Raw genomic sequence first — 144,179 nt, forward strand, 5'->3', positions numbered from 1 at the left:
TCTCTCATTTTTTCCAAAAACATTAATTGAAAATTTAAGCTCTGGTAAAACTCCAAAAATACAAACACCCTATTTTGGCCCAACATTTTGATGGGCCAAAGTAGATTGTATTTTTGTAACTCTTGGTAATTTTTTTGGTAATATACACTTGAAAACATAATTATGCATTGAATAATTATGTTTACTTTTTAAATGCTTATCCTATTTAAAGTTTTTGTTTCCAGACTCGAAAATGGTGTATAAAAACAAGCATATTGCCGCTGTGGTGGTCGAGTGGTTATAGTGCCGGACTCGTGATGCGAGGATCCGGGTTCGAACCCCACAGTGGTGGTCGGCTGAATTTGGTTTTCTGTGGTTCCCAACTTCAAGGCGCAAATGCGAGCCGATCTCCCCATTAAAAAGTCTCGCCACAGAGAGCAACAGTCCTACAACGGTAAATCATTCAACCATAACACTTCACTCATAGTTAGGAAAACTGGGGGCAGATGACAGCACTACACATAACAAGCATTACACCGAAAACAAACTTTACGTCAGGTTGCACTACACGTACACGCACATTCCCGCATGTACCGATTCGTTGGGGGTTCGTTGGGGGGTTCCGCGGGGGGGGTGCATGTGTGGTGTAGCAGTAGTAGGTAGGGACTCCAAAAAATGGCTCGGGATCCATGATGTTATTAAGTCAGCCACATCGTTGGGCAATTTGCCTGTTGTGGCGTTGTATTTGTATATTAGCCTGGAAGTTATGCAGACTACAGCAATGAACACCTTCAAAACTGTTTTGATCTGTTGAAATAAACCAAAGACAAGCTGCAGATAACTTTAAAATACCTCGAAGTAATCATTAAAAACAAACTTAAAAATGCATTCTCTAGCAAATCAGGTTATATCAAGATTTTAGTGCCAAGGAAGAACTAGCATTTGCTAGTCATGTGACAAAATGTGTGATTATTCAAGAAGTCGTTAAATATGAGCGTGGCCATAACCAAAAGTATAAGCAAAATAAGGTAACTGACACAAAAAAGGGGAGTGGCTTAACAATGTTTTCCAACTGCTTTACATTGATAATCAAAAAATATATATATTTACTGAGAAAGTATTGTGAATTTTCCAATGATTTTTACAGAAACAATATTTCATCATATATTCATCATTTAGGAAAAAATTCTGAGCTTTCTCTTTATTTAATCATGCATATCATTTTTTTATTTGACCTTAATGTTGACCTTATAAGTTATTTCATCATAGAAATGAAAACTTTGTGCTATCTAAACTTGAATCAATAACTCCGTATAAATTGGTTAGAAATCTTTGTTTTTTAATACAAACCGCTTTCCAAAGGTAGCTCATCAAACGACATCTTAACATTTTCATCCTCTTTAGGTGATCTGTCAACATTTTCAACAACATCAATTAAATCTTTAAAATCTTGAGGAATATACATAAGCTCAGAAATTCCCGAGTCATGCACTGTTGGGGCAATGTCACAGTTTTTGCGAAATGCCATACAATGTAAGTGTTTCAATTTTTCATATTTATATTTCCTGAAACCTAAAATTTCAATGGCCATTTTCCAGCTTCTCATCATAGGAGAATTACAGTGCTGGCTTTTTGAATCAGGAGTAACTATAAGAAGAATACCATTTTTAACGAGCAGTTTCCAAGCTTTCTTGCAAAACAGAAACCTCTGGTTTGGTGAGGGAATATATTCTAAAACCAACGAGAAAACTACAACATGGAATGATGCAGATGGTAAGTCTGTTACAGTTCTAGACTTAATTGCAAGATTTAAATCACACTCGTTTTCTTCTTTCACTTTCAAATCCAAGAAATCACATTTGAACACGTCCTGAAACAAATAAAACAAAAGAAAAAATTAAGCACATATATTATTTAATGCATATAATATGTATCGTCTGATATTGATTGTCACAATACAATACAGAAAAACTTGGTTAATTCAAATTTTTGGATAATTCAAATTTTAGAAAATCCCCTTGAATTTCTAATTCAATTAAATTTAATTTACTGAAAAAAAAATTGTTAATTTCAATCTTATGCAATATGATTTACATTTTAATCTTAAATTTCACACCCTCACTTGTGATTTTCAACCTCATTGTGATTGCGATTTAATTCAAGAAGTAAATTGTATTAAATACTTGGGTTTAAATCAGGGTTGTTTGGTTTAAATCAAGTGGTTTTTAAAAAAAACCAGTTTGGTTTTCTCAAAAAATCAAATAAAAGTGGCCTAAATATAATTATTTTCCTTGAAAAATATCATATTGGTTTATTAGCCAAAATTTTCATTTTTACCACATTTTATATTCTCGGGGTACAATCTGATGGTATATCTTTAAATGGCATAAGATGGTATAAGTGGGTTTTTTTCAAAAAGTCCCATAAAAAAGTGGCCTGAATATATATATTTTTTTTTTCATATGAAGTATCTTAGTTATTTAAAGTTATATACAGAAGCCAAAATCAACAGTCTTATTCTTACCACATTTTCTAAACTTTGGCTAAATTCTGATGCTCTATCTTTAGCAAATTCATGAATAAGGATTGCATCATACATCTAAATGTAGTGGTGTATTATCTCACAGGGTTTCTTTTTCCCTTCACAAAGAAGCTGCAACAGTAGTAACGCAGTCATGCTAGGAGCACAGGTGATCCTATAATCCAATAAAGACACCAACTGTCCTTAAAGGACAAAGACTAGAGTAGTAGTAGTTACATTATCTCACAGACATTTTCATTTTCTTTCCCATAAGAAGTAGCACATCTCCTACTGTATATCTCCCATTCTTAATATTCAATAGTTGTTTTTTTTATACTTTCACCGTTAAGCCCAGTTAATCAAGGTTCTACTGTATAGTAGTAACAAACTTATGAAAAATAATCAGCTATATACAAAGTGATCATAATTAAAGTTTTGATTCCAAAAACTATACAATATATACAACTACTTGTCAGAATGACTTGAAAATTTGCATGGATACTCCTGAAGCAATGGAAATTTATTTGGCAAAAGAAAAAAGTGCAAGTAGATGATGCTGTACTTGGCCAGCAGTATAATCTATTTTGTGCAACCACATAATTTCAGCACTTCCACAGCATCATTGTGTGGATAGATCTATCAAGATACACATTGCAATACCAGCAAAGCAGCTGCTGAAGACCTATTTTGACAATAACAGGATGCATCTTAACCCTTGCAACTTCTGGCTGTGGGGGAGCGCCTCAAAATGTTGTGATGCCATTGGTGAATTGCAATCTCCAGCGCATCCCCTATACGTTAGAAGTTCCTCAGGAATATTAACGTGGGGGCGCGTTTGGTTTAATAAAGGTGAATTGCAAGTGCATCCACATCATGACAATGGCATACTCTGAACTGTTGTTGAACAAGAATTTTTGTGCTTTCACCTCATAGCCAGAACACAGTGGACAACATATTTAACATTTCTTAAGTTATAGTTATTTGTTCAATTACTTCATTTTTTTTGTGATGTTTCCATGAATTATGAAATCGTGTAATGCTATAATTAAGTTATCATTTTGCCATGACTGGCTATTGTTTCCATTCTGCGAGCAAATTTCCCACGTATTGGATGATGTCATTAATTTTACATTTTTAAGTATTTTTTCCCCCTTTACTTAATAAAATTTCATTTCTTCAGGAATATTCATGTCAATTTTCAAGTCATTCTGACAATTGTTCTTTTTTTTAGTGTTTTAAAATCAGAACCTTAGTTATGATCACCCTGTATATCGTATGATCGCTAATTAATCTGCATTATGTAACTTCATTAAATACATTATATTCACCTAATTTTTATTATAGTTTTTGCAAAATAGCTTCCTAATTAAGCATGCTGAAAGTAACTGGAGAAAATATAAGGTAATATAAGGTAGAGGGGCCGGGCCTGCCGGACGTCGTTGAGGTTTGTTGGTGCTGCTTCACGACGATCTTGAACGCGTCTGCTCGCCTGTTTCGGTGGTGTATAGTTCCTGCCTAACTTGGAGTTACCACTAACCTTCATCAGTTACAAGTGCGCGTCCCTTTGTGGGGCTCCATGGTGGGCATAGTCAGTAGGGGCCGAACTAATCATGTACAAAATGGGGAAAAATCAAAATGCACCAAAACATCAACGTATTGCTATGAGCGAAACAATTGTCACTAAACCTGCTCCTACTGTTTCATTTTTCTTCTTGCATTCTTCTGACACTGATAAACCGCTGGCCAAAGCATCACCATTCTTAATAGATAAAGCTCTCTATGGTGCAATAGGCACATTAAAATCAGTGAAGGGTCTTCGTTCAAGAAACCTTCTAATTGAAACTAACACACCCAAACAATCCGAACTTATTCAAAAGCTCACATCTCTTGGGAATATTCCCATACAGTCAAAATACATCCCATGTTGAATTATTTATGTGGTGTCATTTCAGATACTAACTTGATTAACATGGATGAAGAACTACTAACAGAAGAGCTGGCGTCTCAAGGCGTAACATCTGCCAAGCATATCATGAGCCGCAAAGATGGCATCCCAGCTCCATCACGCCACATAATCCTTACATTCTCATCGCCAACATTGCCGAAAGATATTAAGATCGGTTATTACAGCCTCAAAATTCGGCCATACATTCCTAACCCTGTTCGATGCTTCAACTACCAAAAATACGGTCACTCACGAACGACGTGCCGTAGTCAACCCACCTGCGCAAAATTCGGTGAGAAGGACCACATTTCGGACAACTGCACTAATTCACCATTCAAGTGCGTCAATTGCGGTGGCGAACACCCTGCATATGACAGAAAATGTCCGAAATGGAGTGGAGAGAAAAAGATACAGAAGATCAAGGTCCTTAATAACATCTCATATAAAAAAGCACGCCGTCGTATGGTCTCTAACCAAACTCCAATAGCTAGTAAATCATACTCTAATATGGTAACACATCCATCAACAGCTAATTAGACTAACAATGTCACCAAAGTACCTGTAACAACTGAGACCGAACCCATAGCTGATACATCAACTCAAAAATCATCTAACCAACCATGTAATAGTTGTGGTTGCCGTTAGCGGGAAAAGCAACGGCGAACACATTCAAAATATCTACTGGTACTAAACCCGAAATTAGTTATACAAATACAACGCCACAACAGGCAAAATGCCCAATGAGGTAGCTGATAAAAAGACTCTTAACTTCAGGAAAAACTCTCTTCAGGCATTAGTCGCCTCTCTTAACTTCCTGAAGTTAAGAGAGGCTACTAATGCCTCTACTTCAGCGCCTCACGACACAGTGCGCGAAATTAGGAAGGCAGATTCATGTGTCTCCAGTGGTGTAGATGGTAGCATGCTTGCCCGGTATGCAAGAGGGCCTGGGTTCGAGTCCCGGCGGAGACGTGATGACTTTTCTTTCCGAGCTCACCTCATAATAAAACCCGGAAAATAACCGTTTCCTTGAAACTTCGTTTTGTTTTATATAATTTTTATTATATATAAGTAAGAAAGTCTCCACTAATTTCTTAAAAGACCTGTACTATGCTTGGTTTTATTCACTTATAAATTATGGTACAATTAGTTAGTAGTACCATATAGTTAGTTAGTTTTATAATCTGATTATAAAACTAACTAACTTATTGCCTTTATTTTCACAATCCAAAAAAAAGTTTTCAAAATTTTGATTCGGGGTCAGTCTCATTCTTCTACAACTTTTAGAAATCTTTATCTACTTCCTTTGTGCCATAATGCTCTTTTTCGCAAATTATTCTTTCCTTTAACTGTAATAAAGGCTTATGCAGTTTAAAAGAATGTTTCAGAGTGAAGACCTCATATGATTTACCATATTCCTACTTTTAAGAAAGAAATTTTTCGTAAACATTTTTAATTATTTAGCTCTGAAATTATACAATTCACTACCACTAGAAATACAAAATGTACCCACACACGCAGCATTTAAAAAATCATTATTCAAATTATTAATTTCAATAGACAATGTAGACTTATTTTGAACTTTAATAACAGCAATAAAATTTATTCACTTTAGCTGTGCCACTTTAATTATGTATATTTTTCAATTAAAAAAATTTTCTTGTTTGTGTTATCTACTCATGTGCGAGTTTAATTTTTTTTCATATATTTTTTATCTAATGTTTTGTTTAATTTACATTTCTCCTCATGCATTAAGAACTTTGTTTTTTTGTGTTGTTGTGTTTATATTTTTTCGTTGATTTTTTATCTTTACGTTTTTGTTTTTTTTGTTTGACATTGATAATTGTCTCATTTATGTTGTACATGTGTCTTTTTTTTAATTTTTCTGTTCATTTCGTATGTTTTATATATTTCATTCATTAATTATCATGTAAATTTTCAATCATTTGAATTTAATGTTAAAATTATCTGTTTAATTCCATCTTTTTTCTTCATATTTTGAACAATTCAAAGTTTGATTCAGATATTTAATTTGAAAAATGTCTATTTTCTCTGAATTTTTGGCTAAATTTTGGTCATTCTTTCCTTTATTTTGTTTGCTGATGTTTTCTCGAATATAATATGTATCCAACACTGAAAAAACGGCAATCAGCAAAATTAAAACTTTTTTGTTGTGGTTCTGAGTAAGGTGCAATATTTTTATTATCAACTCCATATACTAGCTTTTGTCTTTCACTGGGCAGCTAGAGTTTTACTAGTTCTTGGATGGCTTGATTAGCACCTGCCAAGAGCAGATGCAATCGCTACTATTATTCAAGAAATCAGGTTGTCTGTATGCATACGTGTTTTGATTTGTTGGGGCTAAAGCACAAGGGGTATAAGTGTGATTTAAAAAAAAAAATCTGAGTTAAGCATAAGCGAGTGAAGCTAGAACTCCCTATTGTTCAGAGCACAAAGAGTATGTCTGTCACTCGAACTGGGGTTGAATTCTAGTGGTGTAAGGAAAAACTACAACAGCCAGCTATTTAGTTTGGAACACAAGGGATATACACATGCGTATTGCAGTTATATTCATTGTGCAGTCATTTCGCAGTGCGTTTTGACATACAAAAAATGCTCCCAATGCCAGTTTTGAGCTGTTCTAGATCTTACTATACTTGACAGTTATGAACTAGTAATTTGTGTCCATAATCTTTTTTTTTTTTTGAAATTTGAAATTTATTACACACACACATATATACAACATATCATAAATAGTACACACATACAATACAGATGCAATATACAAAAACATATATATTACCATTTATGTATTAGCCCACGTGATTACACAATCCGTCCAGGGCATATTGACACTATAGTATATATTGGGGTTGACAACAGACAATGATGTATATATAATTCAACATATAATATTCAGTCCTCATTACATTCGTAAAGAGGAAAAAAATGCATGTATAAATTATTATTCAGTTGCACTGATTTTGTTTATTAGTAGTTTTTTAAATTTGTGGTGATTTTTCTGATTTTATTTCGTCATTCAATCCATTATATTCCTTATTTGCTATGGAATATAATAGATCGATATATTATGGTTTTATAATATGGTAATAATATATTATGGTATACAATATATTATGGTACTTTTATGATATATTATGGTTTTGTTTGGTTTAGGTATGGCGTATTGAATTTTGCGTTGTCTTGTTTGTCTCTCTCTCTCTGTTGGCGTTTAATTTTGAACCAATCAGGATTTTTCTGAATAAAAAATAATATTTTGTAAAGATAAGAGTTTATTGATGTCAAATCTATAATCATTGCAACAATCTTGAATTGTATTTATTTTTTCAGATATATTATTCACAACTTTTCTCACAGTGTTTCTTATTATATTTGAGTCATAATCACTGCTCCATACTGATATACCATATTGTATGACTGGCGAAATCCATGTGAAATAAATTGTACGGAAAAAAAATTTAGGGGATATAATATTTTTCAAGCAGTAAATCCTGGTATTGATGTATTTTAGTTTATTACTTATTATCACCGCTTGAGACTTCCATTTAAGATTTTTATTGTAACCGATTCCTAGATAGTTTATTTTATCTGATTCATTTATTTCGGTGCAGCGAAAATTATTACGTGAGCAATGTCCTACATGATATTATATTGTTATTGGTTCTATGTTTCTGTTATTATATAATTGGAAATGCATAAATTTAGTTTTATTTAGATTAAGAGTCAATTTATTGTATTTTAGCCATTGTGAATTGGATTGGATTTTAAATTTGCTGGCACAAGGACCAATTTGGTCAAACTGTGCCAAAACAAATGATTATATAAAAATAAGAAAAATCATCCTTTTGTCATGTCAAAATACTAAAACTATGCATGATAAAAAGCAACGTAAAACATAAAACAATGACATGAATTGTAAAAATCTATAATTTGTTATAAAAACCAATGGCTTTAATGAATTTAAAAATGTGAGATGCATCGCTATGGTCATTTAAAATGTCATGAAGTGAAAGTTGACTTTGACCAAAAGCGGTCGTAAAATGATGATGATATGAACAAGTAAAAGCATGAGCAATGGCCAATGGACTTTGACAATGTGGGAACTGTGGCTGACTCTCTCGTAATAAAAGATATGATTGTGTGATAATGTGCTTTCCGATCCGTACCTGGAAGATGCAGCGAGCAAGAAAGTTCTTAATGAAAATGGGCAAGTTGCCCCGCAAGCCGCTAGTATAGAGGTCGGAAAGAATTCCGTGCCTCCAAGTACAGTCGTAGGCCTTTTCTATGTCAAAAAATATGGCTAGCATATGCTTCCTCCTACAAACGCTTGTCTTATTGATGTCTCAAGGCGTAAACAGATTGCATGTTCTAGACCTAAACCATCTAAAGCCGCTTTGATACTTCGATAAAATGTTATTAACCTCAAGGTAGTGCAAAAGGCAATAGTTGACCATGCGTTCCATAAGTTTACATAAACAATTGGTAAAAGCAATAGGTCTGTAACTATTAGGTTGCTTAGGATTTTTGCCAGGCTTCGGGAATGCAAGAACTATGGCTGCTTGCCAGGTGTCAGGAAATGAATGACTGACCCAGATTCAATTAAACAATATGAGTAAACGTGAGAGTGATTCTGGTGAGAGATACCAAATCATGGAATAATGAATGGCATCGGGCCCTACAGCTGAGTCAGGACTTCGCTGCAAGGCCGTCGTCAGTTCATGAAGGGTGAACAATGAATTGTACCCCTCCGGTGTAAAAGGCCGGAAGGTGTGCGGTGTACATTCGGCCAATGATTTAATGGGACGAAACGATGGGGGATAGTTCGCATCACTGGAGACAGCGGCGAAATGGGCGGCGATGGTATCCGCAATATCCCTCACATATTTGGTATTCAAAATGGTGATGGGATGAGACTGATAATGACCATTGATTTTTCGGATCCGGTCCCAAATGATTTTGGTTGAAGTTGATGAATTGATTCCCATCATCAATTTTTACCAGGACTCGCGTTGAGCCTGGCGCCTGTTTCTTCTCGCTATCGCCTTTGCTTTTGAAAATGCCAACTTATTATCATGGGTAGGATACCGCCGGCACCTACTCCATGCTTTCTTTTGTTCCTTAATAGTGAGATTGCATTCGTGGTTCCACCAAGGTTTAGGAAATTTAGGAAGTTTCAAGGAGATTTTTGGCATTGTTTCATTTGCTACAGAGATCACACAACTGGTCACAAGGTCGACACAGTGGTCGACGTCGGGTTGTGAAACCATATCCTCCGTGATTTCTGCCTTGATCGTGAAGTCTGCCCATCGGGCGGCCACAAGCTTCCACCGAGGAGGTCCTTCAGGTATGCTATGGCGTCGATCAAGGCACTTAACCACTAGAGGAAAATGATTGCCCCCGTGCAGTTCCGGATCAACCGACCAGGACCAGTTGGGCAAGAGTGAAGGTGAGCATAAGGATAAATCTATTGCAGTGAAACTTGTTTGGGGCATGGAAATGAGTAAAACTGCTATCATTCATGATGGCGAGGTCCATATTGTCTAAAAGCCGTTCGACCATATCCCCACGAGGGGTATTGCTGTTAGAACCCCAAATCATATTATGCGCGTTGAAGTCTCCAAGAAGAAAAAATGGTGGTGGTAATTGATCAATCAGGTCTTCTAGATCTCTCTGGAAGATGGTGTCATTTGGTGGCAAATAAATGGAACAGATGGTAATTCTTAGGCCTGTAGAGATTTCCACCGCGATGGCTAGCAGGTTCGTTCCACATCACGCACGACGACATGTCATGTGGATGTAACAATAGTTGGGAACCTTTGGGGAATTTGCCAAACCTGCCTCTATCTCTTATTTTTGAAACATGTTTATATAGTTGTAATTGTATAATCTTTAATAGAATTTATTATGTTATCTTACCTTTTTATAACCGTGCACGGTTGATTCAATTAGTCTTTGTTATTTTCATTGTTCATAGTCCGGTAAAATGTGCGATCTTGATCACATCGCCATTTTAATTTATTGTTGTTGCCATTCTTATTTTTGCAAAAGTTCCTATAAAAAATCTATTGTCATTTATTTATGTAAATTAGACGTTGTATTTTCCTATTGGCTGTGCTCTGATGTGTATTTTTCTGAGATGGTCGGTCCCAGGAGTTGGATCGTTCCGTATTTCCTTTTATAGGTATAAATTCCCGGTGCTACTTGGCATCGTCTCGCATTCGTTCTCGCCTTTCAACTCGAGATACATCACTTTAGGTGAAGGTGGTCGCCTTTGGGTGAGTCATCTGAAGAATGAAATAGTTCGTCTCTCTGGTGTTATTACATCGCCGGCTGGTTCCGGACCCATCATGCCACATCTCTAGTCAATCGTTGTCGTCCGTCTTATGGTTCCTCATCGCTTCCGATCGTCATCTCGGCCGTTCAGTTGGCAGCTCTTCCCGCCACGTGAGCCTTCGCCTCGGGTCGTGACCTTCCTCCAAGGTCGATGACGTCACGGCACGCGTGACCCGACAATGATCGCCAGACTCCTGCAGTCGGACTAGATTGATGAGACAACGGACTTGCATTGGTGTACGGTATGAAAATTGAGAAATAATTCTGTTATTCCTAACCTTAATTGTTAAAGAATTAATAAATTTACTTAAAAACTAGAAATTTCTTTGAAATCATTTGTCTCTCTCCTTTGTGTATCGATTGCACCGATTTCGCCAGACCAGAATCCTGGGTTGTCGCATGGAACCAGCAGAGCAACACCGCGGCAAGCTTTACTCCAGTCATCGTAATCAATACGGAACAGGGAATGTCGCCTGATGTTCCATGTCTCCGAGGGTTTCGTAAAAGTTCTTTGGAGTGCCACGCAAACAGGATAATAACGATTGATCAAATCCTTGAGATCTTCGTAATTGGATCTAAGACCCCGAATGTTCCACTGGATTATGTTGGCCATAAATTAAAGAATTAAGTAGAAGTGGACGGTTCAAGGTCTTTGAATTTATTCCGGTCTAGTTTACAGCGAGTAGTACCGGAATCTGATCTATTGTCAAGCTATGTGTCATCAATTAGTGACACATTCTTCATGGATGGAATTTCAGCGCTCTCTGTACAGCTTTTCGTGAATATCCGGTCTTGAATGGTTTCTTTTTCGTTTTGTTTGCAGAGTTGATTTTTGGTTTAGTGCCTGTGGATATTTTGAATGTGTTAGCCGTTGCTTTTCCCGCGTCTTCTTCGGAGGTAGTGGACTCCCTCCGGAATCCAGCGGAGAAACAGCAGCCACAACTATTGCATGGTTGGTTAGATGATGTTTGAGTGGATGTATCAGCTATGGGTTCGGTCTGAGTTGTCACAGATGCTTTATTGACATTCTTAGTCTTATTAGCTGACGATGGGTTTGTTACCATATTAGAGTATGATCTTCCAGCTATTGGAGCTTGGTTAGAGGTTATACGACGGCATGCTTTGATATACGAGATGTTATTAAGGACCTTGATCTTCTGTATCTCTTTTTCTTCATTCCATTTCGGACATTTCCTGTCAAATGCGGGAAGGTCGCCACCGCAATTGACGCACTTGAATGGTGAATTAATGCAGTTGTCCGAAATGTGGTCCTTCTCACCGCACTTTGCGCAGGTGGGTTGACTACGGCACGTCGTTCGTGAGTGACCGTATTTTTGGTAGTTGAAGCATCGAACAGGGTTAGGAATGTATGGCCGGATTTTGAGGTTATAATAACCTATTTTGATATCTTTCGGCAATGTTGGTGATGAGAATGTCAGGATTATGTTACGTGATGGAGCTGATTGCCATCTTTGCGGCTCATGATATGTTTAGCTGATGTTACGCCTTGAGACGCCAGCTCCTGGGTTAGTTCTTCATTCATGTTAATCAAGTTACGATCTGAGATGACACCACGTGAATAATTCAGCGTAGGATGAATTTTCACTGTTATTGGAATGTCCCCGAGAGATGTAAGCTTCTGAACGAGTTCGGCTTGTTTAGGTGTGTTAGTTTCGATCAGTAGGTCTCCTGAACGAAGAGCCTTCACTGATTTTAAAGTACCTACTGTGCCATAGAGAGCTTTATCTATTAGAAATGTGCAACGGATCAGGATGACGTCCTTCTCCGTTACGCTTACGTTTAATTATTATTTAGTTTGGGTATTCTCCCGGGGGAGATATCACATCGTCTCGTTATAATGTTATTGTAATTTTACTTACCTGTTTCGGCGGTTTATCGCAGACTTCCGCCGGAATAATTATTTTGTTTTTGTGTTTTCCAGTGTTTGACGTAACAGGCGTGATCGGAGAGCCTGGCCAGCTCGCCCGATTACGTTTAGCGTCGCCACTGAGGAATTTTGAAATATTTTTGACTTTGTTTAGTATGCAAATTATTTTTGTGAATTGTTGAATTTTTTATCGAGAGACGGAGTGTTGCCGGTGGACGAATGGTACTAAAGTTAAAGCCGGTTTTCGATGTATAAAAGCGCCTCTCTCGATCTCACTAATCGCATTCATTCATTCCTTCGTTCTTTCAAGTATTCACCTCTTGCTTTGGCTACTTGAGTAGCTTGTTCCTGATTTCGGTCATGAAATTTTAATATGATCTAAATAACTACCATTCTTATTCCCGGCGGGTCCGGTGAAGATGTTTTTATAAAAGCTAAGTAACCAATTCACGAGTCTTGCAGTTCAACCCGTGACTAGTTGCCCTCTGGCAGATTAAACCTTGAATGGTTTGGTTCGTGACAAAACTACTGGTCTAAGGCTATAGAAACGTCCAGTACCTCCTATCTTCGACGTTCAACTGGCTGGACTCCGATGAACTGTCATCGATGATTGCTGGGAGGTCTACCTGGAAACTGGTTGCTGACGACTTTTTCTGAAACCTGGGACACTGTTCTACGGTTGGTTCCACGACGCGAACGGATCTACATCGCTATCGTAATTAGTGCACTTGCATCTCTTGGTCTGCGAGAAGAAACGTGATGTCCGGCTGAATGGACATGGACTTCTGTGGTGAGATCCACGCTTTTTTATAACTAAAATTGATGTCAGAATAATCGACTATAACGCAAAAAATATTGTTTTAATGAACGAAGTCTAACCTAATGTAAAATAACCGATATTGTAATAAAGCCTTCTGAAGTGATACAAAACAACTTGTTTGTTTCCTGCTTGTTGCCTGCCTTTAACTGGATAATTCGAACCGGGCACGTAACCCCAATAAAGAATGTTACAAATGGTGATACTTTGGCCAGCTGTTTCTCGGTATCCGAAGAGTGCAGAAAGAAGAATGAAACAGTTGATGAATTTGTAGCGACAGTGACGTGTTTGGTTCGAAGCAGTTCTTTGACGTTTTGGTGCATTTTGCTTTTTTTCCCATATTTAAATGGGTATTGTTCCACTCTCACCCACCATGGAGCCCTACGAGGGGACGCGCACACGTAACCGGTGAAGGTTAGTAGCAACGTCAGGTTAGGTGGGAGCTATACACCACCGAAACAGGTGAGCAGACGCGTTCAAGATCCAAGATCGTCGTGAAGCAGCACCAACAAACCTCAACAACGTCCGGCAGGCCCGGCCCCTTTACCTGCCCAGTAGTGTAACCCCTTCAGTCACCGAGGCGACCACAGCCGACTGACCTGGACGGGGCTAATCCAAGCCTCCTGTTTCGGCTGAATCCGAGGCCAAAGCTAGTGCATCAGGCTAACCAGGATCCCCATCTCCAGCCTAACGGGTCTCCACGCACGGCAAACACGCAGGTAGACAGCAGCCCAGATAGGGCATACGCTAGAAGCAATGCCCCATGTGGGAGGACCCCTCCCTGCCTAAGCGGGGCCCACAATGAGGGGTAACACATAAAAGACGAGACGCAAGACAAGTACTGTAAATGTGTAGAAATAAACATGTAATTTGGGCTATTGAAAGTGAATGATATGAGCACAAAAATGCAATGACGTGTGATAGATTTGGCGTTGCCCAGAATGCACCATGAGGAGGCCTATCACATTACACCCCGTTAGGGAGGAAAAAGGATAAAGAAAGCGTGCATGCCCACACACCTAACAAGGGGGAAAAGAGGTAAATGTCCCAATATTACACATATATATAGGTTACCCCTTCAGTTTTATTACCTCTTCCTATGTGGGCACAAGGTCCACTGCCCCGATTCGTATATATATATATATATATATATATATATTTTGTGCTGTACCTCAGAAAGTATGCAATGCAAATCAAAATCAATGGTATAGTTATATAAGTATTGCAAATACCCATTTAATGATACTCATCCGGGCACCAGGTACACTGCCCTGATTCCTTACAAAATTATTGTTTTGCTACATCTCAAAAGTATGAAACACAAATCAATGGTATCATCAGATAAGTATTATAGCAAGAAATCCAATGATACCCCACTAGTTGTGTGGGATACCTTTCTCCGTTCAAGCACCAGGTCTGCTGGCTTTATTTATAACAAAATTGTTTAATGCTGTCTTGGGATGTACAAGATGAACATAGATCTTGTTGAGACAAATAACAAAACACCCTATGCAGCCAAGTTTAATTACTGGACTAAATATGTCTCATTGCACTGTAGTGGGGTCTAATAATCTTGCAGTGACCTTTCAGTTAGAAATTCCCTGGAATATGGGCTGGGTCACCATTTGGTTAGGATGATGTAGTAGGGTCTAAAAGACGTATTGACATTTCAACTTGCGCCGTGTCATAACAGTCTCTATCATTTTTTTTGTTTGTTTGATAAACTAAGCCATAGTCTCAACATCACAGGGACAGTCAGTGTTCACCACCATGCGTTCCGAATAATTTTCTGACCACACTACTAGGTACTAGATGTGCTCTGCAGGGCCCTAGTAAAGTGGAAATCGACTCATGATATTTAATTACCTATTAAACTTAAATATCACACAAAATACTTAAATATTTGAGACGCTCCTAATGATAAGCCCTTTGACATTCAAAGCTAGTGGTTTTGGGCTTTTTGGAACTTTCTCGAGCCACTTTATCCTTTGCAGGCATGAATCAAGGGTGATGTGGCAGAAGGGACAACTTATTTTGTGGATGGTTGGATCATCCTATAAAATATGGGATAGTCAACTTTTTCCCATATTATTCTGCTCTTGTGAGGGGCAATCAACCCCATGGCCCCCTTCCTGGATCTGCACCTGATCTTTTAAATGCCTTTTGATAACTCTGAAGCTATTGATTAGCCCCATGCCATGACATCTTGAAGAAAAAAGCTTTTCAAATATGCACCTTAATTTTTTTGCATATGATCACTTTGTTTTTTTACTTTGTCATATAATTGTAGATCACACTGAAACAAATCAAATGATACCTCACACGACATGATATCACGTGAGTCCATAGCTACACTAAATTTTATCTATGTCACACCTTAATTCTGTTGCCTTAAAATGGCAACACTATAGCATCAGCTGAAGATGTTATCTAAAAGTCAATCAGTTTTCATAACATGCTTTGTTTAATGTTCTACTGAACTTTACATCATTCATGCATGCATCATTAATAGTTTTCAAGTAATGAAGTTTTTCCTGATCAAAACTTTCAGCGACACAAGTTAAGCATGTACACTGGTTTTGAAATTCTAAGTCAAATTGTATTCTAAGTCAAAAACATCTCTCTAACTACATAAAAAACACATTCTTGCATAAAATACACACACACAGACACATGGGATCACACTATTACGACCACTGCTGTACGCAAGGACTGATTATGACCATCTCCTACTTCTGGTAAAATGCACATATGAATGCATATATCAGTTATTGCTATCATGGGTATGACAAACACTACATGAGATTTTCAAAAAGGGGTGGTTATCACTTTTTGAGCTAAGAATCAGAATTTACCAGAAAATTTGCAGTTTTTGAAAGCCCTGATTAAATTATACAGTGACTGCATAAATAATTATAGTGGAAACAGCAAAGCACTAAGTGCCATTTATTCAAAGCTAAATATCAGCCACAAATGTACCTTGAGGGACACAACTGATGCACTGCTTTTAAGTAACTCGCTGTCCAAATGAACCAGAGGTCTATCAGAATTGAGTCCAGCAGATCTAGATTAAATCTGGATCTACCAGCTCAATCCAGAAAAACTGATTTTTTTTTTGCAACTGCTTTTGCAGTTCATGCAATTTCAGAAATTTTCAGGAGTCCAGGAAATTTGGGCACCTTCCCAAAAATCCAAGAATGATGGCAAGCTATGTATAACATTCAAGAAACTGAACAAATGATAAACTAAATTAATCCACTCACTTCTGTGGCTGGAGTTAAATCTATTGGTAGAACAGAAATTTCCTTAAACACAGCAAATGGATTGTAACAGCTACCAACATCTAATAGTCTCAATTTCTGTAAATGGCTAAAAGACATGAAGTAAAAAAAGAGGAATTGGAAAAATTAACATAAAACACACTAAACACAGGAAATTTTAAATATTCACTACCAATAATTCCCTCTCAAAACCAATATATATATATATATATATATATATATTTCACATTAACAATTTAATTCGGTTAATGTGATACGAAAAATATATTTTCAAATAAAAGTTCAATTGTAGTGATCCATGTATTAGAGAATATACTCTCAGATTTTTAGGAATATCAGTTTTTATAAAAGTACTAGCTTGACCTACATTGAAAGGGTCCAGCACATCTAATTTCAATTGTAATTCAACTTTAAAAAAATCTACACATATTCAGAGTGTTTAAAAAGTTTAAGCACAGTAAGAACATTGCAATAATCAGAAAACTTGATGTAGCACGGGAGTGGCTAACACATTTTGGAGTTCATTTTGTGTGGCCTCAGACAAGGTAAAACTACTGTGTATTAAAAACTGAATTTATGATCATTATTTGAGCTATTGGTTCCAACTGCAAACTTCCTGATTAAAAAATTATTTACATTCACTATTTCTAGGAACTAAAATGATTAACTATGTTCTCATCATACTGTCTTTTCAAACAGACAAATTGCTCTTAAAGTTTGGAATGAAATTTTTTTTTATTTCTTTGCAAAAGCTGTCAAGGCAAGTTGCCTGTTGTGGACTTCATATTTGTATCTGAATGCATATTTGATGTTCTGCTCTAATGGCACCTTGAAACTTTGACAGACTAGGCTATGCAGGTCCTAATAATTTCAAATAGCAAAAAAATGTCATATTCGATGATCAGGTTTTTATTGTGGTGTTGACCGATGGAGTTTGACTCCCAAACACAATGACTATTTGTGCTGAAAACAGAGAAGTATTTTTTTAAATTTCAACATTACATTCAATGCTGCTGCAGACTGGCACTTCTTAAATTGAATCACAGACATTCTGGTTAAAAAGAAGGAAGCTCATGTAATTAGAACACATATATCGCAAATCTGGTTCATGCAACTTTATGGACATACAGGAGCTCTGGGTAATAGCCATGCACACATATTTTTCCATCTACAGATAATTTGCCTGACACATCTTAACTTGGTACCATCACATATTTACCTATTTTGTTGGTCAAGCCTATCTATCCAAATGACTGGCTTTTATCATACTTTTTATCTCCTCTTGAAGCTGCTGTAGGAGGAGTGCAAAATCAGGGGTAAGGGGAAAAATAACTGCAGGAAATTTGGAAAAAAATGTTTTATCTGTAAAATTCAAACTACGAACATATTGGATGGAATAATTTGCAGAAGAAATTGTAATTTCTGATGCATTGCACCTGGCTGGAAACATAACCAGATAAAGAATGAATATGTATCCGTTTATGAAGTTTGGATTGGATTGGATTTTGAATTTATTGGCGCAAGGACCAATTTGGTCAAACTGCGCCAAAGCAAGACATAAAAATAAGAAAGATGTCCTTTTGTCATGTCAAAAAACTAAAACATAAAAAGGAACATGAAACGTAAAACAATGACATAAATCGTAAAAACTATAATTTGTCATATAAACCAATGGCTTTGATGAATTTAAAAATGCGAGATGCATCGCTATTGTCATTTAAAATGTCATGATGTGAAAGATGACTCTGACCAAAAGCGGTCGTGAAATGATGACGATGATGTGAACAAGTAAAAGCATGAGCAATGGTCAATGGACTTTGACAATGTGGGCACTGTGGCCGACTCTCTCGTAATAACAAATATGATTGTGTGAGGCGACTGTGTCCTATGCGTAACCGGGCAAGCAGAACTTCCTCCTTTCTGTTAGTTCTGCAGCTCGAACGCCAATGGCCAAGTGTGGGCTTGATGGCATGAAGTTTATTATTTATCTGATGGTTCCAATGATCCTGCCAGGTTTATGAAGTGAGGGAATATAAAGCCATGAGCAAAAGTTTAATAACTATATTGTCAGTGTTTCACCTTATTACTCTTGGCGGAAACAAATCTGCAAGTTTTCTGGGTCATTTTACTGGTGGGGCTTATACACTGGAGTGTTGCTTCTGGTACAGCCGACCACACTGCAGCTGACCATTATGTTGGATTAGATTTTTGACAAGATATACTTTGTCTGGACCAGTTACTACATACAATCTTTATTTAATAAAGACCAAATGAAGCTAGTATGAATCAATTTAGTTGTAGCTTTAATTCCTGGATGGGAAATATTATGAATGGTCTCAACAATCTGTTTGCAAAATTGCTCTAGTATTATATATGGTCTAGCTGTGCCAGTGGAGAGATCACAAAATAGTGAAATATTTGAGTCTGATAAAGTTACTTTTTTTTAGATGTAATCCTCTTGGATTTTGTAAAAGATTAGTTTTGGTTTAATTTGGTCATGTCCTTGTGCTTTTGAAATTTTGTTATAATCAATTGGATCAGGCATTAAAACTGATGAAACGCAGGAAAGTGCATCAACGGGTATGTTTTCACTACCCTTGATATAGTGTATGTCAATAGTGAATTGGGCAATAAAATCTAACAGCCTGCAATGACAAAGAGAAGCCTTGTGTAATTTTTGTCTAAAGGCGCGCATACCAATGATCTACGTGTCCGGAAAATTCACCGCCAGCAATTCACCGACCAACAATTCACCGCTAGGAAAATTCACCGACCAACAATTCACCGCCATGCAATTCACCGCTAGGAAAATTCACCGACCGACAATTCACCGCCATGCAATTCACCACTAGGAAAATTCACTGACTAGCAATTCACCGACAACAGTTCAATGCGAGGGAGTGAGCGATTGAGTTACTGAGTGAGTGAGTGACCCAGTGAGTGACCGAGCGAGTCAGTGATTGAGTGACCCAGTGAGTGACTGAGTGACCGAGTAAGTAAGTGAGTGAGTGACCCAGTGAGTGAATGAGCGACCGAGTAAGTAAGTGATTGAGTGACCGAGTGAGTAAGTGATTGAGCGGGTGAGTGAGTGACCCAGTAGTGACTGAGTGACCCAGTGAGTGACTGAGTGACCGAGTAAGTAAGTGATTGAGTGACCCAGTGAGTGAGTGAGTGACCGAGTAAGTAAGTGATTGAGTGACCGAGTGAGTAAGTGATTGAGCAAGCGAGTAAATTGGTTAGTGAGTGAGGGAGTGATTGAATTGGTTAGTTAGTTAGTTTTTAACCTAGTAGTGTCACAAATGATTAAAAAATCCGATTGTTCCGAAAACGTATTTATGATGAAGTGTAGATTTGAAGACACTTGGATCGGGTATCCTCTTCGTCATGGTGGTCGTCGTCAGCCACGCTTTGCCATCGACATTTGGAACTGCTTTCAAGGAACGTGTAACGATTTCCCTAATACCAACAATTCTATAGAAGGATGGCATCGAGCATTCCAACAGCAATTATCTGCTCACCACCCAAATATATGGAAGTTCATCGGTGCCAGAAAAAGAGAACAGAGTTTGAATGAAGTTCGGATGGAGCAAATTGTAAGTGGACAAAACCATCACATTGATTAGGAGAAAGAAATACCGGGACTCTGCGCAGAGATGAAAGAATTTAGTTGATAAGTATCATCAAGGATGTGACATTAAAGACTATTTGAGAATTATAGCTCATAATGTATCATTTTAATTATGACATCAATATTTGTGAGAAATGAATATTTTTCTCCCGTTTTTTCTTACATTTGCGTGTTATCTGTTTTTCTAGATTAGTAGATTGGAACCCTTTAATTATAAATATGTAAGGAAGAAAATCATGTCGAAAATTGTTAAATAAATACTGTATGTTTTGAATGAAAATTATGTCAAATATTACTAATTAAATGTTGTAGGTTTTGATTGAAAATTATCAATTAAATATGCATGTAATGAAAGCTGTGTGAAAATTATCCTTCTAAAATACTCCTCTAACATTGCCCAAAAAGAATGCCATTTTTTATATCGTTTTTTGAAGCTGTGGTTCCGTGAGTTTCAGTTTTCGAAAATGTTATTTGTCACCCAAGAGGTTTTATGTCCAAGAATTGGATGTTTAAAACGAGATAATTTCATACGATTTTTGAACTCACGCATATAATTTTAAACAATATGAGGCTATGGCTTTCTTTTACCAGTTTTGCTGATTGAGAAAATTAAACTTATCTTTATATTCACTTTATTTCATTAATTTGTTTTCCAGCATCAGTAGTAGGACATAATTATATGGCCTCTACAAAACGAACTGCATCGTAGTGAACTAATATGAGGTGGGGATCATACATAATCACCGGTAAATGTTAGAAAATAACTAAAAGAGCTCTAGAACAATATTCTAAAAGTGAAAGCAATACAGCCAGACTCGGTTATAACGCCGAAATCCCGCGAAATCTTCGATGTCGTTATAACCGAGTTTAACTGTATTTAAAATACTGGTTTTAATAGGTGTGGCATCATCAACAACCAATTTCAATCCACTGCTGAATGTAGGTGTTCTCCTTAGATTTCCCCTCAAACGAAATGAGATATTTTATGAAATTTTCGGAACTTCTATATGGTAATATTGCAACAAAAAATTAAACAACAAATTCAAGAAAACTTCGACTATAAACGAGTAAAACCGTGACATTTTTCAAAAAGTCTGGATGGAGAAGAAAAAACAGAAAAACCGGACTGTCACAGAAAATACGAGACAAAATGCAGGACATGTGGTCACCGATGCTTAGACTAGATTTTTAAAGATTTGTAAAATCACCCCTACCAATAGCGAGCTCTAAATCCACCCCCGTCTTCAACATATAGGCTTGTGTCATCTGCGAATGAAATTATTTTACCATTCCACTTAATTTTACATAAATCATTAATATAAACTAGAAATAATTATGACCCAAGGGCCGATCCTTGTGGGACTCCTTTCATTATATTTCAAATGTGCTGATTTTACCATTTATTATGGCACAGCTTGTTTCCTATTGTAGTAATATGCTTTAAACCAATATAGTACATTGCCTGCTGAGAAGTGTTTTTATTTGTTAGAATATTTAAATCAACATAATCGAATGTTCGTTTTAAGTCTAAGACTGTAAGTCAAATGTCAAAATTCAACCCCCCTAATAAAGGGGGGGGGCAAAGGTTATATGGAGTAATCATCACTGAGCCGAAATCCCTGAAGCCATAAATATAAAATTTAGTAAGCATTATATTTTATTACCAGTTGTTATCCGCGGCTTTGCTCACGTGGATTTTGCAATCTCAAAATTACTCTCACCTCATAACCCCCATGGGTGATGAACTTTCAGAAATCCTATCTTAGTGTGTATGAACATTATAAAATATAATACTAACTAAATTTCATATTTATGGCTTAAGCGACTTCGGCACAGTGCTGATTGCTCCATATAACTTTTGAAACCCCCCTTAGGGGGTTGAATTTGGAAAAATCCCTTCTCAATGAGTCTATATTACAATATTGATCTAATGTCATATTTATAGCTTCAGCTGTTTCGGCTCGGCATGATTTCAACGTTGACCCCCCCTCCCCTCTTATGACGCCCTTAGGTTGTCGAATATGGAAAAACCATTTCTTAGTGAGTCTTTACGTCGTGAGAAAAACTATTCACAAAATTTGATATTTACAGCTTCAACGGTTTTGGCTCGGCGATGATGAATCAGTCAGGACATGCTATTTTATATACAGTACTAGGGGGCTGCCCCCCCCTACCACCTTTGGCGGCCAACCCCCCCCCCCCTTTTCTCTTCACAACATATCTTGTTTATTTCGTCCCACTTCATCAGCGTGCTATGGAAAGGGACACGTGAAAGCACCATCTTACTGAAGAAGCGAATTTTATAATAATAAAGCAACAAAAAACAAATGTGATTCATCAAGTAACCCCAGAAAACTTCCCCATGTGGGTCCCCAAACTCCAATTCGTTGAATTGTAGTGGGGGCCCTGACTGGATTTATCTCGGGCTACCGATGTGTTGCAAATTTTACAATGTTAAACAAAAATCAATGAGATTCATCCAGGGACACCCGAAATGAAACCTGTCAACTTTTCCATGGGGCCCCAACCTGAAGGCTTGTCGGACATACCCCCTGTGAGTGGCCATGAAAATTTTTAATTTTTATCAATTTTAAAACGAATAAAATCCAGGGCCCACATCCAGTAACGGGGACCCAATACACTGGATTTATCTCGGGCTTCCGCTGTTGAAAATTCTACAATGTTAAACGACAGAAAAGAATGAGATTCATCCAGTGCCCCCAAAATGAAACGAGACCCCTGACTCGGAAGCCAATCGGGCATCCCCCTGTGAGGGCCACTGCAAATATTCATTTTACCAACGAACAAAATCCAGCCTCCCCCCCCCCCCACGCAATTACCCTTGACCGAATTCGCAAATTTTATGGGGTCCCAGACTGGATATACCTTGGGCTTCCACTATCGCAAGGACCCCTGGAAATGAAACCTTTTAAATTCCCCATGAAGGTATATGTGCAATCCCCCGGGTACCCCGACCCTGTATGTTGGGAGCACTGGTGATATATGTATATTTTACGTATACATACCTCTCGGCATGACCCCCACGAGGGCAGGGCTGACAGGGGCCGGAACGTTTCTTATCGCTTTTTGATATTTTCACACTATAAATTAAGCACAGAGGGGCCCGTGAAAAAGCTGGTTTGGGGGCCCGCCATCCATTTCAGCTTAGGGGACCTGCTGTAGGATGTGGGAAACTCAGGGTACATGCACATTACTTGGTCCCGATGTGTCAAATGGGTCCCGATATATGCAAGAGTTAAACGAAAACTTGACCCCAAAATCGTAACCGACTTCCGTAACACAAAAACGTAACAGATTTCCATCACTCAAAAAATGTCACAGACTCCCGTAATAAAAAAATCGTCACTAATTTACGTTGCATAGGAAGTATATATATACGTATATAGTAAATATAGAGTACATATACTAGATACGCACTAAGGCGGGATTCCTGAAAGTTCATCACGTGAAATCGCGGGTAACAGCTAGTTCATCATAAAAAAAATCCATTGGTTACTGATGATCAGCGATGTTTTTTATAACATCAAAGTGATAACAGGAGATGATTTTAAGCATTTTTAGGAAGTTAATTCATCGCGTATCCACTTACTTTATTATCTTTTAATTCTGTTATTATCCCTTTTAACATTTCATTAGAAGTTTCTGAGTAAAACCGAGTTAATGGTTGTTGAATATACTATCTTGTATTGGGCAACAGCAATTTGTAATTTGTACAAATACAAGGCCACAACAGGCAAAATGCCCAGCGAGGTGGCTGAGAAAAAGATGCCCACAATAAATATGGATGTCATATATTTAAAAAATACAGCAACCCGAATCCGTATCATCTGAATTTCTTCACATAAAGTCATTATTTAAACTTTCCGCCATATCTTTAGGACATGGCACTTACTCACTCAATAGATCACTCACTCACTAGATCGCTCACTCACTTAGCAGCTCGCTCACTCACTCACGGACTGACTTACTCGCTCATTGAATCAGTAACCCACTCGCTCACTGAATCACTTACTCACTCGGTCACTCAGTCACTCACTGGGTCACTCACTCACTCAGTAACTCAATCGCTCATTCCCTCGCTAACTGACTCGCATCGAACTGTCGTCTGTGAATTGTTGGTCGGTGAATTGCATGGCGGTGAATTGTTGGTCGTGAATTTTCCTAGCGGTGAATTGTTGGTCGGTGAATTTTCCTAGTGGTGAATTGCATGGCGGTGAATTGTTGGTCGGTGAATTGCATGGCGGTGAATTGTTGGTCGGTGAATTTTCCTAGCGGTGAATTGTTGTCTGTGAATTTTCCGGCGGTGAATTTTCCGTAAACCAATGATCTATGGTCTGTGAGTAAAGAAAAGCGAGTCTATAGCTTCTAACATATGATAAAATTGTTTTACAGAAGCATATGCAGCCAGAAATTCATGGTCGTAAGCACTGTAGTTATATTTTGTGGGAGATAAAATTTCCTAGAAAAGAATGCAAGAGGTTGAAGCTCATTGTCAAGCACCTGAAACTGTGCACCGCAATGGCAGAATAGGATGCATCTACTTGAAGTACAAGTTTGGCATCAGGTTTCGCATATGCTAAAAGGGTTGAATTGGACAACAATGCTTTGGAATTTTGAAATTCCTCATTTGGTATGTCAGTCCGAGCAATTTCTCTGTTGTCATTTTTTCCGACCCTTTCAAATGAATTCAGCGTAGTTTGTGTATGTGCTGCATGTGGTAAAAATCTGTGAAGAAAGTTAAGTAGGCCAAGAAAACATAATAATTCTTTAATGGTTTTTGTTCTTGGATAATTGAGAATCAGTTCAACTTTTTCTGGTAAAGGTTTAGTGTCTTGTTTGGAAATTGAGTGGCCCAAGAATGAAATCGCTGCAACACCAAAGATGCATTTAGAAGCATTAATTGTGAGGTCATAGCTAGACTCTTCAATGGATAGTGAACCAACAGATACCTTCATTCATTCTTAAAAGATTATTTTGGGTATGTGTGCCAATATTATCTGCTAATCTAGATTCCACTTCTTTCCTACTATCTCTAATCACTTTCTTCAACTTTCTTGTTTTATCACTATTCGCAGTTAAGTCTAAAGCTTCCATTCTTGAATTCTCTAAATGCACTTTTCTTTTCAAGATAAAGATTATGTATGTTATCCATAAACCAGAGGAGGTGCGATGAACACAAACATGTTTTTTTTTTTTTTAAATAACGTGATCAGCATGTATTCCCAAGAGATCATTACGATCTGTTCAGGGAATTTGTTAGTGTTAGTAGACATCCATGCCCAACCCGGGATTCGAACCCAGACCTGCACAGTCAGAAGCTAGCTCCCTAACCACTGGAGTCTCCAGTCTTTTACGAACAAAAAGTATAATATCACATAAAACAGAAGAAAGTTTCCCCGAAAATTCCTCGAACTGTTTTACCATCCCAACTGATTCTAACTGGTATTCAAAAATATTCACCAACTTTTCTCTCAATAGCCCAAACTTGGTTCTATGAAAACAAGGAACCAATATTTTGTTAACCAATATTTGTTAATATTTTTAATGAACACTTTTCTAATCCCCCAAATAAGTTGACATCAGAACAATGCAGAACATGGAATTCCTTTATAACGAAGTGACTTCTCCGGTTTCTTAGAGTCTATTCTAACGAGATTTGACTGTATAAAACTAATGACATGATGATTACTAGAAGAAAATTTGTCCCCCCTTTCCCAATACATGTTGTAACATGAGGGGCCCGCCAGATGCAGACATTATGATGGGAGGTCCTCTCAAACTCGGTGAAATTGTGATAAAAGAGATGTACAATAAAGAATTAAATGTTTTTGCAAATATAATTATACATGGAAATACAATGTTTTACCTTCATGCTGTCTGTGGCAACGGACCACCTTGCAGTCAATATGCTTCATGAGATTTTCAATGTGCAGTAGGCCTAGTATTGTGGGCCCTGGCCAGGTTTCCAATGTTTACAATTTGTGTGTTGCTAATTTCCATATGTCAAGGTTACGTAATAGTATTTTATTCCATATAAATATGCAAATGTGATATTGTTTGTTAAAAGGTTTATGTTAATTTTTTTTTCAGTACCATCAATTCTTGGTGTTGATTCATCACACACTATCACATGAATGAAGAGTTTCCCCATACATACCAGCAGCGTGCTGAGTATCTACACCAATTTGATTCCTGCATTCGATTACAACTTAGTTGTTTGCTGAGGCGTATCGTCCGGCTTTGCTCCATGCAAAGGGTTGCTCTCCTTCTGTTGTCATGAGTTGATCTAATTTCTTGCTGCAACACTGTCGGGGTAGCACTGTCTCTCCTCCTGTTGGTTATCTCTCCAATCATCTAATCATCTGCATGTGAAAGTACAAGGGGACACCCTCTCATAGAGGATGGACTATTACTGACCGACTTTGGGACATATCTGCGTCATTCCTGGACTCGCTAGTGCAGATTCTTGCTGAATTTATGCCATCAGGAAGTGATCCGGATTCTAGGACTGTTCTATTGTAGAACAAGATATGGACTGTTCTTCCATTGTATAATATTTCATCATGTATATATATTGCTTGTAATTGCATTTTTAATTGGGTTGCTGTATTTTAGAAATATATGACATCCATATTTATTATGGGCATCTTTTTCTCAGCCACCTCATTGGGCATTTTGCCTGTTGTGGCATTGCATTTGTATAGAAGTTGTGAGAACTCTGATAACGAAATATTGAAGGGTACCCTGTCTGACCGCCTTGGGTGAGAACATTTCAATAACATTCTGTGATATTTTCTAATGTTAACACTTTAAAGAAAAATTTGTTTGTTACTTTGTTAATTCTAAAACATTCTAATGTATTGTTAATAAATGATTTAAGTGGAAGAAAAACTTCTTTCTCATTATTGTCATCCATTTGCACTAATGAAGGGAAACACTAAAAGTAATCCTGGTATGCAAACGGAATGTTACAATGTTGAATGAAATCATCGGAATTAGTAAGAATCAAATCCAAAAGAGAGAGAAGTACCCCTAGGGGATTCTGACACCTGTTGACACAAAAAATTATCAAGAACTCTCTACGTTAAGAAAATCTCTCTCGTATAATGATTCCTAGCTGAAAAATTCTCCCAATTGATGCCTGGATAGTTGAAGTTACTTTTGTAAGCAATTGTTCCAATGAACTAAAAAAAATAGTTCTTGTTTTTGATAGTAAACTTGGAATTGAATCATTGTTTTTTTTACCACAGTAAATGACTATAAACAAATAAAATTCAGACCTGTGAAATGTGAGACTATTACTACAGCAGACTTCTGATAATCTGGTTGTGCACTAATCTGGCCCATCCAGTAATCCAACATTTTTAGGGCCATTTTTTCGAGCACAGAAGACAACATGTCATCGCATGTCTGGGCACAGAAGTTTATATTATTCAAATTGGCTTTTTCAACTTAACTTCCAGCAATCCGGCACACCCTGGTCTGATATGTGCCAAATTATCAAGAATCTACTGTAATACTCAACCATGTATTTAACTCAGCCACATTCCTGCACAGAATTTCTAACGAACAGGTACATGCAGGAATGTCATGTGTATCACATGCATGGCCTTAATATATTTATGTTGTCACAGTTATGTAAAATACAAATACCAACATGTTTGTGTCATGTTATACCATGTGGTACATAAGCGTTAAACTTGGTTATTTAGTTTTTGGTCCACTAACTACTACGATGGACATAGATTGCACAGTCATAGATACTTCAGCCAGTTAGCATGGCATCCACAGCATGACTGCTGTTCTTTATTATTTTCATAATCTCACAATACAAGACAGGACAGCGCTGCCACCTATTAACGGTATTAGGTATTAAATATATTACATGCCTCCCCCCCCCCTTTTCCCCTTTTCTTAAATTCAAGAACATTAAAGTCCTATCATGATTATTGTATGATAATGTATAAATAAGTCAATTTGATTGTCTGTAGCAGATAGGTTCACCTATAGTATTAGCTGACTTTCTCATGATCTGATCAGCTTCTGGAATTGGATCTGGAAATGAAGATACTTTGTTTTTTCTTATGTGGTGTCTATTTCTTTGATACGTACCTCCATCTTTTCCTTCAATGATATAGGAATGAGGTTTCGATCCTGTCTTGGTTATGATACCTTGTTGCCATGGTTCTTTTGGTCTTTTTTTGAACCAAACCCTGGAATCTTGATTGAGTTCAGGATGACGAGTTGCATGTTTGTCAAATCTTCCTTCTGAGATGATTCTCTAGTTTTCACGCTTTTACTAGCTTCAGCTGTAGAAAACTTTGGCTTGAGTTGATGAGGATGAGTTGGCAAAAAGGATCTGAATCATCTGCCCATTAGCAGTTCAGCTGGAGAAGGAAGATCCTGTGTAGGTTGTGTGTATCCTATAATCCAGTAGGATTGCATGTCGATCTTTGTCTTCTACTAGAGGCAAAGGTGACATTGGCGTATTGTTGGATTTGCGAGATAAGTATTTTTTTTTATTGCTTTCAACTGTTTAAATTTTTGTTGTGTATTTTCAATTGACTTAAACTTTTTTCTCGCTTTCATTTAATTTTCATTGTACTTTTTGTCAGGTTGTTTGTGACCGTTGTTTCTTTATCGATAATCAATTTCTTTGCTTATGTGCTCATATAGGAGGGAATATTTGTTTCTTTGTTTCCTGCCATTTTGGTGTTTACTCCAAATTCTCTGATACAATTTTGTGGGTTTTTTGGGTGTTAGTGTTAGCAAACAGTGTATACTCTTTCCTGGGTATTCTCAATAATTTTTGTTCTTTCAGTCATTTGTTTTAGTCTTAGTGAATAGATATATAGTTAGCTAATACTAATAAGTATAAATTATACTTTGTATCTTAATATTTTTTAGGGGCGTGTTGTATTTTATACACAGGGTTTGTAACTATCGTTCGCCCAATACACACGTGATTCCTTGTGAAGAATTAATATGGAAAAGTGTGTTTAGTTCTGACCCATAATTAATGAGTTATAATGCTTAAAAAATTGACGACGTCACTTCAAAATCCTGCCAAATTCACCAAACGTATAACTTGACATTTTTGGAAATGCTAAAAATATATTAACCCCTACACAGAAACCCAGAAAACGAAAGAGATATATCTGGTAACAAGATGTAAAAACAGTAGTCAAGACTGTCCAGTTTGTGTTTACATCCTGTATTAATTCCTGGTCACATTGCTGGTTGCTGTGTTACATCTTTGTCTATATTCTATACTATGTTTATTAATCCAGCTAGTTCTCATTATGCTTTCTTTCATTAATAAATATTATATAATAACATCACATGTCTTCACCTCAGATAAAATAATTGGAGACGAGATAAAGAAACTTGAATTCCGGTAAGCTGCTTTCTCTTTGTTATCGAACAAAGATGGATCCTGAACAATTTGACAAATTTCTTTTGCATTTCAAACTGAACATGAATTATTTGAAACATTTTTATCGATCCAGATGCAGTTAAAGCAACCACCCATGACTCAAACATTTGATACTTTCGATCCACAAAAGAATATTTCATAATGTATATTCAACGCTTCAAAAATTTTCTTGATATGAAAAATGTGTCACCCAACAAAGAATTGTGTGCTCAAATATTTCAGAACTCTGTAGGTGTCTCTAATTGCAGCATTGATTTTTCCATGCTTACCAAGCGAACTCACATATGATGAACTGATCAAAACATTTGAAGTTCATCTGTGTCCAAAGAAGAACATAGTAGTGACATAACATCAATTTTTGTCTACCTATCAGATGGAAAAACAATCTTGGATTGTGCAGCAACTCTGTGATAAGATATTATCAATTGTGAGTTTGTGTCACATTACCAATGCAAAATACATCTATAGCGGATATATTCCTATGCACAGTTTGTCCATGGAATTCGGGACAACGATACGTGAGCAACTTTTACAGTCCCAAATTCTTGAATTCGATGACATCTTGAAGAGAGCCATAGCTCTTGAACTATAAAAAATTGACTGTCACGAACTTTGACAGAAATCAACAAGTGCAACTTTTGATGAAGTCAACAAAGTTGTGAAATCCAAACCAGCAAAACATGACTCGAGTAACTCACAAAACACAGCTGTATCTTATCCAAGAAGCAAAGAACCACCAGCGTTCCAAATCCAGTTCCAAAATAGGCTTTGTAAAATTGGGTATAAAAAATCTTTGTAGTCGTTGTGGTCCTGATAATCACATTGCAAATGATTGCAAAACAAACCCAAAATCTCTTAAGTGCAAGGCCTGCAAGAAAAACGGACACCTCAGAAAAGTATGCATTAAGACACTGTTAGATGAACAGAGCATAAATCCATCAGAATTCAAATCAACCAATCATGTATCCAATGCCGAAGCTTTTTGTAGTTATGGTGTGCAACAAATTATTGACATATTTCAACACCATGAATGACCGAAGGATATCAACAAATATTTCATCATGATCAACATTGATGGTTGAGAGGTAAGATTCGAAGTGGTTTCTGGTGCAGGATTTACATTTATTCCACGCGATGAGGTCCATAAGCTGAACATTCGAACACAACTTCAAAACTCAACTGTTGCTTTTCGATCATACACCACTCGTAATGTGTTCCAGCCAGATGGAAAAGTTGATGTGAATGTGGAGTACCAAGAGAAAACATCCCGCAAAGAACTCTATGTTGTTCCAGAGGAATATGATGCATTATTAAGACGTGTTTGGATAAGGCCCCTGAAAATAAGCCTAGAAGATATTGACTCTCAAAAACCAGCTGATTTGGGAACATTACAAGTTCAACAAACCAACTCCATGGATGACATTATTTCTAGATATCCAAAATTTTTTGAAGAAAAATTTGATTACATCCTAGGTTTCAAAGTTTCATTCCAGCTACATGAAAATTGCAAACCAGTTTTTCACAAGGAACGTGAAGTTCCTTATGCCTTACGTGGAAAAGTCAATCAAGAACTGGACATGCTTGAATCCTAAGGAATCATATTGAAAGTTGCAACAGGTGATTGGGGATCGCTGTTGATAGTCATTCCTAAACCTGATGGAAATGTACGGCTCTGTGTAGACTACAAGATTGGTGTCAACGAGCGTCTTGTCAGTGTGCCAACTATCTAATTCATTGAATTGATGAGATCCTGAACAGTCTCTGAAACTAGATTTGTTCAAAGCCTGTCTTCATGTTCCAGTAGATAAAGAGAGCAGTCAAATTCAAACTTTGTCTACTCATCGTGAAACCTACCACATGAATAGGCTATCTTTTGGCATCAACACAGCATTTAGTGAATTCAACCAAATTATCAACCAAGTCCTCCAAGAGATACCCAAGATTCTCTCGTACTTCGATGACATCATTGTGCATGGTACAACATGAGAAGAATGTGCTGGGAACCTTGAACTGTGCCTCCAGAATTTACAGGAATATTATCTTCACGTGAATAAGAATAAATGTTCAGTTTTCCAGAATGTATTGAATACCTAGGACATGCTGTGGAATTCAACAAAATTTCAAAGTCGTGAGAAAAAATTAGGGAAATTATGGAAATTAGACATCTGTCAAATGTGGAAGCATTATGTCAATTTCTCGGCATGGTCACATATTATTCACGATTTCTACCAAATATTTTCTCTGTCACATATCCTCTGTGACAACTCCTTCGAAAAGATTCAAAGTTCCGATGGTCAGCAGCATGTGAAGCAGCCTTTATCAAGCTGAAAATGGAAGTGTCAAGTGACCGAACTCCATATTATCCAAATTTACCAGTTGCCCTGATGTGTGATGCTAGTTCTGTTGGTATCACCAGAATCTTGGCACACATTATTGATGGTCAAGAAAGGCCTATTGCATATGCCTCGAGATTTTTTATGAAAGCCGAACAGAACTATTCGCAGATCGATCGTGAAGCACTAGCCATCGTGTTTGCAGTTAATAAAGGGATGTGTGATCGATGTATTCCCTGTTCACAATAACCGCTGTTACTATTCCTACAGATCTTTTTTGTGCTAAACGATTATGACTCCTCGTATGTTCTCTACTGTGAAGCACTAGCCATCGTGTTTGCAGTTAATAAGGGGATGTGTGATCGATGTATTCCCTGTTCACAATAACCGCTGTTACTATTCCTACAGATCTTTTTTGTGCTAAACGATTATGACTCCTCGTATGTTCTCTACTGTTCCCGCATTGGAAAAAATACTACCGGATCATCACTTGCTGATCTTCTTTCTTCCACTTCCTGATGCAAGCTGTGTACTCCGCTCTCGTTCACAGGTCGGCGTGCACCCCCCCCCCCACACTCAAAGTAGACTCCCTTCATACCACCTGTTGCCGGAACCTGTTCTCTCCCAAACATGGGGCGTTCCCCGGACTCCATATAACCAACTTTCTACAGTGCATCACAGGATGTGTGATCGACGTATTCCCTGTTCACATGATGTTAAAATCGCTGTTATTATTCCTACAGGTCAATTTTATTTTTATATATGTTACACTTCAGATCTTATTTGTTTTTCTTCACAAGTTTTTTAATTGTATTCTACCCATGTCGATCTCGCATCTTTTATTTGATTATCTTATGTATTATATTTTTGTTCCTCTCTTAATTCCTCTACCAATCACATGCTTTTTAATATCTTGGACCAACTTGGCCATTTTTTGTCTAGGGTTGTTCCTCTCGATAAGCAGTTTTTTTGTCCACCTTGCACTTGTTTCTACTGCTTTCGCTTTCTGGTGATATCGAGTCTAACCCCAGTCCTAGGGTCACCCATTCTCCCCAAGCTTCCCACATTCAAACGCGATCAAGTTCCATTTCAGACCCTTCTAAAGCACCTAAAAACCCTTCCCCCTCCGATTCCTCCATCCTTCACAATATCCAAGATACCCTCAACTTGACATAGTTAATAAACTCACGCTCCTATCTCAAAAGCAAGATTCCTTCAGTATCCAACTAAACGGATTATCCAAGCGACTAAGTGCTGTAGAAGATAAATTTTTGCTTATTGAGGATCTCCAACACCAAGTCTCCAACCTCTCCTTGGAACTATCTGAACTTCGCTCTTTGCTTGCTTCCAAAGTTATCGACCTGGAAGACCGCTCGTGTCGGTCAAACTTAATTTTCCGTGGCATTTCGGAGGAGCTCTTGGACATTGAATCTACCTCGACTCTTGGACCTAAAATAATTAAATGTTGCTCTGATATTCTTGAACTTGAAATTTCCGCCTCCGACATCCATCGTTGCCATAGAATCAGCCCTAAAAGAATCCCTGGTCCTAGACTTTCAATAATCAAATTTAATAAATTCAAAACCAAAACTTAAATTCTCAAAAACGCTTTTAAACTAAAAAACAGTAGTATTTCAATCTCCGAGGACTTCTCACCTGAGATGTGCAGGCTATGTGGGCAAATTTGGAGGGCCTCCCAAAAAGTCAGTGACTCCAGATTGAAAGTTAAACTCTTTCACAACTTTGCTCTTATCAACAACACCAAATACATTTGGGATCCCAGCATTGATGACACATTATCCCGTTTTCCCAAACCCATTCCTGTATCACTCCTCCCTCTGACCTTCCGTTGCATTCGCCAGTTCCCCCTTTATAGTCCTCACCTCACGAACCACCCCCCTCCTTAATCACTCATTCTCCACCCCAAAATAATCCTTTCAGAATTGGTACTGTTAATACAAAAGAGGCATAACCAACAAAATCTCCTTCGAATCCATCCTCTTGGCCCATAATCCCAATTTCCTAGTGGTTACAGAAACATGGTTGCATAGTAATATTAACAATACTGAATTCCTACCCCCCCAAATTTCTTTGTCTTTCGTAAAGATAGAAATACCCGGGGAGGGGGGCGTTACCCTTGTTTTTAACAGTTCCATCCCACCAACTGAAATCCCTCTTGAATCTAATATTGAAATTGTTGGTGCCAAATGTGTGGCATCAACCCAACTGCACTCCTATTGCTATTTTTCCCTTTACATACCCCCTGCTTCGGACTCTCACTACTTCATTGAACTTGAAACAATTCTAGACCAATTTCATAATTCACATCTTCTAATTATAGCCGGCGATTGGCATCTACCCAGTACAGATTGGCAAAAAATGCAGTCCCTCTCGGGAAACCATAGTATTAACAATAGAGTTCTCGACATTTTCTTAAAATTTAATCTCGTCCAAACTATCTTGGAACCTACAAGAGTATCCAATCACTCAATCTCCACATTAGACCTAATTGTGGTTTCCAACAAGATCTTGGTTTCTCATTTTTGTTTTTTATTTCTGTTCCGACCACAAAATTCTCTTTTTAGATTTCTCACCATACCATCCCTCCTTTTAAATGTGCCAAAAAACTCAACTTTGGTAAGGTCAACTACCCTCTCATGCAAAATATTCTTTGTACTCACTTTCCTGGCTTCATTTTCTCTTCTAACGATATTCAATGTCTTTGGAGTAAATTCAAAAGTGTTATCGAAAAATGCAAAGCCACTGTTCCTACCAAATGCTCCTCATCTAAAGGTCTCTTTAACACATGGATCAACCGTGACATTATCCATCTGAAAAGAAGAATTCGACATGATGTCTCAAAACTGAAATTCAATGACTCTCCTACCCTCGGAACCAAAATCTGTCTCTACTGGTAACCTCAAAAACCTCATTTCTCACCATAAATCCAGTTACTTGACCAAATCGTTGCCTATCTAGCTTAAAACAATCCCTCAAAATTCTGGAATTTCCTCCGCCCCAAAACAGCCGGCACCTCCTCACTCAAAACTTCCAACTCGGACCTAACTTTTCCCCTTGACATTGCCTCAGAATTTAACTGAGCCTTCTCTTCTGTTTTTCCCCTCAATCCCACTCCCCCAATACTTCTTTTCTGATTCACTTCACAATTCTAGTCCCATCTCCTTCTCTAAAGCTGGTCTCCCGAATCTTCTAAAAAAACTAAAACCCCACTCTACTGGCCCTGATGGGATCCCAAATCATAATTGCCAAGGAAATCCGTACCCACCTTGACTTGACTAACTTTTTCTTTTCCAACCAACATGGATTTAGATCATCATTTTATCTGTATCTACCCAGTTAACACACTTCATACATGACTTATCAAACACCATTGACAGAAACCTCCAATCCGATATCATTTTCCTAGATTTTTCTAAAGCATTTGACAGGGTGCCCCACAATAAACTTCTAAAACTCTCAAATCTCGGACTAAATGTTCAACTTTTTAAATGGGTGGAGGCCTTCTTCCTCATTAAGCATAGCCAGTTTGTCTCATTCAAGGGCCAGAACTCACCTTTTCTTCAGGAAACTTGGTAACTGTCATTCAAAAATTTGGAAAGCTTCACTATCAAGTGAAGTTGGATGATGGCTATTCTATTCAAAAGACACATTGATCAACTGAGAAGAACAGAGGTTCCAAAAAAGTCAGTCTCCTTCTTACCAACTACCAAATTTAATAATGAGGATTCTGACAAACAGATTCAACAACAACCCAGATGGCAAGACCTTTGTTATCCAGCAACAACCTGATTACTCGCAGAATTCAGACATTCAACTGCAACCAAGAAACAGCCAGGATGTACCAGTCCCAGACTAACCTGATACCCAGCTTCGATGGTCAACATAGCAATGCAGACCTCCATCATACCTGCAAGAGTATGTCACAGATTAACTGTTCAATTAAGCGTGGGAGAACTGTTGTATCTGGTATCTTCACACTTTTAAGGAAAGAGAAAAAAACTTCTTTACAAGTCAATAAGAATATGTTCTTTGCATCTCACAACGCCAGCTTTACAGAGGTTATAGATAAGCATTAGGCTGGGATTACACTATAAAAGTTAGATACAAGTTCTTTTATAAAACTTAAAAAATGCAGCCAATAAGACTATTGGTTGCATTTGCGTGAGTGTGATAGGTACGATTACTGGTAGCATTTTTCAAGTTCTATAAAAGAACTTTTATCAAACTTGTATACTGTAATCCTGGCCTTTCATTTTGTTTTGTTCTCCAGAAAGTATTGAGTCTATTTTATATATTCTTTGGTTATAATTTCTAATTTGATGGCATTCAGCATGCAAGAATATTGTACGCTGAACTACCTTTAAAATATTTTGAGAGGGTTGAAGTTATATTTCAACATTATTTTTTCGAATAAGACACTGGGTCTAATAACTAGACGTTTAATTAAAAAAAAAAATGACTCCATACAACTAAACGTTTGTGAGTAGGTCAAAATAGACAAACTTTAGGCCAGAAAAAAAAAATAATTTTTATGTTCCCAAAGGAAATTTTAATGGTTTTAGGGTGTATTGGGACTGCTGATTTCAAAACTGGTGTTGGTTTTGCCAAATCGGCTCTAGTTTTAATATTTCAATATAGTCTGCAGCCACTAATTTTTACGTGTAAATTTTTCTTTCAACCTTTTATTTACTTTCCTATTTTATTCAACACATCATTACCAGACATCAGTGATCTCTATGTATCGACATTAAGTTTATTAATCATTGCCATTTCACAGTTACAATGTGATTTGTATGCTGCTTATGGCCTGAACGGATCCAGAACTCATTGTTGGGAGGGGTTTTTTACAAAATAATAATAATAAATAAAAAAAATGAGTTATACACTGTGAATAGGGTGACCATACATCCTTCATTTTGTCCCGTATTTTCCAGAGTAGTCCCGATTTTTTCTGTTTTTACTCTGTCCCAAATTCTTTGAAAAAATGTGTACTGGTTTTTTCTATTTTTAAGTCAAAGTTTTCTTGAATTTGTTGTTTAATCACAAAAACATTGATACAGGTAATTTTCAATAGATTGATTGAGAGAGAGTGCAATATTATCATATAAAAGTTCTGAAAATTTCATGAATTATCGCATTTTGCTTGGGGGGGGGGGGTGATCACACCAATCCCCCCCCCCCATACATCCACGCCTGGCTTATGGTATTACCATTGAAATTAAACTTTTACTTCATACCAAAAACTAGAGCCAATCTGATAAAACCAATGTCAGATTCGGAATCAGTGCCCTAAAATCACTGAATTTTTTTTAGAACAAAATCAGTTTTAAGAAAACATCCAAAACCACAATAATTTTAATTGAAAGTTTTTGATCGAATTATTATTTTACTGTTTCCAGCAGTCACACATTTGTCAATCTATAATTTTTACATCCTTCATTGAAGCCTTTTACGCATAACAGTTTTGATGAAAGTTCAAAAAAATCCAAAGAAATATTGCCGTTTTATTGATCAACATGTAATCTGATTAAAATGACAACATGAAATAACGATCGTGCAGTAAACCTGTACACACCCTCAAAAAATTTGACTTGATATTGCAGGTAAACAAATTGCCACATTTTGGCAAAAAAGTGCTGATTTGAATAAAAACAGATCTCATTTAGCTAACACTTTACAAATCTGATGATAAATTTGCCAACATAGGAGATGAAGCTAATACGTAATAACAAGGTTATAATATCGCACTACATAGAGAGAAAAAACGGCAATCGTGAAGGAAGAAGGCAGAACTCTTGGCAAGAATAGTACTGAATATTTCAGTTCATTTTCAAGAAGCGATAACCCGCTGCTGGCAGAAAAATGTACTTTCGTTCTGAGTTTGGCACACAACTGACTGTTAAAAAAATGACACATCACAAAATTTCGAAACCTTATAACACATTTAATATTCATCATTTTTTTTTATTTCTTTTAAACTGAGAACAACTCAGGTCTATCACCAACTATGGATGATTTACTACCTAGTGAGTTGTGCCAGAAGTGTAACTGTGTGTGTAACTAACAGTCTGAGTGCATATGTAGTGTTGTGTTTGATTTTTCAGTGCTGCCATCTATATCTCAGAAGTGAAGTGAGTGATGTGTTGTGACTGAATTACATTTATACTGTTTGTAGGTCTGTTGCTCTCTGTGGCAAGACTTTTTAAAGAAAAGATCAGCTTGCATTCCTGCCTTGAAGTTGAGAACAACTGAAAACCAACTTCAGACAACCATCACTGTGGCAACAGTGGGGTTCAAACCCGGGGCCTAGCAACGCAAGTCCATCACTATGACCACTCGACCATCACAGCAGCTTAATATTTATCTGATCCAAAAATGGAAAACTTTTCATATTAGTTTTTGACAACGAATCACGTGTATAATTATTGGGCGGTTGATAGTTACCACCCTGTATATATATATATATATATACACATATTTCTTCTTTGTGATTTAGTGTTGAGCATTTTAATTTTTTTGTAGAATCTTTTACATATATTTTACATTGTAATGTATTTTACATCATTTTAATTTCCTGCTAACGTTTCTCATTTTACTTTTTTTCTAAGTGTAAATATCTAGTTTTCTGCAATAGTGCTAATATGCCTCGATCTCGACTAGTGCTGTGTAGAGCTTGCAACGGGAGGTTTCCCCTGTCTAGGGGGATAGTACCTAATAGTTTCAAGTGTAATGCATGTTTGGATAGGGCAAGGTTGGAACTCAAGGTTGAAGCATTACAGGAGAGAGTTAGGCCTTTAGAGATCCCGGTTATAATGGAGCCGTGGTCCACCTGTCAATGAAGAAGCAATCTCCACAAACAACGACAGTTTAGAGGGTGAATGGTGGAGGGGATAGTGGTAGGGGTTTAATCATCGGCAATTCTATGGTTAGGGAACTGGGGAACAGAGCGTCTAGGGATTTTTGGGGTTTCTAGCGCTGTTGTCTTCCTGGGAGGAAGATTAGCAACGTTCGAGGCATTTTTTCATCGTTGAAAGTTATCTTTGCAGGTCAATGGTTGCCATCCAACTTCCATATTTTGCAGTGAATTTTTGAATTTTAATGTTATGTAAGTATCATGTTGAAGGAGTATCATCAAAGAAGATATCATCTCATTTATAACAAAGAAACACTTCCTAACTTCATCAACAGCATCTCTCACATTTACACATATCTTCTGTCAAATATTACCACACAACAAACTATTTGAAACCTGTGTATATTTAAAAAATTTGAAAATTTTCTTGTTCATTAACTTTGAAAAAGCTAAAAATTTACACATTATGAACATTATTCAACTACATCCCGTTTCTCTCTCTCTCAAGTCCCCTTTCATAATCAAATCACTATTTTCTTGTTTAACAGAAAATTCTTTTGGTACAGAATATCTTTGGTGCCCCTTTGGCTTTGTCCTGACAAAGTATTCCACTGTAATTGGTTTTGAGAATGTGATTAAAAAGTTAATATATTAATTAATCTTACAAAGATGAATCTGCAACAACGTGTTGTTGTCCCTGATAAAGAGCATATTTCACATCCTTTTCTAAAACGCGTTGAAGTCCTCCATGAAAAAAATATTCCCTATAAAAAAATGCATTTATTATTATTTTAAAAGAAAAACATCAAATATTTATCATAGAGAACAATAATGCATACAATGTGTAGAAAAACAAAATGTATTATAATAACACAGGTCTGCAAAGTTCAACTGAAGAAAAAATTGTCTGGAATCTATTAAATTTCACTCATGTGTTTTTGCCACTGATTTCAAATAGTATATACTTCCATCTTTCTCCATAATGTAAGAATTTTTAACAACTGATTAGAATATCACAGGAAATGAGATGGAAAATACATTATTTTCTAACCTTTTATTAATCCTGAATTAACTTCCTAAAGCATTTTGTTAGTGCTAGTTTTATAATAGTGTTATATAATTATATAACAATTTAATTATTGAAAGTTGAATTTCGAGTTTTTAAAACATTAACAAAAATTAAAAACTAATGAAATAATGACAAAAACAAATATGATAATGAAAAAATTAATATAAATTGAGTTAAAAAAATTGTAAAAATTATATTATGTTTCAAAACATTTTCACAATCATGTTGTGTCATACCATTAAATTAGATTTTGGGTTTATTGGCGCAAGGACAAATAAGTTAAAAAATGCGCCAAAACAAATGATTAATTGAAAACAAGATGAACCCCATACTTGTCAAGTACAAAAAGTAAAACTATGCTTAAAACGTAAAACAGCGACATGGACTGTAAATAACTATAATTAGTTATAAAAACCAATGGTTTGGATGAATTTAAAAATGTGAGATGCATCGCAAATGGTCCGATGTCACGAAGCAAAAGATGATTCTAAGCGGTCATAAAATGATGACGATGGTGCAAACAAGTAAAAGCATGAGGAATGGTCAATGGACTTTGACAATGAGGGCACTCTGGTTGACTCTCTCCTAATAATAGATATAATTGTGTGAGGCGACTGTATCCTATGCGTAACCGGGAAAGCAGAACTTTCTCCTTTCGGTTAGTCCTGCAGCTCGAACGCCAATGACCGATAGTGGGCTTGATGGCATGTAATTTATTATTTATTTGACTGTTCCAATGATCCTCCCAGCGGCGATGCATCACTTCCTGGAGGATTGAGAAGTGGTCACTGGCAGGTACCAAAAGGCTATTATCAATGCTGGTTGTTGTTCGAGCTGCGGTGTCTGCTTTTTCATTGCTGGTATTCCTACATGACCTGGTACCCAGTAAAATTTTACTGTGGTACCGTGATGGATGAGGTAATGTAATTAATGAAAGATGGCATGAATGAATGGACGAGTGTGAAATATACAGGAGCACAGTGCTTGCAATGCGCTGAGAGAGTCGCTATAAATGATGGATCGTCTGTGGCGTTTGCATCGTATATGACGTAGAGCCTGAAGGATTGCGTACAGTTCTGCCGAATAAGAGAATGTGTCAGGTAGTTTGAAAGATGTCTCCTCACAGCAAATGTAGGCACAACCGACATGCCCAGGGCTCTTGGAGCCATCGGCATATATAGGGAAGTACCTGTTGTACCTACCCCTGTGCCTAAAGAATATCTGTAGATATATGACATCTGCTGTGGTGGCTCGAATATGATGATAATGATAGAGACACATCTGTCAGAGACTGCTCCCATGGTGCTAGTTGCCAAGCAACTGAGGCCACACGACTGATGTCTAATTGTAGTTCTTTCACAAGTGCCCTCATACGAAGACCGAAAGACGGAACACATGAAGGTCGAGCAGCAAAAAGTCTATGAAAAGAAGGATTAAAAATTACGCGATGAAGTGGATGATCTGGGGAAAAGACTTCATTTTGATATAATATTTAAAGAAAGTTGCTGACGTTTAGATGTAATCGATAACTCGTTGCATTCTACACAGAGACTCTCCAAGGGAGAAGTTCGGAAAACTCCTGAACAAATCCGGAGGGCTAAATGGTGGACTGGGTCGAGCACACTCAGATAGCTCCGGGGTGCTGAACCGTATACGATGGAGCTGTAGTCAAGCTTTGATCTTATAAGAGCTTTATACAGGTGAATAAGCGACTTAAGGTCTGCTCCCAATCATGTAGACGAGATGACCTTCAAGAGGTTCATCGTCTTCATGCAACGAGCTCTTAACTGTGAAATATGAGGTTTAAATGTGAGTTTCTTGTCAAATGTGATGCCGAGGAATTTTGTGTTCTCTACAATAGGTATTTGACTATTATTTAAAAAGAGTTGTGGGTCATCATGAAGCTCCCGACGCAGGCAAAAATGTACAGCAAAGGTTTTGTCGGCAGAGAAAGAGAAGTCGTTATATCATGTGCCCACTTGCTGATTTTGTTAAGAGCGGTTTGTAATTGTCTCTCGGCTGTCCTCATATTCACTGATTGATATGATATCAGCAGATCATCCACATAAAGTGCGCCAGTGACACACAACGCGAGTTGGTTCAACACCCCGTTGAGTCTTAAAATAAACAGTGTAACACTTAAAATGCTACCTTGAGGTACACTTAGTTCTTGAATTTGAGGCACTGACAATGTGCTTCCAATTCATACCTGGAAGATGTGGCGAGCGAGAAAGTTCTTAATAAAAATGGGCAAGTTGCCCCGCAAGACGCAATTATAGAGATCGGAAAGAATTCTGTGCCTCCAAGTACGGTCGTAGGCCTTTTCTATGTCGAAAAATATGGCTATCATATGCTCCCTCTTAACGAATGCTTGTCTAATTGATGTTTCAAGGCGTAACATATTGCATGTTATGCACCTGAACCGTCTAAAGCCGCTTTGATGTTTCGATAAAATATTGTTAACCTCAAGGTAGTGCATAAGGCGATAGTTGACCATGAGTTCCATGAGCTTACATAAACAACTGGTCAAAGCAATAGGTCTGAAACTGTTCGGTTGTTGAGGATTTTTGCCAGGGTTCGGGAATGCAAGAACTATGGCTGCTCGCCAGGTGTCAGGAAATGAATGACTGACCCAGATCTGATTAAATAATGTGAGTAAATGTGAGAGTGATTCTGGTGAGAGATGCCGAATCATGGAATAATGAATGGCATCGGGCCCCACAGCTGAGTCAGGACTTCGCTGCAAGGCTGTTGTCAGTTCATGATGGGTGAACAATGAATTGTACCCCTCCAGTGTAAAAGGCCGGAAGGTGTATGATGTACATTGGGCTGATGATTTAATGGGATGAAACGATGGGGGATAGTTCGCATCGATGGAAACAGCGGCGAAACGAGCGGCGATGGTGTCTGCGATATCCCTCACATCGCTGATAATAGTGCCATTGGTATTAAATATAGTGATGGGATGAGACTGATAATGACCATTGATTTTTTGGATCCGGTCTCAAATAATTTTGGATGAAGTTGATGAATTGATTCCCGTAGTAAACTTTTGCCGGGACTCACGCTGAGCCTGGCGCCTGGTTCTTCTCGCTATCACCTTTGCTTTTAAAAATTACAACTTGTTTTCATGGGTGGGGGGATACCGCGTGAACCTACTCCATGCTTTCTTTTGAGCTTTAATAGTGAGACTACATTCGTGGTTCCACCAAGGTTTATTAAATTTAGGAAGTTTTGAGGAGATTTTCGGAATTGTTTCATTTGCTGCAGAGATCATACAACTGGTCACAAGGTCAACACAGCGGTTGACGTCAGGTTGCGAGACCATATCCTTCGTGATTTCTGATTTTACTGTGAAGTCAGCCCATCGGGCGGCCACAAGCTTCCGCCGAGGCAATGGTGTCGATCAAGGCAATTAACCACTAGAGGAAAATGATTGTTCCCGTGGAGATCCGGTTCCACCGACCAGGACCAGTTGGGCAAGAGTGAAGGTGAGCATAACGATAAATCTATTGCAGTGAAACTATTGTTTGGGGCATGGAAATGAATGAAACTGCCATCATTCATGATGGCGAGGTCCATATTGTCTAACAGACGTTCAACTATTTCCCCACGAGGGGTGTTGCCGTTAGAACCCCAAATCATATTATGAGCATTAAAGTCTCCAAGAAGAAAAAATGGTGGAGGTAATAGATGAATCTGATCTTCTAGATCTCTCTGTAAGATGGTTTCATTTGGTGGCAAATAAATAGAACAGATGGTAATTCTTAGGCCGGTAGAGATTTCTACCGCGATGGCTTGCAGGTTCATGCGCAGCGTTAAAACGCGCGACGACACATTATGTGGAACCAGCAGAGAAACACCGTGGCAGGCTCTACTCCCGTCATCGTAATCAATCTGGAACAGGGAATGTCACCTGATGTTCCATGTCTCCGAGGGCTTCGTAAAAGTTTCCTGGAGTGCCACGCAAACAGGATGATAACGATTGATCAAATCCTTGAGATCTTCATAATTGGATTTAAGACCATGAATGTTCCATTGAATTATATTGGCCATAAATTAAGTAGAAGTAGACGGTTCAAAGTATAAAAATTTATTCCGGTCTAGTTTCCGGCGAGTACTACCAGATTCTGATGGATTATCAAGATCTATGGCACCAATTGTCTTGTCATCAATTAGTGATACATTTTTGAGGGTGGGACATTTTATTGCTCTCTGTATGGCTTTTCTTGAATATACGGTCTTGAATGGTTTCTTTTTTGATTTATTTCCAGAACAAGTGGAGTTCCTCAGGGAAATGTCCTTGGTCCTATACTTTTTTCACTTTTTATCGATAAACTCGATCAGGGTATCGATGGGATTACTAGCAAATTCGCAGATGATGTGAAGCTAATGGGGGTAATCGGGAATGAAACCGATAGGGAGTTGCTCCAGACCAACTTAAACAGGATTGCAGCATAGGCAAATGAATGGAGCATGACGTTTAGTGATTAGTTATTAGTGACGTTTAGTTAGATTAAATGAACACGCTCGCTGTGTTAAGAATCAGGAATGTGAAAAATCGACCATCGCCGCTCACTGTTGGCAAGAAGGCCACAAATTCAAATTTCAAGAAGCGAGAGTTTTTCACAAAGTCAAGTCCACAGTTGATCTAGATTTCTACGAAGGCACATATATTCGGGCCTTCAAAAATATACTTGTGAACGATAATAAATCTACATCCCCGATCGCAACACCATCGCTTAAATTCATTTCGAGCGGGAATTACAAGAAAATTCGAATGGACCAATCGGATAGTACTATTCCACAAAGGTCCACTCAGGACGCTGCATTAGTATCTCACGCAGGCTCACAGCTTCATTCTGACCACGACGTTTGAAGTGAACAGACGTACTTCTTCCGCTGAGCAACCGAGCGTGAAGATTTGGTATTCAACCCAAATGGGAAACTTGGTCAGCGAAACTAGTGGTTAAATTTTTCCTCTGAAGACGGCACCCATTGGTGTTGAAATGCATTAGGACTTTTATTATTTTTTGTGTATTTGCCTTATTCGTTGGTGTCTTCTAAATATTCTTGGGCAAAGTGGATCAACTCTACTACTACTCTAGTCTTTGTCCTTTAGGGACAGCTGGTGTCTTTATTGGATTATAGGATCACCTATGCTCCTAGCATGACGGTGTTACTACTGTTGCAGCTTCTTTGTGAAGGGAAAAAGAAACCCTGTGAGATAATACACCACTACATTTAGATGTATGATGCAATCCTTATTCATGAATTTGCTAAAGATAGAGCATCAGAATTTAGCCAAAGTTTAGAAAATGTGGTAAGAATAAGACTGTTGATTTTGGCTTCTGTATATAACTTTAAATAACTAAGATACTTCATATGAAAAAATATATATATATTCAGGTCACTTTTATGAGACTTTTTGGAAAAAACCCACTTATATCATCTAAAGATATACCATCTGAATGTACCCCAAGAATATAAAATGTAGTAAGAATGAAAAATTTTGACTAGTAATGAAACACAATATGATATTTTCCAAGGAAAAAAATTATATTTAGGCAACTTTTTTATTTGATTTTTTGAAAAAACCACTAGGTTTAAACCATGGTTAAACTAACGTGTTTTAAACCAAGCAACCCTGGTTCGAACATGTTGAATGGTATTACTACCTCAAACGCAATTAAGGTCACTGATTTCGGCGCTTGGAATCAGATGGAATCAGAATCCTGGAATCGATCAAGCACTTGGAATTTATGAAGCCCTTATTTTATATAAATACAGTTGGCACTCAGTATGACCCCATGTTATGGTGATCATTCCATTACAATTGCTGGTAGGATAGTTAGGGCCTTTAGATCCCAAATGTATTCATATAACGACTATCCTATATTTCCTTTTGATATAATGGCCACCCAATATTTCATCCATTTTTTAGGGAACAGTGAGAGTCTTTATAATAAGCATTGAGTATTAATATTTTGAAAGGTATGCAGATCACTCTTAATGCATAAAAAGGGCCAGTGGTGTAAAGATTTTTTTGGGATTATCCCTCTAGAGCCTAATTCAAATATATATATATATTTGGGTGAAGACAGCATCCAAAGAGGCAGATAAATAATAAAATAAATAATTTCAAAACTAGTAATAATTTCAGAATTGATAATACCTATGATACCTTCAAAATTAATGCCAAAAATATCATACTAAAAATTCCAAATTAATGAAGGTCTTTGATGATTTGAGGGCATCTGTTAGACTCAGGGTCCTGGTTACAAGCTTTATTAGCCCATCTGTTAAGCCACTACTCAAACTATGAAGAAAATTAATAGGATCTTTTTTATTTTATGTGGGAAAATTTTCTTTGAGATACAAGTTTTTGAAGATGAAATTAATCTCATGACTTAAGGTACCACTATATACCAACTTCAACAAAGGACAGAAAAGAAAAATATTAGCTGGATCAGAGATAATTACATAAAAAGAAATAGTCTCTGTGAAAGTAAAATAAAAGGAGGAAGGGTTATATATATATATAGGACTAAATTGAAACAGAAGGCTTTTCAATTTATGACACTTTTGAACTTGAAGGTACAACTAATGTTTATTACCTATGGATGTAATGCAAGAATAGTAATCTATTAATACTTATGTAAAGTATTTTAATGAAAATACTCAAACTGAATTATAAAACAAGAAATAATTTCTTTGTTGCTGTCATTAAGGCAATCAGCTTTATGTAGTACATGCATCTGTGTTGATCGCCTACAACCTCAGTCTATCCCCCACAAAGTAATTTGCTATTAGCTAAGTTTGTAGTGGATGCAGTGCAAAAGTGAGCATTTGATATATGCATGAAAATAGATGCTATCTATGAAAATAGTGATGAGCAAATGTAATGTAGAAACTGATTCACTTTTCACAATGTTGTGGCAGAAATATTCAATGCCAAAAGTCGACAGGGATGTTGCTACCAGGGAAGGGGGCGGAAGAGTGTTTTCTCCATTTTCATAAGGGGGGGGGGAGAACAAGGGAAGCATTTGTCTGAATGGTTTTGATCTGCAAATAAATTATGGTTTGGGCATGGATATCTACTAAGACTAATTCCCTGGACAGATCATACAGATCATGTTACAGTAAAACCTGTCTTTAATGGAACCTGTATTAAGCAGGAACCTGTCTTCAATGGAAAAAAATCATGGTCCTGTGATTTTAATGCCAAAATACACATTAAAAAACCAGGATTAAATGGATCTCTTGTGCAATGGGGAAACTGAAAGGAAAATTGTACCTTTAACAGAAAATTTCACACAAATACTGTGAGTGTTTGGCGACCAATAGATCATACAAAATGTTAAAGTGCTCCACCGAAATTTTTCATGCAATCCATGCTTGCAAATATGAGCTCTACATCGTCCACCCTTTAATTAGCAAAAACCGTTTTTGTACTTGATGCTGTGGTTTTTGGATAAGTCATATGTAGTATAAAGCAGTTGTTTTCTTAAATTGTAACAGAAAAGCAGGCTTTTCCATGGAGAAATCAGTGTGTTAGGGTTGAATTTCCAAATAATATGCAAGACTTGCAAAATTGTATGCAAGCTGTGTGCATTCTGTGACCACAAGGCTGAACAGGGCCAGAACTAATTAGAGTAGTCAAAGGGGACAACTGGCCTGGTGGCAAAATTTAGGGGGGTGGCAAATTTTATGTGGGAACAAAAACATCTTTATAAAATCATCAAATTTTATAGTGGTAGGCACAGCACACAAAATCATGTTGCTCTCTCTCTCTTTTCCTCACAAAATTCTTAGTTATGGCCCTGATGCTGAGGATTACAAAAATGTAGACAATAATGTACAATCTGAACCTGACACAAACAGATATTGACACCCCTATTTGAAAATTTTTCAGGAAGTTAAAAAGAATATAAATGATGTTATTTTAGAAGAAAAACAGTGTAGGTCAGAATTTTATACAGATGCTGTCGAAACCTAAATACGGTATTTAATAATTATAGACTAAAAATTTATTTTATCTATTTTGAAATTTACTTTATTTATAATTAATTTGTTTTTATTTTATTTCAATCACACGAGTTACATAATTTTACACATTATACCAATTGAACCTTTATTAAATGGGAACCTGTGTTCAATGAAAAAAATCTCTGTCCCTTGCAATTCAGTTGAAGACAAGTTTTACTGTATTAAAAATAAATAAAAAACATATTTTGACTTCAAAAGTATTTGGGAATAGCATGAATATCTTTCCTATTCTACTGATTTAGGCAGCAAAAAGATGATAATATTTTAAAATTATTCCAAGATTTTCTCTTTGGAATTTCTGTCTCCCCACCTTTTTCAGCTCCCAACATTCCTGGAAGCTGACTTGCATTCAGAATTTTGTAAACATCAAAAAATTCTGTTGATTAGCATTATGAAATTGCAAGGACCCTGGTTATCAGCATAAATAGCCATTATGATACCCACTCAAGAACAAAGCATAGCTTTTTTCTATGTTGTAAATAGTACGATCATAAGTAATGAGAAACTACTCACCTACATGTTTTATAACACCAGTGTATTCTGGAATCCTCCTCTATCGTCCATTTTTTTGTAGCCAACTTATACATAGCATCAGCATATGATTCCCGTTGCATTTCAGATTGCAGATGATTGTGCCAAACTGCTTCAAAGTCACCATTATCTGAAAGCAAATATTAATACATAATTCCTGTACAATTTATGATTTATCAAGTGGTAATGTATAATTTTAAAAACTGCATAACTGATTTGGATTTAGAATTTCATACGGCAATCAAACAAATGAAAATGGTCATGTGACAAATAAATGAATAAAACAAAGTCAGTCAAATATACAAAAGGGGGCTCCAACCTTTGTGGGGGACAAAGACATACTGACAGAGCAGAAAGAGGGAGGGTGCACAAAATCTACTACAGAGAAATTTGGAGTTACTGATCTTCGAAAAGCAAAAAAAGGCTATTTAAACATTTTTTTTTGTGAAAATTTTTTATTTAAATAGCCTTTTAACCAGTCATCTGGCTATGACGGCATATGCCATTGTGAAGATTTTGTCTAATTATTTCAATTTTTGATTAATTAGTAATTATTTCAATTATCATAAATTTTTTTGTTGATGATTTAAAAACACAGTAAAGAACATGATGTCTGTGAGGTCAGTTTCAATGCATTCATAAAAAGTTTTAATCATGAAAATATATTTGAATACAACAAATATATACAAGGCCAAAACAGGCAAAATGCCCTGAAAATTGAATCCATTGTATAGGAATGAATTCCTTCAGTCATCCAAAAACTTCTCCCAATAGACTATGTTTTTGAGTGACCTGTTTATTCCTGAATCTAAAGGCTACAACTTCTTAGTCAAACTGCCGGGGGGGGGGGGATGACTGAAAGACAAACACCACAATTTTTGCAGGCGTGTTTTAAGTTTTCTTGAATATGGGCTTTCATGGAATCCATAATTAGGAGAGCATGTGGTTTAAAAATGCTGCCTTTTCTTTTACGCCATATACTATTTAGCCACGAAATCATGGTTTCCTCATTCATCCACCCTTTTTGGATTGTACCAAACTTCTAATCCTTTCAGAAAGTTTTCTTTTGTTATTACTTGCAAGTTGAACTGAACATTGTAACTCATACACTTTCTTTTCAACATTTTCAAATTACAAAGGAAGAGTAACAAACAAACTGTTTTGGCTTTTCAAACACACTATCCACTCAGACACTATGCAGGCATGCACGTGCACAGGTGTATAAAACTCTGATGTAGTCTCGCTCACTGACCAGCGATCTCAAAAGTTTCTGATTGGGTGGGATATAATGCAGCTGCAGAAAAAAAATCTTTGTCACTTGACTGATTGTGTTGTCTATTAGTGGCTGATAACATCATATTTTTAGCAGATTGTCAGCAACGGTAGATAATCTGCATTTTTTAATGTTCAACCAAATTTTTAACAGAAATCTGTGAATTATACGCTGGAAAATATGGTATTACACTGTTCTCTTCCTTTCATACTTAATGCTTGTTCCCTTGATTATAGGCAGATTTAGTGACAGTTAAAGTATTTTTTCATCTCAATACTGTACACAAAGGCGAATTTTTATTCTTTGGGGGGGGGGGGGACTAGCAATTAACATGACATATTTATTTCCATAGGTGACAATGTATTATTAGAATTACACTATCTGACAGAGAGAATGCAATACCATGAAGAAATGCAACGAATGCACACCAGGTCCGTGGCCAGAAATTTTGTTCGGAGGGGGACCAAAGTGATAGAACAATATAGATTTGACCATCTTTTCCTCTTTTTTCAGTCATTTTCTCACATTTCTTGGGGAAGGGGAGAGACACCCAAGTCCCCGCCCTCTCGCTATGTCCTTGATTCTCATTTCAAGCAGTGCTCCCTCCAACTTTTTATTTCACCTGTGTGGAGCAGTTTTTAATCTAAATGTGCATAATTTCAACATTTGTGTGAGAAATGATAAAACAATATGCTACCATATGCAATTTAGTGAATGAACTTCTGTCTGGTAAAAATTCTGTGCGAGCAAAAGCAAATTTAGAAGTGCAGACAGCTTAATGGAGTTCAAAGGTTATATAGAGAAATCATGCCGATCCGAATCTGCTTAAACTATAAATATGAAATTTTATCAGTTGTTTCATTTCATGATGTAAAGACTCACTAAGAAGGTTTTTTTTTTAAAATTTGGCCCTTAAGAGGGTTCAAAGGTTATACAGAAGAAATCATGCTGAGCCGAATCCGCTTAAACTATAAATACCAAATTTAACCTAGTTGTCTCTAATTTCACTATACAGGGCATACATAATTACAAAATCCTATTTTGTGAAATTTTGAGGACGACTTCATGAAGTGATGGAAATTTGTTTGGGGGGGATTAATTGCACATGTCACCACCAGAGGGCATTTTATTAAGAAATGACACATTTAGGCAAACATTTACAATTTTAACAATTATCAAACACTTTTACAATTGTTACTGCAACAAAACATGTTCCACATGATGGCCCTCATTTTCATATACCATGTGAAATCACAAAATGGCATGCTTGGCAACTGACCGAAGTGTGTGCAGAGAAATGTTCAGCACGTGGCGTGAAATGCTGCCTTTAAGGTCAGGTAAAGTTCTTGGACTGTCATTACTTACCAGACGTTTCAAATGCCCCTAAAGCCAAAAATCGCATGGATTAAGGTCCAGGGATTGGGGAGGCCATAGATTAGGGAAGTGCAGGCTGATGACATGTTCTTCTGTAAAATGTAACATTTCATTCTGTAACAGCAATGCATATCTCTTGCCAGTGATCAAACATGTCACTGGACCTGTAGAATGTAACACCTAGTAGAAGTAGGGACAGAGAATAAATGATGCAGTAAATCTACACCATACTGTACTTTTGGTGAATGCAAGGAAACCTCTAAGATAGTGTACAGATTTTCTGGTTCCCAAATTCAGCAGTCAGTTGTGAATATTGACTGCACCATCCAAGTGAAAATGCGCTTCGTGTGTCCAGAGGATATTCCAAGGCCATTCTGAATCGACCTCAACGTGAGCTAGAAACTGCAGTGAAAAGCGAAGTTGAGCATCATAATCATGTGGAAGCAACCGCTGTGCAAGTAAAAGTTAATACAGATAATACCGGAGGATATTCTGCATGATCTTATGGACAGTTGAACGTGGCCTGTGCTACATGCCTGACCACGAGAATTTGAAGCTCTGTTCTCTTCCACCTGAAGCGAAACCTCCTGCACTGCATCTATAGAAACAGGTTTTCTTCCTCTTCCAGGACGAACAGCCAATGATCCTGTGGTTTCAAATTTCATTATCATAAGCCAAAAGTTTTTTAAAATCAAAACAAACATAAATTACAAGATACAAATACAAACACAAATTACAAGATACAAATACAAACATAAATTACAAGATACAAATACAAACATAAATTACAGGATACAAATACAAACATAAATTACAAGATACAAATACAAACATAAATTACACAAAGACAATGATACAAGATACACACATATATTACATGCACTATGTAGCCCCAAGAGACGGTAAGGTCCTTCCAGCAAGCCTATATGATTAAAAAAAAATTTCCCTTCAGCAACAGTTCCTTTATGCATTAAATGTATTTTACTATATTTATATATTTTTAACATGCACTAGACAATAACTGATTTCAAATCACTGCATTTATATCTGTGTTTTTGATCATATCAAATATATTATATTCTGTATTTCTATTACTATTCATGTGATTATTAGTGTAAATGAAGTTCATTATTTTTGGAGCGATGTAACAAGAACTTTTTTGAAATAATTTTTTATTACTTTTAGGCACTCGATAAATATTTCTATATTCAAGGTTCTATTTTCATTTTTTACTAACCACTCTTCATTTCTGATGATAAATTAAAAAATTCTGTACATGTAGTTCGGTCTCAGTGTCAATATGTGGCACTGTATTTTGTTATGTATTGGAACATTTATTAATTTTCTTAATTTATTGTAAAGATTGTCTAGATTGCGTATGTTTTCATAATATGCTCCTCTAGAGACACATATTCTGTAATTTACATTTGAGTAAACCCATGCATAGAAAATATCTTTTAAGAAGTTATTATGAACTATGTACGGGTGATTATAAAAAAAACTATCCCGACATATGGGCCCCTAACTATCATACCATTCACAGAAACTGAATGAAATTTTGGCATAAGGTATTTTGATGTATGCGCTCAAGAATGATATGGAAAACAACAGTGTCACTCTAACAGTTACGGTTACAGTGAGAAAATTTCGAAAATATCAAATGGCAACACGAAGTTTTTTGTATTGGAATGTGATCTCCATTGTGAAAAACCCTAAATAGCGTTGGAATGGCACCTGTAGCACGAAAATCCCCGGAGCTAGGCAAGGAAAAAGTAAAAAGGACTTTGCCGTGCACCAGAGCATTAATGTTCGTTTCATTAGTCACACCGTTTCTTCGGCTGAGATCCCAGCCTGATTAGTCCTCCACAAGGTCATGTGGAAAATTTGTGAAACACAATAAAATGCTTTATTTTATGCTGCTTCTCTGTCCTTATTGGTTGTCCTCACTTTTAGCCTATCTACTGCCAGTGATTTTCATGCTACAGTTGCCGTTCGAACGCTATTTAGGGTTTTTCACAATGGAGATCACATTCCAATACAAAAAACTTGGTGTTGCCATTTGATATTTTCAAAATTTTCTCAATGTAACCGTAACTGTTAGAGTGACACTGTTGTTTTCCATATCATTCTTGAGCGCATACATCAAAATACCTTATGCCAAAATTTCATTCAGTTTCTGTGAATGGTATGATAGTTAAGGGCCCATATGTCAGGATAGTTTTTTTATAATCACCCTGTATTTAAATTTATAAAGGATGACTGAATTCATTCCGAGTTTTTTTAAATCATTTTTCAATATGTATGTTCCATTTTAGGTTATCTTGTATAACTATTCCTAAATATTCATAGTTAAACACTCTACCTATTTTTTCACAATCCAGGATTTAAGCTATGGTTGCATTTTTCGCAAAATGTGAAAGAAAATCGTAGAATGCAAAAGTAGTAGCCACTTTCGCAAAAATGCGTACAGGAGATAAAAAACGAGTAGACATCCAACCATCAATCATTACATTAGCATTGTAGCATTTTGCTAAAGCTTCCCCCCCCCCCCCCATTTTCGCTTTTTTGCGAAAGGAATTTTTTTATCCAGCTTAAACCCTTTCACAATCACATTCTAATGCAGTTTGAGATTTACAGTGAGTATGCAACTTTACGTGGATTTCCGTACTTTCATTTATATTTCTTGTTTTCGTGCATATCAATTTAGTTTTTTGTGTCTTTATTTTTAATTTATGTTTAACTAGCCAATGATTTATTTTCAATAGATCCTTTTCTGTTTCTTTAATCAGACTGTCTACTTCTGTATCCTCAACATATAAAACTGCGTCATCTGCAAAAGATATAATGTTACCATTGAGATTTAATTTGCTTAGTTCATTTATGTAAATTAAAAACAGTATTGGCCCCAAAACTGACCCCTGTGGGACTCCTTTTTTGCTTCCCGAAATTCGCTAATTTCTTTCTCTATTATGACAGCTTGTCGTCTATTGTAGAGGTAAGATTTAAATCATTCCAAGATATTTCCTCTTATACCGGCTGAATAAAGTTTCTTTGTTAGGATATTTAGATTCACATAGTCAAATGCTTGTTTTAGCTTCAAAAATACTGAAGAGTCAAAAAAACTGGTACAGGCATGCGTATGCAAATAAAGAGATATGGAACCAATCAGAGTACGGCGCTGCGGTCGGCAACGCCTATATAACACAAGTGTCTGGCATAGTTGTTAGATCGGTTGCTGCTGCTACAATGGCAGGTTATCGAGATTTAAGTGAGTTTGAACGTGGTGTTATAGTCGGCGCACGAGAGATGGGACATAGCATCTTCGAGGTAGTGATGAAATTTGGATTGTCACATACGACCATTTCACGAGTGTACCGTAAATATCGGGAATCCGGTAAAAAATTAAATCTACGACATCGCTGCGGTCGGAAAAAGATCATGCAAGAACGGGACCAACGACGACTGACAAGAATCATTAAACGTGACAGACGTGCAACCCTTCCGCAAATTGCTGCAGATTTCAATGCTGGGCCATCAACAAGTGTCAGCGTGCGAACCATTCAACGAAACATCATCGATATGGGCTTTCGGAGCCGAAGGCCCACTCGTGTACCCTTGATGACTGCACGACACAAAGCTTTACGCCTCGCCTGGGCCCGACAACACCGACATTGGACTGTTGAGGACTGGAAACACGTTGCCTGGTCTGACGAGTCTCGGTTCCAATTGCTTCGAGCTGATGGACGTGTACGGGTATGGAGACAACCTCATGAATCCATGGACCCTACATGTCAACAGGGGACTGTTCAAGCTGGTGGAGGCTCTGTGATGGTATGGGGTGTGCGCAGTTGGCGTGATATGGGACCCCAGATACGTCTAGATACGACTCTGACAGGTGACAGGTACGTAAGCATCCTGTCTGATCACCTGCACCCATTCATGTCCATTCTGACGGACTTGGACAATTTCAGCAGGACAATGCAACACCCCACATGTCCAGAATTGCTACAAAGTGGCTCCAGGAACACTCTTCTGACTTTAGACACTTTCGCTGGCCACCTAAATCCCCAGACATGAACATTATTGAACATATCTGGGATGCCTTGCAACGTGCTGTTCAGAAGAGATCTCCACCCCCTTACTCCTACGGATTTATGGACAGCCCTGCAGGATTCATGGTGTCAATTACCTCCAGCACTACTTCAGACATTAGTCGAGTCCATGCCACGTCGTGTTGCGGCACTTCTGCTTGCTCGCGGGGCCCTACACGATATTAGGCAGGTGTACCAGTTTTTTGGCTCTTCAGTGTACTATTATATTGAATATTTGTTTTCATTTGTTTCATTATTTATCAAGCCCATTAATTTTAGAATTGCCATTTCGGTATTTGCTTTTCTGAAAGCCATATTGATTGATTGCAAAGAATTTTTGATAATTTAAGAAATTGATCAGTTGGTATTTCATACATTTTTGAAAAAATGGGTGGAATTGAGATAAGTCTATAGTTGTTTGTATCAGTGGAATCTCCTGCGTTATAAATAGGATTGCATGAGGGAATTTTTTAGTTCAAAATAAAATACTCCATTTGTTATTGAGAAATCCACTAAATCCTTGAACACATCTATGTGGCAATGGGAAATTATTTTCATCATTTTCGGTGTATTTCGATCATACATAAAAAAACCCACTTGCTTTATTTTCTTTAATTTCTGCCACAATTTGTACACTCAGTATATAACTTTCAGTTTCAAGGTAGGGTATGGAATTTATAGAGGTGTCTGAAGGGCCTTCTTGTTATATACAAGTACAAAAATCTGCATTTTCCTCATCATTATTTATATTTCTTGTAATAAATTCATGATTAAATTTATCTGCAAGTTTTGTTGGATTTTGAAAAACTGGTAGCCTTTTTTTAAAATATTTATTTAATACATTTTTTCTAATAATTTGCCATTGCAATCTTTTATTGTTTTCGCAAGCTCTAAAGCTCTCTTGGAAGTATTCTTGTTTTATTTTTTTATGTACATTTTTAAATTTGTCATAACTTTTGTACTTCTTTTCATATAAAATTATGTGTGGATTTTTTTTAATGTTTTTTATATAATTTTTTCCTTGTGGTTTATTCTGTCAAGTATTTCTTTAATTATCCATTGTTTTTTTATTTTTCTTAGGGTATTTTTTTTGTAGATTTAGTCCAGAGATTAGTATTCATTGTTATAATATCCAAGAGATGTCCATATTTATTTTGTACCAAATCATTTTCGCGTATGCAATTGAAATTTATTTTTTATATGAATTGTTCAAATTTTTTATAATCTATTTTTGTTATTTCATCATCTTCATGATTTAAATTTCCTTCTTGTTTATTAAAAAAGTTTATAATTCCTAATATTGGGTAGTGGTCAGTGATATCAGTGTTAAATACTGTGAAGTTTTGTGAGACATTCTGTTTTGTTCTGTAAAAGACGTGATTATGCATATGTGACTTTCCTTTGTTTCTCATGTTATTTTTTGTGCAGTGGTTAGAATCCATTTATGGCAATTATGTCTAAATATTGCAATGTTCCATTAGTTTTACTATATAGATCAATGTTCATATCACCAACCTTTAATATGTTACTTTTTATTTTTTTATATTGATTTCTAGTTCTTCATTAAACTGACTATATGAGTGTGAACGATACAAAAGCAAAATATTAACATCATATTCTGTGAGGTGTATAAACAAATCTTCTGCTGTAGTGAAATTAATGTCATTTTGTGTTGATTTAATTTGTTTATTTATATACATAATTACTGCCCTGATCTATTGTAACTTCTACACAGTTTGTATAACAATAATAATCACTGATGTGTTTGTAATTTGCTATGTAATAATTGAATTCTTAATTTTCATCAATCCATATTTCACTTAAACAAATTATGTCAATTTTTTCATGTAAAGTTCTTAAAAAAGTCAGAAGATTGTGAAAATTTGTTCTAAGGCTCTGTATGTTGATTATTGGAAAAGTTAGAGATCTGTTTCTTGTGTTAGGACATCTTATTACCTTTTTTCTCAGTTCTTGAATTTCCTCCAGTGGGCGCTGATCCTCAATCACGTCTGTTTCTTCACTTTCCATTGTCTTTAAAGATTGGGTTTAGTCTCTGCAGTTGCTCTTCTGAATATATTCTTAATATTTTAGATTTCTCATCTCTTCAGAGGAATATCATTCCATATTTTGCCCATGCAAATTTATAACAAAGTTTGTTTTTTCTTGCCTTGCTTTGTAGAACAGTTTCTTATTTTCTGGTGCGAGATGTTCATTAATGCATACTTTGTTGTCTTGAAAATCTGGATTTATTTTATCAGCTGTTAGACTATCTTGTCATCTGGCTTTTTCCATCCAGGTAATCTTTGATTTCTCAGTATGGAACCTAACGATGATTGGTTTTGGCTTGCTAGTGTTTCTCGTTGGCACTCTGTGGGCATTTTCTATCTCTGTTGATTCTTTTATTTACAGGATTGTTTTCTTTGTGTTCATTATTTCATTTATATTTTCATGCTTTGTGTGTATCTGGGATTCCATTTATCTCTATATTATTTCTACTTTTTGTTTCCATATATCATTCATTCTCTGTCTTAAATCTCTTTTATATACTTCCATTTTCAACTCTTCATTTTCAATTTTTGCTTGTTTAACATCAATATTAATCTGCTCCATTGAGTGGAATTCTATTGCTTTCACAACCTCCTGCACCTCTTTAGTAAGTTGATCTTGCTTTTGGGTGATTTTATTTACTGCTTGTTCCATGGTGTTTGCATTTGATATTTAAAAGCCTCAAGCATTTTTTGAATTTTTTCCAATTGTTTTTCCGTATCCTCTCCATCTCCAGAGGCACAACATGCCAGTTTCATGCCTATTTCATCACTAGAAGCACCTTTCAGCTCACTTTTACAGTCCTTGCACTTATATTCATCCTTTTTTTTCTTTGCCATTTTTCCTGAAGCTCGATTCTGCCGTTACAACACACTTCGTATGAAAAACTGTTTACACTGCACAAAACAGAAAAATTCATTCTTATCGTACACCAGACCATTGCAGTATTTCATCAATATTAATTTTCAGTTTGTACTTTCAAATTTCAACATTAGATGTCGTCTTTCTTTGCTACAACCGCATGTGATTATATTTTATGCCACATATATTAGTTTTTAAAGCATGTTTTACTAATTATTAACTCTATTCAAGCATTAGGGTGGTTTGTTAATTCAAAATGTCTCACATTTCATATATTTTCTGCCAAATATAATTCCAAAATAAAATATAGAGAGCCCCTTTTCAGCGTGTTTATTTACATTGGCGGCATTGCCAAAAAAAACAAAAAAACATTTAAAAATTTTTACATTCATTGGACCTTTTTGAATCCTCTTCCAAGTTCAATATCTCTGTAGAGCAATTACTGTGGAATTGCTGTTTTGGTAAAACAATTTGACCAAGAAAGTGCACTCTCGTAAACCTATTGTCATTGTGAGCAGAAAACACATTGAGAAACAAGATCTCCAAGAATGTTTCTAGGTTTTATAACAGCTGCTGCGTGACATCACATAAATTTACATGTTTACTACAGGTATTCAAAGGGAAATGCCCTCTCGTAGTTACATGTGCAACTAATTTTTCCCACTGAAACAAATTCCCATCACTTCATGAAGTCCACCACAAAATTTCACACTTTTCTGATGACTGGTTTTGCCTGTAGGCTACTTTAAAATAGGATCTTTCAAATATGGATGCCCTGTATAAAAACTTGTCAAGAACCCAGCGGAATCCATTTAAACCATAAATATGAAATTTTATCAGTTTTTTTTTCATGTTATGATATAAAGACTCATTAAGAAAGGGGTTTTTCTAAATTCGACCCCTAAGGGGTGTTTGTCATAAAGTCCTTCAATGTTATATAGAGAAAACATGGCGAGCAGAATCTGCTGAAACTGTAAATATGAAATTTTATCAGTAATTTTATTTCATAATGTGTAAATTTTGCGAAACTTCCCCCCCCCCAATAATGGGTTGGGGGGGGGCCAAAAGGGGTTCAAAAGTTATATGCAGCAATCATCGCCAAGCTGAAATCACTGAAGCTATAAATATGAAATTCTGTTAGTAGTTTTATTTTGTTGATCATTTTGTACATTTTTGTCACACCACGGTCATTTTCTGCACACAAGGGCTAATTAAACTGGGACCTACAAATTATTGTCGATTCCGAATGGCAGGATCGTTTTTATACTCATCGAGAGGTTGGCGTGCTAACCCCTCGATGGGGGACTCCCTGTGGTAGCAATTTTTTGCTGCGATCAAGTTGCAGTTTTTGTTGCACCCCTGTGTCAGGAAAGTTTTCTTACAAGGACGAACCAGGTATCAAACTCACGACACCTCTAAACATGCTTTGGCACTTTAGGCGAGTATCTTATCAACCTGGGCTACAGCACGCCCCAGTTTTATTTTGTAATGTAGAGATCTACCAAGGAGGGATTTTTTCAAAATTCAACACCTAAGGGTGTCATCAGGGGTTAAAAGAGGTTATACAGAAAAAACAGATGAAACTATAAATATGAAATTTGCTCAGTAATTTCATTTCAAGGTTTAAAAACTCACTAAGAAGGGATTTTTCAAAATTCAGCCCGGGGGTCATAAGAGGGTTCAAAGGTTGTATACAGAAATCATGCCGAGCCAAAACTGCTGAAACTATAAATATGAAATTTGATCAGTTCCATTTTATAATTTAAGTAGGCTACTCATTAAGGAGTTTTTCAAAACTCAACCTCTAATGGTGTCATAAGGAGATTCAAAGGTTATATGAGGTAATCATCACTGAGCTGAAGCTATAAATAACAAATTTGGTCAATAGTTTCATTTAACATGTAAAGGCTCATGAATCAGTAAAGCATATCAGTAATGCATAATCACCAATCGTCTCGGTAAGTTTGATAAATTTTGCAACATTTTATCACTTTTACCGGCGATTATGCATAGCCCTTCTAGACCCTGTATGCACAAACGTGCGGGTTGCTTCTTTTCACTTCACATATTCTTTTTTTAACCTCACGGATGTTCAGCTTAAACTTAAACAATTGTGCACTATCGTGAAATTAAAGCTGAAGTCCCCAGAAGGTTAAAAAAAAAATCTACAGAGAGAAAAACAACCCCTTCCCAGTACTGTCTTAACACATGGGCCCACCCAGGAGCAGCCTGGAAGTCTCACGAGTAGAAAGGCCTCACGAAAATTAGATATAGTTAAAATTTTCTAGAATTTACTAGGTAGAGCCACAGAAAAACCACTTGGCCAAGGGTCCCATGACGCTCTTAAGACGGCTGTAGCATGCTTTCTCGCGGGCAGTTTTTTTTTGGAGTCTCTTTGAAATGGTTATGCTCAGAAAAAGGAGGAGTTACAAGCACCCCCCGCCCCCAATTCGGCTCGTTGCACCGCCCAAGTTGCAGGGACCGGTGCTTTAGCTGGTGTTTGCCTGCTCTTTCTGTTTCTTAGCACTGGGTCTGAAAAAGACAATGTCAAATGAAGTTCATGAGTTTTATAAATATGATAGAAATCATACGGAAATATCACTTTAATTTAAACACGTTTATTATCATCTTAGCCCATACATGATGAGTGCAGTACACAAATTTTGCCATAAAACTCAATTAAAATAAGTATGAAAAAGGTAGATCCTTTAAGATGAGTATCCTGCATAAATGTGTGACGTTTTGCTTTTTTAATATTTTTAAATCTCTTAATTAAATCAAACAAGTTGGGTTTTTATGCTTGTTTGCAAGTTAAATAGCAGTAATCCCATTCTAGAAGTTTTTCCGACTTCTTCGTCCCTTAATATCCAACCAAGAAGTGTGGGGGGATGGGGATGATCACCACACCAAAAGTCTGATAATATGGTAGAATGAATCTGTCCTGTATTTTACAGGACAGTAGTGATTAGCAAAAAATGCCTCCTCTGACACATCACTCTGGATTTGCACCTGCGGGAGCGCTGACTACTGTTTTTGCACCGGGTGCCACTATGTCTAAGACCGGCCCTGCTCAGAGGGATAATACAGGGTTCAAAGTTAACAAAGAAATCACGCTGATACAAAACTGCTGAAGCTGTAATTATGAAATTTTATAAGTAGTTTTATTTCATGACGTAACGACTAACTAAGAAGGGGTTTTTTGAAACTTGACCCCTAAGGTGGATCCATAAGAGATAATTAATTCAAGGTAACATGAAGAAACCTAGCTGAGATTAAACCACTGCATGGGCGGAGATACAGGGGGCATTGCCCCCCCCCCCAGCCTCAAAGGTGAAGTCAATTGATCTAATGTATATATACATATATGAATTGACATCATCATCATCGTGCACCCCCAGCAATAATGACCGTGTCCCCCAGACTTCCAAGTCTATCTCCGCCTATGAACCACTGAAACTATAATTATGAAATTTGATCAGTATTTGTATTTTATGATGTGAAGATATTGGGCTAATGAGGCATTCAAATTTTATGTATGGAAATCATCACAGATTAATTTTCAGATTACCAAATCCATGTGAACGAAGCCGTGGGTAACAGCTAGCAATATATAACTGAGCAAATCCAGTGTCCACTTTGACCAGATTTTAAAAATTTTACCACAGCCAAAGTTCAAACCATGAGTGGGTGTGTTTCTTGAATTTCCTTATGGTGTGGATGTTTTTCAACCGTTATACAGGGATCTCCGGGACACCTATCACAAATTGTGTTTATAATTGTTGAGAAAATAAAAATTATTTATTATAGTTATTAATTTAAATTATTTATTTGCACATCTCAACAGGCTGAGCCCAATTACAGAGATGGAACACCACCACTGACATAAAAATACAAAAATACCATAAAGTAATGAAAATATAAAAGAAATGTAAAATCAATAATAGTAATAATAATAAACAATAATAATTCATTCAATTTTACATTAAATTAAGAATTAAATCGTCACGCAGACACATAATACAAAAATACATATTTATGTAATGGAAATACAAATTCATAATTCGATACAAGAAAAACAAAGCTACATCTACCCAAAAAAAACTAACTAAAAATAGATGAATTGAACAAAAATACAATATAGGCCTACAAAGATAAGTAAACAGAAGGAAATGAATATGAGGAACAAATGGAAACACGAGAAAAAAACCAACATGATGCCAAAGCACTCTTAGGAATAAAAAGAAACATAAATGAGAAATATGTACATTACCTAGTGGAATGAGGAATCTTTATGAAAAATATTTGGCAATTCACGCATATTATAATTTTTACATGCTCGAAAAATAGGTGAAGTATAAATTTTCATGCGTGCATAAGGTAAATAAAAACATTGTGGAAACTATGAGCCCATCGCTTGTGAGATGGCACGAAGATGTTAATTAGACTAGTTAGTCGAGTGGTTATAGTGACGGACTCGCGATGCGAAGATCCGGGTTCGGACCCCACAGTGGTGGTCGGCTGAAGTTGGTTTTCTGTGGTTCCCAACTTCAAGGCGCAAATGCGAGCCGATCTCCCCGTTAAAAAGCTTCGCCACAGAGCGCAACAGTCCTACAACGATAAATCATTCAATCATAACACTTCACTCATAGTTAGAAAAACTGGTGGCAGATGGCAGCACTATACATAACAAGCATTACAGAGAAACAAAAAAAAACTTCACGTCAGGTTTCACTACACGCACACTCCGCATGTACCGATTCGTTGGGGGGTTCCGCAGGGGGTGTGGGCGGGGTGCATGTGTGGTGTAGCAGTAGTAGGTAGGGCCTCCAAAAAATGGCTCGGGGATCCATGATGTTCTTAAGTCAGCCACCTCGTTGGGCAATTTGCCTGTTGTGGCGTTGTATTTGTATTTGAAATAAACGTCTTTAATTCTGCAGTGAAAAAGTTTGTGCAGAAAGGATAGTTCTCAGTGTATGTCTGCTATAGAGAGATGCCATCTTCAAAAAAGAGAGAAGATCCGAAGTAGGTGCATCTGGAATGTACACACCAAAAAAAAGCCTTTCGAAATAATGGCAGCAAACTTCTTCCATATCCATTCAACATGCACACCCATTGCTATACAAATAAAGCCCCATATTACTGAGCCATACTCAAGTGAGGGTAAGACATCTGCTAACTACAGTTATACCATCAATGGAACAGAGATGAATGGTCCAGACAAACTAATGATAAAGCCAAGTAACTTGTTGGACTTTGACAGAAGACCTTCTGCGTGATCACTGAAGTTCAAATTGCTCTTAAAAATTACACCTAAATCCATTGCCATGCTTTTTCTTTCTCTAGCTGTTGCAGCTATGGTGTAATCATAAAGCAATGGTTGCAATTTTCGTGCGAATGAATGACACTGAATTTGGAGACATTCACACCTAGATTATTGTTGTGAGTATTGTAACATAAGTGTACTTGCAGTCTATTTAGAATATTGGATAGCTAAGGTAGCTTTCTCTCAGTTAAACATTTCTGTTCACTCTGTTACAATAATGTCCACTCTGTTATCGGAAGTTTTTTGCAGTTCACAGGCAAAAAAAATTAAAGACCACACCAAACTAAAATGTTGACTTATAAATTACTAACCCATTGTCTGTCAGAAATAAAAAGTTTATTTTAAGTAGTGAAATACATGTAAAAAATAAAATTTTCCATGTTATTTTTAAAAAATTTAAGAAAAACCCTCTAAACGACAGGAAAAAAAGTCAAAAATTGAAAATGCCATTTTTTTCGAGCATATGTGTAAGTTGATTTCATTATTTTAAAAGAAAAAAACAGCAGAAATAATATTTGTTTTCTTAACAGAGTGGACAAAATCCATGACTTTCAGTCATAAAAAATAAAATTTGCTACAAAATAAACTTGAAAAATATTTATGAAATATTAAACTTGAAGTCATTGGCTATATTATCTGGAAAAATAGATATTTTTCAAGAATTTGCATAGAAGAGATTAAAAAACAGTTTCTTACTGTCTTTATAATCCTTCCTCAGCTGTGAATGAACATTCTTGATAATTTTTACAAGATTCTGATGCTCTTCTGAATTCATTCTCCCTTTGTAATGTAAACAAAAATCAAATCCCCATGCCAACTAAAACTAAATGTATTTATCTCTTGATTGATACCGTGACCATACGTCCCGTACGCCAGGACAGTATTTTTCTGGCTATCTAGGCTGACCATATTTCCTCGAGAGAAATACGGGACATTGGGATTCCAAATACGGGAAAATACGGGACATCGCCAATTATCGCCAAAAACGACGCCAAAACCACACAAAGTTGCCAAATATTGTTGAAATTACGGATAAATCACAATGGCGGGAAATGATGCATTACTGCAAATTGCAGTGGATTAAAATGTATTCCACGAAAAAAAAAACGTTCACCAAGGCAAATGTGGGAGATTAGTATTCTCAAATATAGATGTAATTATCATAAAGTAATTTATGAGTTGAAAAATAATGTCAATCTTTGACTTCAATAAAGAATAAAAATTCAACTAGGCTTCGCGTAAAATACGTGAAAAACCGGGACACTTTTGCCGAAAAGTCGGGACGGCCAAAAAAACAGAAAATACCGGGACTGTCCCGGGAAATACGGGACGTATGGTCACCCTAGAAAGTTGGATAGCCAGGCTATCCAACTTTCTTGCAAACATAGTGACCATACGTCCCATATTTACCGAGACAGTCCCGGTTTTCCCATGACGCCTAATTGGATTTTTATTCTTTATTGAAGTCAAAGATTGAAATCATTTTTCAACTCATCAATTATATTATGATAATTACAACTATAAATAAGAACAATAATCTCCCACATTTGTCTTGTTGAACGTTTTATTTCGTGGAATTTATTTTAATCCACTGCAATTTGCAGTAACGCTTCGTTTCCCGCCATTACGATTTTTCCTTAATTTCATCAATATCTGGCAACTTTGTGCACTTTTTGCGTTATTATTGGCGATGTCCCGTATTTTCTCGTATTTGGAATCCCAATTTCCCGTATTTGTCTCGAGGAAATATGGTCGTCAGCCTACGTATTTTCAACGAAGCCAACTTAACTTTAATCCTGATTCGAAAAATAAAAGTCATCTTCCTAATTCGGAAATTAAATTACGATAACTACGACTACAAATAAGAACATATATGTATTTGTCATGTTTTTTTTTAATTCACTACAATTGGAAGTGATGGTTCATTTTCTTCGATTGGCGACTTTTCTGTGATTTTAGCATGAGTTGGCGACTTAACTTATTTTTGGTATCATTTTTGGTGATTATTGGCAATGTTCGTATTTCGAAGCCCAATTTCACGTATTTTTCTCAAGCAAATATGGTCAGTTTACTATTTTGTCTCCCCCCACATTTTGATCTGAAAAAACTGCGCTCCCTACCGTTTATAATAAACCTGTAATAAAAGGACCTGTAAATAAAAGGTCCTCCGCAATTTCAACGACTGGGCAATATGTGGCAAACCCCTCAAAACTATTTTAAGGTTCCTTTCCGTTTTTAACTGAAAACTGTAGAACTTCTTGGTTTTACAGTACGCCGTAACATATCTGTAATCATTTTCGGAGAACACCATTATGGCAACACTATTATTCGACGTTTTAGCATCCGGAGGAAACTCGCATTTTGACCTAATCTCCCCAAAATCCTTAAGCCAGTTTGACCCACACTCAGACAGCATAATCGGTGGGATACCCTGCTTTTTTCTCTTATGAGTCACCTGCCTGAAACCGTCATTGTCTAACTGATCACCCTCTACATCTCCCATCTGTACAGATCTCACATCCTCCGTGTTTTGCGGGGTTTCGCCCACCTTCCTGACTGTACCGGCATCCTCAGCGCCAGCGTGCACGGTCCCGCCTACTTCATTAGTACCCTTATCAACAAGGGTTCCATTTCCAACACTATCCAAATTTACATTGAAAGACAAGACCACACTCTCCGCAACCGTGTCCGACCTCTGGCCCTCCGGAGAAGGACTAATTCTATGTACGCCACTCACAACAGAGTTTAAATTTTCATCTTTCCTCAAAGCTTTCTTTTTCCTAGGCCTAAGCCTTCTTTTTATATCATTATTTGCACTCTCCACCTTTTCCCGGCCATCCTCAACTCTAAATGAGCTGGCCAGTTGGTGACTACAAGGATTTTTATCAATAAATTCAAAGAACGCACAAGTTAGCTTTAGAATCTCCGGGACATAGTCCTCCTGATCCAATTCCTCTGCCGTTATATATCTATCATACACAATTAACAATTCATCGAATTTATCTGCCACCGGGCAATCTATACCTAATCCATTAAAATTACGCATCTGTTTATCATAATAGTCCCCTAACCAAGATAACAATTTAATTTCAAATTCTCTTGATTCAACATTAGCGCTAAAATCAGGCCCAAAAAGGGCACTCAAATCCTTTTTTAAAACGTTAAAAACATCATTTCCCTCAAGGGCATTTAGTACAATGCAGAATTTAACCATTTTGCGCAGAAATCAATGAAATGTACTCACCCGCGCCTCTAATCGACGATTTCCGCCAAGGGAGAGTCATACGGCTCCAGACCCAAGGGCCGTAATCCGATCAACCAACCGTCTCACTATACTTAGGTGATGCCAGAGCTCCGTCAACCTGAAATGAGAATGCGATATAGTGGCCTGGACCAGCACACTAGTTCAACCTCCAGAAAATCACCGGCTATCGCTATATTTTCAAGGCACGAAACACCGGTCTATTCGACGATCGCCCACGAGAGCGTAGGCCTTACGCCCTCGAGTCCATGCACCAGTCCGTACGAAGTCGCAACGGCAGCAGCAGCTCAGAGAACCTCCTAATTCAACATCAGCAGAGAAAATGGGGCCCGGCTAGGGTGCTCACCTAATGTGTTTCGAGGGTGGCATTGGGTGAAGAGGTTCAGTTCTTTCTCGATTATTGAGAAGTATTCCCGTACCATGTCGATTAGGTCCTGGGTGTTGTGATTCCTCTGCTCCAGTAGGGATCCTCTTTCGTTACGCCATGTATGTAGCACAACTTCAAAAGTCGTAGTTGAGTCGCCATGATGCGATTTTTTATTAAGTGATGTTATTTAATTTAAGAGACAAATACGACTGAGTACGTATTGTGCGTTTAATGGCCCAATTTACTGTGCATTGGGAGCGCGGTTTTCATGACCGTCTTCTCTCGTGGTTGCGCGCTTCGCCTCCGACAATATTAAATAATTTGGGCAGGAAAAGTGAACTGCTTTTCAACGTCATCATCAGCTGCACCGTGGTCTCACCTCATTGGTCGGTTGAGCAAGTTGGACGGGATTGGCTGAAAAGTAAAATGATTATTAATGAACATAAAAATCAAAAAAGGTGAAGTATCAGAAAATACTTTTTCTGAAATACTGCTTTTTAAAGAAAGAAAAAACAAGGAAAAGATTTCATGCTGACCGTCGTTACGGCAAGTCACAAAAATAAGTTCTCCTAAGACACGGAAAACATAGATACCATCGAGGGTACGTACGTGCCCCTGTGAGTTTCTTCGTGAGTAGCAGGCCACACTACCGATAACGAGCTGACTACGAGAGCGGTGCTGAGAAGGGTGGATGAGACGAAATAAGGGATTCGGCTGGTGATAGAGGTTTATATCTGCAAAATCGCATTGTTTTTATTTCAGGAAATTGCGAAGGAATGGAGCTTCGGCAAAGGTTCTGGCGGTGGCGGCATCTATTGAGGAAAGACGGCGACCTGACCTGATTCCCCACTCGCATTGTCTTGTCTCCATGATTAGTTTTCTCCCCTCGCGTAAAAAGTTTTTAATTTGTGCCAGCGTATTCGGCTTCTGAGACGGCATTGAAAGGGGTAAGTGCATTTACTTTACCGCTTTTATTCAATTATGGTAAAACTTTGCCCGATTTTTCATGCCAAAGAGGGTGGTGACTTTCATAGGATTAAATTATTGTTTGAGAAATTTAATGCCCAGGATATTGTAGAGTTAGGAGGCTTGATTAAGCCATGGTTAGGATCATTTCATGATAAGATCGCTTGGTTAATACCGCTAGAAGAGACCCAATGCCCAACCGCGGGTAAATTTGAAAAGTTGAATATATTTAGTGATACTATTAACTGCCCAGACGATGAGAGTGACAATTGTGACGCTATGTTGATTACTGCTACGGCAGAATTTTTCGCCGACATCGAGAAGGAGCAATGCTTACACTATACTGCTAGAAGTTACCTCAAGGATAGTATAATTTTTGAAAATGAAGCAGAAAATGAAAAAGCCTCGACAGAGGGGCATAGATATGTGTTGAGGAGCACGAAAAGAAAAAAGCAGGCTAAGCCTAAAAACGTGCACAAGGTAAGCAAGTCCCCTGAGAGAGAAGTTATAGTGGAAGCATATGCCTTCTTGATGGAGGACGACAGTGTCTCCAGGGTCCCCCATCTCTAAAAACTGAAAATTCAGAGCATAATGAAGTCCCGTAGGTAGACGAAACAGAAGCCCCGCCCACAGAGGTAGCCCAGGAGGCAGTTGAAAATCTCCCCTTCAACGATGATGATGATGTACCGCTCGATGCCGATAACGAAGGCTTTCAGGAGGTATCTCATCGGAGAAAGAGAAGAAAATTTGATATCCCCCTATAGTATTATCTTCCTGGGGAAATAGATGGTTGAGCAATTTTGGCGAAATGCGTAAGCTTTGTGAATTTCCCCCGGACTCTAAGCCAACGGCCAATACTCTATCGATCAAAGTTTACTCCGAGAACGATCATAGAGCAATTACGAAGTATTGTCATGAGAAAGGTTTCAAGTTCTATTCGTTCGAACTAAGAACAGACAGGCACTTCAAGGTAGTGATTAGGGGTCTCCCAGCCAAAATCGAATGTGATGAAATAGTTGACGATATCCTGCATCAGGGCTATGAGGTAATAAGGATTACGAATATGAAGAATTATAGGACAGGGGCTAATTACCCCCCTCTATTTGGTGGAATTTACCCTGCAAAACAAGGATATTTTCAATATTACCGAGATATCAGGCATCCCCCGTAAACACAGAGAGATACATGGGAAACCGTAACACTCTCCAATGTAGATTTTGTCTTCGCCTCGGACATAGTGCCTCGACGTGTCACGACCAACCGGCTTGCTCATTTTGTGCGGAAAAACATCTAACGGGAAAATGCCCCAACAAGGGTAGATACCAGTAAAAAGAAATGTAAATTGTGTAACTCAGATAAACACACAGCCTTTTTTGGGGGTTGCCCTGTTAAAAAACAAAGGCAGAAGAGCGAAAACAACAGTAGAATAATTATACCGTCCCTTCCAGCAGTTCTACAGAGGGACCCGAATTTTAGCCACCATTCGCAAGCCGAAAACAGGATAGTTGCCGACGGCAGAACGTTTTCAGAGATAATTAGAGGAGTTGCCGCCAGGCCTACTCCCCCTATCACGAAACAGAAACTAGCGAGGGAAATGTAAACAACCCAGAGCCCCAGCCAATCACAAGCGTCCCCGACTTCACGCCGCTGACGCAACGCCCAAACTCGGGGGCGTTCACCAAGGTGGTAAACAGAGGGAAACACCCACTTGATAGAGGAAAGGTTTTGCGCGAAAGCGATTTCGAAGCCGAGCTAGAAAATGCAAACGAACATAGATTAATAGCAGAAACGCAGGAAGTATTAGTCGAAACGCTCTCAAAGGTCGAAAAAATCTGTGTAGAAAATAACAACAACACGAAAACACCCGAAGGTGGGCGTGTGCTCATAGCCGCCTGCCCCTTTGCCCAGGATGAAATCGAAAGTAGCGAACAACCAATGGAATCGCTTGTTTTCTCTCCCAGAGACATAAACATAGAAAGTATGTTCCAAGCGATAATTCATGCAACTCATAATATCACAACGCTGGCCAAGCCCAATGACGAAGTCAGCAGCAAGATCATCGCCCTACTTAGCGGCCTTCAAGAAGTTCTAGCATTACTAAAAGCCCAAAAATAGGTACAAATAGCTGCGATTTTAGCCTGCCAAGGCCCCTCAATATTGTATCTTGGAATGCCAACAGTTTACTACCCAGTATAAGGGAGCTAGCAGAAACAATGGTAGAGTTCGACATTCACGTTGCGCTAATCCAGGAAACTTGGCTGATCCCTAGCGACAGAGAATCAACAGATATAAGGTGGTCAGAGCCGATCGAAATCACAATCGAGGAGGGAGCGTGGCCGCACTCATGAGAAATGACATCTCTCATAATGTATTGGACATTAGACAGTCACCCGAGTCTGAGACAATTGCGGTCAAGATAAGAGTCAACAATACTGATTTCAATCTGATATCTTACTATAAGCCCCCGAGAAAGAGAATTGATGTCGGACAATTACAGGCGATTTTTGACTGCGATGTCCCAACTATAGTAGCGGGTGACTTTGATGTCAAACACATCAACTGGAATTCCAGGTATTGCTGCTCGAAGGGTATAGCTCTCAACAGGTTTTGCCAAAATAATGGCATAGATATTCATGCCACAGTCTACCCCACCCACTATCCAGCCCAATCGATGCACAGGCTTGACGTAATCGATTTTGCGCTTAGCAAAAACATCGATTGTGCGATATCGGTTGAAGCGCCATCTATACTCGATTCCCCGCATAACCCCCTGCTCATTAGAATAGATTTTCTGTTTCCCAGCAAAGTCCCGTTCATAAGAAAAACAAACTGGGAATTGTTCACCGAGCTTTTGGCCGAAGAGCCTATTTTGGAATTGTATACTGGTACAGACAGCAAAATTGAGGAAAAAATTACCGCAATTACAGGGCGAATTCAAACTGCTATTAGTGAGTCCACCAAGAAAACGAAAGTAAGTGGCCATCGTTTTGGACTGTCCCAGGAACTCCTGAAGAGAATTAGAGAGAAGAACAGGCAGAGGTTTCGAAAAGCAAGGGATAAGTTAATTTTGAACCAAATGGAGAGAGAAATTAGGGCAGAGATAAGGGCTTTCGTAAATGAACGTTTCACAAATTTTCTGGAAGAAGTCAACATCAAGGACGGGTCCCTTTGGCAAGCGCTAAAAATATGTAAACCCAAGAGAGAGATAATCACAAGAATTCATAGTGCTAATAGGGGCGTGGTCTTCACCCCCGCTGAAATGGCAGAGGCGTTCGGAGACACCATAGAGGAGCAGTTTTCGCCCAATGGCGTACAAGAGATCTCAACTGCATTGGCCAATCGCAGCAAAATTGAAACCTACTTTGCTAGCAACCCCCCCCCCCCCATCTTAACAGAGACGACCGAAATTCCTCTGGCTACGATTGACGAGCTCAATGGTGTAATTAAGAAACTTAAGAGGAAAAAAGCGCCAGGGTATTAAAGCTTTTCCAATGAACATCAGGACTTCTCTCGTTAACCTTTTTAATGGGATGATCAGATTAAACTATTTTCCAAAAATTTGGAAGAGATCGGTTGATAAGCCAATAATCAAACCCAATGCAGACCTTCTATTTCCCCAGAATTATCGCCCAATCTCGTTATTATCGAACACAAGTAAGCTATTCGAGAGGCTAAACGACGCTAGAATGACTAATTACACTAACACACATCAGATCATTCGCCCAGAGCAACATGTCTTTCGGGGCGATCATTCTTGCATCACCCAACTTACGCGAACAACAGAATTTATCATGGATGCTTTAAACCATAAAGAATATGTTTGTACGATCAGCTTAGACGTGGCTAAAGCCTTTGACAAAACCAACCTTGAGACTCTCTTAGCCAAACTTATTGATTTGAATTTCCATCAAAAATTCATATATTTTACGAAAAGTTACTTGGAGGGTAGGACCTTTCAAGTCAAGATTGGAGATGCCCTCTCTACCAGCAGAATAATCAAGGCTTCTGTCCCTCAGGGAAGTGTATTAGGCCCCCATCTCTTCTCGTTATATGTGAATGATTTCCCAGGGCCCCAGAGAGGCATGATCAGCCAGTATGCTGATTATGTCTTTCTGCTAGAGCACTGCAGGGACATGAACAAGGCCTTTGAGAACCTCCAGGAGACTGTAGAGGAGGTAGAAGACTACTGTATCGAATCAGATATCAAACTTAATCACGACAAGTAGTGTAATTTCATGTGGTATCACCGAAGAAAAGCCCCCCCCCCCCAGAAGGTTCCAACCATCAACTAGAGATCGGGAACGTGAAGTTGAAACCGAAACCATACCTAAAATACCTAGGGGTAACCTTTGACAAAAGGATGAATTTTAAAGCCCACACCGAGAATGTCAAAGCAAAGGCTACCAAGAATTTAAGAATGTAAAACAGAATATATTTTCCTGGTAGCGAATTGTCACTTAGACATAAAATGTTGCTATACAACTCGGTAATAAGACCCACGATTACATATGCAACTCAGGCATGGGCTTTTGCCACTAAGAAGAATGCAGACGTGCTTCAAATTTTCGAAAACAAAACCTTTCGACGTTTCACTAAAGCACGTTGGTACATGAGGAACCGAGAAATTAGATCCGATCTGAACGCCAACACGTTCCTTGAGCAAGTAAGGGTGCTCGCAGAGAATTGTTATGAAACAATCAGAAATTCGCCACATGCCCATCTAAGAGAAATCTTAGATTATCAAGCACGGCAGACCCATGAATATACTCCATCGTCCCTGGTGAGGGTAGTAATGTTAATGTAAATAATGCACAATCTGTAAGTATGTAAATATCTGTAAATATTTTTAATCATTAATTTTCTCTTTTTTCTCTTCTTGGATTGGATTGGATTGGATTTTGGGTTTATTGGCGCAAGGACCAATTTGGTCAAACTGCGCCAAAACAAATATAAAAATTAAAAAAATGTCCTTTTGTCATGTCAAAAACTAAAACTGTGCATGATAAAAAAGCAACGTGAAACATAAAACAATGACATGAATTGTAAAAACTATAATTTGTCATAAAAACCAATGGCTCTGATGAATTTAAAAATGCGAGATGCATCGAAATGGTCAGATAAAATGTCACGAAGTGAAAGATGATTCTGACCAAAAGCGGTCGTAAAATGATGACGATGGTGCGAACAAGTAAAAGCATGAGCAATGGTAAATGGACTTTGACAATGAGGGCACTGCGGTTGACTCTCTCGTAGTAAAAGATATGATTGTGTGATGCGACTGTGTCCTATGCGTAACCGGGCAAGCAGAACTTCCTCCTTTCGGTTAGTTCTGCAGCTCGAACGCCAATGGCCAAGTGTGGGCTTGATGGCATGCAGTTTATTATTAACTTGATTGTTCCAGTGCTCCTGCCAGCGGCGATGCATCACTTCCCGGAGGATTGAGAAGTGGTCACTGGCAGGTATCAAAAGGCTATTGTCAATGTTAGTTGCTGTTGTTATTCGAGCTGCGTTGTCTGCTTTTTCGTTGCCCGGTATTCCTACATGACTTGGTACCCAGTAAAATTTTACTGTGGTACCGTGATGAATGAGGTGATGCAGTTCATGAAAAATGGCATGAATGAATGGATGAGTGTGAAAAGTGAAGGAACACAGTGCTTGCAATGCGCTGAGAGAGTCGCTATAAATGATGCATCGTCGGTGGTGTTTGCGTCGTATATGACGTAGAGCCTGAAGGATTGCGTACAGTTCTGCCGAATAAATAGAGAATGTGTCAGGAAGTTTGAAAGATGTCTCCTCACAGCAGATGTAGGCACAACCGACATGCCCAGGGCTCTTGGAGCCATCGGTATATATGGGGATGTACCTATTGTACCTACCCCTGTACCTGAAGAATATCTGTCGATATATAACATCTGCTGTGGTGGCTCTGGGGTATAACGATAATGAAAGAGAGACATCTGGCAGAGACTGCTCCCATGGTGCCAGTTGCCAAGCAACTGGGGCCACACGACTGATGTCTATTTGTATTTCTTCTACAAGTGCCCTCATTCATTCATGCCATTTTTCATGAACTGCATCACCTCATTCATCACGGTACCACAGTAAAATTTTACTGGGTACCAAGTCATGTAGGAATACCGGGCAACGAAAAAGCAGACAACGCAGCTCGAATAACAACAGCAACTAACATTGACAATAGCCTTTTGATACCTGCCAGAGCAAATGCGGAGAGCGAGATGATGAATTGGGTCGAGCACACTCAGATGGGCTGACCCGTATACAATGGAACCGTAGTCGAGCTTTGATCGTATTAGAGCTTTATATAAGTGGAGGAGTTACTTACGGTCTGCTCCCCATGATGTAGAAGAGATGACCTTCAAGAGGTTCATCGTCTTCATGCAACGAGCTCTCAACTGTGAAATATGAGGTTTAAATGTAAGTTTCTTGTCAAATGTAATGCCGAGGAATTTTGAATTCTCTACAATAGGTATTTGACTATTATTTAAAAATAATTGTGGGTCATCATGAAGCTCACGACGCCGGCAAAAAAGCACAGCGACGGTTTTGTCAGCGGAGAAAGAGAAATCGTTATCATGAGCCCACTTGCTGATCTTGTTGAGTGCGGTTTGTAATTGTCTCGCGGCTGACCTCATATTCACTGATTGATATGATATCAACAGATCATCCACATATAGTGCGCCAGTGACTGACAACGGGAGTTGGTTCAACACCCCGTTGAGTCTTAAAATAAAAAGTGTTACACTTAAAATGCTACCTTGAGGTACACCTTGTTCTTGAATTTGGGGAGCTGATAACGTGCTTCCGATCCGTACCTGGAAGATGCGGCGAGCAAGAAAGTTCTTAATGAAAATGGGCAAGTTGCCCCGCAAGCCGCAAAGAATTCCGTGCCTCCATGTACGATCGTAGGACTTTTCTATATCGAAAAATATAGCTATTATATGCTCCCTCTTTACGAATGCTTGTCTTATTGATGTCTCAAGGCGTAACAGATTGCATGTTGTGGACCTGAACCGTCTAAAGCCGCTTTGATGTTTAGAAAAAATATTGTTAACCTGAAGGTAGTGCATAAGGCGATAGTTGACCATGCGTTCCATGAGCTTACATAAACAACTGGTCAAAGCAATAGGTCGGTAACTGTTAGGTTGCTGAGGATTTTTGCCAGGCTTCGGGAATGCAAGAACTATGGCTGCTCGCCAGGTGTCAGGAAATGAATGACTGACCCAGATCCGATTAAATAAAATGAGTAAATGTGACAGTGATTCTGGTGAGAGATGCCGAATCATGGAATAATGAATAGCATCGGGCCCTACAGCTGAGTCAGGACTTCGCTGCAAGGCCGTCGTCAGTTCATGAAGGGTGAACAATGAATTGTACCCCTCCGGTGTAAAAGGCCGGAATGTGTACGATGTACGTTCGGCTGATGATTTAATGGGATGAAACGATGGGGGATAGTTCGCATCACTGGAAACAGCGGTGAAATGTGCGGCGATGGTGTTCGCAACATCCCTCACATCGCTGATGACAGTGCCATTGGTGTTTAAAATAGTGATCGGATGAGACTGATAATGACCATTGATTTTTCGGATCCGGTCCCAAATGACTTTAGATGAAGTAGATGAATTGATTCCCGTGGTAAACTTGTGCCAGGACTCGCGTTGAGCCTGGCGCCTGGTTCTTCTCGCTATCGCCTTTGCTTTTAAAAATGCCAACTTGTTGTCATGGGTAGGATACCGCCGGAACCTATTCCATGCTTTCTTTTGTGCTTTAATCGTAAGATTACATTCGTGGTTCCACCAAGGTTTAGGAAATTTAGGAAGTTTCGAGGAGACTTTGGGTACTGTTTCATTGGCTGCTGAGATCATACAACTGGTCACAAGGTCGACACAATGGTCGACGTCGGGTTGCGAAACCATATCCTCCGTGATTTCTGCCTTGACCGTGAAGTCTGCCCATCGGGCGGCCACAAGCTTCCACCGAGGAGGACCCTCAGGTATGCTATGGCTTCGATCAAGGCACTTAACCACTAGAGGAAAATGATTGCTCCCGTGGAGGTCTGGATCAACCGACCAGGACCAGTTCGGCAAGAGTGAAGGTGAGCATAATGATAAATCTATTGCAGTGAAACTATTGTTTGGGGCATGGAAATGAGTGAAACTGCCATCATTCATGATGGTAAGGTCCATGTCTTCTAACAGTCATTCAACCATTTCCCCACGAGGGGGGTGTTGCTGTTAGAACCCCAAATCATGTTATGTGCATTGAAGTCTCCAAGAAGAAAAAATGGTGGTGCTAATTGATCAATCAGTTCTTCTAGATCTCTCTGTAAGACGGTGTCATTTGGTGGCAAATAAATGGAACAGATGGTAATTCTTAGGGCTGTAGAGATTTCTACCACGATGGCTTGCAGGTTCGTGCGCAGCGTTAGAACGCGTGCCGACACATGATGTGGAACCAGCAGAGCAACACCGCGGCAGGCTCTACTCCCGTCATCGTAGTCAATACGAAACAGGGAATGTCGCCTGATGTTCCATGTCTCCGAGGGCTTCGTGAAAGTTTCCTGGAGTGCCACGCAAACAGGATGATAGCGATTGATTAAATCCTTTAGATCTTCGTAATTAGATCTAAGACCACGAATGTTCCATTGAATTATGTTGGCCATAAATTTCAAATGGATGTAGACGGTTCAAGGTCTTTGAACTTATTTCGGTCTAATTTCCGGCGAGTACCACCGGATTCTGGCGGATTATCGAGATCCATGTCACCAATTGATTTGTCATCAAGCAGTGACATGTTTTGTACTGTAGGGTTCTTCTTTGCTCTCTGAATGGCTTTTCTCGAATATCCGGTCTTGAATAGTTTTATTTTAGATTTATTTCCAGCATTGATTTTTGGCTTAGTAGCTGTAGTTACCTTGAATATGTTCGCTGTTGCTTTTCCCGCTTCTTCGGAGGTGGTGGACTCCTTCCGTAATCCAGCAGAGCAACAGCAGCCACAACTATTACATGGTTGGTTAGATGATGTTTGAGTGGATGTATCAGCTATGGGTTCGGTCTGAGTTGTCACAGATGCTTTGGTGACATTGTTAGTCTTATTAGCTGTTGATGGATTTGTTACCATATTAGAGTATGATGTACTAGCTATTGGAGTTTGGTTAGGGATTACACGACGGCGTGCTTCAATATATGAGATGTTATTAAGGACCTTGATCTTCTGGATCTCTTTTTCTTCATTCCATTTCGGTCATTTCCTGTCAAATGCGGGGTGATTGCCACCGCAATTGACGCACTTGAATGATGTTGAAGTGCAGTTGTCCGAAATGTGGTCCCTCTCACCGCACTTCGCGCAGGTGGGTTGACTACGGGACGCCATTCGTGAGTGACCGAATTTTTGGCAGTTGAAGCATCCTACAGGGTTAGGTATGTATGGCCGGATTTTGAGGTTATAATAACCTATTTTGACATCTTTCGGCAATGTTGGGGATGAAGATGTCAGAATTATACTTCGTGATGGAGCTAGATTGCCATCTTTGCGGCTCATGATATGTTTGGCAGATGTTACGCCTTGAGACGCTAGCTCCTGGGTTAGTTCATCTTCATCCATGCTAATTAAGTTAGGGTCTGAGATGACGCCACGTGAATAATTCAGCGTGGGATGGATTTTGACTGTTATGGGAATGTCTCCGAGAGATGTGAGCTTTTGAACGAGTTCGGATTGTCTGGGAGTGTTGGTTTCGATTTGAAGGTCTCCTGAACGAAGAGCCTTCACTGATTTTAAAGTTCCAACTGCGCCATAGAGAGCTTTATCTATCAAGAATGGTGATACTTTTGAAAGCTGTTTATCGGTATCAGAACTGTGCAAGAAGAATAATGAGACAGTAGATAAATTTGAAGAAGCGGTTTCTGTGACAATTGTTTCACTAAGTGCAGTTCTTTGACGTTTTGGTGCATTTTTTGTTTTTCCCATATTTGAATGGGTATTGTTCCACTCTCACCCACCATGCAGCCCTACGAGGGGACGCGCCCACGTAACCGGTGAAGGTTAGTAGCAACGTCAGGTTAGGTGAGAGCTATACACCACCAAAGCAGGCGAGCAGACGCGTTCAAGATTCAAGATCGTCGTGAAGCAGCACCAACAAACCTCAACGACGTCCGGCAGGCCCGGCCCCTCTACCTGCCCAGTAGTGTAACCCCTTCAGCCACCGAGGCGACCAGCCGATTGACCCAGACGGGGATAATCCAGGCCTCCCGTTTCGGCTGAATCCGAGGCCAAAGCTAGCGCATCAGGCTAACCAGGATCCCCATCTCCAGCCTTACTGGTCTCCACGCACGGCAAACACGCAGGTAGACAGCGTCCCGGATGGAGCATACGCTAGAAGCAATGCCCCATCCGGGAGGACCCCTCCCCGCCGGAGCGGGGCCCACAATGAGGGGTTGGACACAGAAGACAAGGACATGTACAGGACAGACAGATAGACGCAAGACAAGTATTGTAAGGTGTATGGAAATTCACATGTAATCTGGGCTATTGAAATGTGAATGATATGAGCACAAATATGCGAAGACAATGACGTGTGATAGATTTAGCATGACCCAGGGTACACCACGAGGAGGTCTATCATATTACACCCCTTTTCTCTTCTTGCAAAATTTATATGGTACCTGGGATTCGTACTCAAATAGAGTAGATATCATGGCCTGCTAAAATTTTTTCGACTCTCTCAAACGCTAATAGAGAGCGACATTTGTATTAGTAGTATGACCAGTAGGATAGCGCCTATGGACGGCCTTGACCACAAGTTGGCGTGTCCCAAAATCGTGTTGTTGGATGGAGGTAGTTTTGTAGGGGGGCGTGGCCGTGACATCATCGTCCTTGGCCACAGGTGGGCGTGTCCCAAAATCGTGTTGGATGGAGGTAGTTTTTGAGGGGGGCGTGGCCGTGACATCATCGTCCTTGGCCACAAGTGGGCGTGTCCCAAAATCGTACTGTTCGACGGTGTGATTTTTTGGGTGTCACGTGACCACTGGGATAGTGCCCCCCCCGGAAATCGTACTGTTCGACGAGGTGGTATTTTTGGTAGATGGTGCTGTAGTCATTCAAGATGGCTGCCATTGTCACATGACTATTTTTTCATGTTTGTTTTCCCACCAGGTGGCAGCACTACCGGGAAATTTTTTTTCGTAAATTTCACCTGCCTGGTTTCGAACCCGGGACCTTGGGATCTCGGAGCGTAGATCCTACCTCTCGGCTATGACGTCATTATGGAAACTCGAGTTAATTATCAATATAAAAAAAAATGGCTAGCAGTAGTTTTCTCCAATTTTTTTTATTTTATTCAACTTACGATCACATGACGTAGATGGTGCTACATGGCAATGATGTCATCATTCAAAATTGGTGTTCATAAACATGCAGGGACGTGTCAGAATGATCACGTGACCTAGGTAGTGTGAATGACATCATCATTCAAGATGGCATCTCCCTCTGAACATGCAGGGATATATGCGATAGGCTTAACCTTAGAAATATTTGGGTGGCACTGAAAAGGGCCTTTTTTTTTCTCCTCCTCCACATTTAACATGTGGGGGCTTCGTCATCTCCATCAGACGATAAAAATGACGAATCTGTGATGGTGGAGTCCAAGTCCGGTGAATCTTCGACGATCTCGACCGACGAGTCCAAAATAGTCAGGTCCACAAGCGACTTGGTGGACGCCTGACTCAGCCGATCTATAGAATCATCCAGCAAACCTGGATGTTCAATAATCTCTATAGCCGAAATATCCAGAAGCGGCTGGTCCGAGGCATTACTTTCATTACTAACGAATGTTAGACAGCGGGTCTAACATTCTGGAGCCAATCAAGAATTCGCCGTTGATTCACCAGAATCTCATCGATTCTCTCAATTAGTGGAGAATCACTCTTCATTCTCTTTGCCGGAGGTTGATCGGACATCTTGCCAAAAAAAGACCAGACCAGCATAAGATTTTTGCCCCCATGCCCAGCTCCAAAGGGCTGATAGTGGGGTTACAGACGGGCTCAAGACGAGCCTATGAAGAAGAGAAAGAAAAGAAAACATGTAAGTTAGTCAGTGAACTGAACTGAATTAAAGTTGGTTTGCTGGTCCCGCGGCACAATTTTTTATGGCCGTTCTACCAGACTTATCCGCGGGCCACGAAGTACGTGACCTATTTTGGCTCGTGTGCATGAATGTGTGAGAAAATGTGTGTAAGATGTAGTGTAGAGTCAATTTCGGGATTTTTAAGTTCAAGTTCCAGCCATTACGAATTTTCCCTCAGATAAAATGCCGCCGAGTCCAACCAGCATCTAGAAGCCGCTGTGGTGGTCGAGTGGTTATAGTGACGGACTCGCGATGCGAGGATCCGGGTTCGAACCCCACAGTGGTGGTCGGCTGAAGTTGGTTTTCTGTGGTTCCCAACTTCAAGGCGCAAATGCGAGCCGATCTCCCCGTTAAAAAGTCTCGCCACAGAGAGCAACAGTCCTACAACGAAAAATCATTCAATCATAACACTTCACTCATAGTTTGAAAAACTGGTGGCAGATGGCAGCGCTACACATAACAAGCATTACAGAGAAACAAAAAAAAACTTCACGTCAGGTTTCACTACACGTACACGCACATTCCCGCATGTACCGATTCGTTGGGGGTTCCGCGGGGGGTTGTGGGCGGGGTGCATGTGTGGTGTAGCAGTAGTAGGTAGGGTAAAAAAGGGCTCGGGGATCAATGATGTTCTTAAGTCAGCCACCTCGTTGGGCAATTTGCCTGTTGTGGCGTTGTATTTGTATAAGAGAAAAAAGAAAAAATGCCCCGTCCAACAGCGGGTGCCATTGGCCAAGGGCTCGCCTGCGCAGGATTGGCTGTTGACCTGTGGAAGAGATAAAAAGTCCAGTGATGGAAAGGAAAAAGAGAAGAGATAGAGAATTTTTTTTTTTTTCAAAATTTTTGAAATATTTTTTTTTGGGTTTTTGAAATTTTTTGCCTAGAAGAAAAAAAAAATAAAATAAATAAAAATAGTAAAAATAACATTTAGAAGGGGGACGCTACAAAAGAGAAGAGAAAAAAAGAAAAGAAGAGGGTCCGGCCGGAGACGAGTTTCCAGGAATTAAGCGTCGGAGTCCTTCAACGCTTTTTGTTGACGGTGCCTTTCTTGAGCCCGTCGGCGCGATTCAGCCAGCTTTTCTCTGGTGCCGGGAGTTGACAGGATAGCCGTGACGTATTCCTGAGTAGTAAATAACGTCATTCGGACCTCGTTGATTGCATCATTTCTGGAGTGGCCGTCGACCTCGACCAGTTTGACCATGACGTCTTGGAAGGCCAATTTGAGTTTGTCCATTGGGTCTATGTCTGATTCGTCCAGACTGGTGTCCGGCGAATATGAAGTTGACACCTCGGCTGTTGACGGGATTTCGGCTTCAGGATTAGGCTTGGGAGTTGACAACGCTGCTTCCTGGATACCCTTCGTGGGTTTTGCGCGTTTGGTCTTCTCTGCCTGCTTGAAGTTCTTACTGTAGGGAGAGAACCTGCAATTTTTGTAGTTCGCTGTATGGAACAGGGAACAGTTTACGCACTGGGGTTTGTCGACCCCGCGTACGTTTGTACAGTCTCTTGTAGCGTGTTGACCGATGCATTTCACGCACCTTTCGGGCGCTTTGCATCCGGAAGAATGATGGCCCCACCGCTGGCATCGGAAACACATGACGTGTTTTGCTGCTCCTCGTGGCCGAAATTTCTCGACCTTGACCCGGAGTTTGTCAAGAGTGCTGACCAACAGGAATGCGGACGAGTCAGGAACCTTCGAGAAGTCTACGCTCCATATGGGCAGCCTAGCTCCATCCTTCCTTCTGCGAATCTGCTGGATCTTGCTCGGGACGAAACCTATATCCTGTAAAGATAGCATGATGTCCTCGTCCGAGGACGAGGGGTCTAGACCCTTTATAGCATAGCTATCGGGTTTGTCAGAGTCCAGGGAAAAGGAGTGGAACTATATCCCTTTTTCCCGTAAGTGTTTGGTGATGGCTCGGTGGTCATCAGTAGAGGAGGGGAAGACCAAGACCTTCCCGTTCTGGATTTTTGCATCGAATGCCCGAAGGCATATGTTGTCCAGCTCAGCTGCGAGTGTTCTCCACTTCCCATTTGCTGAGACATAGATGGGTGGGATTTTTCTCTGCTTTCGTGCTGAGGACGTTGCGATTGGCCCGCTCTGTCTGGGAGGCGGGGTTACCATAGTCTCCTCAGGAGGAGGCGTGTTGATTGGTTCAGTGGATGCAGTGGGAGGAGCTTGTGCGTCTTCAGAAGAAACCGCCGCATCCTCTGGCATCGTTACGTTTCCCGGAGACGGGAAGGGGACCGGAGAGAAAATTGGTGTACCGGCATCCTCTGTAGGGTTTTCCGGAACCTTCTTCTTGCTCTGCTTGGCTCGTTTCCGGACGATCTCGCAGTGTGTCGCGTCCGCTATGACAGTCATCAAGTAGAAGTTATCTATTAACTCCGTCCTGGCGTTGATTTTCTCTGCCTCTGACGTGAGTTTCTTGGTCCTCTCGAATAGCTCGTATGTCGACCTAAAAAGAGAAAAAGTCTTGCAGGATCGTTTTGTGGCGGTTTGGTCATGGATTTCCGCCACCTGGTCCTTACTCAGCCCAAACATGAGCTGAGCAATTGCCTCGACTAGCTCGGTTACTCTTTCATTTGGCTTCTTATCCTCGACATATTTCCTGGAAATTTCTCCCAGATGTCTCCAATGCTCCTCCTTTTCCGGGACCAATCTTGCATGTAAGAGACAGCATTGCAGAACACCGCTCTTCATTATCCCGGTCGGGGAAAGGCTCCTTGGCACGTACGGGATCGTGTACCTGAAAAATATAATAGGAAAGCACGGAGCAAAATTTGCGACCGCACTCCACTAGATGTACGCTTGTTAGTCAGTGAAGCTGAGCTGAGCTGAATTAAGATTTGTTTGCAAGTCCCATGCCACTATTTTTGATGGACATTCTACTGGTCTTATCCGCGGACCACTAAGGGGGTGGCCTATATTGTTAAGTGTAAGTGCATGTGGTGCAAGGTGTGTGTAAATGTTGTGTGAAAGAAATGTCAAAGTCGGGTAGTTTAAAGCTCAATACTCAATCGTTTTTGCAGGTAAAATGCCACGCCACTAGCTGAAAGAAAAACAGTTGAGTCAATACATTATGCACTTATTATGGTCAGGTTTTCAAGGGGTCTGAAGGAACGTCTCTAGGTGGAAAAGGGGGAGAGGAAAAATTCGCCCGATCTTGTTGGACGACAAAAAACCTCTGGGGTCATGTTTGGTGTTTAGTTCGTAATCCGAGGTAGATTTTAATTTCAGTAGCGCCATCTATGGGGCGATCTTGTTACTACTGTTTTGGTTTCGTTTTGGGCTGTTACAAGCTTCTCTCCTATTCTCCTGGTTTTACATGGGATACAGTTACGATAAAAATGTTAATAAAAGAAAAAGAAGAAAAAGGGGAACAATTACAAAATATTTACAAAAAATTACAGTATTTACAGTATTTACACTATACATTCACCAGGGTCGAGAGAGAATGTTTTGAGGGCGCCCGTATCTTATTATAACCTCTGGGTTATAGTTAACAAGTTCTGCAAGATGTGAATATTCAGAGTTACGCAACGTCTCGTATTGCGCCTCTGCGAGTTTTCGAATATGTTCCAGAAAGGTGCTGACCTTTAGGTCTCTTCTGATGTCGATGTTGCGGCAGTACCAACCCGCTCTGGCAAATTTTCTGAAGTTTTTATTTTCGAACACTTGCAGTGTACTAATATTTTTTTTTTGTGGCAAAGGCCCATACTGGTGCAGCATATGTGATTATAGGTCTAATCACAGTGGTGTAAAGGGTTAATTTGTTTTTTAGGGAAAGTCCACTGTTGGGGAAAAAGATCTTATTTAGCATTCCCAGCTGTTTTGTGGCTTTCATTCTTACGTATTCCGTATGTGCCTTAAAATTTATTTTCCTATCAAGGAAAATGCCTAGATACTTGATTTGATGTTTTGGTGGGAGCCTGGCCTGCCCAAGTTGTATATAATGATTTTGGCCCATGGGCGGGTTTCTTCTCTTGTGGAACCAAATGAAATTGCATTTGCCATGATTCAGGGCGATGTCAGATTCAATACAGTAGTCCTCGATCTCGTCAACTGTTTCCTGCAGATTCTCAAATGCTTTCTGTGGGTCTCTACAGTTGGTAGATATTAGTACGTCATCTGCATATTGGCTAATTAGCCCTCTCTGAGGGGCTGGAAAGTCATTCACGTAGAGGGAGAAAAGCAACGGGCCTAATACGCTACCCTGAGGTACCGAAGCCCTTACGGGCCGGATCGTCGAGAGCGCGTCGTTAACTTTGACCGTGAAGCTACGCCCCTGTAAGTAATTTTTTATGAAGTAGATAATCTTTGGGGGAAAGTTCATATTGATCAGTTTGTGAATAAGCGTTGGGTGGTCAGTTCTGTCAAAGGCGCGGGAGAAGTCAAGAGAGAGGGAGCAGACATATTCTTTATAATTAATTGCGTCCATTAGGAATTCGGTAGTTCTTAATAGTTGAGTGACGCATGAATGGTTTCTTCGAAAGCCATGCTGTTCAGCCCTGATTATATTGTTGCTTTCGCAGTAGGCGTTTACCCTTCTAATGTATATTCTTTCGAATAACTTGCCCAAGTTAGAAAGAAGGCTGATTGGGCGAAAGTTCTGTGGGAAAAGGGGATCAGTATTCGGTTTATGTATAGATTTAATGACTGCTGTCTTCCAGTGGGCGGGGAAATAATTGATTTTTAGCATGGCATTGAATACATTGACTAGACTGGCTCTTATCGTGGGGGGGAGTGACTTAATCGCTTGATTGGATACGTTATCCATCCCGGGGGCTTTCCTGGGCTTGAGATGCTTGATAAGTTCATCAAATTCCTGGATGTCCGTGAGGGGTACCACTCCGTCCTTGGACATTGGTGGGGGAACTGTCCTGAAGAACCTTCTAATGGTATTATGGATGATGTTTTTCGTGTCGTTGTCCTGTAAGCCATTTGGCATGAATTGTCTTTCAAACGTTTCCGCAAAGACTTCCGCTATTTCTTGTGGGGTGAAGACCACGCCCGCCTGACCATGTATTCTGTTTATGAGATGTAGCTTTGGCTTACATATTTTTAGAGCTTTCCAGATGGAGCCATCCGATAAATTGACTTCACTCATGAAATAATTAAAGCGCTCGTGTGTGTACGCCCTAATTTCTGCTCTAATTTCCCTCTCGAGCTGAGAGAGCAGGATCCTGTCGTTTCGTCGACGAAATTTCTGCCACTTCTTTCTAATTTTATTTTTATCTCGAATTTTCTTTAAGAGTTCTTTCGAGAGACCAAATTGGCGTTCGTTGATTTTTATTTTTATTGTGCTCCGGGCTATGGCACTCGAGATGGCATCGGTGATGCGAGAAATTGCGTCATCTATCAATGGTTCTGTGTGTGTGGGAAATGTGATTTCTGAGATTTCGGATAGTTCAGTGGTGAATTTCTCCCAGTCTGTTTTCGTAAGAAACGGGATTTTCCTGGAAATGAGGAAATCCATTTTAATGACAATTGGATTGTGATTGGAGTCAATTATTTTTCGTGTGGTAATTGAGAGGGCGTGGTCAAAGTTTTTGGCTAAGGCGAAATCGATCACGGAGGGGAGTTGGAGAGAGCAGGAAGGGTGGTGGGTAGGTTCCCTAGTGGCAAGAATGTTAATTACGTTATTTTGACAGAAGTGATAGAGGGCGGTGCCTTTTGATTGGTCGTACCTGCAGTTCCACGCTGTGTGGTGCAGGTTCCAATCGCCAGCCACCAGAGTGGGCGTGTTAATGTTAAAGAGGAAGGCAAGAAGATTGAGATCAAGATTTTTATTGGGTGGCTTGTAAATAGAGGCGATGTTTATGTTAGTATTATTAATATTTACGGTGGCTGCGACAGCCTCCATAGATGAGTCGGGAAGATCAAGAGGGGAGAATGGAATATTATTGCGGATGAAAATTGCGACTCCTCCTCCCCTATTATGCAATCGATCTCGTCTTAGGCTCTGAAATCTGGGGATCTTAACTTGAGCACTGGGGACCAGCCAGGTTTCTTGGCATAGGAATATGTCCACGTCTAGCTCTACCAGGGATTCAGTAAGCTCTCTGATGCTTGGTAACAGGCTTGTTGCATTCCAGGACATCACAGTGAGGGGTCTTGGAAGGCTAAAATCGTTGCCGTTTGCGTTTGTATTAATTGCTGAAATTGGTTGATAGGAGGCTCAGGACCTCGGTGAGACCAGATAATATTTGGGAAAGCTTACTCTCCACCTCTCTGGGGGGTTTAATCATAGTGGTTATTTTCTTGGTAGACAGAATGATAGATTTAATTTCGTAATTTATGTCTGTCTCTTGGGGGGTGAACTCCAGAGACGGGATTGGCTCACCGCTTTCAGGTCCTCCGCTTCTGTCATGGGGGTGTGGCATTGTTTGTTTACGTTATCTTCGACGCATGCTAGTACGCCCTCTAGGGTTTCGCTGACGTCAGCTGTTACCTGGCTCTCCACCGCCCTCTCGAGCTCTTCAGCGAATTGGTGTTGTTGTAGGGAGAACCCTTTAAACAGTGGGTGTTTCCCCTTCTTGGTGTAATAGTGCGCTACTTTAGTAAACGCCAGCGAGTTTGGCCTATTAGTTAAAGGAGTGAAAGAGTTTCTCCTCGCGAGTGGGCGTGGGTCTTCTATCTCCATGGGGGCGTTTGGAGCTTCTTCTTCGTCTGTGGAGGGGGCAGGTGCGCCTTTGGTTATGTCGGCGAATGATCTCAATGGTGTTGCTTTTGCTAGGGTGGGGTCATGTCGTATTATAGCCGGAAGAGATGGGATCACCAGCCTGCCTGATTCTTGGGCTTGCCTTTTTAGTTTAACGGGGCAGCCCCCGTACGTCGAGCAGTGTTGCCCATTACATAGATAGCACTTCTTAAAATTGATGTTGCCCTTGTGCGGGCAATTTCGGCCGGCGTGTGCTTTTGCACAAAACGCACATCGGGGTCTTTCTTTGCAGGACACGAGGTGTGGCCGAGAATTAAACAGTTTCTGCATTGAAGTGTATTTCTGTTCCCCTTATATCTCTCTATCTGCACCGGGATGCTTGCTATTTCAACTATGTTGAAGATTCCCTTATCCTTGATCGCAAATTCGACGAGATATAACGGATAGTCGAATCCGGTGCGATAGTTTCTCATTTTTGAGACCTTGATTACTTCGTGTCCTTGGGACAGGATATCCTCCGCTATTTCGTCAGGTGACACGTTAGTGGGGAGGCCTCTAATCACTACCTTTAGATTTCGTTCGCTCTCCATCTGAAAAGAGTGGAAGCAGAAGCCCTTTTCAGTACAGAATTTAGTAACTTTTCTGTAGTCGTTTTCCGAGAAGACTTTGATTGAGACTGAGGTAGGAGTGGACTTTGCGTCTGGCGGGAACTCACAGAGACTGCGGATATCAGCATAGTCCCTTAGCCACCGCGGGCCCCATTCGGAGAGAACAATGGGCGGAATATTCGTTTTCCTCTTCTTGTAAGTAACGGGGATAAACCCCTCGTCGTCATCTATCTGGGTGGGCGTGTCCGCCATGTTTACATTGATGTCTATGTTTACATCTCGAGCTCCGGGGGAGATGGGATCCACCCTCTCCTCTGATTGGATATTGGGAACTGGGGATGATGATGGGCTTGCTCCGGATCGATTCGCGCAAGGGATTATGGGCGGGGGGTTTCCTCTCCTCTTCTCGTGATGCATTCTGGGGGGGCTGCTGCTGCCTGGGATTATGGGAGTTTCCCTCTCCTCTGGAAGTGCTCCCGGGTTCATTGCTGAAGGTGAAGAGGCAGGTTCGCATTGCATTATGGGGGAGTTGTTCTCTCTCCTGTCCTTGCTGGGGATTCTGGGAGGTGTTCTCTCTTCAGAGGAGCTCCTATCAGAGGGGATTATGGGTAAGCTCTCCTCTTGGGGCATTGTGGGAGATTCGAGGTCTCTGGCGTGGGCTCCATTGTTCCCTGCGGGGGTCTGGACGCCATCTTGGATTATGTAGCTAATAACTGAATCTTGAGAGTTGTCATCCGAATCAATGGCAAATGCAATAGCCTTCTTATCCGGAGACGGGCTCATCTCATGGGGTCTTTTTCTCTTTCTGGCAGCGCCAAACTTATTCCTGATATTTTCAGGGGATTTGTCTATTGCATAGTCCTTTCTGTAGCTCAAAGCCAAGACATGGCAGCAGGGGTTCGCGTTAACATACTCGAATAACTCGCAGAGCGCAGTCATAAGTTTAGCTTCGAGCTCATTTTTGTAATCTCCGTCGCTGTTGTTGTAATCATGAAATATTTCTAACAGGGCACTGAATTTCTCGGCTGTGCCGCAGACTACCTCTTCGAGGGGGGCTAATTGATTTTGCTTGTCAATATAAAAACCTAGCCACGATTCGACTAGTTCGATCAGTTCGCGAGGGTCACCATTAAATAAATTTTCAAAATTATCGCGTAAATGAACAAATGTAAATCGACTCACCCGAGATGTTGTCTGATTCAGCTCGTGAGGTATCGACTTGAGACAGAGGAAGCTCGCTTCACCAACCAAAGAAGGAAGGAAAGCTCGGCTAAGCGTCTGAAATAAATACAATGCCGTCGGTAAAACCTCTCACCAGCCGAGCCAAACTGTCATCTCAGGGTAGGATCAGGTCCTCGGTAGTGTGGCGTTAGCACCCCGGAAGAAACTCGCTTATTCTCATCAACTTTATGATCGTACTAGATTTCGTCTGAGGAGCTGTCTTTCTATGCGACCGTACTCGACGGTGTCTTTTTCATGTCTGCTTAAATCGCTTCTCGGCCTTTTGGCTAAGATCAAAGTGTTAGTCAGTGAAAGAAAAGTCAAAATCGGGAAAAATGGTCAAAATTTGGCCTGCAATGTAAAATGCCACCAATCGCACTTCAGGAATCGCGACTTCTTGGCAGGAACACCCCGATTGGTCCAAAAACAGATTGCTGCTATCTGATTGGTTGATAGCTGTTAAGCTTGAAGAGACATGATGCAAGCCGAATTTTCTTCCGTTCAGGATGGAGAAAGGGGAAAAAAACACCAGCCCTTGCGGGCTGTAAGGGGCAAAAAACCCCTAGTTTTCTTGAAATTCAGTCTTTCTGGATGACCGGAAGCGACTTCATGATGACAGAAGCCGATTTCTTGATGCTATCTTGAAGCTGACGAATAAGCCTATTTAGGCTTAGTTCGCTGTTTTCGCCGATGAACTTGAGAATAATCGGCTCGATTTCCACAGCTAGTTCATCAACTGGATTAACAAAACTGTCAACACTTGTTCCAGGAGAATAATCTGGAGATAGGAGCTCCGTCCTATCTTTTTTCTCCTCTCGAGACGAGGCTTTCGGCAGTTTTCCTATGATACTCACCTTGGGCTTGAGCTTAGTAGCCTGGCTCAGCTTGACTTCTTTTCTGGCCTGTTTGTAATGCTTGCTATACGGTGAGAACCTACAATTACGGTAATTTGCCGTATGAAACTGCAAGCAATTACAGCACTGAGGTGTATCCACTCCGCGGACATTGGGACACAGTCGTGACGGGTGTGGAATTATACACTTGACGCATCTTCCCTCAGCCTTACATCCCGAGCTGTGATGGCCCCATTTTTGACAGCGGAAGCAGATAATATTCCTCTGACCATTGATGTTCTTAAACTTTTCGACCTTGATCTTTAGATGGTCAATGACTTTAAGGTTGAGGATCCTAGAAGACTCCGGGACTTGCGGGAGGTCAACCCTCCAGATAGGTAGCTTCCTTCCGTCTCGACGTCTTCTTAGCTGCTGAACCTTAGTTACCTGGAAACCTAAGTCCTGTAAAGAAAGTAAAACATCCTCGTTTGAGGAATCAATTTCCAGTCCCTTGATGACATACGAGTCAGGTTTATCACAGTCCAAAAGATATGTGTGAAAGACAATATTATTTGCCTCACAATATCTAGTGATGAGGCGGTGATCATTAGCACATTCTGGAGTTACCGTGACTTTATTATTCACGATCTTGGCTTGAAATCCAGAGGAGCATATGGCATCCAGTTCTTTGGATATCTTTCTCCAATTTCCCAGACTGGAGATGTGGATGGGCGGAATTTTCCTTTTTTGACCTCGATTTACCACCATCGAGGGTAGCGGATTGTCGATGTTGCCATCACTCTTCTCCATGTCATGATCAGGAACCGCATTAGTCAGCTCCAATGGTTGAAGAGGGATGGTTAGATCGCTTTCGCTAGTCTCAATTCTTCCTGGCGAGGGAAAAGGTACAGGAGAGAAAATCGGCGCCACCGATTTGTTTTTTAGCTCCAACCTCTGTTTGGTCTTCTTTCTTCGGGCAATATTGCATGAATCATCCGGGCAGACCGTTGTAAGCGTAATGAAGTCCTCAAAAACCTGATTTTTGGAACTTTTGTTGCTCACAGGTGATCCCAAATTCTTCAACTGCATCGCTCTCTTGAACGTCTGTCTAAACAGCAGGTCATCCTTGCATGTGCGTCTTGTTTGAGGTATGTCCATGATGACTTTTGCGTCGGCGTTTAACGACTGAACTAGCCGCATCACCAGGTCCATGATACCCGCTTTGTCATCTTCGGCCTCTTTTGTATCTGCATCTCGATGAGAGAAAAGTTTGCATCTCTTGGATAAAATAATCCAATCCTTCGTATGGCTAGGAATTAGTGACTTATGGAGATAACAACAATTTAATATATTGCCGGCCATAATCACAGCAAGATTTTTCAGAAATTACCTTCTCAAGCCAAAAAAAGAACCAGACCAGACCAGAATTAAACTTTTCCTCCCGGGCCTGGCTCAATGGAGCCAACTGCGGGCTTACAAATTGTAGCCACGGGGACTACGTGTGAAGAAAAAAGACAAGAGAGTATATGTAAGTTAAAAGTGCATGTGTAAAAAGAAAGTTGACAAGTTCGGGTAAAAATGATATGGTCCTGGTCATGTTTAAATTAAGTTAAATTTAAACGAATTTTGCAGAAAAGATGCCGGCACAACCCCAATTTTTTAGTACGATTATTATTTTAGTGCTTTCTGCTGTGAAGAAAGCTAGAAAGGCGATTTTTCTTCAGCTACGCCACTGCTTCGCATCTGATTGGCTGCGGAGTCCTGGTCATCTCTCATTGGCTGGACCTGAAATCGATACTATTAGTAGAAGAAGGGAAAATTTAGAGATAGAGTTAATCGATTATTACAAAGTTGGGAAACGATAGTAAGAGAAGAATAAAAAAAATTATTATTATTTTTTTTCAACTCAGAATTGAGTAAAATAAGGGTTTTTTTTTTTTTTTTTGAAGAGAATTTTTCGTTTTTTGACAGCAAAAGATGGTGAAAGGAAATGAAGAATTAGAAGATTTTCCGATAAATAATTTTTTAGATTGAGATGAAGTCGCTTATTTTATGAGAATGTTCCCTGCTTCAGTCAGGAACTTATCCAGGATTGATCTTTTATCCTTTTTTGAAGCGCACTTCATAATGTCCTCCATGCAAGACTTAGCGAATTCAAACATATCGTAAGTCGAATTTGAACTAGCCGCCGAGTCATTCGAGAAGGATATCATTGTGGAGCCGTCTTGGTCAGCTTCCTTGGCCGGCATCTGGGCTGCCGGTTTGACGGAGGTCAGTTCTGCATCGGAGGAAATTTTTTCTAAGTTTTTCCTGGAGTCCGTAGATTGATTTTCCACCAAGTCCGTAGAGCGGGACTCTGTTTTTTTCTTTGGGCGAACTTTGACGGCCCTTTTTTCCGGGTTTGTCCTGTTTTTTTGGCGTAGGATTTGCATCGGATTTTGCGGACTTAGATGACGTCTCGCTGGTTTCTTTATCGTTATGCAATTTCCTGTGATTTCGGAAATTTTCCCACACGCTACGAGGAAGAAATGTCGTGTTGGTGTAGACTCTACCAGACTTTTCGTAGGTGGAAGTCCGCACTTCAACGCTCGGTTTCTTTTGTCTTGGTTGAAAAATATTTTTTCTATTGACCTCCAGATGTTTCCCGTAGAGTTCCGCGTGAATTTTTCCAAGAGCTTCCTTGTAAGCGGCACATCCGCGGTAGGTACTGGGGTGACCAACCGTCCCGCAATTACAGCATTCTGGCTGATCGATCCCGCGGACCTTCTTACACATCCGAGCTGCGTGAAAGTCCTTACATTTGAGGCAGCGCTGAGGTCTGTCACATGGGCTGCCCTCACATTCCCATGACTGGCATCTATAGCACTGTCTCGGCGTAAGTCTATTTGGGTTCCTTTTGAACCTAGAGATAGTGACAGCTACGAAGGCTAGCTGTTTGAGGTCGAAGATGGCCTTTGACTCTTCGTTATCTGGCAGTTCGATTTTCCAAAGCGGGAGGTTACGCATCCGGGCACGTCTCCTTCTAGAACGGAGTTGCTCAATGGATTTTGCGCAGAAACCTGCCTCCGCTAAGTCGTTGCGTAAGTCCTCAGTTGGTGTTTCCGGGTCCATTCCACGAAGCAGAATGAAGAAGGAATCGGCACCGATTGCAGATTGCCTGCTCACCTCAATGTTGTTATCCCGAAAAACTTTTAGTGCAAGTTGACGGTCACCATCAATTTGAAACCATGAACATGACCATGACCATATGTGGTGGGCCGGGGTCCCAATCGCCGCTGTGATAGCGGCCCATACCCCCTTCGTCTCTCTACGCCACCTGCTTAGCGTGTGTGCGTGAAGCCATAGCGTTTGTGCAGATTTTCTCAAAATTATTTCACTCTTCTTGCAAGAGCTGGCACCCTGTATGGGTTTCTAAATACTTTAATGGTTGGAAAAATTTTTTGGAGCTACCGTCTCACTCTTTCCGCTTCGTTTTCTCGTTTGTTTTATCTGGCTAGTGATGGCGGCCTACTACCCGAAGAATCTTAGTATAAGGTTTAAGCCTCTTTTTCTTTCTCTTATTTTCTTGCTTATCTGGTGCCCGGGGGGGGAGTCCCTGAACAGTGATGGGGGGGGGGGGGGGGTGGACGAGCCCGGGGCGTGAAGTTGAGCGTGTTGTTTAAAAACAGGGTCTTCTAAGGGCCGTCAGTATTTTTTGAAATACTGATGTCATATGTAAGTTACACAGTTGTTCTGTGTTCAATATTCATTCCATATTCATTCATTCAATGTTTAGGGAAGAAATTATATCTATATACATTTTTTATTTACATTCATATTTACATTTACAATATTATTTGCGTGTTATCTAAAATATACCTCCACCATTAGAATTAGAAAAGAAGGAATGGGGGGGGGGAGAAGGGTGTGATTATTTACATTATATTTACTCCCTTATCAGCTGTGGTTTGTTACCATCACGCTGGGGGGGGGGAGAGAGAGCTTGGGCAGCTAGTCTTTCCCTCAGTTGCCATCTCTTTTGTATGTCCATGTTGTCATGGCGACTTAGGGGTCGTCTCTTTTCCTCCTCTCTCTTATCACTCCTCCATTGTTTGGGGAGGGGAGGGGGGGGGGAAGCTATCGCTCTTTCTCCTGTTATTTATAAAAGGGGGGGGGAGAGGTTCTCCTGCTCCTATTGTGTTCTATTCGACGTCGCGTTTTATCTTTTCTTTCCTACCGCGCATCGTCGCGCTGGTGACGTCCTGTGTGTGTTTTTATGTGTAGTTTCGTTTTGTTGCTCGTGTGATGCTTGCTTGGTTGGATGGTTTATTGCGTGTATTTTGGTGTGTGTTTTCTGTTTGTGTGGGTGTCTAAAGGCCCGGTACGTTGGGTCTTTGCAGCTGAAGAAGGTTCTTAGGCCTTCTTCGACAAATGAAGTTGTCGTAATTTGAAATGTTTTTGAGGTGCTCATGTTCGGACTCCTCTAGTCTCTCATAGAATTTTCGGGCAATTTTTTGCACAAAGTCAAAAAGTGTCTCTGTGTTTGTGTCCTGCCTAAGGTGTCGGTTCCGAATGAACCATGGTGCTCTGAGTACTTTCCTGATATATTTATTTTGCTCTCTTTCGAGCTTTGTAATTGTTGAGTCTCTGCTGTAGAACCATGTAATAGCTCCGTAGGTTAGTGTTGGTCTAAGAACCATTTTGTAAAGTATTATCTTGTTTTTATCCGATAGAGAAATTCTATATTGACATAACTTTTTCATGTTGTTGGCTGCGATACACATTCTCCTCATTGCTTCTTTGCTGTGAGCATTAAACGTGAGGCGCTTATCGAGGATAACGCCGAGGTATTTGGCTCTATCTTTTGGTTCGATTCTCGCTCCCCCTATCTCGAGGTAGGCTTGGGGAGGGAGGTTTGCAGGTCTCACCCCCGTTATCCATAGAAAGATGGTCTTGCTGGCGTTCAGCCTTGTTCTGCTATTTGTGCACCATCTTTCGATCTCCCTTGCATTTTCCTGAAGGTATTCCAATGCTCGCAGTGGGCTATGATGGCACTGGGCGACCGCGCTGTCATCAGCGTATAGAGCCGTGAGTCCTCTCGGGCTCACGGGGAAGTCGTTCATATGATAGTTGTGTAGTGCCGGTCCGAGAACGCTTCCTTGGGCTATTGAGGCCCTTAATGGTCGCTCGGAGGACAGTGTGTCGTTTATTGATACTCGAAAGGATCTGCCCTCGAGATAATTTTTGATAAAATTTATCAAGCTATGTGGCAAGTTCATGCTAATTAGCTTGTGCAATAGCCCGTTATGCCAGACCTTGTCGAAACTTTTGGATAAATCGTAGAGGGCCATTGCTACTGTCACGCGTTTTGCTCTAGCCCACTGCAAGTATTCGATCACCCTCAGGAGTTGAGTTGTGGTCGAGTGGCCGTTTCTGAATCCATGCTGTTCTGGAATGAGTACCATGTGGTAGTCATTGTAGTCATGGATTCGTTTTACGACCACTCTTTCGAACAGTTTACCAAGAGAGCTCAGCAAGGAGATGGGGCGCCAATTGGAGGCGAATATCAGGTCCTGACCAGCCTTTGGAATGAGCCTTATCACCGCAAATTTCCAAATTTTTGGAAAGTATTGGTGGCGCATCAGCTCATTAAAAATTCTAACCAGGACCTGGATAAAGTTGGCCGGCATCTCCTTGATGGCCCTGTTGGTGATTCCGTCGTATCCTGGAGCTTTGTTTTTCTGCAGTTTCTTGATTATTGCTGTTACTTCAGCCTCGTCGGTTGGCACCAGGGCTGTATAATTTTCAAATTTTGGAGTGGAGAAATACCTAGCGACTTTTCTGTTCACAAGGTTGACCCTTTGAGCCGGAGTATTATTGTTAGGGCTGAATTGTTCCTCAAGAGAGTCCGCAAATACCTCGGCCCTATCCTCGTCGGTTACCACGATGCCGTTTGGCCCGTGAATGGCCCGCATACTTTCAGCCTTGGGCTTACATGTCTTGTACACTTTGTACAGTGTGCCATCCTCACAGCTTGCCTCATGTATGAAATTTTCGTACCTCTCTTGTACGTAATTTTTAATCTCGGCTGATACTCTGTTTTTCATGATTTTGAAATCTCTATATTTATTCCGATCCCTTGTTCTCTGCCATTGTCTGCGCAGCCTGTTTTTCTCCCTAATTTTAGCTTTGAGCCAGTTTGGCAAAGAAAGTGGATTATTATTGTTGGTTGAAACCCGGGAAGAGATGTCGACAGTTGCCTTGATCTTTTCCGTGAGTGTTTCTATGGCCGTGTCAATTTCATCTGTGTCGTTATAGAAGCAGTCTGGGACGGGCAGTTCCGAGATTAATCGTTTGTATAGCTCCCAGTTAATTATTTTTTTCGGTTTTTGGCCGTCTGGGATCGTGAAATCAATGTTCATAAGGACTGGGTCGTGATCGGACGAAAGAATGTGTTTGACCTCTATTGATGATGAGACATACAAATTTTTTGTGAGGGCTATGTCCAGAGTGCTGGGATTTCTCCGCAAGTCCTCTGGGTTATATGTTGGTGTGGCTGTGCCGTGTGGCAGAATGTTTTTGCTCTGGCAGTAGGCTTCTAGAAGCCTGCCGCATCTATTATATCTTTGGCAATGCCAGAGTGGTGACTTACAGTTATAATCTCCGGCTAGAACTGCTGGGTGTCTACAGTTTAAAAAGTTATCAAGTATTTGGAAGTCAAGGTTATTGTGTGGGGGTTTGTATACTGCCCCAAATCTTATAATTTTCCTGTCGCGACAATATAGATCAATTGCAACTGCCTCCATCTCTCCCGAGTTCGGGAGATCGACTATTTTGTAAGCTAGATGCCTTTTGATTATTATCAGGACCCCTCCCCCTGTACTATGAAGTCGGTCTTTCCTGATGACATCACAGTTCGATATTCTTAGTGAATCGGATGGTTTTAGCCAGGTCTCGTTTACTAAAAGAATGTCAATATAGAAGTCCTCTATCGCCTCCCGGAGTTCATAAACGTCTTTGATGATGCTTCGTGCATTCCAAAACATAATCTTAAGGTTTTTTATGTTCATGATGTAGTTATTCGACATTAATTAAGATATTTTGGATTTTTTTCATAAATATATTGAAGAATATATTTATTTTTTCGTCCCTGGATTTGGCCAGGATGATCTTGTGCATGCAGTCGGAGACTACTGTCATTAGCTCTCCCAGGGGGAAATATTCCTCGGGGGTCTTTTTGGGACTGGGGGTGGGGTGGGCGTTGCCTCCCTCGATGTCGGTGTCAACAGAGGGGATTTCTCCCTCGTTGGTGCTCTCGCTTGTCTCCTCCGAGCTGTCCTGTGATTGGATGGCTGGGGGAGCAGCGCGTCTAGGCTGTCTCCATGCCAACGGCGCACTAGAAGCGGCTGCTGGGAGAGCAGGGAAAGGAGAAGAAGAAGAAGGAGGGAGAGAAGAGGAGATAAGAGGAATGGCTTCCTTATCAGCTCCTTTTGTGGCTGCTCCTATTGTTACCTTCCTCCTCGCTTCTGCTCCCTTTGTGATCGCTCCTATTGTTTGTGGGAGAGAGCTTGCCTTGCCCCGCTTTCCTTTGCCTCCGGCAGGTGCGCCTCTCTCTTTTCTCTTTTCCCCCTCCTGGGAAAGAGAAGCTGTCCCGGGGTTGCTGTTGCCAACTTCCTTGGCGATTTTTTCGCTTGGCTCTTTTCCCGTCTGGCCTTTTTTGGCTAATTGAGCCCCATTGTTTTTGCCTGTTCTTTTGTTCTTGGGGTAGAACCGGCAGCCCCTAAAGGAGGCGGGGTGCTTCTCGAGGCAGTTTGTACATTGTACGTCGGCGTCCTTCTCCTTGTCACACTGTGAGGTGTGGTGGGATCCTATGCATTTGACGCAACTCGCCAAGTTAAAGCAATTTTTGGCGACGTGGTGCCATTTCTGGCACGCATGACATTGCACCACCCCTTGGCGCCGCCTATAGTACTCTACTTTAATCTTTAGAAAATCTATGTGTTCCAAGTTGTAGATTTCCTTGCTCTTGGCGTTTCTGGGGAGCTCGATAAGCCAAATGGGAAGTAGGACCGCTTCCTTGTTGGGGTGCCGCCCTCTAAAGCTTTTTAATTGGGAGACATTGTTGGGGGCGAACCCAAGTTCCCTAAGGGCGGATTCTATCTCCTCTTTGACTGCCCCGTGATCTAGGCCTTTAATTACAACCTTGATACATTTGTCTGAGGGGAGCGTATAGGTGCTAAACCTGATTTGCGCCACCTCGAAGGCCTTCGTAACTGCTCTATGATCATCCTCCGACTGCAGATACAAGATTAGATCCTTGCCGGACGTTTTTGCTGTGAAGGGATCTTTACATATCTCCTTCAATTTACCTGATACCTGACCCCATGAGCCGTATTTTGTAATGTGCAGGGGGGGAATCCGTGTCTTTTTCTTGACCTCGATCCATTCATTTGGATTTTCGGGGTCCGGGTCCTCGATTTCGTCTGCTTGGCTCTCGCCAGAATGCTCGCCAACTTTGTTTATGTTGACGTTTGAGTTTACGGCTTTTGCCGCTGTGGCGCTGGGGGCAACATCTGTCGAAGTCGAGGGAGACTGTTCAGCGTTATTTTCTCCTCTTTCGTCTGTATCGATGTTTTGGTCACCCCTATCGATGTCTCTATCGATTATTATCTCCGAGCTCGTTATCGGCTCTCTTTTCCCCTCTTTTGCTGGGCCTTTTTTGGTTAAGCCTTTTTTGGGCTTCACCCTGGATCCTTTTTGGGGTTCTTTACCCTTCTCCTCCTTTCGGAACTTGCCGCAGACAGTGAAATCGTCGGCCACCATCAATCTTAAGGCTCCGATGAGCTCAATTTGGTTGGCCCCGAGTTCACTGTCTGAGACGCATCCCTCCACTGCTAGCATTAATTCCAATACTTTCCTAAAGAGGACATCTATCACGCACGGGACGCTATCTTCTCTGATCAGGTCCATTGCCCGGGGGATGCTAGGGCAGTAGGTCTTCACTATTTCGAGGCAGTCGAAAGTGGCCCCCTCTAATTCCTCGATTTGTTCTTCGGGGGATTTAGATGCATATTCGTCTAATACATATTTAACCGCGTTCCAGCGTTCTACACTTTCGCTGTGTATTATATGCGTGTGCACATAACATGATCTACTCTTGGCGGGAGCCATGGCTTCACGCGAACACAAAATCAACAGGTCGCGAAAAGAGAGAAGCGGATATTTTAACAGGACTTACCCCTGGTCCAGGCGTCACATCGGTCTCTTAGCATCGATAGACAAACGACACGACGTATACCTAGGCCAAGCGACAAACCCGCGAGTAAAGAGGGGTAAAACCTTTTAGAAAATACAATGCTCCTTCCCTGGTTTCGTGCCGTCGTTAGTGTATTTTTACAGCTGTCTCCACGTTACTAGCTTGCGCTAGGCAAAGCTAGGGGCGAGTAGCTCCGTACTGCGCCCGTTGGATCTGCGCATTCACCAGAGCTCACGTTGTCGGGAAAAGGCTTAGCTCGCAGTCACGTTGTCGAAAAGGCTTAGCTATCCGAGGAGCGAATTTCCACACGTCCTTACTGTCCGGTGGTCAGCGGTCTTTTCCAATTTGAAACCAAATTTTGTGTTGGCCGCCACTGAACTTGACGCGGAAGTCACTTTCACAAGATTCACTGATTTTTTTCCCCACTTTTGACCATTGGCCATGGCATCGGATCTCAAGAAAAAATGTCCCGTATGCTTTTTCTGTTTTTTTCTCCGGATCGGGTGAAGATGGTACCTCGTCCTCGCATATCCATTGCGATTGGGTGATCAGGACGTCAGTCTCCGTCGGGGCGGGGCTTCCGCGGGCTGGCCCGCTTCGACACCGCTCATCTGGAGTCTCCCTCCCGTCACCGGGTCGTTCGGGAGCGGCAGACGTGGGTACCTCTTTCTCCGTCGAGGGAGGTGGGTCCTCTTTGGTGCTCTCGACGCGTGATTGGTCGGTTGGAGCCTTGGCTTCAGCATGGGCGGAGCCTTTGGGAGACTTTTCCTGGCTGTCTCTTGGGTTAGGCTTGGGTCCCTTTTTTCATTTTTTTCCGGGAGTCTTGTCCGGGTTTTTCGCAAGAGAGTTCACGAATCTTTGGCACAGCAAGATGTCAAGTCTGTTGAAGAGTGACGTCGTTTCAGTGAGTTTGCATTTATCGTGGACCGAAAGATCCTTGACAGTTTTCCATATCTTGTGGTTGTGCTGGTCCCTCTTTTCTATGACGGGGATTTCTTTAGTCAACCAGATTAGCTTGTCAAGGATATTGTCACTGGAGCAGGGCTTGAACTTGTTCTTGCTGGTTTGCAACAATCTATAGAAGGCTTGGAAGTCGTGTTCAGCTATGTGTGTCAGCTGTTCGGCTGCTGCGGCTATGTCGTCAGCTTTGGCTTCCTTGTCCCAGCATAGCTTTTCCAAGTCAATCCATCTCCAGTTTTGGGGGTCCAGAAAAATGTCGTGGAAGTAACAATTAAAATGGGTTCTGTTACACGTCATTTCTTATAGCATTTAGTTATCCGACTGAGTACGGATTGTGTTTCAAGCTTAGACTGAAAAATATTTTAATTTAAGGATGGTTATTGAAAATTTTTAGGTCCGATATTCTTGGCATCGGAGCGATTTTTTGCGTGACCGTCCCGTTCAATGGCTGGGACTGTTGTTACCAATACCAATACCATACGTAGTGGGTACGGGGTGCCAATTGTCACTGCGGTAGTGACACATACCCCCTTTATTTATCTTCGCCGTCTGCTAGCGTTTAGATGCGTGTAGCCATAGTTGTTTACAGACTAAATTATATTTTGTACTTCTCTTTTGTGAAGTTATTGCCCTTGCGGGCTTGGCACGGTTCAGTTGTTTACTTTCACGATCGCTAGGGGAGCCCTACGGCGCCGCTGCGAGATTCGTCATTTGTTTATGCCTTGGGCCATTAGCTGTATTTTTTCTACTTCCTGGGGGGGGGGAACGAGTCTTTTTGTTAAAAACGGGTCTTCTAAGGGCCTGCTATTTACATTATTTACACTTACGTGCTTTAGTTTGTTTGCAATTTTATCTTAACACTTTCTATTTATATATTTTTACATTTACATAGGTGCATTAAAAGGAATAAAAAGAAGAATATAATGAGTTAAATAAACCTCCACCGAATATATACATGTTTGGGTTGGGCGGGCCCATACCCTGTCTATTTACAAGTGTGGGTGGGGGGGGCGTTGCCCCTTACCCCTTCATTGTTTATTTACTAGTGAGCTACGACAGCAGCTCCCCCTGGTGGGAGAGCTGCTCTTCGCTCTGGGGTTTTCACACGTGCTCTTTTCCCTCTTTTTCTTTTCTTTCTTATTTCCGCTTCTAAGGGCTGCTCCTGATAAGAGCTCCTTCCTCTTATCTGTGGTGTATTTTACACTGCTCCTATTGTTCTTTTGTTCCCGCGTTTCTCCCCGGCTCCGCAGTGGGGGGGGGGGGGGAATGTGCTACTCCTTTTGTTTCCGGAGTGAGGTTCTCTCTCTTTTCAGAGCAGTGCTCCTCACTTCTTTACCTCATTTTTATTTCGCTTCTCTTCTCTCTGGTCGTTGTCATGGTGATCTTATTATGCGCTTTTAATTACGAACGAGATGAGAGCTCCTTAGAGTCCTGGGACGTTCGGGCGTGTTATGCTAAGAATATTTTTCGGCCTCCTTCTGGAGAGGATTTGGTCACTGTTATATGGCGAAATTTGTTTTAAGTGCTCAAAGTCGGAGCTTTCGATTTTTTCATACTGGCGCTTGGCCAGTTTTTGGATGAATTCAAAAACCGTTTCGGTTTTCATATCTTGACGTATGTGGTGGTTCCTTACGAACCAAGGTGCCTTGAGCACTTTACGAAGATATTTATTTTGTTCTCTCTCAATTTTTATAATGATGCCATCCCTGTGAAAGAACCAGGCGATGGCACCGTATGTCATTGTAGGTCGTACAACCAGTTTGTAAAGAATTATTTTATTTTTGGGTGAGAGAGATACCCTGCCTTGGCATCTCTTTTTCATTATCGCTGCAGCTATGTTTGCTCTTCTGATGGCCTCATTGCAGTGGGCCCGTAGGGAGAGCGGTCTGTCAAGGATAATTCCGAGATATTTGGCTGTATCGGACGGCAAGATCCTGGTTCCGTTTATTACCAGGGCTGCATTCTGTGGAAGGTTCGCTGGTCTTTTCCCTGTTATCCACATGAAAATCGTTTTATTTGCGTTGAGCTGCGCCCTGCTTTTTACGCACCACTCTTCTATTAGCCTTGCATTCTCTTGAAGGGCATTCAATGCCCCCATAGGGGACCAATGGCTCTCGGCGACTGCACTGTCATCCGCGTAAAGGGCCGTGAGGCCTGTGTCGCTCACCGGGAAGTCGTTCATAAAATAATTATGTAATGCCGGGCCTAGAACGCTTCCTTGGGCTATGGAAGCCCTAATGGGGCGAGCGGACGACATGGTCTGGTTGATTTTGACTGCGAAGGTTCTCCCTTCGAGGTAATTTTTGGTAAATTTGATTAAGCTGTGGGGCAAGTTCATGCGAATCAGCTTATACAATAGCCCGTTGTGCCAAACTTTATCGAAACTTTTTGAGAGGTCGTATAGGGCTATTGCGACAGTTTTTTGTTTAAGTCTGGCCCTTTGGAGGTATTCAATGACCCTCAAGAGTTGCGTCGTAGTAGAGTGGCCCTCCCTGAAGCCATGTTGCTCCGGGATCAATATATTATGTTGCTCGTTGTACTCGTGATATCGTCGTACGATTACTCTTTCGTATAGTTTGCCCAGTGAGCTTAGGAGCGAGATTGGGCGCCAGTTTGTGGCAATGTCTCGGTTTTGGTCTGCTTTCGGGATCAATATTACTATTGCGTATTTCCAAATTTTGGGAAAGTGCTTATGTCGAAGCAGCTCGTTGAAAAGTTGAACTATTATTTTTATGATATTGGGCGGCAGCTCTTTGATGGCTCTGTTAGTAATTGTATCGTGTCCGGGCGCCTTATTTTTCTTGAGTTTTTTGATTAGTGCCCTTATTTCTGCTTCATCAGTTGGGTGTAGTGCCGTGCCGCTTTCGAATGATGTGGAGGCAAAATATCTATCAACTCCTCTGTTGACTTTGGCTATTTGGTTAGCCGGGGTGTTCGTATGTGGGCTAAACTGCTGCTCAAGTGAGTCCGCAAATATCTCGGCTCTATCCCTGTCAGACGCTGCTAACCCGCTGGGGCCTTGGATAGGGCCCATGGTCGGGGACCTGGGTTTGCATTGCTTGTATAGCTTGTAGAGTGACCCGTCTTCACAACAGGCCTCATTGATGTAGTTTTCGTATCTAGCATTGACATAGTTGCGGATTTCTGCCGAAACTGTGTTTTTTAGCAGTTTGTATTCCCTGTATTTTCTCCTGTCCCTGGTGCGCTGCCAGCATCTGCGCAATCTATTTTTCTCCTTAATTCGTTCCCTGATGTAACTCGGAAGGGACATCGGGTTGTTGTCCCGGGAGGAGGTTCTCGTAGCGTTGTCTATGTTGGATTTAACGGTGTCAGTGAGGCTTTCTACAGCGGATTCGATTACCTCAAGTGGTTTGAGTATATAATCCGGGCTGGGAATTGTCGACATTTGTCGTTTAAAAATTTCCCAGTTCACTTGTCTCTTCGGTGTTTGACCGCTGGCCACAAGGAAGTCCAAGTCAATGAAGAGGGGGTCGTGATCAGATGTGAATAATTGGTTGACTTCGAGAGACAAGGCGCAATTAAGATTTTTTGTGAGAGCAATGTCCAAGGTATCTGATGGTTTGCGGTTATCCTCCGGATTATATGTGTGGGTAAGCGTGCCGTGTGGTGTAATGTTATTGCTTCTGCAGTAGTTTTCTAGCAGCCTCCCACATTTATTGTATTTACGGCTGTGCCAAAGTGTCGACTTACAGTTATAGTCACCTGCGAGAATTGCCGGGTGCCTACAGTCAAAGAACCTGTTAAGTAGGCGGTAGTCAATATTGTTTCGGGGGGGCTTATATATTGCGCCCAATCTAATCACGTTGTTATTATTGTTGTGAATGTCTATCGCGACGGCTTCGAATTCCCTCGAATCTGGGAGGCTGACGATTCTATATGCAAGGTGACGTTTAACAATCACTGCGATCCCCCCCTCCCGAGTCAAAAAGCCTGTCCCTCCGAATTACATCATAATTGGCTATTCTGATGTTATGCTGGGATTTCAGCCATGTTTCATTGATGAGCAGTACATCAATGCTATGTCGGTCTATGACTTCTCGTAGCTCCGCCATATCACCAAGTATGCTTCTGGCGTTCCACGCCATTATCTTCAAATTTTTGTGCATTGTGATGTGTCTAGTGGCCATTGAAGATAATCCTCTGAATTTCCTTCATAAAAATATTAAAGAAGATTGTTATCTTCTCTGCCTTTGTTTTGGCCAGGGCAATTTTTAGGAGGCAGTCAGACACCGTTGACATGAGTTCCCCTATCGGGAAGTCGTCGGAGTCGTCTACCTCAAAGGTTTCGCTTTGGAGACGCCCCTCCCATCTGACGTTGTTGTTGTTTATCATGGCAACTGTTGCCACCTCTTTTTCTTTTCCCTCTCTGGCTGTTGCCACCGGAGCTGGTCGTGATTCGTCCTGTCTCCCTGTGGCGTCATTAGCTGGTTGCTTAGCCACAATCTTCTTGCGCGGCGGCAGGGGGGGAAAATTTGCGGAGGTGGACGGGAGAGGAGGAGGTGTCGTTTCGTGCTCACTGGGGGGCACTTCGTTATCAGTTTTCTCCTCCGCTAATCTTTTCTCTCTCGTCTCCCTGCGCTCCTTTTCTTTCCCTTTCGCCTCGCGCGTATCTTTTTCTTTTCTCCTCACTTCCGTGGGGGCGTTCCTTATGTTTGCGGGCGCGCTTACGCCACTGCCTGCTCCTTGGCGTAGCTTGTCCTGCCTGCTGGTGCTACGTTTCCTCCCTCCCTTGATGTTCTTGGGATATTTTGGGCAGCCGCGGTACGAGGCCGGGTGCCGGCCGAGGCAGTTACAACACTGTACGTCCGCGGCTCCTTTCTCCTTACTGCACTGTGTCGTATGATGGCTTTCTATGCATTTGACACAGCGGGGGGCGTTCCAACAATTTCTCGATACATGTCTGTATGACTGACATGAGTGGCATTGGACCACGCCCTGTCTACGCCTATAAAATTCTATTTTAATTTTCAAGAAATTAATACAATCTAAGTTGTAAATTTCTTTGCTTTTGTTCGTGCGTGGCAATTCGATGAGCCATATTGGCAGAAGCACGACTTCTTTATTTGGGTGTCTCCCGCGGTAACTCTTAAGTTGGGAGATATTAATTGGGTCGAACCCAAGCTCTTTTAGGGCTTCTTCTATTTCTTCTTTTCGAGCGTTATGCTCCATGCCCTTTATTACCACTTTGATCGTACGATCCGATGGTAATGAGTACGTACTAAAGCGGATTTGTTCTACCTCGAAGGCCTTAGTCACCGCTCTATGGTCGTCCTCCGACTGAAGTTGGAGTATCAGATTTTTACCCGCGGTTTTGGCCGCAAAGGGTTGTTGGCAAATTTCTTTTAATTTGCCCGAGACTTGGGCCCAGCTGCCATACTTGGTGATATGGAGGGGGGGTATCTTTCTCTTAGACCTTTTGACTAGGTTCCAAGGGTTTGGATTGTCCGGGTCCTCCTCGGTCATAACGCTCTTTTTTGGCGCCATCTGTCGACGTTGTTGGGCGAGCTGAACTGTCGGCCACTGGGGTTACTTCGGGAGCTCCCCTCTCGATCGTAATTTCGGTGCTTTGGATTTGGTCCTTTTCCTTTTTTGCCTTTTCCTTCGCTTCCCCTGCTTTTTTCGTAAATTTACGGGGGGGCTTTATTTTTAGGCTCTTTGCCCTTGTCGTTTTCGCGAAATTTTCCGCACGTGGTGAAATCGTTGTCCACCATTAATTTGAGGGCCCCGATTAGTTCTATCTGGGATGCCCCTAGTTCGTTATCCGAGGTACAGCCCTCGACGGCTATCATCAGTTCTAATACTTTGCGGAAGAGAACGTCAAGTGCGCAGGGCACGTCGTCTTCGCGTATTAGGTCCATGGCTCTGGACATGCTCGGGCAGTTAGTTTTAACTATGTCCAAGCAGTCCATAGTCGCCGCGTTGAGATTATCTATTTGATCCTCAGCCGACATTGCTGAGTGTTCATCGAGGAGGTATTTCACCTCGTTCCATCTTTCTATCGTTTCCTCATGAATGATATGAGAGTGCACGTAGCACGGTTTAGTTTTCGCGGGTGCCATAACTTCACGCGAGCATGAAACACAGTTACCTACGCTACTGGCTACTTATCGCAACGCTAGCGGATAGTTACTACTAAATAAAGGCGGGTATAGTAATGGGACTTACCCGTTTATCGCCGCCGCAGCCTCGTCCTCAGAGGAGAATGGCACGGAGCGACAAAAACGCGTAAAGTTGGGTAAAACCTTTTATACAGCCCGGATTAGTGCTTCCGTGTCATCAGAGAATATTTCTTCTATGCAGCTATTCCTCAATTACTAGCCAGCTCAGAGCCGGCTAGGGGCGAGTAGCTCTGTACTGCGCCCGGTGGATTTGCGCATTCACCAGAGACGCTGTCACGCCACACTGTGGCATCAAAAATTGTGGCATGGCACTGGCAAATCAGGTTCAATTCAGCTCAGCTGGGGGTCACTTGAAATTACACTTTCCTTTTTAGTTTTTTTACGAGCAAGCACGCTCTGATCGAGCTCCCCAAATTCTCATGTTAGGGAATATCGAAATGCTGTGAAGTACAGCAAAGTTTAGGCACGAATCCGTACTCAGTCGGATCTACCAAATAGATAGAAAGATACCGGAGAAACCCCGGTCGACCTGTTCTAAGCATCTGCAACCGATGCCAGACATGGGGCCACAACGGAGATTCGTGCGAGCGCCCCCTCAAATGTATGGTTTGTACGGGCCCGCACGAAGTCAAGCAATGCGGCAACATCAAAGGTGTTGACACCCCGACATGCTGTAACTGTGGAAAAGACCATATCAGTATCTATCGCGGCTGTGAAACATACAAAAAAGAACTTGCAAAACTTAGAAATCCAAGAACTATCCTGCCAACGCCCGAAGTAATTCAGGAAAAAATTCTACCATCAGAATACAGGAGATCCCTGAAAAAATATTCCAACTTCTCATTTATCCCGAGAAGTGTCTGGAAACAGTACTACGAGCGAAAAAAGCGAATTTCTCTCGAAGATAGGAAATCAACCAAGTCTAACGCGATTGGTCAGCCTGCACCTACGGACCTCCCTACGAGGCAGCCAGAGCTACCGAAGGAAACCAAGTCTACGGAACTCAAGTATCCAACCGAACCGACAGGACATCCGGGGCAAAAGCGTAGCGAAGCCAGCAAGCAAACCCGAGCGACCAAGGGCCAGCCACGGCACGCGCCGATCCCCGAACGCACCGTAGGAGCCGCCGCAGAGCCAGCTGCCCGGACATCGGCAAAAACCACCAGGAAGCCTGAGTCAAAACCGCGCGATTTAACGGTAGAAGACACAGGATCCGATGGATCTGTCGAATGCTCCGATTTAACATCTGAACTTTACGCGATCGCAAAGATTTATATGACAAGTATCATGAAAGCCACCTCCAGGAAAGACAAACGCGAACTTATACAAGAGTTCCAAAAGGAGACCGGGCTAATTCTTGATCATTGAAAAGTTTTAGAACAACTTGTAGAACTAGCAAGCATATTCAGAGAGACTTTCAGCCTAGCAACAGCCGGAAACTTAATTTCCGTAATTTTTCTTATATCCTCTATCTTTTTCTCCATTTCCTTTACCCATCTTTCCAAGAATATTTTCTCCAAAGTCCAAAAAAAATTTTAAAAAACGGAGGTATTCCTAATGCTATTAGGAATAACTCTGAAAATAAAACAAAAAAATTTTTTTTTTTCTCCCTCTAATTTCCTTGCTTTTTTAATATTACTAATGCTATTTCCCTTTTTCTCTTCCCCTTGAACCTAACTTTTATTTTTAATAAATTGTATTATCATGTGACTATTTTCAGCCAACCAGAGCGAGGCACGCAACCGGCGAATCAGGTGCGACCACGACGAAGAGAGACGTCCCGAAGCAGATTACTTTTCCTGCTCAAATTTTAAGAAGGAAAATGACTAATAAGCTCGTCCAGACATGTTGGTTTATAATTCCTTGTTAATTAAGAAATACTTAATTAACAATGGGTCCCCCACCAGAGTTTAGTTCCCATTCCGACTGAATACATGCACATCACTAAAACACATACATTAGCTCTCTTGCCTCTTCCTTCCACTGGCCCCCCGCGGGCCTGTTCAGAGGGCAGCTTATGCTCGCAAACGAGTAGGCACTGCCAAAAATTGGGCCTCGTCCCTGGTTTCCAAGAGAGGGGGGTCACTTCTTTCACTCCGTTGAGACACGAGAGGAGAAGCACGTCTCTAACTGTGCTCTGATGATCGTATAGTAGCCCGATCTAACCAAACTAGCGGCATGAAGCTAGTCATCGTTCCGTACCCAGTCGGACTCATCCGAACTTGAAACATTTTAGGGTTTAAAAGTTTTTTGTAATTCTACCCTCAAACGACTTTGACAAATTCCCATAATGGCACTTGAACTGAAAAAGCAACCGATATGCTTCCTACATGGACACTCGTTATCCCCGGGCAACAAAGCATGGTCCACCATGGCAGAAACCTTCAGCAACCAGAAGGTTCGACCAGCGGTACAGAGCCAAGCTGCCGTCAAATATCTCGCTAGAATTGCTGAGCACTACGCCCTTTGGAGACGAGTCCATCCTCGGAACATGTCGGTTCAACGCAAGACGTACTCGTGCCCGGCAGATGACATGCTAGAGAAAGCCTTCCTGGTATACCTGGAACTCCGGAGACAGCCGAAAGATGGCAGCACGCTCCAGCTCGAGCTTGCAATCCGGCAGAACTTCGTTCAACTCCTCCGAGCTGACAGCAGCTGCTTTTTCAACCAGCCGTCACTCAAGGTAGTCGCAGAAGACTACTCCACGAGGATAAATGAAGCTATCTACCAAATTTTCCGGAAGCGGGACAAAATCCCGGAGTTTCTGTTACCAGTGAAGGTGATCCCCCCAAAAAGCAGTGGTGAAAATCAAGCTGCAAAAGACAGAAACACGCCTCAAGGACTGAACGTCCCCGCAGATACCGTACAACCAGGTAAAATCCCGGAACGGCCTGTGGAAAACCCGGATAACAAGACCGGCGAGAAAGGCGATGAAACCACCGATACTGTCCCCCCGGACTCCCAGTCGGCGGTGGCACCGGTTCAAACTGACCAATCGCAAGCTTCCCTAGATGGTGAAGCCCCGCCCACAACGGTCGGCGAGCCAGACGGCCAGAAGCTGCCGTCACAAGTAGGTCCTGAACGAAGCAGGCCCTCTCTGCTGATCCGGTGCGGCCGACGATGGCGTACGGTGGCGAAAAAAAATCAAGGATACATGCAACGCCGCGTGTGAAGTTAAATTCTCGCGTGGCGACTACAAAATCACTTTTTCGGACACTGATGACCGCGACCGAGTTCCTTACCGAAGAGGAAATTACAATTCTCAGGCAGTCCGCTCAAGCGGCGGACATCTTCAGCGTAATCCTACGCGGACTTGACTCAGCAATACCAGCTGAAGAAATACTTCAGGAACTCACTGACGAGGGCTTCAAGCCGATCAGAGTGACCCCGATAAGATCACGAAGACGAAGGATTCGGTCCAAAATTCTTCCGCTATGGAAAGTCGACCTGCCCAGCAGCGACGAATCCAAAGAAATTTTTGGACTTAAGCAACTTCTCTTAGTTGCCATATCTGTCGAGAAGCACCGACGAAACCCGAATCGGAAATCTCCGTCAATTTGTTTTCGCTGCTTAAATTGGGGTCATTCAGGTGTCTCGTGCGAGCTCCCTCAAAGATGTATGTTCTGTCCCGGATTTCATGACCGAAAACAATGTCCCAAACGTGGAATTGACCCTCCAGAATGCTGCAATTGTGGTGAAGGGCACCCAAGCACATCACGAAAGTGCATAGCGTTCAAAAGTGAACTTGCAAAAATGAAGGGGAACTTCGAACACCAAGAAACTATCACAACCGAAGCAGAGACCATACATCCCGCGACTTTTAGAAGATCAGGGAAAAACTTCAAAAATCCCAAATATATCCCAAAAAACGTATCGGAAAGTTTTCTGAACTATAAGAACTCTAACTCTCCGGAAAAAGCAACCACAGGCAACTCGAACCTCCCCGCGGTTAGCAGTGACGACAAGCCATCTGCATCTACGGACCTGGTGGAGAAACCCAGCGAAGCAGAAAAACACAAGTCCCAGCCTACGGACTTTAGTCACCCAACCGAGAAGAAAGTCAACTCGAGGCGCGAAGGACAAGACTCCGCCCCGATCCAGAACCGAAGGCACTGGGCATGAGTGCTCCCCGGGTCCATCCGAACGTTGTGACGGCGGCGCAAGTGCCACCCCCATCGACCGAGTGGAAGCTGACGAAGTTCGTAAGCCGGCCTCTGTCTACTCGTCCTCGGCGTCATCCACGTCTTCGGACTCCGAATCGTCAACCAACCTTGATTCGGCACGGGACTTGTTCGACTTTGCCAAGGCATGCATACAGAACACCGTCCAACAATGCTCGAAGAAAGAGAGACGAGCTACTCTGCAAAAATTTCTAAAAGAGGCTGAACGCATTCTCGAACGATAACCGACGAGGAAAAAGAAAAAAAAAAAAAGGAGCCGAGAGCAGCTCCCATAATTAGCAACATTAGCGTTGCAAACTCTATCTTTTTCAAAAATATTTCCTAAAAAATCCCATAAAAAATTCAAACCATTTTAAAAACTTTACAAAAAAAAAATTTTTTTAAGCAAAATCTCTTCTCCATCTATCGCTATGAACTTTTTTAATATGACTAATTCTATTCCTCTTTTTCTTCACCTTCTAATTAATAATTTTTAATAAATTGTATTTTTGTGTATTTTTATTCCTTTTCAGCCAATCCCTGACAAGCTACTCTTCCGACCAATGAGGATGAGCCACGACGAACCAAGATCGTCCACTTTACCAAGCAGTCCACTTTACTTTTCCTGCCGAAAATATTAATAAGTAATATGACTAACAAGTTCGGAAAGATATGTTAATTTTTCCTGGTTAATTAATTTTTATTAATTAACATAGACAAGCTCCCAAATTCTATCATACCACACGCACTTCACAATCCACATACATTTGCACCCTTGCCTTTCTCTTCACAGTGGTCCCCCGCGGGCCGGTTTAGAAGGCAGCCAATGCCCGCAAACGGGCAGGTACTGCCAGAAATCTTTTCATTTTCATTTGGGGGTCACTTTTAGTTCCGGTTACCTGCCGTTCAAGATGTCAGGAGAGAAAAGGATGGATTCTTTGGTAAAATTCTTTGCTTCACCTAGCCGTCGTCCATTGCCCTGTTTTGATTGCAGACTTTGGGGGTACGGTCAACGAAACAATCTGTACGCCGTGGAACTCACATGTTAAAGGGTACGGTGGTGTAATGACGTTCAAATGAGTTTGCACTGACATTTGGACACTTCCTCGCGGGGCTTTCCCACATGCACCGGGATGGATACGATGGCCTCGCAAGGGTCACGTATTCTTTCCGGAACTATGCATGATGCCCATTATCCTTGATTTGCAAATCCTCCTAAAGGATATCGCCCCCTCCACCCCGTTTAATTAGCGACCCCTCTCGGTACTCGTTAAAGAGTACTTTTTTTCACCTGCTAGGTAGGTTATCAGTCTCGTGTAGGATTTTTAAAGACATTTTTTTGTCACTTATTAATCACAAATCCATTCCTAGGTTAATTATTAGGGTTAATAATGATCTAGGGCTTTCTTCTTTCAATAATAGTCTTTAATGACGTGGTTAGGATTTTTTATTTTCTCAGTTTTAAACGTAATGTAATGAAATTTTTCCCGCTCACGTGTTACTTTTAACATTTTTCTAGGCAATGTTGTTGTCTGAGGATAGCTTTCATTTCGAAGAAGACACTGATGCCAGTATGATCTTTTTGAAGAATTCCTTACCCGAGATTTCGGACAGTTCACTCAGTTTTTATTCAAAAAATATTGTCTTCATCTTTTGTTGGTTAAAAGAAGAATTAATTGATTCTTTTTTATTTATTAGCCTCCAGCAACGAACGAACAGGATATCGATCACGAGGAAATATTTAGACTGTACTCCCCTCCATCTAATATGTCATTGACTCAAGAAGAAGCCTTTGCATCTTCTATGACCATCGACACTTCGAATTCACCGAAGATTTTGAGATTTCAGACAGTTCACTGAATGTAAGTTTTTTCTTCTTTTTTAGATGTATGAGTAAAATGTTAGTGTTATAAATCATTAGTTTGATATATATTTTTTGTTCATATTTTTTAGCCATTTTTGGAGCAGCGAGGCCGCGGAGAGAAAAGAAGTAATGACTACGACCCTGGTGAAGGTACATCAAGACAAAATGACGAGCGTCAGAATGTGAGTATATTATATCAAGTTTTATTATCGTAGGTTTTCAAACTCGAATTGTTTTATGTTTTTTAACGGGAAGGAATTTAATAGGTCTTTATTTTAATATAGTTTTGTATTGGTTTGTTCTGACTTCTACACCATTACTGGTTGATGGCGAGAATGAAATAGTAAGATAAAACTTTTTTTGATTTGTCATCCAATTTTCAACATTATTAGTCTTTATATAGTAAATAATTCGGGGTCGTTTTCCTTTATTTTTTAGCCGCCAATTCCTTATTTCCTGAGAGAAGTAAACAGAAGAATCAACAAAAAGTTCAATGCAGAGGAAACAACCTATCAAGCACGAATAGTCATAGACGATCTTCACGACGGTGATTCGTTTCTTGGGACGGCAATTCAACGACTTAGGGATTTGCTCCAGCGAATAGTGAATGACGCCACGAGAAATCTTAATGATGACGATATGATTAGGTATTTTTTTTATTATAACTTTAATAAACCATATTCTTATTCTCAAAGTATAAAACTCAAGTTAATTTACTTATTTTCTTTTTTAATAGGATCTTGATGCAATCGGACAACTTAGATCGTCCAATACCAACATCCCTAATGAAAGTGCGAGATATGACTTTGGAGCATCTACTTGCAAATATTTGCAAAGTTTTGCAGAGTAAAGACAGAGTTCCATTCATTGACCCGAGCTTGACATTCAACGTTATCACAGTCCGTCTTCCAAGAGGCGGCGGTGGGGGTCATAAAAAGCTGATTAATCTGGACACTGATTGTCTGAAGAAGCGCTCGATAATCACCGTTCTCCGGGATGGTTATTGTTGTGCTAGAGCATTAGTGATTGCAAGAGCGATTTTTGAAAAAGATAAGAGAATCAAGATTATCAAGGATCGCAGAAAGCATCTGCAGACTAACTTGGCCATGGAACTTTTCCGCGAAACTGGAGTTCAGGCAGGACCATGTTCCTATGGGGACTAAGAAAATTCGAAGATTTTCTTGATATACAAGTCTATGTTGTATCTGCTGAAGAATCGAGAAAAGTAAGTATACGAAACGTTTCATGAAATGTAATTAAAAAAAGTATCACTTTTTTCTTCTTTTTTTTTTTAAATATAACTATTTCTCTTTTACAGGTAGTCTATAAAGGACCAGAAAGAGAGCGAAAGGCATTCCTCTTATACCATGCAGGTCATTTCGATCTGATAACATCGATGAAAAGTTTCCACAATTCGACGCAATACTGCAATCATTGTGATAAGGCGTACGATCATCACCATGAGCATCGGTGTCCGGTTCGCTGTAATGTATGCTTCTCGGAAGAATGCTTTACCGATGAACCAGTCGTATGTCCAGAATGCAACCGGAAATGTAAGTCACGGGAGTGCTTCCTAAGACATCAAGAATCGGGGCGAAAAGAATCATCCTTCTGTGAACAATATTATGAGTGTCTCCGGTGTGGAAAATTTCTGCAAAGCAAGATTAGAACTTTCCCTCAGCAGCACAGATGTGGTGAAATTTATTGTGCGGGCTGTAAAAAATTCTTTCAACCAGGTGATCATTTCTGCTACCTTGACAGGGAAAAAGCCAAGAAGTCCGATAACCTCATATTTTTTGACTTTGAGACTGACCAGTCAACTTCGGAGCACATTCTGAACTTTTCAGTTGCACAGTATGCCGATGGGACAGAAAAAGTCTTCCCGGGATACACAGCCCTGAATGATTTTTGCAGGTGGCTGTTCGACAATAAACACAAAGATTTTACAGCTGTGGCTCATAATATGTCTGGATTTGACGGTAAATTTGTTTTGAGGTGAGTCCATCATAATTTAGAATTAATGATTCATACATCTATATTATTCATTTCTATCATTTCAAGAACACGTTTACATTTTTCTTCTATTCATTTTAGGTACCTACTCGAACAAGGTATAACCCCTACTATCATTCCGAATGGAGCAAAGCTAATGAGCATACAACTGGATTCACTGAAAATCAAGATAATTGACAGTTACAATTTTCTACCCATGAGTCTTTCTAGACTACCAAAAACTTTCGGACAAACTGAACTGGCAAAGGGTTTTTCCCCTCATTTCTTTAACATCAGAGAAAATCAAGCGTACGTGGGGGTACTCCCAGATGCAAAATTCTACGGACCTGATGCCATGTCAGCAGCCCAAAGACAAAGTTTTTTTGCATGGTACCAGCGGAGGAAATTGGAGAATTTTGATTTTCAAAAAGAAATGCTAGAATACTGCAGGTAAGTCAATTCAAACTGTTAGATATATATATATTCTATTGAATTTTCCTTCTAGGTATGTGATAATGAAATAGAATTTTTCTTTTAGGTCTGACGTGGACATTCTGCGAAAATGCTGTCTTCAATTCAAGGAGGAATTTTTTACAGCCACAGAGGTGGACCCAATCCAATACGTCACGATAGCTTCAGCGTGTATGGCAGTATATCGTTCAAGGTACATTCGACCATCAACGATAGCAATGATTCTACTGGGTGGCTATGTAAACAAGACTAAGCACAGCAAATCTTGTATAGAATGGCTTGACTTCATTGCTGCAAAAGAAAGTATTAACATTCAACATGGAAAAAATGGATTTGGAGAGAAGATAATCGAGGGTTTGTCTGTGGATGGCTTTTGTGAAGTAACAAAAACTGTTTATCTCTTTCATGGTATGTATTACAATTATATAGTTGTGGAAAAATTTTCTTGAAAAAAAAAAGGTTAAATTATTATTTTCATTTCTCTAGGATATTTCTGGCATGGTTGCGACATTTGCTACGACACGGGTACCAAAAATGCTGTTAAAGACTGCTACATGCGGGAGCTGAAGAAAAAGACGATGGCGACAGAATTAAAGCTCAAAAACTCGGGCTTCAATCTGGTCACCATATGGGAGCACAAGTTTGAAAAAATGAAGAAACAAAATCCAGAATTGAAAGCGTTCCTCACAACACACAGGTTTATCGAGAGATTGGAACCGCGAGATGCATTTTTTGGAGGACGGACCAATGCAGTCAAATTATATTTTGAAGGCCGAGTGAAATATGCTGACATAACGTCCTTATACCCCTGGGTAAATAAGTATTGTAGGTAAGTACCATGATCCAAATGGAATAGTCTCCCCAATAAAATTTGTAATTATTATTATTATTATTTTTTTTTTTTTTTGCAATTTAATTTTTTTTCCTTTCCGCGTTTCCTTTCTTTCAGATATCCGATCGGACATCCTAAAATAATTACAAAAGATTTCAAGGACATCTCAAACTACTTCGGAATCATAAAATGTACGGTGCTACCACCTCGAGAACTATTCTTGCCAGTACTACCATACAGGTATTATTTTGTCATTTAAATATTATTCGCGTTACATAATCAAAGATGCAATTCTCCTTTCATTAACACGATATCTTTTCAGATCAAACAAAAAAAGTGTTGTTTCCTCTTTGCGGAACATGTGCAGACGAGAGGAAACAGACGAAGTGTGAACATTCACAGGAAAAACGTGCAATTACTGGAACATGGGTAACCGAAGAGGTGAAAAAAGCAGTCGAATTGAAGTATGAAATCTTGACCATCCATGAGGTACCGTACACAATTTTTTTCTTTATACAAAAAAAGAAAAATAAACCTTATACAAAAATCAGAAGGTATTTGATATATCTGTCTTCATTTTTCTCTTTCTCTTGGTTTTTTAGGTTTATCATTTCGAGAGTAGCCAGGTCGGTCTATTTTCGGACTACATAGACACTTTCTTGAAATTAAAACAGGAATCTTCAGGATGGCCTGCCCATTGCAAAACAGAAGAGGACAAACAGAATTATCTAAATTTATACGAGCAGAAAGAGGGTGTCAAACTCGACGGCCATGTAATAGCGCCCAATCCTGGACGGAGAATGGTAGCAAAGTTATGCTTGAATAGGTAAGAATAATATAAATGCAACGAAATCCGTAAAACAACATATCTGTACTATTTTTGATCACGTTTAATAAAAATTATAACTTTTTTTTTCAGTTTTTGGGGACGATGGGGCATGTCTACAAACAAGACTCAATTGACTTTTGTAAGAGACGTTGAAACTTTCAACAAGATGGTAACAGATACTGAAAAAGAGGTTAGTCATGTGTTACTTTAGCTTTTGTTACCCATTTTTAAGTATTGTTACTTCTTTCATTAAAATGCTTCATTTTTCTCTTACAGGTAAAAGACATGTTTCTAACTACTGAGAACATAGCTGCTCTTCAATGGAATTTCAGAAACGAATTCGTTCCGGATTCAAAATCCACAAATATCTTCATTGCGGTGTTTACAACTTCTTGGGCAAGACTAAAATTGTACTCTCAGTTGGAAAAAATTCAAGGAAACTTGCTATATTTTGACACTGACAGGTATATTTATTTTTTTTCAATTTCTTGAATGATATATTTTTTTAAATTACACATTGCTACAATTTTATTAACTTACTACAGTTTTACTAATTATTTTCACTATCGTTTCAGTATAATTTATGCTCACAATGGAAGTAACGACCCTCCGATGGGAGATTTTCTCGGAGATTATACAGATGAACTAGATGGAAAGGAAATCCCTGCTTTTGTGTCTGGTGAGTGGAAGAATATAGAATTTCAAGCAATGTTATTTATTTTAAGTTTTTTATTAATTTTTTGACTCAATTCTATTTACAGGAGGAGCCAAAAATTACAGCTACATGAGATCTGACGGAGAAGTATTTTGCAAGATTAGAGGATTTACACTGAATTATCGCAATTCTCAAATTCTCAACTTCAGGGCGATGAAAGATCTGTTACTTTCTTTTGATTTTGACACTTCGTTACCTATCATTAATCCACATAAGATAAACTTCTGTTGAGTTACAGTCAAATAAATAGTAAAACACTCAAAAAATAAAATACCAACTCAAAAATTTAATTCAATGGATAAATATTTATTCACGTACTTGTAACAAATACAAATTAATCAACCAGGCGACGTTTAGCATCGTTAACGAACTCAGTAAACTTAATGGAATTTAAAAACTCACAGCTCACTTCATAGTGCTGCCTAGACAGATACACATCAATAAATTCATATATATCAAAACATTGCACGGCGTTCAAAAATGTCTCAAAAGAATTGTGGTCGTTTGTTTTCTCAATATAGTTTAACGATTTTAAGTCACCTTTTTTAACAATGTACTCACGGAATGCAGCATGGAGGTCGTCTCGCATGACTTTTTGTTCATCCACTGTTGGCTTCCTCGAGCTGTTGAACCCCACGTAGTCGCCGTAAGACGAGACCAAATCTAATAGATCCAGACGAAAGAACTCTATGCTCAGGTTGATGTCATCTCTAAGTTCAACCTTGGTCTTGGCTCAATTTAATGTAATTTTTGCTCGGCACACCATTGTTTTCACGCTCGCTCTTTCACGATAATGACATTCTTATCTGTAGGGCCGATCTTTGCGTAAACGTCCTTATGAAAAAGCACTTTAGATGAAGCTGTAGCATAGTCCAGTTCATAGTTGATCTTGTATGATGACGCCATAACACAGTTGAAAATAGTTTGGTCCACGGCAATACCGACTTTGGTTGGATACCATCTGTTGTTCAACCAGTTGAACTCCCTTACGTGGACCAGGATATATCCATTGAAGACGCAAACTCTCGCCAAGACAGAGTCACCCAGCTGGTAGGAATGATCGGGTAGAGCCATTTGTTTTAGCAGATCTTCTGACATTTTGTCCTGTAAGAAAGAATCGTGTTAGGAGCATCGCAAATCAGGGCATATTATATAAAAATTAGGGTTTGTTTCCAGCATTGGAAATAAAATACAGTTAAATCATTTGCTAAGAAAAATATGAATAGAAAATAAACTTACCTGAGATCTCAATCTCTTTGCGGGTGGACTAGAATCGGCCATAACGCACGTCTTTAATTAACGGCGTTCAGACTGGAAAGTGACGAAAAGCGAAGAGCACGAGCAAGGCTTCAATGAAACGGGATTGCACTTAGTAGATCCAAGGACCATACAACTTCCTGATTCGACAAATGTTGTCACGTGATCATACAGAACCAAAAAAATTGGAGAAAACTACTGCTAGCCATTTTTTTTATATTGATAATTAACTCGAGTTTCCATAACGACGTCATAGCTGAGAGGTAGGATCTCCGCTCCAAGATTCCAAGGTCCCGGGTTCGAAACCAGGCAGGTGAAATTTACTAAAACTTTTTCCCCGGTAGTGCTGCCACCTGGTGGGAAAACAAACATGAAACAATGTTTGTCATGTGACAATGGCAGCCATCTTGAATGACTACAGCACCATCTACCAAAAATACCACCTCGTCGAACAGTACGATTTCCGGGGGGACACTATCCCAGTGGTCACGTGACACCCAAAAAACCACTCCGCCCAACAACACGATTTTGGGACACGCCCACTTGTGGTCAAAGTCGTCCATAGGCGCTATCCTACTGGTCATACTACTTGTATTTGACATCAACGGAGAAAACCGAGGCGTGCAGAAAACGGAACTAGAAACAAAAGATAACTAAACGATTGGCAAGCTGAATAGTCAACTACCAATTCGCAATAACGTCACGGCCCAATGATAAAGGAGCTCAGGGGTTTTTTGGCCATAAAAACATAAAAATGGCATTTTTCCCCATCTCAGAACCGGACTAAGAATTTGTAATTTTAATTTGAACTGGTATAAACAATCTATCAAATGGCAAAGTTTTTATCTTTTTTTTTTTAATATTGTATAAGTGTTGGATTGGATTGGATTTTGGGTTTATTGGCGCAAGGACCAATTTGGTCAAACTGCGCCAAAACAAATATAAAAATAAGAAAAATGTCCTTTTGTCATGTCAAAAACTAAAACTATGCATGATAAAAAGCAACATGAAACATAAAACAATGACATGAATTGTAAAAACAATAATTTGTCATAAAAACCAATGGCTTTGATGAATTTAAAAATGCGAGATGCATCGCAATGGTCAGATAAAATGTCACGAAGTGAAAGATGATTCTGACCAAAAGCGGACGTAAAATGATGACGATGATGTGAACAAGTAAAAGCATGAGCAATGGTCAATGGACTTTGACAATGTGGGCACTCTGGTTGACTCTCTCCTAATAACAAATATGATTGTGTCAGGCGACTGTGTCCTATGCGTAACCGGGCAAGCAGAACTTCCTCCTGTCTGTTAGTTCTGCAGCTCGAACGCCAAAGGCCAAGTGTGGGCTTGATGGCATGAAGTTTATTATTTATCTGATGGTTCCAATGATCCTGCCAGCGGTGATGCATCACTTCCCGGAGGATTGAGAAGTGGTCACTGGCAGGTACCAAAAGGTTATTGTCAATGTTAGTTGTTGTTCGAGCTGCGGTGTCTGCTTTTTCGTTGCCCGGTATTCCTACATGACCTGGTACCCAGTAAAATTTTACTGTGGTACCGTGATTAGTGAGGTAATGCAGTTCATGAAAAATGGCATGAATGAATGGATGAGTGTGAAAAGTCAAGGAACACAGTGCTTGTAATGCGCTGAGAGAGTCACTATAAATGATGCATCGTCGGTGGCGTTTGCGTCGTATATGACGTAGAGCCTGAAGGATTGCGTACAGTTCTGCCGAATAAATAGAGAATGTGTCGGGAAGTTTGAAAGATGTCTCCTCACAGCAGATGTAGGCACAACCGACATGGCCAGGGCTCTTGGAGCCGTCGGTATATATGGGGAAGTACCTGTTGTACCTACCCCTGTGCCTAAAGAATATCTGTCGATATTTGACATCTGCTGTGGTGGCTCTAGGGTATAATGATAATGAAAGAGAGACATCTGGCAGAGACTGCTCCCATGGTGCCAGTTGCCAAGCAACTGGGCCACACGACTGATGTCTAATTCTAGTTCTTCCACAAGTGCCCTCATACGAAGACCGTAAGATGGAACACATGAAGGGCGAGCAGCAAAAAGTCTATGAAATGAGGGATTAAAAATGACACGATGAAGTGGATGATCTGGTAAAGACTTCATTTTGAAATAATATTTCAAGGAAAGTTGCTGGCGTCTTGATGTCAGTGATGGCTCGTTGCATTCAACATACAGACTCTCCATAGGGGAAGTCCGGAAAGCTCCAGAACAAATGCGGAGAGCAAGATGATGAACTGGATCGAGCAGACTCAGATAGCTCCGAGGTGCTGACCCGTATACAATGGAACCGTAGTCAAGCTTTGATCTTATTAGAGCTTTATACAAGTGAATGAGTGACTTACGGTCTGCTCCCCATGATGTAGACGAGATGACCTTCAAGAGGTTCATCGTCTTCATGCAACGAGCTCTTAATTGCGCAATATGAGGTTTGAAAGTCAGTTTTTTATCGAATGTGACGCCAGGGAATTTTGTATTTTCTACTATTGGTATTTGACTATTGTTTAGAAACAATTGTGGGTCATCATGTAGGTCTCGACGCCGACAAAAGTGCATAGCAACAGTCTTGTCAGCGGAGAATGAGAAGCCGTTATTATGTGCCCAATTGCTGATCTTGTTGAGTGCGGTTTGTAATTGTCTCTCGGCTGTCCTCATATTTACTGATTGATATGACATCAACAGATCATCCACGTAAAGTGCGCCAGTGACAGACAACGGGAGTTGGTTCAACACACCGTTGAGTCTTAAAATAAACAGTGTAACACTTAAAATACTACCTTGAGGTACACCTTGTTCTTGGATTTGGGGAGCTGATAATGTACTTCCGATCCGTACCTGGAAGATGCGTCGAGCGAGAAAGTTCTTAATAAAAATGGGCAAGTTGCCCCGCAAGCCGCAATTATAGAGGTCGGAAAGAATTCCGTGCCTCCAAGTACGGTCGTAGGCCTTTTCTATGTCAAAAAATATGGCTAGCATATGCTCCCTCTTCACAAATGCTTGTCTTATTGATGTCTCAAGGCGTAAAAAATTGCATGTTGTTGACCTGAACCGTCTAAAGCCACTTTGATGTTTCGATAAAATATTGTTAACCTCAAGGTAGTGCATAAGGCGATAGTTGACCATGCGTTCCATGAGCTTACATAAACAACTGGTCAAAGCAATAGGTCGGGTCGGTAACTGTTAGGTTGCTGAGGATTTTTGCCAGGCTTCGGGAATGCAAGAACAATGGCTGCTCGCCAGGTGTCAGGAAATGAATGACTGATCCAGATCCGATTAAATAAAATGAGTAAATGTGACAATGATTCAGATGAGAGATGCCGAATCATGGAATAATGAATGGCATCGGGCCCTACAGCTGAGTCAGGACTTCACTGCAAGGCCGTCGTCAGTTCATGAAGGGTGAACAATGAATTGTACCCCGCCGGTGTAAAAGGCCGGAAGGTGTACGATGTACGTTCGGCTGATGATTTAATGGGATGAAACGATGGGGGATAGTTCGCATCACTGGAAACCGCGGCGAAATGTGCGGCGATGGTGTTCGCAATATCCCTCACATCGCTGATGATAGTGTCATTGGTATTTAAAATGGTGATGGGATGAGACTGATAATGACCATTGATGTTTCGGATCCGGTCCCAAATGATTTTGGATGAAGTTGATGAATTGATTCCCGTCGTAAACTTTTGCCAGGACTCGCGTTGAGCCTGGCGCCTGGTTCTTCTCGCTATCGCCTTTGCTTTTAAAAATGCCAACTTGTTGTCATGGGTAGGATACCGCCGGAACCTACTCCATGCTTTCTTTTGTGCTTTAATCGTAAGATTACATTCGTGGTTCCACCAAGGTTTAGGAAATTTAGGAAGTTTCCAGGAGACTTTAGGTATTGTTTCATTTGCTGCAGAGATGATACAACTGGTCACAAGGTCGACACAATGGTCGACGTCGGGTTGCGAAACCATATCCTCCGTGATTTCTGCCTTGACCGTGAAGTCTGCCCATCGGGCGGCCACAAGCTTCCACCGAGGAGGACCCTCGGGTATGCTATGGCTTCGATCAAGGCACTTAACCACTAGAGGGAAATGATTGCTCCCGTGGAGGTCTGGATCAACCGACCAGGACCAGTTCTGCAAGAGTGAAGGTGAGCATAATGATAAATCTATTGCAGTGAAACTATTGTTTGGGGCATGGAGATGAGTGAAACTGCCATCATTCATGATGGTAAGGTCCATGTCATCTAACAGTCGTTCAACCATTTCCCCACGAGGGGTGTTGCTGTTAGAACCCCATATCATGTTATGAGTATTGTAGTCTCCAAGAAGGAAAAATGGTGGTGGTAATTGATCAATCAGTTCTTCTAGATCTCTCTGTAAGATGGTGTCATTTGATGGTAAATAAATGGAACAGATGGTAATTCTTAGGCCTGTAGAGATTTCCACCGCGATGGCTTGCAGGTTCGTGCGCAGCGTTAGAACGCGCGACGACACATGATGTGGAACCAGCAGAGCAACACCGCGGCAGGCTCTACTCCCGTCATCGTAGTCAATACGAAACAGGGAATGTCGCCTGATGTTCCATGTCTCCGAGGGCTTCGTGAAAGTTTCCTGGAGTGCCACGAAAACAGAATGATAACGATTGATCAAATCCTTGAGATCTTCATAATTGGATCTAAGACCACGAATGTTCCATTGAATTATATTGGCCATAAATTTAAATTTCAAATAGAAGTAGACGGTTCAAGGTCATTAAATTTATTCCGGTCAATCTTGCGGCGGGTAGTACCGGATTCTGTAGTATTGTCAAGATCCATGTCACCAATCGATGTGTCATCGATAAGTGACAAATTTTTAACGGTGGGATGTGTCAAAGCTCTCTGCATGGCTTTTTTGGAATACCCCGTCTTGAAAGGTTTCTTTTTTGTTTTATTTCCAGAACTAATTTTCGGTTTGGTACCAGTAGATATTTTGAATGTGTTCGCTGTTGCTTTTCCCGCTTCTTCTTCGGAGGTAGTGGACTCCCTCCGGAATCCAGCGGAGCAACAGCAGCCACAACTATTGCATGGTTGATTGGATGAAGTTTGAGTGGATGTGTTAGCAATTGGTTCGGTCTGAGTTGTAATAGAAACTTTTGTTACACTGTTAATCTTGTTAGTAGTCGGTGATTGTGAAGTCGTATTGGCGTATGATTTACCAACTATTGGAGCTTGGTTAGATGTTATGCGACGACGTGCTTCGATATACGAGATGTTATTAAGGACCTTGATCTTCTGGATCTCTTTTTCTTCATTCCATTTCGGACACTTCCTGTCAAATGCGGGGTGAATGCCCCCGCAATTGACGCACTTGAATGATGTTGAAGTGCAGTTGTCCGAAATGTGGTCCTTCTCACCGCATTTCGCGCAGGTGGGTTGACTTCGGCACGCCGTTCGTGAGTGACCGAATTTCTGGCAGTTGAAACATCTTACGGGGTTAGGTATGTATGGGCGGATTTTGAGGCTATAATAACCTATTTTGATATCTTTCGGCAATGTTGGTGGTGAGAATTATGTTTCGTGTGGGAGCTGGATTGCCATCTTTGCGGCTCATAATATGTTTGGCAGATGTTACGCCTTGAGACGCCAGCTCTTGTGTTAGTTCTTCTTCATCCATGTTAATTAAGTTATTATCTGAAATGACACCACGTGAATAATTCAACGTGGGATGGATTTTGACTGTTATTGGAATGTCTCCGAGAGATGTGAGCTTTTGAACGAGTTCGGATTGTTTAGGTGTGTTAGTTTCAATTAGAAGGTCTCCTGAACGAAGAGCCTTCACTGATTTTAATGTGCCTATTGCGCCATAGAGAGCTTTGTCTATTATGAATGGTGACACTTTGGCCAGCGGTTTATCAGTGTCAGTACAATGCAGGAAGAAAAATGAAACAGGAGCAGGATCAGTGACAATAGTATCGCTCATAGCAGTTCTTTGACGTTTTGGTGCATTTTGGTTTTTCCCCATTTTGGAGATAATGTTTTCGGCCCCTACCGACCATGCCCACCATGGAGCCCTACAAGGGGACGCGCACACGTAACCGATGAAGGTTAGTAGCAACGTCAGGTTAGGTAGGAGCTATACACCACCGAAGCAGGCGAGCAGACGCGTTAAAGATCCAAGATCGCCGTGAAGCAGCACCAACAAACCTCAACGACGTCCGGCAGGCCCGGTCCCTCTACCTGCCCAGTAGTGTAACCCCTTCAGCCACCGAGGCGACCAGCCGATTGACCAAGACGGGGCTAATCCAGGCCTCCCGTTTCGGCTGAATCCGAGGCCAAAGCTAGAGCATCAGGCTAACCAGGATCCCCATCTCCAGCCTAACGGGTCTCCACGCACGGCAAACACGCAGGTAGACAGCGTCCCGGATGGAGCATACGCTAGAAGCAATGCCCCATCCGGGAGGACCCCTCCCCGCCTGAGCGGGGCCCACAATGAGGGGTTGGACACAAAAGACAAAAACGAGGACAAAACGAGACGCAAGACATGTACTGCAAGATGTGTAGAAATAAACGTGTAATTTGGGCTATTGAAGGTGAAGTATATGAGCACAAAAAGCGATGACAATGACGTGTGATAGATTTGGCGTTACCCAGGGTGCACCACGAGGAGGCCTATCACATTACACCCCTTGTATAAGTGTATGCACTATAAGTGTATGTTTCAAGCTCAAGCTTGAATGATATTTCTATTCCCGATTGTGACACTCACACACATTTCATTCAGGTCAGGTCAGTATCAGAAAATAGTATTAGTAATTTTAGAAAGTTTGTGAAAAATATAGAGAGAGAATTTTTTATTGGATTTTTTGAGTTGACTCAGTGCAACTCCTTTTTTGAAGAGCATATTTCTAGAAAAAAAAGAAGAGATTTTTACATGTTTTGCAACAAGCTTTGCATGTTGCTCATCAGATTCTGGTAGAGCTAAAATATAGCTTCAAAGAATGTCAGTTGCTGCTACTTCACAAGTATATTTCCGGCTTCAACCAAAAATTTATGAAGTATCGCTCGCTTTTCTTTTTGCGAACTTTGCTCTAGGATGTCTTGCATGCAAGTTTTGGCAAATTCGCACATCTCATAAGTTGAGTTTAGGCTGGCCACCGATTCATCAGAGTCCGGATAGATTTCATTAGTCCCGGTATTTTTTGGTTCTGGTGTGCCGGCATCATTCACTGCGGTTTGGGGTGTAATGTGATAGGCCTCCTCGTGGTGCACCCTGGGTAACGCTAAATCTATCACACTTCATTGTCTTCGCATATTTGTGCTCATATCATTCACCTTTCAATAGCCCAGATTACATGTTAATTTTCATACACCTTACAATACTTGTCTTGCGTCTGTCTGTCCTGTACATGTCCTTGTCTTTTGTGTCCAACCCCTCATTGTGGGCCCGCTTAGGCGGGAGGGGTCCTCCCAACTGGGGCATTGCTTCTAGTGTATGCAATATCTGGGACGCTGTCTACCTGCGTATTTGCCGTGCGTGGAGAATCGTAAGGCTGGAGATGGGGACCCTGGTTAGCCTGATGCGCTAGCTTTGGCCTCGGATTCAGCCGAAACGGGAGGCCTGGATTAACCCCGTCTAGGTCAATCGGCTGGTCGCCTCGGTGGCTGAAGGGGTTACACTACTGGGCAGGTAGAGGGGCCGGACTTCGTGAGGTTTCTTGGTGCTGCTTCACGTCGATCTTGGATCTGGAACGCGTCTGCTCGCCTGTTTCGGTGGTGTATAGTTCCTACCTAACCTGGCATTGCCACTAACCTTCATCAGTTACGTGAGCGCGTCCCCTCGAAGGTATCCATGGTGGGCATGGTCGGTAGGGGCCGAACAAATTATCTCCAAAATGGGGAAAAATACAAATGCACCAAAACGTCAACGTATAGCTATGAGCGAAACAATTGTCACTGAACCTGCTCCTATTGTTTCATTTTTCTTTTTGCATTCTTCTGACACTGATAAACCTCTGGCCAAAGTATCACCATTCTTAATAGACAAAGCTGTCTATGGCGCAATAGGCACATTAAAATCAGTGAAGGCTATTCGTTCAGGAGACCTTTTAATTGAAACTAACACACCGAAACAATCCGAACTTATTCAAAAGCTCACATCTCTTGGGAATATTCCCATAACAGTAAAAATTCATCCCACGTTGAATTATTCACGTGGTGTCATTTCAGATACTAACTTGATTAACATGGATGAAGAACTACTAACAGAAGAGCTGGCGTCTCAAGGCGTAACATCTGCCAAACATATCATGAGCCGCAAAGATGGCAATCCAGCTCCATCACGTAACATAATCCTGACATTCTCATCACCGACATTGCCGAAAGATATTAAGATAGGCTATTATAGCCTCAAAATCCGCCCATACATTCCTAACCCTGTTAGATGCTTTAACTGCCAGAAATTCGGTCACTCACGAACGGCGTCAACCCACCTGCGCAAAGTGCGGTGAGAAGGACCACATTTCGGACAACTGCACTAATTCACCATTCAAGTGCGTCAATTGCGGTGGCGACCACCTCGCATATGACAGGAAATGTCCGAAATGGAATGAAGAAAAAGAGATCCAGAAGATCAAGGTCCTTAATAACATCTCATATATCGAAGCACGCCGTCGTATAACCTCTAACCAAACTCCAATAGGTAATAGATCATACTCTAATATGGTAACAAATCCATCGTCAGCTAATAAGACTAACAATATCACCAAAGCATCTGTAACAACTCAGACTGAACCCATAGCTGACACATCATCTAACCAACCGTGCAATAGTTGTGGCTGCTGTTCCTCCTCTGGATTCCGGAGGGAGTCCACTACCTCCGAAGAAGAAGCGGGAAAAGCAACGGCTAACACATTCAAAATAACTACAGATACTAAACCAAAAATCAACTCTGCGAACAAATCGAAAAAGAAACCATTCAAGACCGGATATTCACGAAAAGCTGTACAGAGAGCGCTGAAATGTCCATCCTTGAAGAATGTGTCACTAATTGATGACACATCAATTGGTGACATGGAGCTTGACAATAGATCCGATTCCGGTACTACTCGCCGGACATTAGACCGAAATAAGTTCAAAGACTTTGAACCGTCTACTTCTACTTAATTTATGGCCAACATAATTCAATGGAACATTCGTGGTCTTAGATCCAATTATGAAGATCTCAAGGATTTGATTTTTATATGTTGTTGCTATAAGAGTAAATAATATAACAATCAGTATCGTGAATATGGTGAACATTCTCTTGTGTCTTATCAGTTCTCCATGACTCTCCAATTCGTAGGACCAGCAGCTCGGTAAATCGAATGACGGTACATCCGTTTTCCATGCGATTCCCTGCTTTCTATTGTTTTGATCGTAGATCACGGCTTCCACTGTTGTTGGCATTTCAAAGCTCTAACCAAATATGTTTCAAAAATGGGTTTTTTATATAATCTCTCGGAGCTCCGGTTTCTTCTAGTGCTTTCAAGAAAATCTCTTGACCCACCACGGGTGATTTTCTTCGACCGACCACACTTGATATCAAATCGCGAATGTCGCTTCCTTTGATGAGTCTGCTCTTATAAACGATCGAGCCGTTAGAATTAATTTTTAATACGTTCGGATACTTATTTATATGCGTGATAATTTTTTCTGAGTGCCCTCTTTGCGATTTCGGGGCAGAAATCAGAGCTATTGGTGATTCGTCAACTTTCTTTTTCTTCTCCTTGAATTTTCGGTTCTGGTAACCGCGGTGGATTATTCTCGGCGACGTTGATTCTCTTGTTCAGCATATTCTGATAGAGTTTAATTTTTATAGCTTCGGGCTCCTTGCTTCGCAGTATTTTCAACATCTCGTTGTCCAACTCAGAAAGCTGCTCTTTTGTGGTCACATGACGCGATAACAATTGTTCTGGAACCAGAGCGAATTTCTGTGCGTGCTCCATTATCTCGTGAACAAAGTGGCGAGGGTTTGTATGGCGGCTGGGATTAACTGGAACAAAAAACCTCCTTTCTGAATCAGCACGCGCTTTTTCTCGTATAGCGGCGTCTTTGCGAAGTGTATTTCTGTGCCTTTTCAGTTTATTTTTCTGTTTTGAGGATAACGGTATGATACCCTTCAAAATATTGAGTGAGCACTCGCAGACTGTCTTTAATGCTGATTTCGGTAATTTCTTCAACAAATCCTTACGTTTATTCCTCGGACAGGCAGAGAGTAGACGAAGCACTTGTTGCTTCTCCAATGCCATACTTTTAAATGACGGTATTTTTATTCCAACCATATGCTATAGCCTTCTTCAACGCGCAGTGCTTTATCATGCTTTCGTGGCGACAACAGTTCGCGCTCACTTCTGGCAAGTCCACAATATTGGGGCAGAGAATGGCATCGAGATTATAAACCTTTAACCCGTACTGTTGCAGTAGCATCCGGCACTTGTCGTGGCCTTTCGCATACAATACGACTTTTGATAATCGCTGCAAATGTTGCTCCAGCATTTCAAAGGGTACATCACCCGCCGACCACGATATTTCGTGTATGTTGTTGGTGACGTAGAGACATTGGTGTCTATCTCTAGGAGATAATTCCGAAAATTTTTTGGGCGGTTTGTATACAGAGTGAAAATTCTCTCTCGAATGCATGAAGCACCACGCCAACTCCTTGATTATGAATGTTCTATCCGACAGCTGGAAACCCTCGACCTCTATCACTGCCGTCATTTTCAAAAATGGAAAGTTTCATTTCCTGGGTTTATAGATATATTGCGTCTGCCCAGGTAACACGTTAGTGCGCAGGCGCATTTCTTCCTCCGTCTCGGGTAGTAAATCTACCATTAAATACGAATACGGTTTTTTCGTGCTATCCTCGAACACCTCATTGAAAAATTTGATTTTGCTGGGAAACAGCTGACGTCCCAGGTGGGTCACTTGACTGACATCTCTTCTATTTTTGAATAGAAACATATACTGTGTGTTCAGAGAAACGTTTCTCATTTCCCGCCCCTGATGAAACACGTTCTGCACAATGAAAATCACAGTCAATTTTCTGTGGTGGCTGTATTTTGTGAAAAGGTTTGCTAATTTTTTCTCGCCGGATAGCTCGTTCATGAGATCATCTAAAATCACCAAGCTGTCTTCTTCCACGCTTTCGAAATTGCTCCCCTCTCGAAATTCCACGTAGTCTTCCATGTCTTCGAACAGGGTCTGGAATTCGCCGTAAAACCCATATAACGCGCTTCGGGTGAGGTTCTCGAAACATTTCGTTTCTGTGTTTTAATAGTTCTCTGAGAAAATATGTTTTTCCCGAACCGGTAGGTCCGGCAATGAGCACGGTGCTCGGATGTGTCAGCTTGAAAGGTTCCATAGTAAATGACAAAAAATTACAATGCATTTTTTATTTAACAGAAAAATTTTTCTTTACAAAGCTTGCTACGCGCATATCGTTTTGCATATTAAAACGCGATACAATATTATTCATACTTTCGCCGATACATCGAGAATAGATAAAAAAAATCACATAGTGACCGCACACGGTTGTCTTATCTGATTGTAACATGACGTCATTATAGTCGACGCGCGAGTAGCGTCGTAGAAATCTGTTTATGTGTCCCTTCTTGAAATAGGTGGGCGGGTTCCCGTAAGAGTCGAAGAAATCAGCTCTCGCTTCGTTTTCGATGTAAATAGCCAACCAGTGCGTTCCGGGTTCGTTCTCTGTCCGTGTTCACAACCAGTGCAGCGGGATACGCGATCACATTTTCGGGTAAATTATCACTCGCAAAAACACCTAGGAAAGCCTTTCGAGTGTGGCGGTGTGACGAGAGGGCGTGCTCTATCTGTTTAGTGTTCATCCCGCAAAGTCACACAAGACGCTTCTGGACTTTATTTCCACCAGCGATTCGAATTCGGCAAATATTATAACCGACACGGTCTTGGTCAAGGCTGAGGAGAACTTGAGTTCCACTCGCAGATTGCCCTGCTTTTGTAGGTGCACGTGTCCGCAGTCGCTCATGTCGGGTATCAGGTTGAAAGCGAAGAGGCTGTAACCGTCGGCTTCATATTCTTCTCTGCTCACGTCACATCCTTTATCTTCTCCGGGCATTCCGGTGCCCACGAAGAGTGTGTTGTAGGCTCTGATGACGTGTCTGTTCCTAAAGTCTGGTTGTAGCGACGTGTGGGGGACGGGTCTTCCATCGATAGAAACAGAAACAAAGTTGACGTTGTTGTGCTTGAAGTCGAAGGGGTTCAAACCGAACGTTCCGTTGAATGCTTCCGTCTCCACCATGCCCATAACCAATCGCTTAGGCATGACACCCAGAAATACGTTATCTTGCACGAAACTCATGCTTCCCATGGATATCGAATAGACCTTGCATATCACACGGTTAATGCAATATTTGGCTGTTGTTTTCTCGAGCGCCATGGCATGAGCTACAGCCACAGCAGGATTCATTCTTACTTTGCGCACAAAAATACTCGCTTGCTCGATAACCACGTCGCAACCCTGAGCAGCAGTGATCAGAAAGAACTCGGGTTTCGATCGAACCAATCTCATCTTCAAGTCCACGAGAGAGAGCATCAGCTTCGGTTGATAGAATATGTCGACGTGAGGCACGCCCATCATTTCAAAAGAATTTTCCGCGAGTTTTGCTCTCTTCTTGGCCAGGTCAGACATGTGACCTGCAGTGTCCTTGTAGTACCCCTCGGCTGTCAGGGGTCCTCTCTTTGCATCCGATCCGTAGTTAAGCAGTGTTTCCAGGTAAGCTCGATACGGATAAGTGTGTGATGAGTTCGTGAGCGTTCTCCCGTTCAGCGAGACGTCAATCTGAGAGAAGAGGGAGTGTAGGAAATTATTCGCCGTCGATACGGCTTCGTCGGATTCTGGTTTTGTCACCTTTACTCTGACATACAGCTGAGTGGCAGAAAGGTCTATGTATTCTTCAGCACTACCGGCCACGTGAAATTCGAGGGGGGGCCCCCGAATCACGCACTTGAGATATGGGATGGTACTGCACCCACTCGGCTGATTCTATGGAGGTTTCCGTGGGTGGCACCGTGAACAGATCGGCTTCGCTTTTCAAACATTCATGAGAATTTTCGTGGATTAAAGCCATCGCTGAATATATCGGATGTCGACAGCTTTCTAGCTCTCTTCCTACTGACAGTTTTCTTGACGAGTCTCTTCCTTTTATTCTTTCCTCCGAGCATGGATTTGACTTTACTGGCCGCCCTATCCGTGAGAGACCTTCCGGCTTCCTTGGCACGGTCGCGAGCAGCTATCTTTGCGTCTTTTCCTTGAACGATGTCGTTGGCGAAATCTACGCCGGAGCGTAACAGTTGAGATCCCACGGCCTTGGCACCTCGCTTCAACAGCGGTACGGCCGATCTGAAGAGAGAGCTGAATATGGACCCGAGGCCATAACCTCTTTGCAGAGCGCTACCCTGATAATATCAGAGTCCGTTTCCAGCCTGTGTCAGATAGTAATCGTTGATGCTGTGTGCACAGCTCCGGTACGGCTTATAATGCATGTCGCAGTCTAAAGTGTAGTTTCACTATCACCTTTCCACGTTGAAATGTGAAAAACTTGCCCATGTGCGTCCTTAAATACATGTGAACGATGTCGAAACTCTTTCTGGCTATCGGCATGTAATGGGCACGTTCCAAAGACACGCTGACTATATCCCCATCTTGACCGCTAGTTTTCACGATTCTCAGTAGCGGTGCGTAGGTGTTACCCACGACCTGAGGTTCAACCAGGTTGCAGTACACGTACAAGAGATGAAAGTCCAATTTAGGATTTGCTGTGAAAGGGCCATCGACGATGGTCGGGCCCTCTATCAAGCCGGGCTCGAAACCCAAGTTTTCAGCTGTGCCGTGTCTGAGTCTGAGCTTGGCGTCTTTCTTGAGGTTCACCTTCACTTTTTTCGTGACTTTGTTGTACGTCACACCGATCTTGTCTTGAAAATTTTGAGTGGATATGGCTTTGATCAGTTCAGGGGTCGTCTCGTAGAAACCCGGGGCTATGCGACCGGTCTTCATTACCTTGTTACCGACATCGAATTCGAAAGTGTTTGTCTCTTTAGTGATGTTGTGGAACGAATGGGGATAAATTATCTCTGACAGTGCGACTTCCAGGATGTTTGGGAGTTTAACCACGAAATTCGAGAGCGTGTTGTCTGGAAAAAAGTCCATGGAGGCATCGCTGGGTAAAGTGAGATAGAAAGAAGCCATCTCGAAAATGACAGATGCGTGCGCTGTTTCCGGGTTTTTATAGCACTACCCACGAGTTGAATTTTTTCGGATAACCGCGAAATTTCACGAGGTACTGGACTATTCCTTTTCTTCTCCTCTTCTTCAAAACTTTTTCTATCGGGAATTTCTCTCCCATCTTAACACCGACCATCTCTTCGGCGTAGAAGGTGCCCTTGATTTCTTCCCCCATCAGATCTTTGAGTCGGTAAACGGGAATTTCCCTTCTAACGCACTCGCTCACCACGAATATCTCCTCGGTGAAATTGGACTCGTAACCCCTCTCGAAAGTGTGCTTCGATCTGCTAATGCGCACGTGATCACCCACTTTAAACTTACATTCTTGTTTCTTGGATGTATTCCCATAGAGATTGTTCCACACCTCAGACTCGTTTCCGGGGTTCACGTCGACGTGTCTCATTTTTATAGATCTGTGATACCTGTGATTGTAGCTCCACACGAGATCTTCGATCATGTCGATGTAGCGATAAGTATTCTTGGCAGTGAAGTATTTGTACATCCAGTTTCTGAGTGACCTGTTACACCTCTCCACCACGCTGGCTTTGATCTGTTCGTTCTCTGTAGTGAAAAACTTAACGCCTTGACGCTTTAGATAACGCTGTACTCTGTAGCGCCACTGGTTGACGTTGCTGAAAGATGCTTTCTAAAGCTTTGACCACGTTGTCACCGGTTTTTCTTTTGAGGGGTATGACGAAACCATATTTGGAGAAGACGTCGATGCATGTTAAAAGATAGTTGTAACCGTCGTTGTGAATGGCTAGATTACGCATGTCCACCAAATCGATTTGAAATTGACTGTTCAGCCCTTTCACTATAGTTCTGTTGCGGGGAAACACTTTTTTAATCGATCTGTGTAACGTGTACGCTCTCTCGCCAGCCAACCAATCTTTAATTTCTTTTTTAGGTTTATTTAACACGCGCTTGAGGGCGGAAACGCCACCGAAACTCGCTGGAAGACGTGGGTTTCTATACCTCTCCTCCATTGCTTGTGTTAGACTTATGTGTGTTACATTGCCTTTTTATTTATTTTTTCAGGATCGACATCTATGCGAGACCTGTGGCAAGGAGTTTTCTCTGCGTCACAACTTGAATCGCCATAAGTTGACGCATGGGGAGCGCAGCCATAGATGTTGGATCTGCGAGAAATCGTTCCACCGCAACAGTCACCTCATGCGTCACCAGCGTGTCATGGGCCACCAGCAAAGAGCGTCACCGCATGGAGGAGCAGCACCACCTCAAGGAGGAGGAGCACAGTGGCCGTATGGAGCGCCACCCCAAGGAGGAGCACCCCAGCAAGGCGGGGAAGCGCCCCAGCCTGGGGCATCGAACCATCACCGAGCACCACCGCAGCAAGGGGCAGGAAGGCAAGTCAGGCGTGCTTTAGGTATGTTATCCACTCACGAACTGACCCCCACACCAGACACAGAGATGGACATGACTACCTTCCTCGACAGCGTGAGAGGGGAATTGGCACAGCGCTTGGGGGAAGATATGATCACTCATAGATCATTAAAGTGGAATTTAGTTGCGACTGCTGTGTTTTCGAGGAGGGGTAGTGACGGGAAAGACGAGTTCTGCAGCGGGTATCTCCGCAGCAAGATGCTCACCACTTTAGATATCGAGCAAATCGATGAACAGCTGCAGGAAGCCTTCGATAAGGTAAAGCAGGCGACAGAGGATTTCGAGGGCTGTGGGAGTGGGTGCTCTTGCTTGAGCTGAACACAAGTAGGTATCAACCACTGGGTGCAGCTAGTTACATCACATTGCCAAATGGGGTAGCCAACAGGGGAGCCATCATCAACATCAAGAACCACGACGAGAAATGCTTCCTCTGGTCGGTGTTGGCTGCCCTACACCCAGTGCAAGTACATCCCGAAAGGGTGAACCAATACACGCAGTTTGAGAACGAGCTTGATACCACAGCTCTCAAATACCCGGTGACCCTAAACCAGATTGGTAAATTCGAAGTGTCGAACTCTCTGCGTATAAATGTTTTTGGGTGCGAGGGGATGGAAGTTTTTCCTCTTAGGATAAGCGAGGCGTCATCGCAGACCATCATTAATCTGCTACTCATCAGCAACGAGACAACGGCCCATTATTGTTTAATCAAAAATATGTCTCGTTTGCTATCATACACCACGAAGCATAAAGGTGCTTCTTATTTCTGTAATTACTGCCTTCAAAAATTCTCCACCCGTGAAAAACACAATGCACACATATCGCATTGTCGCGAGCATGGTCCGCAGCGCGTCACTTATCCTAGTGAGGGGGATAATATCATGTTTTACAAAAATCACCATTTCCAACTTCATGTCCCCTACATCATATATGCAGATTTCGAGGCAATCTTGGAACTTGTAGAAGGATGCGATCCGAACCCCTCGTTTTCCAACACCACGCAGAAACATCATCACCGCCCCTGCGGTTTTGCATATACACTTGTGGGACCCGATGGGTTGTATGTGAAAGAGCCCAAAGTTTATAGGGGTGAGGATTGCATCAGTGAATTTTTCCGGTGCATCATCAATGAAGAGCGGTTTGTCATGAGCCAGTTAGATAACCCGGTGCCTATGCGGATGACTGCTCATGATCAAAAAAGTTTCAGCGAAGCCTACACTTGCATGGTTTGTGAGCAACCCCTGGGCGATGATAGGGTTCGTGACCACTGTCACATTACTGGGGCGTACAGGGCCGCACTTCACCAGAAGTGCAATCTCCAACTGCGGCTTAGGAGATTCATACCGGTGATTTTTCACAATCTGCAAAACTATGATGCTCACTTTCTGGTGAAAGGTTTGAGCGAATATCCAAACCGAAGGATCGAAGTGATCGGGAGGAACATGGAGAAGTTTATCTCCTTTTCTCTCGGTCGCTTGCGATTCTTGGACTCAAACCAGTTCCTCAATGCGTCATTAGAATCCCTTGTGAAGACTATGGAGCCCGGTGATTTTCTAAACTTGTCCAAATGCTTCGGGGGTAAAAGTCATTACCTTCGAAGAAAAGGTATATATCCATATGAGTATTTGAACTCGTTCAGTAAATTTAATGACCCAGTGCTGCCCCCAAAAGAGGCCTTTTACACCTCTCTTGCGGATCAACATATTTCCGATGAGGATTATGAGTACGCACATGACATTTGGAGAGAGTTCGAGCTTGCTAATCTCGGTGATTACCACGATCTGTATGTAAAGACAGATGTGCTTCTCCTCGGGGATGTGTTCGAGCGTTTCAGGAGGCTGTGTGAAGGCAACTTCAAGATAGACCCTGTGCACACGTATACATCCCCTGGATTGGCTTTCAATGCATGCCTGAGGATGACCGGTGCCAAGCTTGAGCTGATCACTGACCCGGACATGCACCTCTTTTTGGAGAAAGCTGTGAGGGGTGGTGTGTCAGTTATCTCCAAACGATATGCGCGGGCAAATAATCCTCTCGTATCCGGTTATAATCCCAGTGAACCAACTTCTTATATTATGTATTTCGATGTAAATAATTTATATGGTAAATGTATGATGGAGTCTCTCCCGGTGAGCGATTTTAGATGGTTGTCACCGAGTGAGATCAGCGAGATCGACTTTTTAGCTGTGGACGACAACGCCGCCAAGGGTTACATACTCGAGGTCAGCATGGAATACCCGGTGAATCTGCACGATAGTCACAATTGTTGCCCCCTAGCAGCTGAGAACATAGAGATAACCCCAGAAATGTTGTCACCGTATGTGCAGAGACTCGGTGGCAAACCATCTAAAAAGCTCGCTCCGAATCTGATGAATAAAACTTCATACGTCATCCACTACCGTTGTTTAAAATTATACACCTCGCTGGGGATGAAGCTGACGGGTGTTCAACGTGCTATCGAGTTTACTTAGGAGCCGTGGATTCGACCATATATAGCGTTCAACACCGAGAAGCGAAAGCAAGCTCGGTGTGAGTTTGAGAAGGACTTTTACAAACTTCTCAACAACGCTGTGTATGGGAAGTCCCTAGAAAACCTGCGAAAGCACGTTGACATCCGTTTGGTCAACAACCAGAAGAGCTTGAGGAAGCTCACATCATCCCCAGCGTTCGAAGATTTTCGTATCATCACCGGTGATCTAGCTGTGGTAAGGATGAACAAAATCAAAATTCATTTGGATAGACCAATCTATACCGGTGTGACTATTCTAGACCTATCCAAAATGGCAGATTTCCATTATAATTTTATGAAAAGAAAGTATGGATCCAATGTTGAAGTTTTATTCACAGATACGGACTCGTTCTTATACGAGATTAAAACCGGTGATGTATATAGAGATATGCGGGAGGAGCTTCATCTATTCGACACTTCGAATTACCCCAGTGACCATCCTCTGTTCAGCCTAAAGAACAAGAAAGTGGTGGGTTTGATGAAGGATGAGAACGGCGGCGAACCCGTTGTGGAATTCGTTGGTCTCCGCGCTAAAATGTACTCGATGACCACAGCAGTCACGGAGAAAAAGACCGCAAAGGGGGTAGTTCGCGCAGTGGTTAAAAAACATCTAAAGCACGAGGACTACTTGGCTTGTCTAAGTAGCAAGGCCACCATAAAAAATAACATGATTAAAATTGCATCAAAACATCACCAGCTGCAGACGGTGGTCATGAGGAAGCCGACGCTATGCCACCGTGATGACAAACGATATATTCTCGGTGATGGTATAAATACATATGCATATGGACACTACGCGATCCCCACGACGTAGTGTCCTGTAAATATTATCTTTCTTGTAAATTTTTTTTATTACTCAACTATTCGAAGTATATATCTTTAATCATGTAAATAAATGAAAACTTGATTCATATAAAATGACTCTAATTTATTATCGTTGTGTTTATTTTTCTTTACAGCTAACTTGGAAAAAAAAAATGGGGGGGGGGATGTGTTGAAAACTTTCTAGAAAAGTCATCTTTGAGTAAAAGTGTGTTTAAAAAAAAATTACAAACGATAATTTATGTACATCTCCTATTTAATTAAAGGGAGGAAAAAACGTGTGAGCGCCATCTAGCGGAGGGCTGCGGAATAGGGTAAAGACATCCCCTCGTAAGGTGGGGATTGCCTATTGTCCTGGTGGGGATACTTGCCCGGTTACGCATAGGACACAGTCGCATCACACAATCATATCTTTTACTACGAGAGAGTCAACCGGAGTGCCCTCGTTGTCAAATTCCATTGACCATTGCTCATGCTTTGACTTGTTCATATCATCGTCATCATTTTACGACCGCTTTTGGTCAAAGTCAACTTTCACTTCGTGACATTTTAAATGACCATTGCGATGCATCTCGCATTTTCAAGTTCATTAAAGCCCTTGGTTTTTACAAGCCACGTCATTGCTTTGCGTTTCATGCTGGTTTTTATCATGTGCAGTTTTTTATTTTTTTTGACAACAAAAGGACAATTTTTCTTATTTTTATATGGTCATTTTTTGGCGCAGTTTGACCAAATTGGTCCTTGCGCCAAGAAATTCAAAATCCAATCCTAGAAAATTTCAACCAGATATCATTTTGTTCCGAACAAGTGGACCAAACAATTGAGAACAGCACCCTCAATACCACAATAACGGAGAACACAGACCGTATGGAACCTGAGGGGACCCCATCTGAAAGGAATGCAGAACAGAGTTCGAGGACCCCGCACAGACCAGTCAAAGACGAGAGAAGCCAAAAGAGGGCCAAATAGCCGACCAAACGCAACTTGAAATAGCGCGCAGCACCCCCCCCCCCCCATCACCATCATCACTTCGGACGGATCCTGTAGAATAGAACAAATAGTTTCCGATGGGAAGAATGGAGGACAGTTGGGCAGAAAAATAAAAGGACCTCCACAAATATCGTATCCTTGGGCAACCCAGACGATCCAGTGGAAATCTGAATCAGAACAGAATGTACCATCGCAACGATCAAAACCGAAATCAACCTCAGCACAACCGACTGGGGGGGGGGGGGGTATAAACGTGGAAGCAGCAACTTCAGACAGATCCACGGGGCACAAACCTAACCATTAATGGCGGAGGAGAACGGCAGCAGAGAAGCACCTCAAGTCGGAGGAAACCTGAAGCCGGCCACTATATGCAAAGAGAATGAAGAACACTCCCCTATAAAACAGTGAGAATGAGACAAGCAGCACTCCGAGACGCACACCAACGTCAAAAAATATGCACCATAACCCCACCAATCTACATCCAACTGAAATTCTAAAATTCAACTGACAGGAGCGAGGCTGCCATCCACTATTTAAAAAGATACGTTCAACAAAAATCTACAGACATCATTCTACTGCAGGAGCCGTGGGTGGACACATGGATGCAGTGGACGTCATGGAATCTAAAGGCGGCAATACTGGTCATCAACAAAAAATTTTAGGTACAACCTTCTCACACTGTTTGTCTGTACTAACTATTAAAATTGGTCTGAACAGACACGAATACATCATCACGTCGGCATATTCCTCACCTTACGACCGACTTTAAAAAATAAAAGACATACTCTCTAGGGCGTAAAGGACACCCACAATCGTTGAGCAGACCTGAATAGCCAACACTCCCTTCGGCTAGACCAAGGGGCACCAAACTACTTAACTTCATACGGGCAGATAATCGTACACTACTGAACGACCACGGCGGGAGAAAAGGAGGCCCCGACATCTTAATAAATGAGTTTTAAACCCGAGCCGCATATAATGGTAGACTACGAGATTAACCATAGCCTTCATAAATATATTAACATCGAAATTCTCGACCGGCCGCAGACACGTCGTAACCACGTACTCGAATTCTCAGAGGCAACTCAAACCATCCACGAAAGACCTTATCAGAAGTCTAGAAGTAGCCAGCAATGAATCGAGCGCGCCGTGGAAGACACTTTGGGGACCGCACTCTTAGGGTTAGCAAAGAAATTCAAAAAGATCTGACACCATGGTTGGATCCCAGAAATTGAAATCATGAGGAAGAATTATTCTGGATTTTCAATTTATTGGCGCAAGGACCAATTTGGTCAAACTGCGCCAAAGCAAGACATAAAAATAAGAAAGATGTCCTTTTGTCATGTCAAAAAACTAAAACATATAAAAAGGAACATGAAACATAAAACAATGACATAAATTGTAAAAATCTATAATTTTTCATATAAACCAATGGCTTTGATGAATTTAAAAATGCGAGATGCATCGCTATTGTCATTTAAAATGTCATGAAGTGAAAGTTGACTATGACCAAAAGCTGTCGTAAAATGATGACGATGATGTGAACAAGTAAAAGCATGAGCAATGGTCAATGGACTTTGACAATGAGGGCACTCTGGTTGACTCTCTCGTAATAACAAATATGATTGTGTGAGGCGACTGTGTCCTATGCGTAACCGGGCAAGCAGAACTTCCTCCTTTCGATTACTCCTGCAGCTCGAACGCCAGTGGCCAAGTGTGGGCTTGATGGCAAATAATTTGTTATTTATCTGATTGTTCCAATGATCCTGCCAGCGGTGATGCATCACTTCCCGGAGGATTGAGAAGTGGTCACTGGCAGGTACCAAAAGGTTATTGTCAATGTTAGTTGTTGTTCGAGCTGCTGTGTCTGCTTTTTCGTTGCCCGGTATTCCTACATGACCTGGTACCCAGTAAAATTTTACTGTGGTACCATGATGAATGAGGTAATGCAGTTCATGAAAAATGGCATGAATGAATGGATGAGTGTGAAACGTACAGGAACACAGTGCTTGTAATGCGCTGAGAGAGTCGCTATAGATGATGCATCGTCGGTGGCGTTTGCGTCGTATATGACGTAGAGCCTGAAGGATTGCGTACAGTTCTGCCGAATATATAGTGAATGTGTCTGGAAGTTTGAAAGATGTCTCCTCACAGCAGATGTAGGCACAACCGACATGGCCAGGGCTCTTGGAGCCGTCGGTATATATGGGGAAGTACCTATTGTACCTACCCCTGTGCCTGAAGAATATCTGTCGATATATGACATCTGCTGTGGTGGCTCTAGGGTATAATGATAATGAAAGAGACATCTGGCAGAGACTGCTCCCATGGTGCCAGTTGCCAAGCAATTGGGGCCACACGACTGATGTCTAATTCTAGTTCTTCCACAAGTGCCCTCATACGAAGACCATAAGACGGAACACATGAAGGGCGAGCAGCAAAAAGTCTATGAAATGACGGATTGAAAATGACATTATGAAGTGGATGACCTGGTAAAGATTTCATTTTAATATAATATTTCAAAGAAAGCTGTTGGCGTCTTGTTGTAATAGATGGCTCGTTGCATTCAACATACAGACTCTCCATAGGGGAAGTCCGGAAAGCTCCAGAACAAATGCGGAGAGCAAGATGATGAACTGGGTCGAGCACACTCAGATAGCTCCGAGGTGCTGACCCGTATACAATGGAACCGTAGTCGAGCTTTGATCTTATTAGAGCTTTATACAAGTGAATGAGTGACTTACGGTCTGCTCCCCATGATGTAGACGAGATGACCTTCAAGAGGTTCATCGTCTTCATGCAACGAGCTCTTAATTGCGCAATATGAGGTTTGAAAGTCAGTTTTTTATCGAATGTGACGCCAGGGAATTTTGTATTTTCTACTATTGGTATTTGACTATTGTTTAGAAACAATTGTGGGTCATCATGTAGGTCTCGACGCCGACAAAAGTGCATAGCAACAGTCTTGTCAGCGGAGAATGAGAAGCCGTTATTATGTGCCCAATTGCTGATCTTGTTGAGTGCGGTTTGTAATTGTCTCTCGGCTGTCCTCATATTTACTGATTGATATGACATCAACAGATCATCCACGTAAAGTGCGCCAGTGACAGACAACGGGAATTGGTTCAACACACCGTTGAGTCTTAAAATCAACAATGTAGCACTTAAAATACTACCTTGAGGTACACCTTGTTCTTGGATTTGGGGAGCTGATAATGTACTTCCGATCCGTACCTGGAAGATGCGTCGAGCGAGAAAATTCTTAATAAAAATGGGCAAGTTGCCCCGCAAGCCGCAACTATAGAGGTCGGAAAGAATTCCGTGCCTCCAAGTACGGTCGTAGGCCTTTTCTATGTCGAAAAATGCGGCTAGCATATGCTCCCTCTTCACAAATGCTTGTCTTATTGATGTCTCAAGGCGTAACAAATTGCATGTTGTTGACCTGAACCGTCTAAAGCCGCTTTGATGTTTCGATAAAATATTGTTAACCTCAAGGTAGTGCATAAGGCGATAGTTGACCATGCGTTCCATAAGCTTACATAAACAACTGGTCAAAGCAACAGGTCTGTAACTGTTCGGTTGTTGAGGATTTTTGCCAGGCTTCGGGAGTGCAAGAACTATGGCTGCTCGCCAGGTGTCAGGAAAGGAATGACTGACCCAGATCGGATTAAATAATATGAGTAAATGTGAGAGTGATTCAGATGAGAGATGCCGAATCATGGAATAATGAATAGCATCGGGCCCTACAGCTGAGTCAGGACTTCGCTGCAATGCCGTCGTCAGTTCATGAAGGGTGAACAATGAATTGTACCCCTCCGGTGTAAAAGGCCGGAAGGTGTACGATGTACGTTCGGCTGATGATTTAATGGGATGAAACGATGGGGGATAGTTCGCATCGCTGGAAACAGCGGCGAAATGGGCGGCGATGGTGTCCGCAATATCCCTCACATCGCTGATGATAGTGCCATTGGTATTTAAAATGGTGATGGGATGAGACTGATAATGACCATTGATGTTTCGGATCCGGTCCCAAATGATTTTGGATGAAGTTGATGAATTGATTCCCGTCGTAAACTTTTGCCAGGACTCGCGTTGAGCCTGGCGCCTGGTTCTTCTCGCTATCGCCTTTGCTTTTAAAAATGCCAACTTGTTGTCATGGGTAGGATACCGCCGGAACCTACTCCATGCTTTCTTTTGTGCTTTCTTTTGTGCCATCATTCATGATGGCGAGGTTCATGTCGTCTAACAGACGTTCAACCATTTCCCCGCGAGGGGTGTTGCTGTTAGAACCCCATATCATGTTATGAGCATTGAAGTCTCCAAGAAGAAAAAATGGTGGAGGTAATTGATCAATCAGATCTTCTAGATCTCTCTGTAAGATGGTGTCATTTGGTGGCAAATAAATGGAACAGATGGTAATTCTTAGGCCTGTAGAGATTTCCACCGCGATGGCTTGCAGGTTTGTGCGCAGCGTTAGAACGCGCGACGACACGTGATGTGGAACTAGCAGAGCAACACAGCGGCAAGCTCTACTCCCGTCATCGTAATCGATACGGAACAGGGAATGTCGCCTGATGTTCCATGTCTCCGAGGGCTTCGTAAAAGTTTCCTGGAGTGCCACGCAAACAGGATGATAACAATTGATCAAATCCTTGAGATTTTCATAATTGGATCTAAAACCACGAATGTTCCATTGGATTATGTTGGCCATAAATTAGGTAGAAGTAGACGGTTCGAGTTCTTTAAATTTATTCCGGTCTAGTTTCCGGCGAGTACCACCAGATTCTGATAGATTATCAAGATCCATGTCACCAATTGACTTGTCATCAATTAGTGACACATTCTTGAGGGTGGGACATTTTATTGCTCTCTGTATTGCTTTTCTTGAGTATCCGGGCTTTTTAGATTTATTTCCAGAATTAATCTTGGGTTTAGTAACAGTAGGTTTTTTGAATGTGTGCACTGTTGCTTTTTCTGCCTCTTCTTCGGAGGTAGTGGACTCCCTCCGTAATGCAGCAGAGCAACAGCAGCCACAACTATTACACGGTTGGTTAGATGATGATGTTTGAGTTGATGTATCAGCCATTGGTTCAGTCTGAGTGGTTACGGATGCTTTGGTGACATTGTTAGTCATATTAGAATATGATCTATTACCTATTGGAGTTTGGTTAGAGGTTATACGACGGCGTGCTTCGATATATGAGATGTTATTGAGGACCTTGATCATCTGGATCTCTTTTTCTTCATTCCATTTCGGACACTTTCTGTCAAATGCGGTGGTCGCCACCGCAATTGACGCACTTGAATGGTGAATTAGTGCAGTTGTCCGAAATGTGGTCCTTCTCACCGCATTTTGCGCAGGTGGGTTGGCTGCGGCACGCCGTTCGTGAGTGGCCGTATTTTTGGCAGTTAAAGCATCGAACAGGGTTAGGAATGTATGGCCGGATTTTGAGGTTATAATAACCTATTTTGATATCTTTCGGCAATGTTGGTGATGAGAATGTGAGAATTATGTTTCGTGTGGGAGCTGGATTGCCATCTTTGCGGCTCATAATATGTTTGGCAGATGTTACGCCTTGAGACGCCAGCTCTTGTGTTAGTTCTTCTTCATCCATGTTAATTAAGTTATTATCTGAAATGACACCACGTGAATAATTCAACGTGGGATGGATTTTGACTGTTATTGGAATGTCTCCGAGAGATGTGAGCTTTTGAATGAGTTCGGCTTGTTTGGATGTGTTAGTTTCGATGAAAAGGTCTCCTGAACGAAGGGCCTTCACCGATTTTAAGGTACCAACTGTGCCATAGAGAGCTTTATCTATTACAAATGGTGATACTTTGGCAAGCGGTTTTTCGGCATCTGAAGAGTGCAGAAAGAAAAATGAGACAGTTGATGAATTTGAAGCAGTTACATTGACATGTGTTTGGTTTGAAGCAGTTCTTTGACGTTTTG

General features: G+C 40.9%; 3 protein-coding genes across 6 annotated transcripts; 2 read left to right on the plus strand and 1 right to left on the minus strand.

The window, feature by feature from the left end:
* Positions 1 to 1,297: 1,297 nt before the first annotated feature.
* Positions 1,298 to 64,537, minus strand: Samtor (S-adenosylmethionine sensor upstream of TORC1). Of its 4 annotated transcripts, none has more exons than XM_089247107.1 (6): positions 64,388 to 64,485; positions 51,852 to 52,016; positions 48,706 to 48,853; positions 39,740 to 39,838; positions 16,765 to 16,870; positions 1,298 to 1,849 (listed from the first exon to the last, which is right to left on the minus strand). In XM_089247107.1, the coding sequence occupies exons 1-6, from the start codon at positions 64,464 to 64,466 to the stop codon at positions 1,319 to 1,321; spliced, it is 1,128 nt and encodes a 375-aa protein (XP_089103233.1). In that variant the 5' UTR covers positions 64,467 to 64,485; the 3' UTR covers positions 1,298 to 1,318. The 4 variants fall into 4 exon arrangements, with proteins under 4 accessions (XP_089103233.1, XP_089103235.1, XP_089103236.1 ...); XM_089247109.1 differs by lacking the exon at positions 51,852 to 52,016 and adding an exon at positions 52,239 to 52,292; XM_089247110.1 differs by lacking the exon at positions 51,852 to 52,016 and having other exon boundaries at positions 64,388 to 64,537.
* Positions 64,538 to 114,535: 49,998 nt separating this feature from the next.
* On the plus strand, positions 114,536 to 117,180 carry LOC149074667 (uncharacterized). The gene is made up of 8 exons (XM_089247372.1): positions 114,536 to 114,552; positions 114,641 to 114,927; positions 115,060 to 115,385; positions 116,008 to 116,231; positions 116,325 to 116,424; positions 116,511 to 116,698; positions 116,810 to 116,913; positions 116,996 to 117,180. Exons 1-8 carry the CDS (start codon positions 114,536 to 114,538, stop codon positions 117,178 to 117,180), a joined length of 1,431 nt encoding a protein of 476 aa, XP_089103498.1.
* A 17,336-nt stretch (positions 117,181 to 134,516) lies between these two features.
* On the plus strand, positions 134,517 to 136,376 carry LOC149074668 (uncharacterized). Its single transcript, XM_089247373.1, has one exon. The coding sequence runs from the start codon at positions 134,517 to 134,519 to the stop codon at positions 136,374 to 136,376; it is 1,860 nt and encodes a 619-aa protein (XP_089103499.1).
* Positions 136,377 to 144,179: the final 7,803 nt, after the last annotated feature.

This window comes from Pholcus phalangioides, unplaced genomic scaffold (assembly GCF_987345545.1).
Source record: "Pholcus phalangioides strain wild (caught in Gottingen) unplaced genomic scaffold, Ppha-v1.0 ptg000017l_1, whole genome shotgun sequence".
In the NCBI taxonomy this organism is placed as follows: Eukaryota; Metazoa; Arthropoda; class Arachnida; order Araneae; family Pholcidae; genus Pholcus; species Pholcus phalangioides.

Bases quoted from the DNA above. Each gene is read 5' to 3' on its own strand.
- Samtor (XM_089247107.1), bottom strand. From the start codon at position 64,466: ATGAATTCAGAAGAGCATCAGAATCTTGTAAAAATTATCAAGAATGTT. The intron at 52,017-64,387 runs GTAAGAAACTGT...TTGAAACCACAG, and splicing joins GAGGAAGGATTATAAAGACA to GATCATTGGCTGTTCGTCCT. The intron at 16,871-39,739 runs GTAAGATTAATT...CATGTCTTTTAG, and splicing joins GTTGTTGCAGATTCATCTTT to CCATTTACAGAAATTGAGAC.
- LOC149074668 (XM_089247373.1), top strand. From the start codon at position 134,517: ATGGAAGTTTTTCCTCTTAGGATAAGCGAGGCGTCATCGCAGACCATC.
- LOC149074667 (XM_089247372.1), top strand. The intron at 116,425-116,510 runs GTTAGTCATGTG...TTTCTCTTACAG, and splicing joins TAACAGATACTGAAAAAGAG to GTAAAAGACATGTTTCTAAC. The intron at 116,699-116,809 runs GTATATTTATTT...CTATCGTTTCAG, and splicing joins CTATATTTTGACACTGACAG to TATAATTTATGCTCACAATG.